The 144179-nt window shown below is 42.3% G+C and overlaps 1 protein-coding gene and 1 pseudogene across 1 annotated transcript; both read left to right on the forward strand.

Moving 5' to 3' along the window:
- Nucleotides 1-40504: 40504 nt before the first annotated feature.
- Nucleotides 40505-103197, forward strand: Rab2a (RAB2A, member RAS oncogene family). The gene is made up of 8 exons (XM_052176044.1): nucleotides 40505-40799; nucleotides 60701-60772; nucleotides 71844-71911; nucleotides 79368-79450; nucleotides 79853-79945; nucleotides 83179-83290; nucleotides 100972-101040; nucleotides 102934-103197. The coding sequence occupies exons 1-8, from the start codon at nucleotides 40754-40756 to the stop codon at nucleotides 103027-103029; spliced, it is 639 nt and encodes a 212-aa protein (XP_052032004.1). The 5' UTR covers nucleotides 40505-40753; the 3' UTR covers nucleotides 103030-103197.
- On the forward strand, nucleotides 74436-75284 carry LOC127680531 (ubiquitin-conjugating enzyme E2 D2-like; annotated as a pseudogene).
- Nucleotides 103198-144179: the final 40982 nt, after the last annotated feature.

Below are 144179 nucleotides of genomic sequence, written 5' to 3' on the forward strand. Positions count from 1 at the left end.
CTCACTGGATACCGCTCCCTGACTTCTCTCTACACTGGTTTCTCTTTCACCCTTTCAGATTTGGGGAGAAGAGGAATCTGTACAGCTGCAACAGGATGAGCACTCTCAGCCTCTCACAAATATCCAAAGCTTTTGATATCAACAGAGCATGTCAATTTAGGACACAGAATGTCCTAAATTTAATACAGACAAGAAATCTTTGAGAGGGCTGGAAACAACCACCGCATTCCCTGCCTGCCAATTCTGTCATTAGTTGCTGGAACTTTTAACATATGGTCTGCAATGAGTCCCAAGGCCACCTGTACTACAAGAGCAAACTAGCGACTCACTGGAGTTAAATTAATAAGTGAGAGCAAGAACAAATCACAGGTAAGTGAACTTCTAAACAATTATCTTTCCACAATAGTTAACTCATTTCCTTATTCAGCCTGCACACATGTACATCTATATTCTATGTTGGACTCTATGCTCCTGAAAAATTATTTCCGATTTTGTAAAAAATTGTACCTTTTATTTCAACATAAATAAAATACAATATGGTGTTTCAGATGCCGGGGTCAAAGCATATGGTTCTCTCTGGGAATTTCAGAAAAGGCTTGGTAACAGGGGTGACTTTAAAGACAACCAAGGGCAAATACCACCAAGAGAGAGCTAGTCTCCCAGGAGGGCTGGCACTCTTGTGAGCACAGGTAAGACTGCCACTTCTGCTCTGAGGGACCTGCCGGAGACCTCAGGACACAGGGACTAAGGAGCAGCTTGGGACAGGATCCTTCCAGTTTCTTTCTGAGCTGGGAGCTGAACCTGTGCCTCAGCATTCCACACCAAAATACCACTGGGAAAGACCTAGTATCCCAGGAATGCTGGCATACCTGTGAGCAGAGGTAACACCACCACTTCTGCTCAAATTCTGGGCCTAAGAGGGACCAGCTCAGAGTAATCGAGATACAGGAACCAAGGAACAGCCAGGGACAGGATCCTTCAGGTTTCTGTCTGCACCTCGGAGCTGACCCTATACCACAGCGTTCAAATTCATCCAGAATAGACCTGGTCTCCCAGGAGTACTGACAAACAGGCTGGCAGGAAGGACAAGCCGCAGTCAGAGACAGCAAGACCAGCTAACACCAGAGATATCCAGATGGCAAGAGGCAAGGGCAAGAACTCAGGCAACAGAAACCAAGGCTACTTGGTATCATCAGAAGCCAGTTCTCCCACCACAGCAAGCCCTGGATAACCCAACACACCAGAAAATCAAGACTCTGATTTAAAGTCACATCTCATGATGATAATAGAGGACTTTAAGAAGAACATAACTTCCTTAAAGAAATACAAGAGATATTAATTAATAAAAAAAAATGAAATACAAGAGAACATAGGTAACCAGCTAGAAGCCCTTAAAGAGGAAACAGAAAAATCCCTTAAAGAATTATACCAAAACACAACCAAACAGGTGAAGAAATTAAACAAAACCATCCAGGATCTGAAAATGGAAATAGAAACAATAAAGAAATCACAAAGGGAGAATAGTCTGGAGATAGGAAAGCAAGGAAAGATATCAGGAGTCATAGATGCAAGCATTGCCAACAGAATACAAGAACAGAAGAGAGAATCTCAGGTGCAGAAGATATCATAGAAAACATTGACACAACAGTCAAAGAAAATGCAAAATGCAAAAAGCTCCTAACCCAAAACATCCAGCAAATACAGGACACAATGAGAAGACCAAACCTAAGGATAATAGGTATATAGAGAGTAAAGATTCCCAACTTAAAGAGCCAGCAGATATCTTCAACAAAATTATAGAAGAAAACTTCCCTAACCTAAAGAAAGAGATGCCCATGAATATACAAGAGGCTTATAGAACTCAAAATGGATTGTATCAGAAAAGAAATTCCTCCTGTCACATAATAGCCAAACACCAAATGCACAAAACAAAACAAAACAAAAAAAGAATATAAAAAAACAGTAAGGGAAAAAGGTCAAGTAACATATAAAGGCAGACCTATCAGAATTACAGCAGACTTCTCACCAGAGACGATGAAAGCTAGAAGATAGTGGGCAAATCTCATATAGACTCTAAGAGATTAAAAAGGCCAGCCTAGACAACTATACCCAGCTAAATTCTCAATTACCATAGATGGAGAACCCAAGATATTCCATGACAAAACCAAATTTACACATATCTTTCCACAAGTCCAGCCCTACAATGGATAATAGATGGAAAATGCCAACACAAGGAGGGAAACTATGCCATAGCAAAAGCAAGAAAATAATCTTTTTTCAATAAATGCAAAAGAAGATAGCCACACAAACATAAAAATAATAATAACAGGAAGGAACAATCACTATTCCTTAATATCTCTTAGCATTAGTGGACTTAATTCCCCAATAAAGAGACATAGAATAAGAGACTCGATATGTAAACAGGACCCAGCATTTTTCTGCATACAGGAAACGCACCTCAGTGGCAAAGACAGACACTGACTCAGAACAAAGGGCTACAAAACAAGCAAATGGTCCCAAGAAACAAGCTGGATTAGCCATTCTTATATCGTTGACTTTCAATCTAAAGTTATCAAAAAAGATAAGGAAGAACACTTCCCACTCATCAAAGGAAAACTCTACCAAGAACTCTCAATCCTGAACATCCATGCTTCAAATGCAAGGGCACCCACATTCATAAAAGAAACTTTACTAAAGAAATACAGGAGAACTTTGGTCAACAGGCTGAGGTCATGAAAGAAAAAACACAAAAATCTCTTAAAGAATTGCAGGAAAGCACAAACAAGCAAGTGAAGGAGCTAAGCAAAACCATCCAGGATCTAAAATCAGAAGTAGAAACAACCAAGAAAACTCAAAAGGAGACAACTTTGGAGATACAAAGCCTTGGGAAGAAATCAGGGGACAGAGATGCAAATATCAACAACAGAATACAAGAAATAGAAGAAAGAATCTCAGAGGCTGAAGATTCCATAGAAACCATGGACTCAACAGTTAAAGAAAATGCAAAATGCAAAAAGCTTGTAACCCAAAATATCCAGGAAATCCAGGACACAATGAGAAGACCAAACCTAAGGATTATAGGCATAGATGAGAGTGAAGATTTACAACTTAAAGGGCCAGCAAATATCTTCAATAAAATTATGGAAGAAAACTTCCCTAACCTAAAGAGAGAGATGCCCATGAATATACAAGAAGCCTACAGAACTCCAAACAGACTGGACCAGAACAGAAATACTTCCCGTCACATAATAATCAAAACACCAAATGTTCTAAACAAAGAAAGAATATTAAAGGCAGTAAGAGAAAAAGGCCAAGTAACATATAAAGGAAGACCTATCAGAATCACAGCAGACTTTTCACCTGAGACTATGAAGGCTAGAAGGTCCTGGGCAGATCTCATGCAGACTCTAAGAGAACACAAATGCCAACCAAAACTACTATATCCAGCAAAACTCTCAATCACCATAGGTGGAGAAACTAAGATATTTCACGACAAAACCAAGTTCACCCAATATCTATCCACAAACCCAGCCCTAAAAAGGATAATAGGAGGACAACACCAATACAAGGAGGGAAACTTCACCCTGAAAAAAGCAAGATAGTAACCTTTCATCAAACCCAAAAGAAGTTAAGCAATCAAATTTAAAAAATAACGTCAAAAATGATAGGAAGTAACAATCACTATTCCTTAATATCTCTTAACATCAATGGACTCAATGCCCCAATAAAGAGACACAGACTAACTGACTGGATACGTAAACAGGACCCTACATTTTGCTGCTTACAGGAAACACACCTCAGGGTCAAAGACAAACACTACCTTAGAGTAAAAGGCTGGAAGACAATTTTACAAGCAAATGGTCTCAGGAAACAAGCTGGAGTAGCCATTTTAATATCAGATAAAATTGACTTTCAACCCAAAGTCATCAAAAGAGACTCTGAGGGACACTTCTTGCTGGTCAAAGGAAAAATACAACAAGAAGAACTCTCAATCCTGAACATCTATGCTCCAAATGCAAGGGCACCCTCTTTCATAAAAGAAACTTTATTAAAACTCAAAGCACACATTGCACCTAACACAATAATTGTGGGTGACTTCAACACTGCACTTTCCTCAATGGACCGATCAGGAAAACAGAAACCAAACAAGGACACAATAAAACTAATTGAAGCTTTGGACCAATTAGATTTAACTGATATATATAGAACATTCTATCCTAAAACAAAAGAATATACCTTTTTTTCAGCACCTCATGGTACCTTCTCCAAAATCGACCATATAATTGGTCACAAGACAGACCTCAACAAATATAAGAAGATAGAACTAATCCCATGCCTCCTATCTGATCACTATGGAATAAAAGTGGTCTTCAATAGCAACAGAAACAACAGAAAACCCACATACACGTGGAAATTGAACAATACTCTACTCAATGATACCTTGGTCAAGGAAGAAATAAAGAAAGAAATTAAAGACTTTTTAGAACACAATGAAAATGAAAACACAACATACCCAAATCTATGGGACACAATGAAAGCAGTGCTAAGAGGAAAACTCATAGCCCTGAGTGCCTCCAAAAAGAAAATGGAGAGAGCATACATTACCAACTTAATGACACACCTGAAAGCCCTAGAACAAAAAGAAGCTATTTCACCCAGGAGGAGTAGAAGGCAGGAAATCATCAAACTCAGGGCCGAAATCAATCAAGTAGAAACAAAGAGAACCATACAAAAAATCAACAAAACCAGGAGCTGGTTCTTTGAGAAAATCAACAAGACAGATAAACCCTTAGCCAGACTGACCAAAGGGCACAGAGAAAGTATCCAAATTAACAAACTTAGTAATGAAAAGGGAGACATAACAACGGAAACTGAGGAAATCCAAAAAATCATCAGATCCTACTACAAGAGCCTGTACTCAACACAACTGGAGAATCTGGAGGAAATGGACAATTTCCTTGACAGATACCAAATACCAAAATTAAATCAGGACCAACTAGACCATCTGAGCAGTCCCATAAAGCCTAAAGAAATAGAAGGAGTCATAGAAAGTCTTCCAACCAAAAAAAGCACAGGACCAGATGGTTTCAGTGCAGAATTCTACCAAACCTTCAAAGAAGAGTTAACACCAATACTCTTCAAACTATTCCACAAAATAGAAACAGAAGGAACACTACCCAATTCCTTCTACGAAGCCACAATTACGCTGATACCAAAGCCACACAAAGATCCAACAAAGAAAGAGAACTTCAGACCAATTTCCCTTATGAACATCGATGCAAAAATACTCAATAAAATTCTTGCCAACCGAATCCAAGAACACATCAAAACGATCATCCACCATGATCAAGTAGGCTTTATCCCGGGAATGCAGGGTTGGTTCAATATACGGAAATCCATCAATACAATCCACTACATAAACAAACTCAAAGAACAAAACCACATGGTCATTTCATTGGATGCTGAAAAAGCATTTGACAAAATTCAGCATCCTTTCATGCTTAAAGTCTTGGAGAGAACAGGAATTCAAGGCCCATACCTAAACATAGTAAAAGCAATATACAGCAAACTGGTAGCCAGCATCAAACTAAACGGAGAGAAACTTGAAGCAATCCCACTGAAATCAGGGACCAGACAAGGCTGCCCCCTTTCTCCTTATCTTTTCAATATTGTACTTGAGGTACTAGCTCGGGCAATTCGACAACATAAGGAGGTCAAAGGGATACAAATTGGAAAGGAGGAAGTCAAACTATCATTATTTGCAGACGACATGATCGTCTACCTAAGTGACCCAAAGAACTCCACTAGAGAGCTCCTACAGCTGATAAACAACTTCAGCAAAGTGGCAGGTTATAAAATCAACTCAAGCAAATCAGTGGCCTTCCTATACTCAAAGGATAAGCAGGCTGAGAAAGAAATTAGGGAAATGACCCCCTTCACAATAGCCACAAACAGTATAAAGTATCTTGGGGTGACTCTTACCAAACATGCGAAAGATCTGTATGACAAGAACTTCAAGACTCTGAAGAAGGAAATGGAAGAAGACCTCAAAAAATGGGAAAACCTCCCATGCTCATGGATCGGTAGAATCAATATAGTTAAAATGGCCATTTTGCCTAAAGCACTATACAGATTCAATGCAATACCCATCAAAATCCCAACTCAATTCTTCACAGAGTTAGAAAGAGCAATTATCAAATTCATCTGGAACAACAAAAAACCCAGGATAGCTAAAACTATTCTCAGCAACAAAAGAAAATCTGGGGGAATCAGTATCCCTGACCTCAAGCAATACTACAGAGCAATAGTGTTAAAAACTGCATGGTATTGGTACAGTGACAGGCAGGAGGATCAATGGAACAGGATTGAAGATCCAGAAATGAACCCACACACCTATGGCCACTTGATCCTCGACAAAGAGGCTGAAAACATCCAATGGAAAAAAGATAGCCTTTTCAACAAATGGTGCTGGTTCAACTGGAGGTCAGCATGCAGAAGAATGCGAATTGATCCACCCTTGTCTCCTTGTACTAAGCTCAAATCCAAATGGATCAAGGACCTCCACATAAAGCCAGACACTCTGAAGCTAATAGAAAAGAAACTGGGGAAGACCCTTGAGGACATCGGTACAGGGAGAAAGTTTCTGAACAGAACACCAATAGCGTATGCTCTAAGAGCAAGAATTGACAAAGGGGACCTCATAAGGTTACAGAGTTTCTGTAAGGCAAAGGACACCATCAAGAGGACAGATCGGCAACCAACAAATTGGGAAAAGATCTTCACCAATCCTACATCAGATAGAGGGCTAATATCCAATATATATAAAGAACTCAAGAAGTTAGACTCCAGAAAACCGAACAACCCTATTAAAAAATGGGGTACAGAGTTAAACAAAGAATTCTCACCTGAAGAACTTCGGATGGCGGAGAAGCATCTTAAAAAATGCTCAACTTCATTAGTCATTAGGGAAATGCAAATCAAAACAACCCTAAGATTTCATCTTACACCAGTTAGAATGGCTAAGATTAAAAATTCAGGAGACAGCAGGTGTTGGAGAGGGTGCGGAGAAAGAGGAACACTCCTCCACTGCTGGTGGGGTTGCAAATTGGTACAACCACTCTGGAAATCAGTCTGGCGGTTCCTCCGAAAACTGGGCACCTCACTTCCAGAAGATCCTGCTATACCACTCCTGGGCATATACCCAGAGGATTCCCCACCATGTAATAAGGATACATGCTCTACTATGTTCATAGCAGCCCTATTTATAATTGCCAGATGCTGGAAAGAACCCAGGTATCCCTCAACAGAAGAGTGGATACAAAAAATGTGGTATATCTACACAATGGAGTACTATTCAGCCATTAGAAACAATGAATTCATGAAATTCTTAGGCAAATGGATGGAGCTAGAGAACATCATACTAAGTGAGGTAACCCAGACTCAAAAGGTGAATCATGGTATGCACTCACTAATAAGTGGTTATTAACCTAGAAAACTGGAATACCCAAAACATAATCCACACATCAAATGGGATACAAGAAGAAAGCAGGAGTGGTCCCTGGTTCTGGAAAGACTCAGTGAAACAGTATTTGGCAAAACCAGAACAGGGAACTGGGAAGGGGTGGGAGGGAGGACAGGGGAAGAGAAGGGGGCTTACGGGACTTTCAGGGAGTGGGGGGGGCTAGAAAAGGGGAAATCATTTGAAATGTAAATAAATTATATCGAATGAAAAAAAAGAAAGAAAAAAAAAAGAAACTTTACTAAAGCTCAAAGCACACACTGCACTGTACACAATAATAGTGGGAGACTTCAACACCCCACTCTCATCAATGGACAGGTCATGGCAACAGAAACTAAACAGAGACAGAGTGAAACTAACAGAAGTTATGTATTTAACAGATATTTATAGAACATTTCATCCTAAAACAAAAGAATATAACTTCTTCTCAGCACCTTATGGTACCTTCTCCAACCTGACCATATAATCAGTCACAAAACTGTCCTCAACTGATACAAAAAGATGGAAATAATCTCGTACAGCCATATCACCATGGACTAAGGCTGATCTTCAATAACAACAAAAACAACAGAAAGCCCACATACACATGGAAGCTGAACAATGCCCCACTTAATGATAACTTGGTCAAGGAAGAAATAAAGAAAGAAATTAAAGACTTTTTAGAATTTAATGAAAATGAAGGCACAACATACCCAAACTTATGGAACACAATGAAAGCAGTGCTAAGAGGAAAACTCATAGCTCTGAGTGACTCCAAAAAGAAACTGGAGATAACATACTTTTGTAACTTGACAGCACACCTGAAAGCTCTAGAACAAAAAGAAGCAAATACACCTAAGAGAAGTAGATGTCAGGAAATAATCAAACTTAGGGCTGAAATCAACCAAGTGGAAATAAAAAGAACTGTACAAAGAATCAACAAAACCAGGAGCTGGTTCTTTAAGGAAAAATTATTTTTCTTTCTTTCTTTCTTTCTTTCTTTCTTTCTTTCTTTCTTCCTCCCTTCCTTCCTTTCTTTCTTTCTTTCTTTCCTTTCTTCCCTCTTTCCTTCCTTCTTTTTCTTTCTTTCTCTTTCCCTCCTTCTTTCCCTCCTTCATTCCTTCCTTCTTTCCTTCCTTCTTCCTTCCTTCCTTTCTTCCATCCTTTCTCTCTCACTCTCTTTCACTCTCTCTCTCTCTCTCTCTCTCTCTCTCTCTCTCTCTCTCTCTCTCTCTCTCTCTTCCTTCCTTCCTTTCTTTGTTTTTATCAAATATAGTCTAACAGGAGTCAAACTATTAAAAGGAAACTTCAGTTAAGAAAATGTCTCCATCAGATTGTCTAGTAGGCAAAAGATCATTGAATATTTTCTTGACTGATTATTTACTATTATAAGTGCCATCCCTGAAAAGCTGGAATAAGAAATCAATCTGCACAAGATACTAATTTCATCTTCTTCAGTTCCTGCCTCCAAGTGAATGTTTGATTTCCTGTCCTGACTACCATTCATAATGTACTGTAAGATGTAAGATGAAATAAACCCGTTCCTCTCCAAAAGAAAGAAAGAAGGAATAAAGACAAGAAGGGGCTAGACAAATGGCTCAGCAGTTAAGAGACTCCAGCTACATTGCAGCTCACAAATATCTGTTTGTGTTACCAGAACTGCAAAGCCCTCTTCTGGCCTCCTCAAGCACTAACACACGTGGTACATATACACACAAGCAAACAAACACTCCTCACATAAAATAATCTCTTTTAAAAAGACAAGTAAATGATGGATGTTTAGGGAAAAGATGATAAAGAACACATTCAGTATACAAAAGTAGCTTTTTAGTAATGTTCCAGGCAGTTTGGGGGAGAGTGGGGGGGGGGGTAGGGTAGGGGAGCCTCAAGCTCTGACTTGATGGAAGTCAAATGGAAAAAAATTAGACTGGAGGAAAAGATGCAATATGGTGACAAATGTTTTTAATAAGACCACACCATTTAACCAACTAAGCTGACATCTAGAGAATTATCCCAAGAAAATGAGAGCATGTATGCATACATACATGCATACATGCATGCATGCATACATACACACATACATATGACAAGATTCAGTTATAAGCTGTTCACCTGTGTATGAGTTTTAGTGGACAAAGCAAAACAAAATTTAAAATAAAAAGAAAAATAAATGAATTAAGATAAGTGAAGTGGCACATCTTAGGAAACACAAAATACAGGAGACTGAGGCAGGAGACGCAGAAATCTGCCACAGAGAGCAAGACCCTGTCTTATTCGGTGTGTGGTGGCTCATGGCTCTAACGTCAGCACTTGGGAGGCTGAGGCAGGAAGACAGGTACAGGGGTGAGACTAGACTGGGTGACAGTGAGTTGTAGGTCGGATTGACCCCATCTCATAAAAATTAAAAACAAAAACGAATGCACAATTGCAGGTTATCAGGCTACAAATTATGTTCTATCCTGGGAAATTCTCCATCAAGCTGAGGAAAGCTAAGCTTCGGGTCTCTCATTGACGTGGATTCTTTCAATATACTGGGAGGAGCGCTTCCAAGTTCATATAAATAATTTTATAGTCTGTTCTTAAAGAGAATTCCCTCAAAGAGTATATATCTTTATGACTTCACAAACTCCAATCCTTTTCCCCAAAGTCTGTCTATCACTAAATGTATATTTTAAAGTATTCAATATTGCTGGGGGACGTTGGCGCATGCCCTTAATCTCAACACTCAGGAGGCAAAGGCAGGAGGATCTCTGTGAGTTCTAAGTCAGCCTGGTCTACAGAGTGAGCTCCTGGACAGTCACTGCACAGAGAAACTCTGTTTTTTAAGAACCCTGTCTTTTAAAACAAACAAAAAACAAATCATATTAAGACAGGTACTCAACCTGGATGGAGGGGTTCCCACAAGGCCCCATGCCCATCTGATAGATAGCTATTGGAGGAAGAATAGTTGCTGGAGGAGGAAGAGGCAGGTTTCCTCAGGAGTGTGACTTCTCCTGGGTATTCATGCTCTCATAGCTGTCCTATGCCTGTGTGCATACAAGTATCACTAGGTGGCCTCAGTGAGTTATTAAGAGGGGAAAAGAGGATATGAAGTTGGGAGGGTGTAGTGATTTGAAGGAAAATGGCCCCCATAAACCCCTAGGGAGTGAGACTGTTAGTAGGTCTGGCCTTGTTGGAGGAAGTGTGTGCCTGCGAAGGTGGGCTTTAAGGTCTCAGATGCCCAAACGGTGACCAGAGTGGTTGTCCCTTCCTGCTGCCTGCGGATCCAGATAGAGGACTCTCAGGTACCTCTGCAGCGCCATGTCTGCCTGTGTGCTGCCATGCTTCCCACCGTGGTGATAATGGACTAGACCTCTGAACTGTAAAGCAGCATAATTCAACATTTTCCTTATTAAGAGCTGCTGTGGTCTTGGCGTCTTTTCACAGCAATAGAAACCCAAAGTAAGACAGAGGGAGATGTGGGAGTGTCTCTGAGAGATTGCAGGGGAAAGATGGGGTTAATATAGTCAAAATGCATTGTATACATTTATGAAATTCTCAAATAGATACGTAATTTGAATTAAGAATAAATAAAAATGAACAGTCTGCCAAAAAAAAAAAAAATCAAACATCTCGTGACAGAAAAGACAGAGGAAAAGCACCATGTGATGCCAAGTTCACCTACCAGAGGTTAACCTTTCATGCTTTTATTAATATATATAAAATGTATGTAATAGTTTTATATTGACATTTTAGTCGTGTATAGAATGCATTTTTACAAGTATTTTTATGTGTGCAAATGTTGGTTATTATGTGTGTGTGTGGGGGGGGTACACATACGTGACAGCATGTGTGCAAGCCAGAGGTCAGCCTTTGGGATTGTTCTTCATGAGCTGTCCACATTAGTTTCTGGAGAGAGAAGGTCTTCTAGTCTATATTAGGTTTTGGAGAGAAGGTATCTTCCTAAGACCTGGGGCTCACTAAGTAGGCAGGCTAGCAAGCCCCAGGGATCTCTCTCTCTCTCTCTCTCTCTCTCTCTCTCTCTCTCTCTCTCTCTCTCTCTCTCCCTTTCTCATTCCCTCCTTCGTTCCTTCCCTCCCTCCCTCCCTCTCTCCCTACCCTGGCATTCCTACCCCCTTTCTTTTTTTTCTTTTTGTAAGGGTGCTGGAAGCTGAATGCCTGGCCTTTGACATGCATGCTGAAGATCAAACTCAGGTCTTCAGGCTTGCATGGCAAGAATTTTCATGTCTTTTTAAATTTAATGTAATGTTTTGGTGAGTAAGTAGTTTAATTAGGGTTGTGTACAGGAGGGAGCATGCACAACCTACCAGTGTCTTCAGCCCTTCCTTCCCCAGCAGCCATTAACTGCCTATAGGTCCTCGTGAAGCCCTTCCTGCTAGCAACCTTTAACTGCCTGTACGTCTTCAGGAAGGGTCAGACCCTTGTGAGTCCTTCCCCTGTCTGTAGCTGAAGGGTGATGGGCCTGATCTTGTTCAGGTCTTAGCAGGTAATCATAGCTTCTGAGAGTTCAAAAGTGCAATGGCCACTTCATGACCAGAAAGTAGCATTCCACAACACTCCTCCCTCTGCCGCAGTGCTTGCTGAGCTTTTCAGGGGATGGTGTGCGCCACAGAGCTGAGCAGCCCACAGTCATTTATTCTGAGCACACTGACCAGTGAGTCTCTGCAGCAACTACCACTCACTACCAAAAGCTTCTCCAACCGCTGCTGACAGCGCTGTCCTGTATATACAAACATAAATATTTAAAAGGCAATTTGATGGCATATTATGTCCAAATAAGAGCAGTAGCACCCCAATTAAGCTCTATAACACCCAACCACAGCCTTTTCGCCGGGTTTCTAGTACCAGATGTGAATTCATCCTGTGGAATGGGCCTCAAACGCAATGTGAAAGCGGTTGGCTTTTCCCATAAATAATGGTCACATAACTATTGTACCGGTGGGCACATGTTGCCTGGAAAGAGGGTTGTCTGGCATGCAGAAGCCACAGCTGAGCAAACTGTTGATGACAATTCTCTCCCAGAAGCCTGTGCAGCCACTTCTAGCACCGTCCAAGATAGCCAGCAGGAAGGAAGCTTCCAGCTCGATCCCAGCTTGGTTCTGTATTTTAAACCCAAAGCATGTGGCTCCACCAAGAGGGTCTTAGCATCTAGTGCTGGTGGACAACCAACAACGGTGGCCTGTATTGCTTGGGGAACCTTGAGGGCTTCCCTAACCAAGTAGTCCATAAAGTGGTCTCTCTCTCTCTCTCTCTCTCTCTCTCTCTCTCTCTCTCTCTCTCTCTCTCTCTCTCTCTCTCTGTCTCCCCTCTTTCTCCTGAGACAAGGTTTCTCTGTGTAGACCTGGTTGTCCTGGAACTTGAGTAGACCATGTTGGCCTTGAACTCATGGACAACAACCTGCCTCTTCTTCTGAATGCCCTGATTAAAGGCAAGCACTCTTGGCTAGTTAATATTTTTAACATTTCTGAATACTGATGGAAATATAGAGCAAATTACTGGGGGAGGATGCAAAATGCTAGCATGCTTTGGGAAAAAAACAGTTAACAACTTTTTATGAAAACTAGGTTGGTACAAATGCCTTGCATAAATATTTATAACCACTTTATTTATGATCTCCTCAAACTGGAAACAACTCAACTGTTATGTTAATGAATTAATAATGTATGGTACATCCACACAAAGAAACACTACACTGTAATAAGTAAAAATGAGCTACCAATACACCCAACAACATTGCTGTTTGGAAACGCATACTACATATGACAGAAGGCTGAAATATAGGAGAGGTGCTAAGACTTTGAGGCTATCCTGACCTCAATAGTTCCAGGCCAGCCTGGACTACAATGGGAGCCTTCATCTCAGAGAACAAAATTGAAGCTGTAGAAAAATGTTGAATTGAATGAAACTGGAGCTATACTATCTGGTTTTCTCTACAGGAATAAAGCCACTATGAAGTACACGGATGAGTGTATATATGTACATGCACACACATGTATGAGCATTTATCCCACTGACTCATATTATTGACCTTTGACCCTGTGCTGAATAGAGAGCCAGAAATCCTGGCAGCTCCTCAGGCAAATGGCAGAAAGCCTCAGAACAAGAGGACTGAGGATTAAGTTTCAAGCCATGGAAGAAAGTAGGCAAGCTCTCTCATGAGGGAGTGGTATGTGATGTGTTGAAAGGCATCCAAAGCATCCCCTGCCCACAGGCAGTCACCAACGGCTCCAGATGTGTTCACTCAGCAGGAACGGTGCTTGCACATCTGGCTTCCCACTGCTGCTATTCCACCTGGGCCCGCAGCCCATCAGCCGGCCGCACTGCCCCTGTACAGGGCAGGTCCTTCACCTACAGATGCTGTCTCTCGTATGTCAGCAACCTAGAAACACCCTGGCAGACAAATGCACAAGTGTGATTTCCTGCTTTAAGAGACATTATCTCAGTTCAACCAAACTGACAATCAGAATTAACCGTCATGGCAGACATGGATTAAAAAGTGACAGAGTCAGACTCAAGGACCATCACTGAGAATTCGAGGATGCAGAAGAATGAGGTAAGAAGACTTCAGTAAGTCTACTAAAGTTGCCCAGAACTACATAGTCTAAATAAATCAATCAATAAACAAACAAACAAACAAACAAACAGAGCTAGTTTTGTTACTTTTCTCACTACTATTACAAAATACATGAGAGGACCAATTTATGGTTTCTTTGGCTCAGTTTTACAACAAAAAGATGACAGAACGGCTTCCTGGCAGCAAAAGTGTGTGGTGGAACTCTTCATATCAGATGGGATACTGAGAACAGAATCAGAATCAGTGCCCAACTATGACCTTCAAAGATGCGTCCTGGTGACATACCACCCTAGAAACACAGCTCCGTCTGGGCCAAGTCCTTCAAGTTCCATGACTTTTCAAAACACTACTCTCAGCTGCGGGGCCAAGTGTTCAGACACATGAGCTTGCAAGAAACACTCACATTCAAGCCATAGTACAAAGTATAATCAACAGTTTGTTAATTATATAAGTATATAACTATATAAAGTATATAAACAGTTTGTTGATTTTACAAACGGTCTTAGAGTTACTATTACTCTAATGAAACACCATGACTAAAAGAAATTGGGGATAGAAAGAATTTATTTGGCTTACATTTCCATAGTACTGTTTGACTCCCTACTATTGTAGGGAGTCAGGGCAAGACCTGGAGACAGGCGCTGCTGCAGAGGCCATGGAGGAGTACTGCTCATTGGCCTGCGCAGCCTGCTTTCTTACAGAACCCAGTTTCACCAGCCTAGGGGTCGCTCCATCAACAAGGACTTGGCCCTCCCACATTAATCACTAATTAAGAAGATGTTCTACAAACTTGCCTGCAGCCTGATCCTATGAAAGCATTTTCTCAACTGAGGTTCCCGCCTCTCAGATGACTTTAGTTGGTATCAACTTGACATAAAACTAGCCAGCGCACAAACCAAGTCTTTCATGAACAGAGATAAGACAGGACGGATATTAATACAGGAATGAAAAACATACACCAACATGTCAGCTGAATAATTTTTGAAGAATTAGGTGATGGGTGAGCGTGGTGGTTTGAATGAGAATGGTCCCCAACAGGCTCATATGTTTGTATTCTCAGACCCTAGTTGGTGGAACTGTTTGGGAAGGATTAGGAAGTGTGGCCTTGCTGACGGAAGTGTGGCCTTGTTGGAGGAGGTGTGGCCTTGTTGGAGGAGGTGTGGCCTTGTTGGAGGAGGTGTGGCCTTGTTGGAGGAGGTGTGTCACTTGGGATGGGCTTCGAGGTCTAAAAACCCTCTCCAGGCCCAATCTCTCTCTGCTTCCAACTGTAGATCAGGATGTAAACTCTTAGCTACTGCTCCACTGCCATGCCTGCCTGTCACCATGCTGTCTGGTAGGTTAGTCATGGACTCAACTTCTGAAACTGTAAAGCAAGCCCCCAATTAAATGCTTTCTTTTATTAAGTTGCTTCATATCTCTTGATAGTAATAGTAATAGGAAAGTAAATACAACAATAAATTCTAGAATTATCCTTCTAATCATTTGTATTTTCTAATTCTCTTTCATTTTTTTTCTTGTTTGTTCATTTTAAGGCAGGGTCTCAGATACGTCAGGCCAACCTTGAAATCATCATGCAAATGTTTATTTCTCCTTGTACTTCTCAAGTGCTAAAACTGTAGGTATGTGCCACCACACCCAGATAAATTGGTTTTAATAAGTATCTATTTTATACAACTTTAAAGTGGATTTTGATTGATAGTGATAGTTGAAAGTTCTTTGTTTCGTATTTCATTTTGTTTGGGTGCTAGAAGTTAAGTATAGGGCGTGATGCATGCTGAGCACATCCTCTACTTTTGAGCTATGCTTTAGCTTCAAACTGAGGGTTTGTTAAAGAGCATAGCAATCACTCAGAATAAATCCCAGATCCCAGAATACGTGAAGCCCTGAGTTTGAGCCACAGCACTACACATACACACACACACACACACACACACACAGAGAGAGAGAGAGAGAGAGAGAGAGAGAGAGAGAGAGAGAGAGAATGCAGAGATAAAAACATAATATAAGAATTAGAAAGAAAAACAAACAGAGTGTGTCCGGTATAATTTGTGAGGGTTGATATTATACTCCAGCCCCAAGGGCAGGATATTTAAAGCATATATCCCACAACCAAGTACGTTGCTCAGGCCCTAGCATCCACAAGGCGACAACTACAACAGAAAGAAAGTAGGAAGAGAAAAAGCAAACACTTAAGAGTATAAAAGCAGCCGGGCGGTGGTGGCGCACACCTGTAATCCCAGCACTCTGGGAGGCAGAGGCAGGCAGATTTCTGAGTTCGAGGCCAGCCTGGTCTACAGAGTGAGTTCCAGGACAGCCAGGGCTACACAGAGAAACCCTGTCTCGAAAAAAACAAAAACAAAAAACAAAAAAACAACAACAACAAAAAAAAAACAACGAAAAAACCAAAACAAAACAAAACAAAAAACCCCCCAAAAAGCGAAAACAAACCAAAACAAAAAACCCAAGAGTATAAAAGCATGCATGAGGTAGAATATATGATTATCATCTTCATAGGATCAGGGTCACCTAAGATACAAGACTCTGGGCGTGTCTGTGAAGGAGTTTCTAGGTCAGGTTTACTGTGATGGGAAGACCCACTCTGAATGTGTTCTTCGGGGCTTGACTACTTTAAAAGTTACTAGAAGGAGGATGAATCAAGGACAGAGCAGGGTTTGTTTGTGGTTTTAGAGCCTTTTCCTTTAAGAAAAAGGGAGGCCCTGTCCCTGTTTTGCACGTGCTGACACAGCACTCCTTCAGTACCTCGCTGGACCTGTAGCAGGCTAGGTATGCAAGGCTGCTTTTCATCCAGTTGATGCTTTCCAAGCCTGGGGATCCCAGGCCACGCCTTAGCTCACTTTTTCCCTGGCACTCGCCCATGTATTCAGGGCTTACTCATCGCAACCACTTCCTGGACACACACCCCACCCACCCCCACCCACCCCCACCCCCTGCTCCAAACCTCTGCTTCTTCCTGGCCCTCTGGAATATTCTATCGCTTCCGCACCTCCCAGTATTCTACCAGCCAGTCTGGATCACTTCACCACACCCATTGCACTGCCCCGACTCTCTCGCTCCAGGGCTAACAGCTCCTTAGGGTTCTTCACATGTCCAGAGCACTGAGGATGGAACCTGACTGACCTTGACATCTGACTGAGAGAGCCAAATCAACGTATATTGATGATTTGGGACACTATACAATGTGACATTTCTAGATTAACCCCCTGATACAAATCAATTACAGAAAAGAAAGCACATTCATTCTTCCTAATACATAAATTCTCCTACCAATACCACCTAACCCCCGTTTTAATGTTAACAGAGGTAGATTTCTTTATTTCTTTTTTGTTTTTCATGTCAGCAGGTCTATGTAATCAATGTCTGGTTTCAGTCTACAGGGACAACTTTCAGCTTGATTCTATTCTTGAATGCCACTCGAGTACATTGTGAAGGAGGATCTGATCAGACCGAAGTTATCATTATGATAAAGAACTATGCTTCATACAGCCGGATGACCTAGAAATCACTAACAACAAAAGTCGTAGTGAATGTTTAAGTGTTTGTGTACACCTTGCTCCTCTAGCCAATCTGCTTTGCCATAATTTTGGGTCCTTTTGCGTTCCGTGACATGTTGGCACCAGCTGGGTGGGAACAGGAGCCTCCCAGGACATCAACATAAAGAACTGGTCAACTTTACTACAGAACTTACAGCTCTGAGCCTGAGTGAGGAGGAACCTGCCTGGAGCACAAAGCCTGCCTGCCCACCTCCCACAGGCCTTGTGAAGGGTCGCTGGCTTTGTGAGTCAGAGGGCTAGAGTAACCTTACAGAGTCAGGGGATCGCCAGCCTTGTGGTGGTGACTGATGCCATGGGAATGGGGACGATCTTTACTGCAAATGAGTAAGAAAAGGCAAATGCAGGAGGTATATACATAGCAGGGAAAGGAAGAGCCCATCTGTCTTAGCCCATTTTGTGTGACTATAAGTGCATATCACAGAACGGGCAAATGACAAAGAATAGAAATGTATTTCTCAACAGTCGAACAGCCAATGTCTGCACCTCGTGGGTGTCTTGCTGCTGCATCCTCACAGGGTGCAGAGAAAGGCAAAGGGATCTTCACAGGGTGCAGAGAAAGGCTTCACTCAGCACACAACAAAGGACAATGAAGCAAGCCAGCTCTGCTTCTTACACAGAAGAGCCCTTCTCTAAACTCTATGACCGCACATGAGGTCATAGTTTGGGGGACCCAAGGAGGCAGCTCAAACAAACACATTCAACTGAGAAACTTATTTTCAAACTATTTTAAACAGTAATATTTGGATGGTGAATTATACTCCATTTCATTTCTACTCCAACTAAAGCATATCAGCTGGGTGCATAATTCATTTCTGACACTAACTATGCAGAGCAGGGAGAAGGGACCTTACAGGTTAAGGACCAAGTCCTCTACAAGACAGTCATCACTTCAAACAGTCAGGTTCCCCCGGGACGTCCTCACTTCTTAATCACTTAGTAAATCCAGAGGCTCCGTAGCATCCTCACATCTGACCATTTGCTAGAGCATGATATTTGCAGTAACATTTTATTATAAAGAATGCATATAGCTACATGAGATGCTTAGTTATAAACCCACAGGAAGATTGAGGAAGGGGGATTCCAGACCAACGTGTGTTACACAGCCAGACTCTCTCTCTCTCTCTCACTCTCTCTCACTCTCTCAATCTCCCCTCTCCCCTCCCCTACTCTGTAAGAATGAGATGGCACAGTAATTAAAGACGCTTGTTGCTAAGCCTGACCTGAGTTTGATCTCTGGAATCACATGGTGAGAGGAAAACGCCAACTCCTACAAGCTGTTCTCTGACCTCCACACTGGCACCACCAAGGCATGTGTGCCCACATGCATGTGCATACACTTAATACAATTTTTTAAAGAAAACAAACATGCTTAGAGCAACTGAAATCCAGAAGAGCACATGGAACAGCGCCTTTTCAACACATTACTGTGGTGTCATTATGAAACTGATGACTATTATATCAATAACCACATGATTGACTCCTACCTCTGATTCCTCTCTCTGAGATCAAGGTACACCAAAATTCAGGGGGACATTGAGGTCTCGAGGTGAAAATGAAGCACCCCAGTCTCCTCACACCTGCAGCTTTCCCAAAACAGTAAGGAGGTAAGTGTTAGCTAATACTGGCCAGAGTAGTTTTGGATTAATCCCTGTCACACACAATGAAGAGTGGGACCTCTTGTGCATTTCTCAGTCACAAGGACACCTTCAAAGCATGCAGGCTACATTTGAAGTTTGTTCAAGTTAGGGTTACTATCACTGAGGTAGAACACCATGACAAAAACAAGTTGGGGAGGAAAGGCCTTATTTGATTTACACTTTCATATATATATATATATACAAATATAATAAAGTATATACATACATATAATTTATTTTTATTTTATGTTTATCAGTTATTTTGCCTGCATGTCTGCCTGTGTGAGGGTATCAAAGCCCTGGAATTATAATCACAGGAAGCCATGAGCTGTTATGTGGGTGCTGGGAATTGAACCAGGGTCTTCTTAAAAAACAGCCAGTACTCTTAACTGTTGAGCCACCTCTCTAGCCTTTGTGTGTGTGTGTTAAAATATAGACATAAATACAAATAAATTATATATATTATATTTTATAATTTATTTTCATCTTATGTTAATTGGTGTCTTATACTTTCACTGCACTATTCATTATGAAGGCAAGTCAGGACAGGAACTCAAACAAGTCAGGAACCTGGAGGCAGGAGTTGAGGCAGAGGCCATGGAGGGTGCTGTACACTGGCCTGTTCCCCATGGCTTGCTCAACCTTGTTTTTTTCAATAGATCCCAAGACCACCAGCCCAGGGATGGAACCACCCTCAATGGGTTTGGCTCCCCTCCCCCTATCAATCACCAACTAAGAAAATGGCCTACAGACCTACTAACAGATTGATCTTAACAGAGGCATTTTCTCAAATGAGGTTCCCTCCATTCAGGTAACTCTTAGCTTATGCCAAGTTGACATAAAACTAGGCAGGATAAGATTCTATTCTACAGTGAACAAGGGCAGGAGGAAGGGAGAAAGGGGAGAGGGAATGAAGGAAAGAAAGAGAGCGAGTGAAAGGGGTGACAGAGGAAGGAAAAGAAAGTGTAAAGTTGTGGTCAGCTTTAATGGCCTCCTAGCACTTTGCCTTTTGGCAATACAAATGGAAAATTTGCCCATATAGCCGACTCTCACCACTTATATTCTATAAACGAATGTAAGCCGAACTTTGATGACTTTGCGTATTTGTACTTTTGGAATTCCACTTTTAGAATGAGCTTTCATGCTGTGGGGAAGCCCAACAACCGCGCGCGGGTGCCTGTGAAGAGCAACGTGACAGCAATGGCCAACAACCCCAAGAGCTCCCAGCAGGTACCAGCACCATATACCAGCCTTATAGTCTAACTATCTCAGCACAGCAGCCAACACCAAAAGACAAGACTCATGAGAGCCAGCCATGAGAGTCATAAGAAAGGATATTTCAAGCGGTATAAAACACCAACGAGTAACACAGACACGGGACTGTGTGAGCAGAACCTAAGGACCATTACTTAGCTTGTCTGGAGAAGCAAGAAGCCTTCCTACAGGAATCAAGAAGAGTCATATGGCCTAAATGAAACATACAGAAAGGCAAACACACAAGGACATGTGCATATGCATTTATTTCCTATAGTAATAGTATATTTAAGGAGGAATTGAAAGCTTAAAGTGTTACATCTATTTTTTTTTTTTTGCTTCCTAATATAGACTTGCTGTTGTGAGCCATCTGTGCCATGAACTCAGTGTGCTCAGACCATCTGTAATGTTCCTGATCTAATGGTTTAGATGATGGCTCATGCCCTCATTATAAGATGCTAACATCTCAAAAGAAAACATTTGTTGCAAATGGCAAGATACTGATCAGTGTACATTGCATAAAGCAGCTCAACATAAATGAATCTCCTGAAGAGCAGGAAGAAATGAAAGAACACATTCTCAGCCCCCTTCTACAGACGTGGGCTTTTTAAGGTTCCTTACCCATTCATCCTCTTGGCAATCTCATGAGCAGGTATATATATATTACTGCATTTCTTTTAGTCAAGAAATACGACTTTCAAAGTTTATTAACTTCCCCAAGATCACATAGCTCAAAACAAAGGCAGAACCAAGATTTAAACTCCAGGCTCCCTCCTTCCAAAACCTGAGATCTCTGTGGTAGCTGCTGCTGGACGCCTTCCCAAAGGCTCCCTCTGTGTTCAGACTCTCCCCATGCTGGCGGCAGGCTACCTTCTAGAATGGGTCTTATCTACAGAGTGTTCCTTAGCAACAGGTCCAACTGACATTTGAGGCTGGTCAGTTCTTCTCTCTGCAGACATATCCCATGCCTCTTGATATATTTAGCATCCCCAAACGCTGCCCTAATCATTCCACCAACCCCAGGCACCCAGTCATTCCTGCACACCAGTGTTTTGCTTTAGGATGCCTGGATCCTAGGGTGTGTTGTGCTTCCTGTGAAAGATGCAGTCCGTTGCTTGCCAACCATCAGAAGGAATGGCTCAGGGTAAGCAAGGTTGTTTAGACCAAGGAGATGCAGGGGAAAGTGTGCGGGAGGCTTCTCTACAGAAAGCTGAACCCTCTGGTAGAGTATGGCTGAAAGAAACAGCTCCTCAGCCCTGGGGGTTTATATGTGGTGGGAAACACACACTTCCTCTGAGAGGCCATCACCAACCTGCAAATGAAATACTAGAAGCAAGCAGAGCTTCTCGGAGAGGCAGCTGGCATGCAGCCATCACTCACCCATCCCTGGACCTTTTTAGGTGGAAGCCCCAACAACGGACCATTTGCTGAAGCAATGAAAGTAGATTCCCAGTGTTGACTTTCATTTTTGTTATTTATTTACTTTTTACTTATTCAACTTACATTCCCCCCCCCACCTCCCTCCTCCTGGTCTCCCCCTCCCACAATCCCCCATCGCCCCCATCCCCTTCAATTGTTAACAAGGTAAATATCTTATCTGATCCCATCCCTTTGATGGTCCCTAAGCCTGTCCTGGGGATGTAGCACAGTTGGTTAAGTCACTTGCCTAGCATGCATGAATTCCTGGGCTCAGTCCCCCAAAACCACATAAAACCAGACAGGCACACGGCAGAAGGGTCAGTTCACAGTCATTCTTGGCTACATAGCTCGATGGAGGCTAGGCTGTGCTATGAGACAGTCTCAAAAAAGTAAGGAGTGTGTGTGGCTCAAGCCCTAGAATCTTTCTGTCCAGAGATCATGCTCACTTGAGTCACCGGCTTCATGGTGCAGAAAGCAGTCAGGGATTTCTGTTTAAAGCTTCTCTCGTGCGCTCACCCAAAGGGAGAGCTACACACACTTGCTTAACCGGCCCTGCCACTCTGAGACACACACACACACACACACACACACAACTTAGTGATATAGTAACCGCACCTAGTCACAGTGTGACTCCATGAGATTTGTATCTGCTTGCTTTTGCTAAATTTTTTTTTAAATTCATCTTTACTTATGTATATGTGTGTGTGCTTTGTTTGCTTGTATGTGTACCATCTGCATGCAATATCTGCAGAGTCCAGAAAGGATGTCAAATCCCCTGGAACTTGTGCTACAGATGCTTAAGAGCGACTTGATAGGAACCGAACCTGGTCCTCTGAAAGAGCAACCAGTGTGCTTACCTAACGCCCCACCTCTCTAGCCCCTTTTGCATTTCGTGAGTTTTTGTTGGTGGTGGCTTGTTCATTTGTGTTTTGAGTCCTGGTGGTAGGCTAGCCTCAAACTCTGTTTTCCTGCCTCTGACTTCTGAGTGTTGCGATTACAAACACCTATCTGTACCTACCCTTCCCCAGATTCTCTCTTCCCAGCTCCGGGTGCCCCAGCCTGGGATCTATAAATAAAAATGTTTATACTTTCAAAATCTCATAACTTTCTCAACTTTCTGTTCAAAATCTGAGTTTCGGTCGTTTTGGGGGTTTGTGTGTGTCTTTGTTTGCTTCGGTAGTTACTATCGACTTGTAAGTGTCTCAGTGAGGGAGGGGCTGATTAAATCAGGTTGGCCTATAGGCATGCCTGGGAGGGATGGTTTTAATTGGCCTAAGGAGGTGGGAAGAGCCACCCTCAATGGGAGCAGCACCACTTTACAGGTCTAGCCTTGACTACATGGACCAGCGCTGACATCCTCAGTACTCAGGCTCTAAACTGGAGGTGCAGTGTAACCAGAGGATTCCCGGTTGTGCTGCTGTGACTCCTGGGTAATGGGGAACTGCAGCCTGAAACTGGGAAATGAAACAAGCCTTTTCTCCCCTGGATTGATTTTGTTTAGGGAAAAAGAACTAAGACCTTGTTTTTGTTGTTGTTGGTGGTGGTAGTAGTGGTAGTGGTGGTGGTGTGTGTGATGCGCGTGCGCATGTGCCTTCTGTCTTATGCCCCCTTTTCCACAGAAGACGTTTCCTTCTAGTCCAGGACTCCTATGCATGCCATCTTGACCCTGCCTCCTCCAGCCTCTCCCTTTGGCCACACCTCTCTGCAGGCCACCACCCTCGCTCTGGCTAACACTGACAAGCTTTCCTGTAAGATGTTCTCTACAGCTGACTTCCTTCAAAGTGACTCCTTTGAAGGTGTCCCTTTTCATGTTCTCGGCCCTTCCAATCCCTCCTTCAACACCGTCATCTCATTGCCATCCCTGGGCTCGACAACGAAATGCATAGCAGTGTCTACCACTTATCCCTAAATGATAAACCTGTCGGGATTTTGACCCTCACAGTGCCCCTGTCTTCTCCATACTAAATGTATTAACCAGTGCCTCTTCCAAAAACTAATTTTTTTTCAAGGCTTGAGAGACGTCTCAGTAGTTTAAGAACACCAGCTGCTTTTCCTAAAGATCAGGGTTCAAGTCCCAATACCCACATGGCAGCTCACAAAGTCTGTAACTCCCGTTCTAGGGGATCTAATGCTCTTTTCTGTTCTCTCACTATGACCTGGGTTGCATAGAGAGTTACAGAGTGACATGCATTGTTTAAAAAACAAACATTCTATCATGCCTTGTATGAGGCTTCATAAAAAATATAGGAGGTGGCCCTTCCTTAATTCTCAACAGAACAAGCTAAAAAGCAAAATGGAGTCCCTCCTCTTAACCACTCACAGAACCAAATTGAAACTAAGTCGCTTATCTGAACTTCTGAGATATCCTGATTAGAGAGGGACAGAGCAGCCAAATCTCCCAAACAACCCAGTTTCTGCAATAGTTATAAGGAAGTTCTCACTACTGTAATCCTGATACAAAAAAATAACCTGAATGGAAGGCAGTCGCTTTTCTTTTTCTTTTCCTTTTTTTTTCTGTTTTAATCTCTGTAAAGAAAGAGCTACAATGGATGCTCGGCCCTGGCAGGAATAGGCTTCTGTTCTCACTTGTTTCCTAGCTGAGGATGGCCTGGAACTCGGACTCTCTTGCCATTACCTCCCAAGGGCCAGGATGGCACACATGGGCCACCATGCCCAGATCAAGCTCTGTCAAACCACCCCTTTCTGCTTCCTCACTAGAAGGCTTACTGCACATAAAATGGGCTAACATGTTACCCAATTCTGCAATCAAAAATAAAGCCAATCGCTTTCTTTTAGCCAACAGATTAGAACTTTGTCCTTTATCAACAGGTTCTGCCTCATAAGAGTCAATGGACCACATGGATGGTGAGGGGAGTAATTTAGTCTTTCTTTAGCCCTAACTGAAGTTCTACTGTGGAGGTTAACATAGTAGTCATCAGAGTCCCTTATGTAATGTTTTTAGTAAATTTAAAACAACAACAACAAAAAAGTAATGCCTGATCTTCAATACCTACCTATCACCCCAGAGGGAAGCTGTGTGGATGAGTTCAAGGTCAGTCTCATCTACTCAGTTTGACATGAGTTTGGGCAGCAGGAAACTCACCTCAAAAAACCAAAGCAAAACAACAAAAGAGGTGAAGCCCCAGGGGTTATGCAGTAAGGCTGCTTACCGAGGTTGTTTGTAATGACGCACAAGACCATAAAAAACTACAACCACAACAACAAACCAAAGCCACAGAATTGTACCGAGGCCTCTGAGACCTTGTAGGAAAAGAAATTCTGAGAAAACACATCTGCCCAGCAACTGTAGGTTCAACCTTCCGACCAGCATCACCCTGTTACAGATCACATGACCAAAGGTTACTGTTTCAAAATATCTGATGTATGCATTCTTATTGTTATTAAAAAAAAAAAAAAAAACTCCCTTGGGAGTGGGTGTAGCTCAGTGGTTCATCAACTGTCTAGTCTTTGCAAGGCCCTGGGGTGGATCCCTAGAAGGGAAAGCAAAGAGAAGGATAAGGGTTCTAAGAAGCAACACCTACGTTATACTGATGAGATTTGCACCTGGGATGCTTTGCTAATTTCAATATAATCTTCATCAGATTCCTCACGTTTTATTTTGTACATCAGTTGCTTTGATAAGGCAGCCAGAAGCTTTGCCAGGTTGCTAAAGAGTCTGTTGTTACAAAGTAAGAAATAACCATAGCCCTCGGTAGATAGAACCAGGAGGATCAGGAATTCAAGGTCAGCCCTTTGGATTTTATTTCATTTATTTATTGGTTGGTGTGGGTGGGGGGAATGTAGAGAGACTCTCTTGTTCTGTTTGGAAGCATTGCCTAGTAATAAAAATTCTGTTATCCCGTTAGCTTAGGCAGGAAATCGGGAGGTGGGAGGTCTGGCTCAGAGAGAGGAATTCTGGGATAGAGTCAAGCACAGGCGGACCCTAAGGAGGAGGTGCATGAAACCTGAGCAGAGGTCATTGGCCATGTGTCTGGCTTAGAATAGAATAAACGGGTGATGAGTCATGAGCTGGTGGAGGAGCAGGCCTAGCTGTATGGCTTATATGTTTGTAAACATAGCTGAGTCTCAGAGACATTATTATGGAAGCTTGGGGCCAGGGGGGAAAGCTCTACATAGAGAAAACATAGAGAAAACACATTGTAACAGGAGAAGAAAGAGGAGAGGGAGGAAAGAAAGGGGAAAGAAAGGAAAGAAGAAAGAAAAAAGGAGAAAATAATAAGATATTACTTCGTGTTTCTTTCTGGTTATTTGAACCCAGAGCCATGAGAATGCTTAGCATATGTTCCACTATTAATCGACACCAAATCCCACTGCCTAATTAAAGAAGATCGGGCTGAAGCGATGTCTTAGAAGTTAAGGCCATTTATCACTCTTTCAGAAGACTCAGGATCTCTTCCTAACTCCTCCCCCCGCCATGATCCACACCATCTATAATAACCTAGTGCCTTTTCCTGACCTCTGTGGGCCTGAGGCACACATGTGGTAAGCATTCATACATTCAGACAAAATACCCATACGCAAAATAAATACATTGTTTTTTATATTTTAAAGAGAAAGTACTTTATATTGTTTCTCAGTCTAGTCATTTGCTTTGAGAAACACCTAGCCAGATAACCCAGGCTTGACCTCTCTAACCTCCTGCCCCAACAAGCTAAACAATGCAGTTATCAGCTTGCACCACCACACCTACCTCCGCAGTCCAATTTCGAGCCGCTACCTCTCCCATTTGGGGCTTCGAGGAAATCTGCAACTAACAATATAGCCTTTGGATTTCATTTCATTTATTTATTTGGTGTGTGTGTGTGTGTGTGTGTGTGTGTGTGTGTGCGCGCGCATGTGTGAAAGTCAGAAAACAACTTACTGGAATCAGTTTTCTTCACCAAGTGAATTTGGTTGATTGAATTAAGGTGGTCAGACTTAGCTACAAGCCCCTTTACCTGCTGTGAAAGCTCACCATCCCTAGTCACTGGATTTTATAATGGGGGTTTATTTATTAACTTGTCAGTATGTTTGTCCTCTGACCATTAGTCTTAAAAGGCAGCAGATGGAAATTCCAAACACACATGACATATGCACTGAGAGGTCCCACCGCAGGGCCTCGGACATTAACCTTGTGACTTTGAGGCTATTTCTATTGTTCAGGTTAAGAAACTGAGGCACAGGTGGGTTCCGTTGTGTGGCTAAGTCATATAGTAATTAATGAAACTGGGTCTTTTACAGACTGTAAAACCAAAAATCCAGACTGGAGCCCATGCCAGAACTTGATGGTAATTTAAAGTTGCTAAGATTTCTGAAAAGATTATCCTTCAGAGCCTCTCTGTCCCTCAAGACCTTAAAAAGTGAAGCTATCAAATGATTCCTGCAATTGATATGGACAAGCTTTGGGCATATCTCAGTGGTGCGGCATTTACACGAACAAAGAAGCCCTGGGTTTCAGCCCTAGAATGGAAAATAAATAAATAATTTGCATTAATTACTAAACTCAACTCAGGAGACTTTTTAACCTATTAAGTATTCAGTATTGGGTAAAACCATTGCTCCAAAAGTACAAGTATTTTCAAAGGCCAAAAGATAATGGGGTGTGGCCAAAAGATAATGGGGTGTGGTCAGGATGGATAAATCAAGAGATTGAGTAAACCAGTTCAAGGCAGGAAGCTTCCTAGACTTTCTACAGTGGAAATGCCATTGCCAACGTAAAGCAGTTGAGTTCAGTGTGATTGGAGGAAGCCTGCCAACCCTGCATTCACAAGGTGGAAATGTGAGGATCAGAGCTCGGGGCCAACCTAGGCTACACGTGTGATTTCAGTGCCAGTATGAATTACATGCAAAGAACAAAATGAAGATGGAGGTCGCAATGTTTTGAATGAAAATGCATCCATAGGCTCATATAATTGCATGATTCATCCCCAGTTGGTGAACTATTTGAAGATTAGGAAGTGTGGCCTTGCTGGAGGAGACTTGTCACTGGGATGGACTCTGAGGTTTCAAGGGTTCTCACCGAGATCAGGTTCCCTCACTCTGACTGCTGCCTATGGATCAGGATGTAAAGTCCTCAGCATCTCCTCCAGCACCATCCTTGTCTGCCTGCTGCTGTGCTCCCCACCACGATGATAGTACTCTAAACTCTGAAGACATAAACAGCCCCAGTTAAATGTTCTCTTATCTGTAATTTGCCTTGGTTATGTGTGGAGTTTCTTCACAGCAATAGAACAGAAAGGGAGGTAATGGGAAAGGAAAGGAAAGGAAGAGAAAGGAAGGGAAGGGAAGGGAAGGAAAGGGGAGGGGAGGGGAGGGGAGGGAAAGGAAGGGAGAGGGGAGGGAAGGGAAGGGGAGGGAGAGGGAAGGGAAGGGAAGGGGAGGGAGAGGGAAGGGAAGGGAAGGGAGAGGGATGGGGGAAGGAAAGGAGAGAAGAGAGGAGGAAAGGAGAGGGGAGGCAGAGAGGAGGCTTACTCATGCTCTGTTCAATCAGCCTTTAAATATTCCATATATTTCACATGGGTTTTACATATCCTGAAGTCTAGGACAGTGGCTTCTCATCGCCACTTGACCTTCCACTAGACTCATAACTCAGGTTCATGTGAGTCTGTTCCGGAAGGATGAAGCTACTCTTGGTGTGCAGAGAAATCAACTTTCTGAGACTGATATACCACTTGTACCGGCCTGAGGATCTAGAGATGCAAGGTATCGCTTCTTTGTGAACCTAAAACACACATCATTTCCTTGTGGTGGACAAGTGTGGTTTTGCTATTTATGTGCTGGAAACTTCTAAATTTGTCTGTGGAGGTTGGAGCATTATCTGCCTTAGACCCACAGATCCAGCAACGCATGCTGCCACTTACTAGCTGTGACAACATGAGAAATGATTTAGTTTCTTTCTTTCTTTCATTTGTTTGGGGTTTTTTGGGGGTTTTTGTTTGTTTGTTGTTATTGTTGTTGTTGTTTTGAAACAGGATTTCTCTGTATAGCCCTGGCTGTCCTGGAACTCACTCTGTAGACCAGGGTGGCCTCGAACTCAAAAATCCTCCTGCTCTGCCTCCCAAGTGCTGGGATTAAAGGTGAGCGCCATCACTGCTCGGCCTATGATTTAGCTTAAGTCTCTTCCTCTATAAAATATTGTTTAACTATGTCATAGTTTTTCTCAACTTGACACACATGGGAAGAGGGAACCTCAGTTGAAGCACTTCCTCCATCAGATTGGCTATGGTCATGTCTGTGCAGCACTTTCTTAACTGTTAACTGATGGAGGAGGCCCTACCCACTGTGGGTGGTACCATCCCTAGGCAGGTGGATCTGGACTGTATAAGAAAGGGAGCTGAGCAGGCCAGGGAAGCTGGTTTGGGCTTCACGGTTCTGCGCAAGTTTCTGCTATGGCTTTCCAAGGTGATGAATAACAACAGTAAACTGATGTTTAAGCCATGTCTCCTGCTTTCAGCCAGCCTCCCATGGCTGGACCAATAAACACAGTTGGCCCTTCATATCCCTGGGGTCAGTATCTGTGGACCAAAAGTATTTGGGAGAAGAAAAAAAACTGCATCCGCATAAAATGAATAGACTTTTTCTTGTCTTCATTCTGTAAATAATATAACATGCTGTCTTAATCACTGTTCTACTGCTGGGAAGAGATACCATAGCTATAACCAAGGCAACGCTTATAAAAGAAGGCATTCAACTGGGAGCTTGCTTACACTTTTAGAGGTCTGATCTACTACCATCATGGCAAAGAACATGATGGCATGCAAGATGCTGGAGTAGATAAGAGCTATATCCTGATCTGAAGATAGACACACACACACACACACAGACACACACACAAACAGAGAGAGAGACAGACAGAGATAGACAGATAGACAGACAGACAGACTACACCTAGCATGGGTTTTTGAAACCTCAAAGCCCAACCCTAGTGACACACTTCTCCCAACAAGGCCATCCTTCTAATCCTAACAAAGAGTTCCACTCCCTATACAAACATATGCACTTATGGGGGACATTTTTATTCAAAGCACTGCACTCGGCAACTATTTATGTAGAACAAGTGATAAGTATTAAAAGTAATATAAAGTAGGCAGGAAGATATGTAGGCTTAGATTTTTCAAAAGCTACTTTAAAAAGGGTTCTTAACACTTCAACCAGCCGGGCGGTGGTGACACACACCTGTAATCCCAGCACTCTGGGAAACAGAGGCAGGCAGATTTCTGAGTTCGAGGCCAGCCTGGTCTACAGAGTGAGTTCCAGAACAGCCAGGGCTATACAGAGAAACCCTGTCTTGAAAAAACCAAATCCAAAAAACCAAACAAAAACAAACAAGCAAACAAAAAACACTTCAACCTCCCTTCTAGCCCACTAACCATCAGAGATAAGGGAGGAGGAAGATAGCTAACTGGGCATGGGGGACATAAACTTGTTTAGAAGTATATCTTTGGGGCAATTCCAATCTTCGTTGTTAGAAGTCCAGTCTACTAGCAAAACACCAAACATGAATCAGCAGCAGCGGCTAGATCCAGAAGAAACTGTGAGGCTCTGCTGATAGGTAGAAGTCCACTGAAGCAGCAAGAAGCAGTAGCAACATCAATGGAAGTTCTTGGTGCATTTCTCTCTATGAAGTCATGACAAAGGAAGATCAGAGAAGAAAGCAAGGCAAACCAATGCCAGAATGTCATACTCTGTCTGTTGGGTTACACTTATACCCTCTCCAAACATCACATGTTCTCTTAAGTGTCCCCTCCAGCAAAACATCACATGCCCTTTCACCAGCCAGCTTCCAGAAAAACACCAAGTGTCTATTCTCAGCAAAACATCCTCTCATAAGATAGCTTCCAGAAAAGTATCATGTGACACAAATGAGTCTCCAACAAAACCAGACATTCCCTGTTCAAAGAGGTACATAAGCTATATGCAAATTGTATGCTGTTTTATAAACAAGATTTGAGCACCTATATGATTTGGGTATCCCTGAGGGTTCTGGGACCAAATCCCCATCCATACCATCTATACCAGGATATAACCACATTTGTACATGATGGGTTCCATTTTCTGTTACTTTTACTGTTCAAATACCAAATAAGGTGCTGTTTTAAACTGTAAGTACTTTCCTAATTAGTTGACCTTAAATTAAGCAGATTTTTTTGAGTGAGCCAAGCCTAATCAGTTGAGGCCTTAAAAAAGTCTGTACCCTTCTCTAGGCAAGATGGCAAGTGCCTGTAGGCCAAGCATTTGGGAGATGGAGGGAAAAGGAAAATGAATTTAAGGTCAAGGCTAAGTTAGGCCCTAGCTCAAGCCATAGCACAAGGCAAGTCTGGGCAAGTTGAGATACTCTATCTCAAAGAAAACCCTAAGGGAGAAAAGACAGAGGAAGGAAGGGAGGGAGGGAGAAAGGGAGGGAGGGAAGGAGGGAGGGAGGGAAGGAGGGAGCAAAGAGGAACAAAGATAAGAAGGAAAATGTTAGGCCATGTACATAAGGTGATAGGTCCCCACCTAATTCGGTGTTCTGGGAACCAGCTCATGGGGTCAGAGTTTCTGGAAATCATTTATATACTGAACAACTTAGCATAGTCCAACTCTACATACAGCGGCTGAGTAAATATAATCTATGGATTTAAATGTATCCCCAACTCAACCTTTCCTTGGTATCAGTAAAAACCTGTACACATAACACACGTGAGGAGTGACAGATGTTAGAATGGGGCTGGCAAGATGGCTCATCAGATAAAGGCCCTGCTGCCAAGTCCTATGATCTAAGTTCCAGTCCTAGATCCTGTGGCATATTCCACATACAATCCATCAATAGCAGAATAAAAATTAAATAAGTAAGAATGAAGAGGCAGCAGAACTGAGCAAAATATCTCGGGGTGTTTTTTTTTTTTTCCCAATTTTTATTTAAAGTATTGACAGTGAGGGTCTGGAGAGACAGCTCAGCAGTTAAAAACATGTGCTGCTCTTACAGACCTGACTTCAGTCTCCAGCACCCTCGCTTGTGGAGAGCTTTTGGGGCCACCTTCCAGGAATTTGGCAGGAATTTGGTGTTGAGCTAGGACTCTGAAGCAGGCTCAAGGGGAATACAACCGAGGAATGTGTTCTTTGTATCTTGTTGGGTCTTGTTAAGACTGTGAATCCAGCAATCATGGGACCTTCTGTCCACACTTTGTTCCTTACCTACCGTGGTGTCTATGCTTTGTTCCTGAACTACTTTGTTTATGACTTAAGACTATGTTCTTTGTATGTACCTAGTATGATATAAAAGCAGACTGGAGAAACATAAACCCGCTTCAGCCTCGGAAATGGCTGGGATCCTGCTACAGTGTTGTCTAATTGCTTTTTTCTTTTTAATCCTTGCTCCCTCCCTGGAGACTCTGTTGATTGAGCTGGCTTGGGCACTCACTGGGCAGCGCAGAACCCCCTGTCACTTTTCTAGGTCTTCGGGCTTGTACTGGACAGGTGCCAAGGCAACTCTCAAGTGACCCATGCCTCTGGTGTTAATGCCTCCGCCTGCATCGTCTCAGGACTGATCTATGGGAACAACTGGACACAGTTAATAGTGTATTTTGAAGGAAGGCCTAAAACAATATTCAGAGCTTATTTTGTTCTATCACAGAACACACATTTTGGAAGACTCTGGTACCTTGCCATGAGAACACTCAGCTGGTCCTAAGGAGAGAGTCACCTGGCAAAGAACTGAGACCTTTACCATCTCATTGCCCTGGCTAAGGAACTAAATGCCACCCAATGTTGACTTAAACCAGAACTCACAGCAAAACTACTCTTTGATTTCTGTTTTAGATTTTATTTTGCTTTTTGTTTTTTATGTGATAGAGTGTCTGGTAGCCCAGGGTAGCCTGCAACTCACTATGAGCTGGGGATGACCACAAACTCCAATTCTGGCACCTTGGCCTCTCAAGATGTAGGAATACATGGACACACCATCAGCATATATTCTTGGTGCACAAAAAGTATGTGAAAAAAATCAAAATTTCCATGTCATCTAGAGTTATGCTTTACCTTTTCATAATTTATCTACTTGGAGTTCCTTTTGGGAGTGGGGCAGGGTCTAGCTACATTGCTGTAGCTGGCCTAGTATTATGAAGCCCGGGGCTGCCTTGAACTCACAATGATCTGTCTCAGCCTCACAGATATTGGGATTAAAGGCATGTATCACTATATCTAATGTTCTTAAGAAATGACTTCTAGATCCTTTAAATTAAGAAACGAGTGAAGATCAAAGACGGGCATGGTGGCCAATGTCCATGATCCTAGAATTCAGAACACAGAAGCAAGAGGACTACAAGCTTAAGGTTAGCCTACTAGAGCTAGGAGAGAGAGAGAGAGAGAGAGAGAGAGAGAGAGAGAGAGAGAGAGAACAGTAATGATTCTTGGCACACGTTTAAAATGCTATGTAGATACAGAATAATTAAACAAAATTTTTACCAGCATGTTTATATTTATCTATTTATTACAGGAGTGTTTGCGTGTACATTCCACAGTTCACATATGGAGGTCAGAGGACAAGTTGGAGAAGTACCTGATTCTGACCACGCTGCAAGGAGTTTTGCCTCTGCCATGGTCATTTCCCTCTTGTTCCATACGTTGAGAATCAGGAGGAAAGCCTTTGAAGCAGAGGGAGCACACAGCAAAGGGAGGAGCTAGAAGACAGCTAACCTGTGATGTCACAGTTCTCTGTGACCATTTTGTCTCATAGAAAAGACATCGAGGACAGGTCTCTCTGGGCTCACTTCTACCAGGGACAGAGCTGGCTTCTCATTTGCCCTGAGTATAGACACAGGGCAGATCTCTCTTTGCCAACAGTTGACCATCTTTAAAGAGAAAAGAAAACACATTGAAACATGTATGAGGTGTGTTCCTTATGTGCTGCATCCTAAAAGCTAATCTTCCAAATCAAGGAATATGTAGATATTAACACCAGACACAGAACATACTCAAGACAAAGTAGGGGTGGGGAGCTGAGGGAGACAGATCAGAGTGGAGCATGCTTGGCATGGATGAGGTAATGGTTCAATCCTTGGCACCAAATCCTGAAGATGACAACAGTTTTAAAAGACAAATAGCAGAGTCTGCAAACCTGTGAGGTCTTGTGTCTGCTGACACCAACTTACAAGGAATAAAATAAACTTTTTTTTTCTGATGTTACAAGATTCTATAGAATGGGATGGGGTAAGAGTTTATTTCGTAAAGTGCTTGCCAGACAATCATAAGGACGCATACTCGATCTTTACCACTGGTGTAAAACGTAGTGTGATTGTAATCCCAGCGCTAGGGAGGCAGACAGGAAGGTTTCTGTAACTTCCTGCCAGCTAGTCTACCTGAAACAATGAACTCAAGGTTCCGCCCCGTGAAAGACCCTGGCTCACAGAAACAAGGTTGATGGCACCTGAAGACATTTGGAAGTTGAAGTTGATTTCTGACCTCCATAAGCACACACACACACACACACACACACACACACACAAACACACACACACACACACACACACACACACGTGCAAGCACACCCACACATTATAATCAATCAATCAAAGTAAAGGTTCTGTAGCAGTCAGTGGTTTTGCTGCTGTTGTTTTAAAGAATCTCTTAACTATGTAACCCAGCTTGAAAATCGAGTCCCTTATCTCAGCTGAGAGCCCTGGAAGAACTGGGTCTCTTAATACGGTCAGATACACTGTAGAGAATCATACTTGTGAAATATAGTATGCAAGTCTTCTCCCAGCAGTGATATGCTTTTTAGAGCCTGTGAGTCTATCTGTAGTAATTCTAGTACATGAGCAGCTAGATTGTATCTGCTGAACAGATGGAAGATTTGAAGAGGAGTGTTTCAAGGTCAATTAGTCACTGAGGAAAAATAGACTTCATTTTAGGTCTCCCAGAATCCAACAGCGGACCACCTCCTGACAGCTTCTTTCAGAGTTGCAGGGGTGGGGGAAGAGCTAATACTATTCTGGTTTTTGCTTTTAGGATTTTGCTAATTATTATTTCAAATATTTATGGAGGGCTGTCTTAAGAAAATGAGGTTATTGTTCTTCCAGTAATTTATTGTTCCTCTGACCCATGCACTTAGTTCATTCCCTAGAACTTCTAGCTTACGCGTAAAAGAAAGTTTCTTACACACTGACTAAGGTTATGGATTTGCCATTTTCTGATTTTGGAACCTGGGGTTGTAACTCAGTGGTAGAGCCCTTGCTTATATGTGCAAAGCCTTGGGATCAGTCGCCAGTTCAAACCCCAGCAGGGCAAAACAAAACCAACCAACCAAATACACGTTCGTATATATTTTGAAGGATGAGCAGAATGGAGCAGTGGACAGAAAAGTGGTTTCAATGGATCGAGAGAAGAGAAATGTGGTGGTTTGAATGAGTATGGCCCCCTTAGGCTCCTATGTTTGCATACTTGGTACCCAGTCAACAGAACAGTTTGGGAAGGCTTAGGAGGTGTGGCCTTGCTGGAGGAGGTGTGTCCCTGGGCGCAGACTTTGAGATTAAATTCAAATGTCCAGTTAGCTCTCTTTCTTTGCCTGGTGACCACTGTCTCAAGATATAAGCTCCCAGTGACCGCTCCAGTCCCATAACTGCCTGCCTGCTGCCGAGCTCCCTGCATGATGGTGACGAGCTAAACATTCGGAAACTGGAAGCGAGCCCCTAGTATTTCTTGGATACGTTGCCTTGGTCACGGTGTCTCTTCACAGCAGTAGAACAGTAACTAAAATAAGACATGAATCAGAGAATACGAAGAGTGTTGCCCCCACTATTCTGGAAAAGGCAAAGGAGCAAAGCAGCAAAGCGGAATGAGGAGGTGGATGCACTTGGAGGACAGGGAAGGCGGCCATTGTAGAAACTAACACCCTGGAGACGCTCTGGCTGTGCAACCCACTCTCATTTCTCAGGAGAAAGTGCAGGCCTCTAAGACAACCCAATCCCTCTCTTGTAGCCTTTAGTAGCCAATGCTACTCATGCTCAGTGCAGTGAGCCCCTGATGCCCTTCAAGGGAGGCCCCTTGGTGGGTTCACTTCACACCTGCAGTTCTTTGAGAAAAGTGAGAAGGAACACGGGGACGTGGGTTGGCTTCAGTGTTGAATATTGGTCACTACATGTGTGCTCCTCACTGCATAGTTTATATACTTATTTATTTATTTTTGTTTTTTGAGACAGGGTTTCTCTGTGGAGTCCTGGCTGTCCTGGAGTTTACTCTGTAGACCAGGCTGGCCTCGAACTCAGAAATCTGTCTGCCTCTGCCTCCCAAGTGCTGGGATTACAGGCATGCGCCACCATGCCCGGCTTGTTTCTATACTTTCATGTTGGGACTAAGACATCGATTTTAGGAACATGTACCCAAGCTTGTCAACAGACACAGTGGTAAAGCATCCTGAAGCGTATTCTTCCTCCAGCATTGATGCTGCACTTATTAAGTATTTGCTAGAAAATCATTTCTATAGCTTACTTAGAAATGGCTGAGTGAAGCCATTTCACATGGTTCTTGATTATCTCTGGGTCACTGTCCTCTGAAAGAATGCCCCCCCCCCGTAAAATTGTACAAGTGGAAATATGTACATTATTTTTTTCATAGCATTTCAGGAGACCGGTTAAAAAGAAAAAAAATTACAGTCTTCCATATTTCTTCCTAGTCGTCCTTCCTTTCTCCTTTCTCGGCATCCTGAGGGTTTTCAAAATCAGAGAAAATGAAAGCAGAAAACTTTGGGTTAGGACACTAGATACAAACTTCTAACATAGCATTATACTTTTAAATGTTAAGCAGAACTTGAACAAGGAGTTATTAAAAATCATAGTCATAATAGTCCTTAAATCCCACAGTTTCGACCTTCAAGCCACCAGATATGATGTAAGACTGAGAGATGAGGTGACTGGAGCTCATTGCTAAGAGAACAAAAGTAGCTGACAATCAAATACGATGGAATATCCCAGGAAATCTAAAAACACTTAGTCTGGGGAATTTTTATTGAAAAAATACATTTGGGATATATAGGCTGAAAAAAGTGACATGTATTTATATTCTCATTACAAGAAAATAAAAGGCAACATATATGATTGGAGAAAATAAAACAAAATATCATAAATGACTGAAAAGAAAATCACAGAAGGAAGACCGCCTCCCCCTGGGAGCCTGGGGCGTGGCTGTACAGCCCAGACTGGCCTTGATCCATGCTTGCTCCCCGGTGTCGATGTGCTAGGGGCGCCCCAAGGAGCAGGTCCAGAACTGACTCTATCTCTACATGAACTGATGCAGTGAGTAGACTTTTAGTTCCCTAAAGTAATTTTTAGAAAGTAGGCAGCACTTAAGAATTTTATATCTTTATTTTTTTTAAAAAAAAAAAAAATGAAACTCAGCAGTGAGGAAATCTTGCTGATTTTCCAGAGGACTCAAGTTTGGTTTCCGTGTCCTGCTCACATCAGGAAGCTCACAACCTGCTGAAACTTCAGCTCCTTATGCGCCCTCAAACACATGATCTATATTCACAGAGATGTTCACATACAGATAAGCAAAAATAATAACATAAATCTTTAAAATTCTTACAGTGCTTGGGATGGAACCAGGGGCTTTAATCTCACCAGGCAAGTACTGCAATACCAAGCAACACCCTAAGCTTTATTTTTTATATAATGTTTACGATATTTAGATATTTTTTCTTCTGTATATCTTTTGCGTTTTGTGTGTATGCATGTGCATGTGTGTTCTGGCACATGTGTATCTGAGTCCAAAGCCAGAGATCACCACTGGCTATCTTCCTCCCTGGCTCTTTACCTTGTTTTGGGGGGCAGGGTCTCTCTGTGAATCTGAGTCTTGCTAATTCAACTGTACTCCATGTTCTGCAGGATCTGCCTGTGTCTACCTCCCCAGGGATGGGGATCCAAACTGAAGTCCTTACGCTTGTGCAGTCAGCTTTTTACCGACCAAGTCATATCTCCGGTCAATACAATTATTGCACAAAGCACCTATCATCCACATTTCCCAAAGAATTGATCTGAGGCTCAGAGGAAGACTTGAAAATCAAGTGCTTGGACTGGTGAGACTACTCAGCAGATAGACACCTGCCATTGGGCTTGGCAATCTGCGTTTGATCCCTGGGACCCACATCTTTTGGGAGAGTCCACTTCCAAGAAGTTGTATGCCGATCATACCATAGCACACGCATGCCCACTCTCTTGGATGCACACACTAATCTGGCAAAAACAAAAAACAAAAACCCTCAGAAATAGGGGCTGGAGAGATGGCTCAGCGGTTAAGAGCACTGACTGCTGTTCTGAAAGTCCTGAGTTCAAATCCTGGCACCCACTTGGTGGCTCACAATCATCTGTAATGAGATCGGATGCCTCTTCTGGGGTGTCTGAAGACAGCTACAGTATACACACATATCATAAATAAATAAATCTTTTAAAAAAACTCAGAAACAAAGAAAACCAGGTCTCTACTCTCATTTGATCATACTGCTGTACTGCAGCTGACCTCTGCAATTTTTGTGTACAAAAAAAAAAAAAAACCAGCCCTGTACACAAACCTGGGACACCTGTGGCCCTGGTATCTTCACAGGGTCGGGGTGGGGAGGATTACTACCTTATCTGGTACGTTTACATCTGTAGGTTGGACAGACTTACAGCCGAGAAAATTCCAATGTAAAGCAACCCTCCTAAATGAAGAACTTCAGCCTTGTGCAGATCCACATACTGAAAGGCAAAAAATGGTTTTCAAAATCATCCAATCAGAACAGAGCCAAGACCAGAAGCCAGGTTTCCTAAGCTTTTTATACCACATTGTATAGCTGTGTATATCTAGTGCTGTGTATATATTTCTGTGGGGGGTTTTCTACATACCTAATTCTTTCCCTTCACAATTTCCCTTGTGTCTCCTATATAAACTTCTATATGTGTATATCTTGGCACACAAAGCCCTGCGTGGTCTGGCACAGGCAACTTTTCTGACTAGCTATCTGCTCTAGGGAATGTTCTTGATTCCAAAGGAGGTTAGGCTCCTACAAACATTCTAGAGAGCTGTCCTTCAGGGGCTGAGACTGTAAAGACCATACTCTAAGAGTAAAGACCTGACCTTCTGAACAGACACCCAGAAAAGATGAATTGGATGAAGCCACTTAGGTAGGAAAAGGCAAAACAGCCTCAAACCTGAAGCACCTGGGGATAGACCTAAAGACCAGTGGACCTGCTTTTCAGTTACCTTTCACATCAAATTCCTGAACCTTTAGCAAACCACCTCCCAAGTGATGAAGAAAAACCTAGTAAGTGTCTCTTTGCCAGTTATGCAAATGAAGTAGCAATCAACTTCAGTCATCCTAGCTTGATGCCATCAGCTTTAACCACAGAATGGCAGATTCCCAAAGGAAAGGGGTAACAGTCAGCAGGAGGCTGGCCACGAAGGCCCACTCATACCTCCTCCAGCAACGCTTCTTACCACTGCCAACAGAAGAGGGTTTGAAGCATTAAATTAGCTTCCTTACACAACTCTTAAATTCCCTGAACAGATTCATGAACATCATTCTGCTATATTCTGTCTCTGTCTCTGTCTCTGTCTCTCTCTCTCTCTCTCTCTCTCTCTCTCTCTCTGTGTGTGTGTGTGTGTGTGTGTGGTTTTCTCCTTCCATTGTGGTTTCCAGAGAAGGAACTCAAGACAGGCTTGCGTGGCAAGTGCTTTTCTCTGCTCATTTTGGGGACACACTTTTTTGAGTCTCACACTTGACCCCTCAGTGTTGTAAAGAATGACCTAGAATTCCTGATCCTCCTGCCTCTGTCTATCTCTCAAGTGCACGGCTGGCTTGAAGTAACCTTTGTCCTTTTGATACACACTTTCTTGTAACTGGTTCAGAAGACATAATCTCTCTAGAAAACTGTTCCATATAGTTAAACTAACTCTGTCCTCCACCTTCTTCAGAATCTGGGCTTTTAAAGAACTGGGTCTGCCTCTAGCTGCTACCACTGGCAATATATACCAAATATATTAAAAGGCAAACGTAACTTCAAACTACGCGTGCGCGCACAGACACACACACACACACACACACACAATTTTTACCAATTCCATCATGTAACCAGGTATTTCCTTACATGTTGCTTCTGCATTTATTTCAGTTTTTCGTACAATACATACACAGACCATGATTAAGCCATATATTGTGCACATTACACATATACAGAACATAGCACTTAGAATCCTGGTCTGATAAACAGCATGCAAATGTATATCTACTTCTATATTTATTCAGATTTTTTTGTTTTACATATTTTAAGGAGCAGCATAACAGCATAGTATTCCATTATAGGGACATGCCATGATTACCAGCTCCCGAGACACACACACACACACACACACACACACACACACACAAAGGGCAGCGATTGAACTTAGTGGTCCCAGTCTCCTCGCGACTCTCCGACCCGCCCCCAACCCCGGCCCGGCCCCGCCTTGCCTGGCCTGGTGGGCGGGGCTCCGGGATAGGCGGGACTCCGACCGGAGGGCGCGGCCGCGGCTCCTCCCCTCTCCTCCGGCGGCGCCGGCGGCAGCAGCACTTCCGGGTCGGCGCGGAGGCGGGGCGGAGGCGCCGCGGCTGTTATTGTTCCGAAGGGCTGGGCCGCTGTGATCCGCGCTCGGCGCTGTCAGTTCGTCCCGCTGCCCCTCGGCCTTTGCTGCTGGCTCTGACGGCGACCGACGGCGGGCGGGGCCCGGGTTCGCGGCCGAGCGGCGCCGGTGTGGGCGCGGAGGAGGCGCACAGCGGGAGGAGGAGCCGTGAGCCTGGCACGGAGCGGCCGCGGCCATGGCGTACGCCTATCTCTTCAAGTACATCATCATCGGCGACACAGGTGAGGCCAGCGGCGGGCTGCGGGGGACCAGGGCGGGCAGGCGGGGCAAACGGCGGCGGCGCCGGCAGGCGCGGGTCGGGCGGCGCGGCGCCTCCTTTCCTCCCATCCTCCCTCGGTCCCCTGGCCGCCGCTCCATTTCCGCAGTGCTGGCGCTGGTGACGTGGGCGCTGCGAGCGGCCGCGGCCTGGCTGGGCCTTCCCTGCTCCGCCCTGGCCCGCTGCAGCCGGGCCCCGCGGCAGCCGTTTGCCACTCCCGGAGAGTGTGACAGCAGGACGGCGGTCCCCGGGGCCCCCGCCTCGACTGTCTCCGTGGCCCGGGGAGGGAGAGGGAAGCTGAGCGAATTAGAGCATGACAGGCCCCGGTCCGGATTTTTCTCCCTGGTCCCACCTCCCGACCTGCAAGCTTCCGTCTAGGCCCTGGGAAGGCGCACCCTGAAGTGGGGCAGCCAGATGAGAAGGGAAAAAAAATTAAAAAAGGAAAAAAAAAATTTTTTTTGAAACATCCTCTACCTCCAGGAACGAATACGTGAGATCACATGACTCGGTAGCAGGGCAATTCTTTTCGGGGTCATTAAAGCACTGTAGCGCTCTGGCGACTTTTGCCACGTGTATCCTGGGGTTATTTGAATTGATAGTAATGCAAGGCAGGTCAGTGCTCAAGAGAGTAAGCATACTGTGGGTATGCTGACTGACTGCTGATTTTTTCTTTATTTTTCGGTTGTGTCAAGTCCAGGATCACAACTGATAATTTTGCAGGTGACCTCGTGTACATTTGTAGCAAAAAGAAGAAAAAAAAAATCAGTCCCAGCTTAAAAATAGCATCCTGATAAGTTTCTCGAGCGAATAAGAATGCTGTTCATGAAATACTTTGAACACCTGCGATTTGGGCCTTATTTCGAATCTAATAATAAAACGTAAAGCTTGTTTAGGTGTTAAAACTATTAATACACCAGAGTCTGATTTCAGTGGTGACTGTTGCACAACCTGGACCCCTTACACAACTTTGTAAATGTAGAAGCAGCTTGAGGTTGCCCTATGATGTAGCAGGTTCTATAACTCTGGAAGTATGTTGATTGCTGCCCAATAAAAACTTCCTGCTGTAAATACAGTTTTTTAGCAAGGTGTGTGTATGTGTGTGTAAGGAAACTAGATGGTTTTCTATGCAAGGTATTGGGTAAAGCCATAGTTTATAAACTGGAAAAGTGGTATCTAAAAAAAAAAAGCACTGACTTATAAAAAAAAGTAAAATTGGAGAAGTCAGATTAACTAGAATATGCCTGGGTTTGTGAAACAGGAATAACCGACTACTTGGATGTCTCAGCAGCAGCAAAATTTAGGCTGAGAATTTGCAGGGGATCATGTTTTTATTGGGGATCTACTGTGGATTAACAAAGTAATGTGGAGGGAATGATGGGAGGACAAATATTAACAAGCTGGTGCTCTGTTCTCAGGAATTGTCCCCATCCAACAACAGTCCCTGTGCTTTTGAAGGGAAGACACTCCTTTCTTGGCATTCTGGTCTGACCTAGTTCTGGTGTTTGACTGCTTGACACTGGACTGTAGAGTGGCATTTCGCCCACACTCCGTTTAACTGGCATAGTTCAACATCAGTTTAATTGGAACTGTCTTGTCAGGAGGCGAGCTCTTTGCCGTTTTAGTTTGGTCTGCAGTGGACTGAAGCACCTCCTGCTCTGTGGCATTCCTCCCTACTGTATCGCCTTGCTGCTGACTATGAGGCCCAGTAGCTGCTTCTGAGGCTTCCCTTGGTCCCTCCTCCTCCTCCCTCTTTGGCCTGCCTTCTGCCATTATCTTTACCTAGGAAATGTTGTTAGTCTTTTAATTAAAGCCTTGCCCAGGTCTTCCTTCCATAAAGCCTGCAGAATCAACGTATCTTCACCCCTTACATATGTCAATATTCACCTGGTACCTTGGTTAGAAGTAACTGCTTATTTTCTGGATTATATTTCTCAATGTATATGATTTCCCTGATGTTTATTCCAGACTTATTTTATAGGTATTTGTGTAGGCATCTGCATTTGCTTATGTGCTTCTTGAAGGTAGAAAATGTTCTGTGTGACTCTGTGCTTTAGGATGAACCTAGTCAAAGGTAGATCTTACATAGTTAATTAATCAGGAGCCAAATGGACTATATTTCTGCTACTATACATTAATAATTTAAATTTTTACACTTGATCTTAGTCAAAAGACGATAATAATTTCAGTTTTTAACTCCAATTCTGCTACCCTTTTGTTTACTGCTTTTGCTTGAACATTTCTACCATTTTATTTCATAGAGAGTATACTAGCAGGTATAATGTGATTTTAAAGTGGAAAGTGTTTTTGCTTTGAGCAAGCCTAGCCTAGTAATATAAGCATGTAATTATTAACAGAAAAAGCCTATTTCAGGAACCTAACATGTCTGTGAGTTTTTAACCTCAACATCAGCCCCCCTGACCCTCATCAGAGACACAAATGTACAAGCCAATTGTGTTTGCTCGAAGTTTAAGATGTCCCTTTTTGTTTTGTTTTGTTTTGGCCTAGCTTATAGTGACACTGCCTTTCCTTTCCTGCTGGATTATAGTGGTTTTGTGCCCCCCCCCACCCATTCTCTGATCCTCCACTCTTCCCACCCCACCAGCATTTTTAATGATCTTTTTTATTAGGAAGGCTTTTCTTGTCACTATTGTGTGAAAAAGTTTGTGTATTTTGAAGGGAGGTTCTTACTGAGGAGATGACATTTGAGCTGAAATTAAATAATGAGCACAGATTAGGTGACCCAGGTTAGAAATTTGAGAACTAATCACAAATGCAATCCTATTTGTCCCAGGATTTCATTATTTGAACTGTTGAAATTATGAAGTCTTCAATTTTTAAAATTTTATTATATGCATGAATGCCTGCATATAATGTGTGTGCATGTGTGTGTGTGTGTGTGTGTGTGTGTGTGTGTGTGTGTGTGTTTATACCATGTACATGCCTGATGCAGAGACCAGAAGAGGGGGTCATCAGGTCACCCTGGAATGAGTTGAACCACTGTGTATGGCTGTTGGGAACTAAATCCATGATCTCTAACAGGGTAACAAGTGCCCTTAACCACTGAGCTGTCTCTCAAGGCACCAAAGTAAGGAATCTTGTAGGGACTGAAAAAAAAATCTCAAAATATTAATACATTTATAAATAAGCTCCCACTCTAAGAAACTCCTTCTCAGAGTTCCTCATTTGTCTCCACACTCCTGCTCTAACAAGGTTTGATGACTGTACCACAGGTCAGACAATTGCAGAGCAAAATTACAGATCATGCACCCCAAAATGCAAGGTCTTATTGGGTGAAAATCATTTTGGTGCACTGGTTCACATGTAAAACTATTGACATCTGGGGATCTGACAGAGTTTCCCTTGTGGAATGAAGTGGGTGGTAACCTTTCTTTAGTGAACAGGAAAGGAAACTGAGAGAAGGTCTTCCTTCCTGCAAAGAGGAAGAGCCACCTCTTCCTCTTTGTAAGGTGTCATGATTCCACAGAGTTGTCTCCAGTGTTAAATTCAGTAGAAATTTGGACTGTTGGTGGGGTGGAATGGTATGGTTTGAATGCTGGATTAGGAGGCAAGTGGGGTGCAAAGGGAATGTTATAGAAATGTAAGCTATGCTTGCATCCCTCTTCTTTCTTATGTCTTAATACTGGAATATTAGTGTCATGTTGCTGCCTGTGTGTGTGGCCCAGCAGGTTTCCATAGTCGCTGTCAGTTGTATTTCATGTTTTGGAGTGTTTAGGGAAGTTTTCAACTAGCAATAATTACTCCTTGAATAAATCTCATGGGCTGCTACCTACTACCACATGCAAAGCTTATGCCTTTTCACTTCGCTGCTCTTCCTCAGGCTTGGAGCCTGTGTCTACTGCCGAAGACAGCCACAGAGAAGCTCTCCATCTCTAACTTACCAGTTTTCTGTCACACCTTCCCTCTTGATTTCATCCACTCTGCTATTATAAGCTTTAAAATACTCTCTACATTTTAGCTGTTCTTTGCTTATAAGGAAAAGACGCTGGATTCCCTGATGCCACACCCAGGTAGTCATCTTCTTGTTTTTGTTGTTGTTGTTTGCTTGTTTTTTAAATTCAGAGCACTTGAGTCTTTTCATCTCTTGAGATGATATTTTATTAGTTCCATGTTGACTTTTATTCTTAAAAACTTTTGTTTGCAGTACTAGTACTTTAGCCTGCCTCTCTTGGTCAGTGGCTTTTCTAACTTGACACTTTTCTTACTGATTTACTTTGCTGCTTTGCAGACTTTTCTGTTTGTTAAGTAGTGCCAAGGAATACTTAGATTCGGTTTGTATGCACTTTTCTATCACATAGGCTTTTAGCACTGTCTGGGTGGTAGACTGCCAGAAAGAATTCTTCAGGTTTTTATAGTTTCTACATAATATCAGTGCCCTGTTGTCTATCCTTGGTTTGGGGGGTTCTTTTATTCACTTTTGCTTATTTATTTATTTATTTATTTACTTACTTACTTACTTACTTATTTATGGAGATAGGATCTCATTTCTGAAATGATTCTGCTCCAAGTTTTTCAATGCTGGTATTGCAGACTTACCTAGTCCTTTTGTTTGCTTGTTTGTTTGTTTGTTTGTCTTGTTTTTCGGGGGAGAGGAGTTCTGTTTTGGTTTTATTGTTGTTTGTTTTTATAGACAGATTTTATATAGCCTGGGCAGGCCTCGGTTTCTTGGTATGGGGAAGGATAACGCTGAAATGATCTTCTTGCTTAGACTTTGCAAGTGCTGGGATTACCAGGCATGTACCAGTTTGCACAGCCCGATTTTTTTATTTTATTTTATTTTTTTAGTTAAGGTCTCCCTTTTGTAACATAAGTTGGCCTCAACTTCAGATTCTCCTGCCTCTGTCTCCTGAACACTGAGATTACTGGCTTGTACCTTGGGTCTTTCAAGACATTCATTTGGTTTCATTTTACAGATGAACAAAAGGTCAGATGTGTTGTTTAGAAAGACTTATTTTTAGTACTCATGGAACAAAGACCTTGGGCTGTTCAATACTGGTGGCCTGCTTCATTCCCATTTGCTATCTCTCCCCACCTGCCTCATTTGTTACCTTTACCTCACTATACATCCTGGGTAATCTGGGACTTGCTGTATAGATCAGGCTAGCCTCAAACTCCTAGAGATCACCTGCCTCTGCTTTGTTACCTTTACCTCACTATACATCCTGGGTAATCTGGGACTTGCTGTATAGATCAGGCTAGCCTCAAACTCCAGAGATCACCTGCCTCTGCTTTCCAAGTGTTGGAATTAAAGGGGTGTATCACCATGATAGGCCCCTCAATTTTGCTTTTAATAGCTATGATAAAGTTATGCTTCTACCAATTATCTTAACAGGTATCGCTGATAGTGACTTTGTCAATGACCAAACTGGGAGAGAAAGGATGAATATTGATGGCTGTGTTATTGCAGCCAACTCCTTGAAGGCAGGATGGTGCCTGGCACCACCAGTGCTTTCATGAATGATAAATGTGTGATACGTAGGTTTTGCTAGGCATACAGCATGGCATTTACCAAATTATTCTTCATTTCTAGAAATTGTAAAGGGCACAGAGATTGGTGAGTTTCGTGTAAATGGGGAATATAGGATATATTAATTTTCTGTTGTTATTATAACAAGCTACCAGAAAATTAACAGCTCAAACAAAACAAATTTATTTTAGTATTCAACAGTTCAGATCGATGATATGTCTGTCTTGGCAAAAGCCAAGCCTTTGGCAAGGCTGGCTCTATTCTGGAAAGACCTTTCTCTTACAGGTTGTCTGCAGAGCTTAGTTCCAATAGCTATAACAGCAGCAGGGCTCCTGTCTCTGTTTCTTTGATGGTTGTCATTTGAGGGCTTTTCCCAGCTTTCCATAACCATACCCATAACCATAACCATATCCAATTAATATAGAGAGAGTACGTGCACTGATTTTTTTTTTCTGTCTTCAAAGATAGTAATAGACAGTTGTCCACATTTTTTCTTGTGTCCTGTCTTTCTTTTTTGTTTGTTGATTTGGTTTGGGGGAAGGTTTTTGTTTGTGGATTTGTTTTTTGAGACAGAGTTTCTCTATGTAACAGCTCTGGCTGTCCTGGAACTTGGCTTTGTAGACCAGGCTGGCCTCAAACTCAGAGATCTACTCAGCTCTAGCTCCTGAATGCTACTATTAAAGCTATGCACCACCATGCCTAGGCCATGTCCTGACTTTTTAAATCTTCTTGTGTCTTCCATCTCCGGTTAATCTAGGTGTCTCCACCCTAAAAGATGCATGTAATTACATTGGGTCTACCTAGATAACCAAACTAACCTTTCCTTCTCCCAGTCTTGTTTTGGTTTTGCTTTTGTTGGTTGTTGTTGTTACTTTCTAGGTCTCACTATGTTGTCATTTCTGGTCTTATGCTTGCAGCCATTCCACCTTCTTCAGCCTCTCAGTGCTGGACTGACTGTCATTTATCACCAAGTCGAGGTGCTGTAACTGGATATATAGGGCAGTCTGTCTGCTGTTGTAACTCATTGTACAACTTACAATGAACTTCAGTATCCATGAAGAAATGCAGTTTTTTAGTTGGGGGTTAGGTAGCTATCATAGTACAACACTGCTCACAACTAAGTTGGATTTTAGACTCTGGCCTTTCTGACTCCAGAATCTGCAATTTCCCCTGTATTGTAAAGATTCCTATGCTTCCTCCAAAGCTCCTTATCAAATTGTCTTTTATGAGTTTGCTAATGTCTTGGTTTGTTGTGTTGCTGTTTGATGCTGCATAGTCCTTGAGTTCCTTTAAAGAAATAGTACCTGCACTCATGCAAGCCAGGAGTGATGGTGCATGCCTCTAATCCTAGCACTCAGGAGGCCAAGGCAGGCAAATCTCTGTGAGGTTAAGGCTAGCCTGGTCTACAGACTTCCAGGATAGCCAGGGCTACACAGAGAAATCTTGTCTTGAAAAACCAGTTTTTAAAGAAGAAGAAAAAAAAATGTTCAATTGGGCTTACATTCTAAGAGAGTTAGTGTTAGAGTTCATGATGACAGAGCAAAGGCATCTGCACAGGAGCAGCCGAGAATTACATGTTGATTCACACTGTCAGGCAGAGATGGAGGGAGAGCACAGAGAATGCCTTTCTTTTGTAACCTCAGAGCCTACCAGCCACCCCCCCTCCCCACCCCACCCCACCCCATGCACTTCTTCCAACAAGAACAAGGCCACACCTCCTCAGTCTTCCCATTCAATTCCACCAGCTGGGTGCCAAGTATTCAAACCTACAAGCTTATGGGTGCCAATCTCATTCAGACCACCACAATGTGTGACTATGAATTTCTGTCATTTCCTTAAATGTTTCTGTAAGTATCTCACATTTGTTTTAAAAACCAACCCAGATTTAACCCTGCTGCCTATTGTCCAAATAATACAGATTTAAAAACCAAACAAGCCATTTCTTGCCCTCTATGTGTCCTAATATATTGATTTCCTTCTCCAGCCCCCAGGACATTTCTGCTTACCTTCTTTGTGAGCATGTGGTACTTTTAAGTAGTTTCTATGGCTTGTCTTTAGTGTTCCCAGCCTGTCTCGTGTTTGTTGTACTTAGCATTTTTTTAACTTCTTTTTTTATATCTAAATGGTTTGTATAAATGTCCTCATATTAAGATGACTAACAGTGTTTTTGTCCATCAGTCCATCATCATCTCTTTTTCAATGTATGTGTGTGTTTCTTTGTATGGGTGCATGTGTGTAAATTCGTGGGCATATGCATATGGAAGTCAGAAGTTAACAGTGGATGCCTTCATTTCTCTCCACCTAGGTTTTTCTTGGGAGAGAGTGTTTTTGTCTTTTTGATACAGAGTCTCCTGATGAAGCTGGAGCTCACCAGATTGGTTAGACTGGTTAGCCAGGACGTTGCAGGGATCCTCGGTCTCTGCTATCTGTCCCATACCCACACCTTGCACATGTTGTCACTATGTCAGGAAATTTAGTTCTTGGTCCTCTAGCTCTTGCCAGTCTTTCTGCTCCCTTCTTCCTTGGTATTCCCTGAGCCTCAGGGGTAGGGGTTATGTTGTAGATGTATCCATTGGAACTGAGTACTTCATGGTCAGTTGTTTGCTACATTTTGATAAGGAATGGATTCCTATCATTTTTTATGTAATCCATTACAATATTTTAAAATTTATTTTGAGTCAATAATTTGAAAAATGAAATGTTTTGTATGTAATCATTGAAAAATGTGAATTTATTTCTGGTCTTAGGTACCACTTTTAGATAGACAAGGATTAAGACATAGATGACAAGCATATGGCGTTTATAGCTCATCTCACACAGGAAGCAATAATATGAATATCACATTTCCCAAGATATGTCACCTGGACATTATAGAACATTATAAAGGCTATTGTTTTGTGGGATTAAAATATAAATCTCTGAGTTTTTGGTTTGTAAAACTGATATAGTCTGCCACATGCCTGTTCAAGTTCCATTTCTTCTCTCTAACTTCATAGCAGTGTTTGAATTCAAGTGTCAGTTAAATGTCTCTCTTATTTATTTACTGCTTGTATGCTAGTGTAAGTAGTATATTCATGCTTGGTATGCTGACACATGCCTGTAATTCGAGCATCTCAGAAACTGATTTTAAGTTAGAAGCCACTTTAGAGTGTATATAGTACTGACTATATCAAGACCTTATCTCAAAATGAATTCACTAAACTGTATTGAAGACAGGCATTTGTCCATTTTTAGCAATAACTGCTATGCACCTAGAAGTCAAAGGGTGCCACAAGTCCCTTTTGTTATTTTGACCTACGCCACACTCTTGGGCACTTTCCAAGAGTATTTATAATTAGAAGATTTTGATTGGTGTGGTGTCTCCACTGTATGACCTTGGTTAAGCTCAGATCTCTGCATCTTAAATAATGCCAAATTTACATACTTCACTGGATTTTTGTTTTTGTTTTTGAGCCTGATGTAAAACTATGTACAGGTGCTTTATAAACCACAAAGTGGCTTAATAATAGTACTTCAAGTTAATTGTTCCCTTCATTGAGCCTCCTAAAATTAAATTAGTGGGGCAAGTTTTGCCTATTTAAAAAGACTAGTTTGCTGATTTCAATCTAACTCCTTGAGTTGAAAACAAGATGATTACAAAATAGCTATTTTGATCTTGCTGTCCTTTGTATTTAATAAACTTGAAAAGTTTTATTTCTGTCTCAGGTGTCTTCCTGAACTACGCGAGATCTGAAAGACTATCAGAGAAAGACATTCCAGTTTTTACCAGTCTATGGAAACCAGTAGTAGGGCAACAGTCACCCTCTACCTGGACTTCCTCTGGGCTTACTTTTATGGTGGGCTGGCTACTTTTATATCAACTTAACACAAGCTAAAATCTTTTGGGAAACAGGACTTTAATTGAAAAACAAATCTCTGTAAGATTGGCTTATAGGGAAGTTTATAGTGTATTTTCTTAGTGATTGATGTGGGAGAGCCTAGCCCATTTTATGTGGTACCTCTTCCAGGCTGGTAGTGCTGGGTACTGTACGAAAGCAGGCAGAGCAAGCTATGAGTGAGCAAAGCCTTCTAGCAAGCAGCACTCCTCCTTGGCCTCGACACAGGTTCCTGTCTTCAGGTCCCTCCTTGTGTCCCTGACCTTACTTCCCTGGATAAGGTGACAAAACCTTAAGTAAGATGGGGTGACTACAATCTAGAACATGAAATAAACCTTTTCCTCCTCTAGTTGCTTTTGTACATGGCTTTATTAGAGCAATAGAAACCATAAGACACTACATGAAGGATTTCTTTCATTTTTGAACCCCTTTAAAAGAAGGAGGCTTGTAGGTCTACAGATGTTTTGTAGAAATGAATCTGTAGGTAGAGCTATCACATCTGTTTGGCTAAAGCAAAACTCCCCCAGTTTCAAAGGGGGAAGTAAAAGTGTGCATAGCCCTAATCACTTCTGCTTAAAACTTTACTTCAGACGGTAGATTAACAGAATGACTTATCAGTTATAAATTAAAACAAATAATTGTATGTCTGATCCTTGTATCCTAATTTCATCAATGGAATTGTGCAGTAATTGCTATTATACTTTTTTAGATGTCCTTTGTAACACCATGCATAGTGTTAGTTTTTAAAATTTTCTGCAGTTAAATCATAATTAAATCTGTTTCTGATCCTCTTAGTCTACTTAAACAAGATGTTAGCAAAAACCTTGGCTAGTTCACAGAATTTAGAGGAAGATAGTAGAATCAAGTTCCAAAATGGGCACGATCGAGGAAATAGGCCACAGCCAGATTCATGGTATCGTACAGCCTGCTTAAAAAGACATGCGTTCATGCCAGTGACTGTTGGGCTCTTTCATCTGTGTTGTGACAACTGTGGACTGTTCTCCCAATGACCCTTGGTATTGTAGCACCCTCTCTTAAGATTCCAAGTTCTGAGCAGCAGTATCTGATTGGCCAGTCTGTCAGTTTTCCGTCTTAGCTTCCAAGGAGATGAGAGGTGGTCAGCCCCCAGAGCACTGGGATGTCTGTCAGCACACCCGGCACTTTACCTGTGGTCTTCAGGGTTGCTACTGGTAGTTTGTACATTTGTATCAGAAGCCAGATTCCTGGATCAGCTACTATTCGCATTTGAATTTTTATAGATGTTGCCAGAAGACCTTTGTAAATTGAGTGTGTTTAATCTGAACTTCTTGTATATGTCATGGTCTTAAATTTAGCAAGCTAATTTTAGCATTAATTATGTGGATTAATTAACTAACCTATATTTTCCTAATTTAGCAATTTGTTTTTGTTACTGTTACTTTTTTTGGTACATGAAATAGTTTATTTTGCTTACAGCTTTTAATTTTGCAGCAAACCATTTATGTCCTAACATACTTCTTATAGGCCATATCCAATAGATTTTATTCCATAGTAATAATATATGTATCTACCTTGATTTCCATAGAAACCAAGAATGGTTTCTTTTTAAACTACTTAATTTTGAGACAGTGTCTATCTGTGTAGTCCAGGCTGAGCATGAGCCCTCAATGATCTTGCATTCTAAAGTTATAAGAATGCAGCATCATGTCTACATTTGTGTTATTTCTTTTGCTTCATTTCCCAACTCTGGAAGCTTTTATTTAATAGGTCTAGAATAGAATACAGATGGCCTCACTTTTTTTCCATATTATTTTTTGAGACTGGGTTTTACTGTGTAACCTGTGACAGACTCAAACTTGCATTTTTACCACCTTATCCTCCAGGTACTGGGCTCACAGGTATGTGCCACTTTGTTGCACAGCTATTTTTTTCAGGTTAAAAAAAAAAAAGCTTTTTAAGATTTCTCATGATTGATTCATTTTATCATGAACCTTAGCAAAAGTAGTATGGATGAGATCTTTCAATACAAGTGAGTTGGATTAGATACTACACTATTTCCATTGTAGTTTGTGATGATGTGTGTAGAGAGGTCAGAGGATAATCTTGGGTGTCCTTCCTCAGGAACTTCCCTTGTTTTGAATCCTTTGAAAAAGGATCTCACTAACCTGGAACTCACTGATTAGACTAGGCTGGCCGACCAGGGAGCCAGCTCCTGAGAGCCTCCTCCAGTGCTGAGTTTACAAGCACATGCCACCATATTTGGCCTTTTAACATGTGTAAACTCATGCTCCTCAGATTCTCCTGCTTGCATTGCAAGTACTTTACCCATCGAGACATCTCCCCAGCCCCTCCAAGGTTTCTTTTAGACAAGGCACAGAGTATGCTACATTTTACATAGTAACCTGGGGCTCAGAAATTTGTACAAGCAGTACTCATCCTAACCTTGTACAGTCAGGTTTAACATTCTGTTCTAGTTCATTTTGTGTTGGCTGTGACTCACCTAAGTTGAGCTCATGACCTAGCTAGTTATACTTAGAATTCTAAGACCATTATCCTGGGGCTGGAGAGATAATTCAGTAGTTAGAGCACATGCTGCTCTTCCAGAGGACCCAAGTGTAATTCCCAGCTCCCACATCAGGTGGCTCACAGCTTCCGGTAACTCCAGCTCCAGGAGTGTCTGATCCCTCTGGTGTCTTCAAGCACCTGCACGCAGAGACACAACAAACACATAATTTAAAATAATTTTTAAAATATTTAAAATTATTGTCTTAGGGTTTTGAAGAGATCCTATGACCACAGAAACTCTTATAAAGAAATTTAATTAGGACTTAATTAAAATGTAAGTGGGGCTTGCTTATAGTTTAAAAGGTTTAGTCCATTATCATCATAGAGAGAAGCATGAGAGTGTGCAGGAGACATGGTGCTGGAAATGGAGCTGAGAGTTCTACATCTTCATCTACAGAAAGCAGAAGGGGACTGTGTGACACACTGGGTATAGCTTGAGCATAGGAGACCTCCAAGCCTGCTCCTGCAGTGACACACTCCCTCCAACAAGGCCACACCTCCTAATAGCGCCATTTCCTATGGGCCAAGCATATTCAAACACATGGTCTCTGAGGGCCATTCTTATTTAAACCACCACAGTTATCCTGGATGACATTATATGTTGAGAAGCAGGGGTACTTTGTCCTGGTTTTTCTCTAACACTGGTCAGTTACTCTGATTGAAGCAAACCAGTGGAGAAAGTCGAATGAGTTGCAAGCAAGACAGGGACAGGCAGAGTATTAATCTGAAAATATTTATTTGCCTTACTTGCTATTAAACACATAAGTTACTCCCTAAGAAAGGTTCTAAATGCTTTTGTTTTCCATTTTTTGTTCATTTGTTTTTATTATATTGGGGTGTGTGTGTGTGTGTGTGTGTGTGTGTGTGTGTGTGTGTGTCTACACCACATTCAGGCTAGGGGACTGTGAAGGTCAGAAGAGGTGTTGCACCTTATACTTATGAGCTGCTGTGTGTGTGCTGTCAACTGAACCTGGGCCCTCTGCAAGAGCAGTAAGTGCTCTTGACCACTGAGCCTTCCTTTTTAGTCCTATCTTCTGATTTTGAATTAAATTATGCCTAGTTGTAAAATTACGCTTAAACTAAGCTTTTCTGCACTTAACCTAGATTCTAGATTTCCAACTTCACCAACTGAATTTGGTTTATCTTACTGAAGGATGTTTTTAATCATGCCAAGTTATCAGTCAGAGTTCACCTGGCTGACAGGAATCAGCCAAAATTTGAACAAAGCAGAAGCAAAATCAAGAATCCTTTTTCTACTGGCTATGGAGTAGAGAAAAAATTAAGGAACACGGTAAAGGACTGAGGGTGTGGCACCATTAAAACTGCCTAGTATGCACAGAACCTTGGGTTTATCCCCAGCTATAATAACATCTCTGACTGAGGAACTGGCTATAGATTGTCTTCTGAAACATCAGCTTGTGAGTGACTACTTGTATTGGCATAGCAGGAGCAAGAGATGGTAAACTAACCCTCCCCTTCTACCTCTTCACTCCCACATCCCTGGCAGAGTTTTATGTAGCAGAGATGGACAAAAAATGGAATATTACTGGTAAGAGTTAGAAAATACCTTATTTGTGTAAGCTAATATAGTAAAAATGAAAAAAGTATTACAGGAAGTGAAAAACATTCTAAAGAATGGGCACTTCAAATGCAGGCTCTTTATTTTTAAATTATATATATATATATAAAACTACAAAGATCCAAAAGGTCTGAAACTTGGCTGTGGAGATGAGAAATGTCTTCATCCAGCATCAGTACAGAGCTCCTGAAGTGTTTCTGCTCTGTGCTAGAGTCTTCAGTGAGTACAGAAGGAGGAGAGCAGGGAGTTTCTTTGCAGTGGACAAATCTGACAGTGTATCAACCAAGATGAACAGTTACTCTTTTGATGTGTTAAAAATAAAAATCTAGCCTGGCGTGGTGTTGCAAGCCTGTAATCCCAGCACTTGGGAGGCAGAGGCAGGCAGATTTCTGAGTTCAAGGCCAACCTAGTCTACAGAGTGAGTTCTAGGACAGCCAGGGCTATACAGAGAAACACTGGCTCAAAAAAACCTAAAAAAAATAATAAAATAAATAAAATAAAAATCTTCTCCATGGACTTCTTCGCAAACACTCATGACCCAAACCTAGTCATGACAAAAATGAAATTCCAACAAGAAATTCACTACAGAGCAGCTGAGCAGTATCCCCCAAACCGGGCAAGGAAAGGTGAAAATTCCATCTACCATGGCCCAGGAGCTCACTGGCCTGGAGCCCAAGGAAACATGTTAACAAATGCTTCACATGCCTGAATGGTATCCTCAAGTCAAAGACTAAGAAAAGGAAAATGGGGATTTTGAGGACCTAAAGGCAAAGGGGCTTGCTTCACAGGTACGCACGCCTCAGCACTGGGAACAAAGAACAGGAGTAACTACCTGCTCTCCGCTGCCTATTCATTGTGGACCCTGGGCTAAGAGCCGCTGGGTACATAGTGTGTCTGTCTATGGCTTTGACAACCCTGCTCATAAAGGCCCTTCAGAGAAGCCTGACGTCATGTGGTGGCCAGAGTCCAGGTTTGCTTTTTTGGAGTGCATGCCACACCCAGGGAGAGCAAGATAGTAACAGAAGCCTGTCAAGGTTCCCCTCCAGCCTTGAATGGGAAGGATATTGTGTTCTCCCCAGAAGCCAAATAATAAGATCAATTGTTTGTAACAGTTAACCAGAAAGTGTCCATATTTTAAAAATTAGAATGCGTTACTCATTTTATGGATACTGTCATAGAACATGTGGTACTGAAGACTTGAGGACAAGTTAAGGTGGAGGACATGGTCACTGGGTAGCAGGACACTTAAGTAGAACTGTTCAAGCAGGACGTGTGTGTAGCATGTGTGTGTACAGTAATGAGAGTCTGAGGCAGGAGATTACAATTTGGGGCTAAACATGGTCCATCCAGTAAAATCCTATTTCAAAAGTAAAAATAATTTTAACGTACAAAGGTAGCTATGTAAGTGATGTTGGCAGAGGCGCACGTAGACACTCATTTGAAGCTCTGTGCTTTGCTCATTTCTCTACCTTGAGTGCATCCTAGAAGTAGTCCCATGTTCTGTCACCATGTTCTGTCACCATGTTCACCCTGACAGAAGATAGATGATTCGCATGGCAGGGCTGAGGTCTTTATGACATCTTATACCCCACCCTCCAAAAAACAAATTTTTCAAGATATATGGCTGTGAAGTCCAGATTTGCCTAATACTATGTAACCCAGGCTGGCTTCAAACTCACAGCAATTCTCCTGCTTCAGCCTCTCATACGCTGGGATTACAGGCATCACCAGCACAGTTTTTTATTGATTCTTTAGCAGCCTTTCAACTCTGTCAGTGTACTTGGTTTTAATGCTTTCCATTTGGCAGGGCCTTACATTGTTCACCGCCATTTTTTTTTTTGGTAATGTGGCATTAATGTTTTTATTTCTGTGGCCAAGTAGTAGGACCTAGAGCATAGCGGGTGAACACTCAATAAAGAGTTTTCATCTTTCTTTTTGGGGAGTTATTTCATGGTGTTTGGGTTTTTTTAAAGATTTATTTATTATTTATTTATTTATTTAACGTATATGAGTACACCATTGCTCTCTTCAAACACACCAGCAGAGGGCATCAGATCTCATTACAGATGGTTGTAAGCCACCATGTGGTTGCTGGGAATTGAACCCAGAACCTCTGGAAGAGCAGTTGATGCTCTTAACCTCTGAGCCATCTCTCCAGCGCTGTAGGCTGGTTGTTTCTCTTGTTTATAGCAGCCTTCCTGGCTTTCTTCCCTATGTCTTTGTTTCTTTAATCTTGTTTAGTTCTTGTTTGTTCTTTGTGATTTTGTATAGTTTGGAGGTAAGATAAGGTCCCTTACAGCCCAGGCTGGCCTCCTCAAACTCTAGTCAAGAATGAACTTAAACTTAATGATCCTTTGCCTCTGTCTCTAGTGCTGGTGTTATGATGTGTATCACCATGCTTGTCTCTTTTATTAGCACAAAGAAATGTATGAAATAGCAGATTTTGTTGCATTTTTGTGCATGTTTAGAACACATATTGATCATATTCACCTTGTTTTCCTTCTCTTTCTTCCTCTTCTCTAATAATCCTTTTCTTTTTTTCTTTCTTTTTTATTTTTGCCCGTTGATAGGACATACCAGAAAAGAAGTAACGCTTGTCTTTCCAAGTCTGATTTATTTTGTCTAACATGATCCTTTCCAGTTGTGCCTAACCTTAATCTTTACTAATACTCCACTATGTAGCTACATCCCACATTTTCCTTTCTCTATGAGGCCACCTATCTTTAGATTTAGTCTGCATCTCAATTCCAGATTAGTTTATCTTGAAATTCTTAAGATATCCGCAGTGCCCTCTTTCCAGGTAAGGTAGTGGGTTGAAACTTTGTCTTGTGTCTTTAGGGACCATATCTGCTCAGCTTGCTATCACCAGCCGCCAGAGTAGTGTGCACCAGAAAATTAATTAATAATAAAGTTAAATTTAAAAAACAATTGGGGCTGTCAGAGTTTGAATCACCAACCAAAGAATATACACAGGCCAGACAGACCTCGGCCTCCCTACACATCTGTAGCAGATGTGCAGCTTGGTCTTCATGTGGGTCCAGAACAACTGGCGTGGGGCTGTCCGAAAAGCTGCTGCCTGTCTGTGGGATGTGTTCTTCTAGCTGTGCTGCCTTGTGGCCCCAGTGGAAAAGGAAGTGCCTAGCCACACAGAGACCTGAAGTGCCAGGGCAGAGGGTATGGGGGAAGGATTGTGGGAGGGGGTGACGGGGGGGGGGGGGGGGGCAGTGAATGGGATGTGAAGTAAATAAGTAAATAATTAAATCAAATTAAATTTTAAAAATAATGAAGACTGCTCTTCTGGATGGGAACAATATCGGAGCCTGCTAACAGCATGCACACAGTTCTGAAGATACTTTCCTTAGCCCGAAGATGATATGTTTTGAAAAGCTGGTATTTAGAGACACTAACATAAACATTTTTAAAGAGATATTCTTAAAATATACCTTTAAAACTTTTGACTGGCCTAGATAAATTTGGGTAGAAATTTTTTATTTTCTATTTCTATATTTATCTTGAAAAATCTTTAATGCTCGCATTGAATTTTTGAATTTTCAGCATACTTTTAAATTTTGTTATTTGAACCAGTGATATTCCTTTGAGAGAACACTGTTCTCTCTTTATCTGTTTAGTTTTATTATTTTTTCCGTGTGTGTGTGTGTGTGTGTGTGTGTGTGTGTGTGTGTTAGTATTAGTGGATACCAGATCTAGGACTTTGTGCATGTTAGGCAACAACCACACAAATCACAGCCCCCGATAGGATTTTCTCTTTCTCATTTTATAGATAGGAAAATTGAGCTGAATTTTTATAATATTTTTGTTCAGGATTTATGAGTTTAAAACTAAAAAAGATTTTAAAGTTAAATTAAAATGAAAGACTAATGAATATTTATTATAATGAAGTTATATATAGTAAGACTGTTTCTAGAAAAGCTTTTGTCTGGTTTCAAAATAAAATTCTAATATTTAAATTACACTTGCATTTCTACTATAGGGTCTGTATAAATTGAATCACTTTAACATTTATAGTTCTAATCCTAGATTCTCAGGAGACTGAGACTGGAAGATTAGTGTAAATTCAAGGACAGCCTAGGCTACCTAGCAAGATAGTGTCTTAGAATACCAAAATTAAACAAGCTTAAGCCTAGGCTAGGTTGTTGATTCACTGGAGTCTTGTTTTCCACCCCACCCCTTCCTTTCTTCCTGTTCTCCTGTAGGACCAGTGTACAATGCAAATTTGTGCTAGTTAGCAGTGGCCTGGCACTTTCCATACCCCTGACTTTTCCCTTCATATTTTGAACATAAGATGTTTGTCTTGTGAAACATAGAATCATCACCATTTTTTTTCTTTTTTCTCTTTTTTTCATTTTTTTTGAGACAGAGTTTCTCTGTATAGCCCTGGCTGTCCTGGAACTCACTCTGTAGACCAGGCTGGCCTCGAACTCAGAAATCCATCTGCCTCTGCCTCCCAGAGCGCTGGGATTACAGGTGTGCGCCACCACCGCCTGGTTACCAATTTTTAAGACTCTTGAAATTACCAGAAATCCTAAAATAACTCATTGGATTCTTAGGAATCACGTGTTTCTTACAAAGGGCTCCTTGCCCAAAATCTCTTAAGGACTAAGTAGGTAAAACTTCAAGCCTTAAGGCCAACCTACAAGCCAGGCAGTGGTGGTGCAAGGCTGTAATCCCAGCACTCTGGGAGGCAGAGGCAGGTGGATTTCTGAGTTCGAGGCCAGCCCGGTCTACAGAATGAGTTCCAGGACAGTCAGAGCTACACAGAGAAACCCTGTCTCGGGGAAAAAAAAAAAAAAAAAAAAAAAAAAAGTTCCACTACAGATTCTCTGCGGTGGAACTTTGGGAATCTGATTTTTAATGTGCCTTGGTGGTGTTTGCTACAGACATGGTCTTTAGGTACTTGGTTCTCACAGTACTATGTCCTACAAAGAGAACAATCAATGACTTGGACCCTAAGTTAAATTAGAAGAATAAAATAAAAGGCTGGAGTAGGAGGATTGCTTCGCTTTGAGTTCAGAGACAGCCTATACTACCAAAACCAGGACAGGAAAAAAAGAGACGCAAACTTAATGGTCACAGCACTATTAATGCATCATTTGTGCTAAACAGAGGTCATGATGCCTAACTCAGGGCTTCAAAGTGGAGTATTAAAGTGGAGCTTGGCAGGATGGCAATACCTCCAGGAAGCCTGCTAACCTGACTTGGAGCTCTGAGCCCTCCTGGTGGAAGCAGAAAGCCAATCGCTGCAAGTCGTCCTTTGACCACCGCCATGCACCATGGCACACTCTGACATACAGACACATGCACACCGCAGAGAGTATTTTCCACATCACATGTTCTGGAAGAAGATGACTAAATCTCAGATCTTTTCCCCAAGGAGCTTTGTTTATAAAAGAGACGAAACTAGGCATTTAAATAACTGAAAAGTCCATTAAAGATCACATCCAGCTAAGGAAGAAAGGCATTAATGGCATGAATGGAAGTGATCAGCCGTACAGAGCTCAAGAAGAGGTAGGAGGTGGTGGTTGTGAACTGTTTGCTGAGGAAAGCAGAGTCTTTGCCTTCTAAACACACCTGTCAGTTTCGCATTGTCAAAATACTGCTGCTTTGGGTTTTCTCCTTTTTCTGAAGCCATCTCAAACAAAGCTAGCGTTGAGGTTTAGCTTTCTAACTGCTCCATGTGGCACTGTGAGTTTGCTGAACAAGACCAAGTTCTCCTCCTGTGGGAGATGTGGGTGTTTGAATGTGAGACTCTTGAAGGTTTGTCCACTGAAGGAAGGATTCAATACAAAGAGGAGCCTCACTGTGGAGAGAAAGGGCTGGCCAGCTCTCGGGGCCTACAGGAAAGGCTGGGCCCTACCCGTGAGGAGCAGGGCCAGTGCTCTAGGATTGAAGGGCCTCAGGCAGCACAGATGTTTGGAGGGAGCTTAGCCCGAAGAAGTGAAACATTTGGTAAAAATCTGTTGGATTTAGACTTTTTAGTTAAATTACATAATAAACGAGTTCTAGAGTTTCTCTGTGTTCTAAGTGCATTATGTATTAACTGATTTAATTCACCCAACGCTGTGATAAACATGCATTCTTATCCCCATTTTATAAATGACAACACATGTCTTCTCCAGCTGACTGGGTGCTGCTGCGAGGACTGCTGAGACCTAGTTGCTGTTCTAGAGCTCCAGCTGCCACGCCTCCTTGTGGGGAACACTAATGAGCAGGGAAGGGCAAGGGTTGTCTTAGGAAACTGACACATGCGAACAATGACCCACTCTTCACAGCAGCAAAAGCCCTTGCTGCTACTGTTCTAAGGTCAGTCTTAATTTCTGTGGGTTATTTCTTCTCTGACTGTTCATTCATGTTTTAATTTCCAGGTGTTGGTAAATCGTGCTTATTGCTACAGTTTACAGACAAGAGGTTTCAGCCGGTACATGACCTCACAATTGGTAAGTTTTCTGAAAGAAAAAACATTAAATGTTTTGAATAGCTTATATATAGTATACTAAGTGGGTCCATTGAACAAGCAGTGAAACTAGATTTGTTGTTGTGCAGAATTTAGTCTCTATTGCATTTAGAAATAAATATATAATAAAAATAAATATTAACTTTTTGTACAGGATTAGAATATGAAGGACATTAATATTAAATTTTTAATTCTATTTGATTATGAATTATATTTTTAAGAGACAAAGCTGCACTACGGTGGGCACTTATTGGAAATTAAAACAAGTCTACTAGTGTGTGGCCAGACTGTTTCACCACTTGCCATTTCACCTTTCCTGGTGTGTACAGTGCAGACAACAGCACCTCTCCACATAGCCACAGCAGTAAATGAGCTGTAATGGAAGGCACTGGAGCAGTGCCCTCAGTGTGGCATACTGCATGTTTACCTGTCGTCACTGACCAGGACTGCATGTTTACCTGCAGTCACTGACCAGGACCGTTGGTCCGTAAATGAGACAGGTACTAGTAACAAATAGTCAGTAGGTGTTATTGTTCGTTTACGTAGTGTTACTACTATTTTTTATCAGTACACAAAGTTTCAAATTTAAAATGAGTGAAAAACTATAAACATTTTAGATAGATACAGTTTGTTTGAAAATTATATCAGTGGTCAGGCATGGTGTCATGATCCTGCAAACCAGCAAACCCAGTACTTAGGAAACAGAGACAGGAGGTTCACCACAAGTTCAGGGCTCTTGTGGTCAATAGCAAGTTCTAGGACAGCCAGGACCATGTAACAAGATGTCTCTTTAAAAAATTATCTATCAATAGGTGGATGATGGATGGATGGATGGATGGATGGATGGATGGATGGATGAGCTAGAACAGTGGTTCTCACTCTGTAGTTTGCAACCCCTTTGGGGGTTGTATTATCCTTTCACAGGGCTCATACATTAGAGATCCTGCATATCAGATACTTACATTATGATTCATAACAGTAGCAAAATTACAGTTGTGAAATAGCAATAAAATAATTTCATAGTTGAGGGTTAGCATAACTTAAGGAACCATTTTAAAGATTTAATGTTTTAGCGTTAGGAAAGTTGGGACCCACAGAGAGGGAGAGGGAGAAAAAGGGAAGGAAGGAGGGAGGTGGGGCTCTGATAGGTAAGGAATCTAGCTGGATGATTCTATTATGCTGCAACCTTGCAACCTGCTGGGATTGAGTTAAATATAGAAAAAAGGAGTAATTGGAAATCTCAGTTTTTCTGTTTCACAACATTCTCTCACTGATTGCCAAGTTCCGTCTGGGCATTGTCTATGTTTGGTATGTTACTGTTTGTTTAGCATGGATCTCCAAGTATAAACAGACAGGGCTTGAATTTGCAGCCTTTCTGTTTTCACTCCTAAGTTCTAGGTTACAGTTGTGTTCTACCATACTCAGTCTCACATTCCTTATTACACTTTACTAACAGTAAACTCAGGAGGATCTGGGAGTTTAAGTGTAGTCTAGGCACCATGATGCCCTAGCTCAAAACACCAAATCCAAAGGACTTGGGAGGCAAGAGTTAACAAAAAAAACTAAGAATGTGTGAAAACCTCTTAGAAACCCTCTACTTTGTAATGTTTTTTGTTTTGTTTTGGGTTTGGGTTTTGTTTGTTTGTTTGGTGGTGGTGTGGTAGTAGTGGGTTTTTGTTGGTTTTTTTTGTTTGTTTTTTTATATTGGCTTGGTTTGGTTTGGGGATTGTTCTACATGTACAGACAGTACTTTTCCCCAGACGACAAGGGTGATTAAATGAAAATCTTAGTGCCAGGCATAGGATTCCCCCTGTGAGTCTTTATTGGACAAGGAGGTTCCAGAAGTACCCACAATAACTCAGGTTGTTACCATTGCTCTTGGTTACCCACAAGAACTTAATAACGTGATTAACCATGTTGCTAAAAATACAACACAGTATTGTTGCAGGACATAAAGAAATCAAACTGGAACTGATCTGTAAACTTCTTACCTGTTGGCTAATGCTGGAAAGTGCTATGGCTTGTCTGGGGGAGACAAGCTATCAGTGCTATTACCCAGCAGCAAATCCTGCATGCTATAATATCCTTTCAGGCAAGATGTGCCCACTTGTGCAACAGTGGCACAAATGTTATGGCAGCAACTATATGCTTTTGGATTAGATTTGAGGCCTGCTCCACAGGAGGGAATACCTACCTGGAACTGTAAATTTGGTCCAACGCCCATGGCTAGGAAGGTCATAGGCCCTAGCCTCCTTAGGGCCTCACATATATTACTGTTGTCTTGTTAGATGAATATAATATCAAGCTGCCTTCCAAATAGTTATATAGATAGAGTAGTGTTGCCCTTAACAGTTAATGCAGAGTCTCATGACTGGTCAAAGTGCTGAGAATAAGTAAGTGTCTATCAGTGCTCAGTCCTTAGTGGGACATGTATATCAAACATCTACCCCAAGCCCCTGGCTTAGATAAAAGAGGTAGTAGGAAAAAAGTAAGATTAGAAGATGGAGATGATTGCTGGGAAGTAATATCTCCAGGACACAACATAGCTATTTTACTCATGAACCCACTGCAGCTCTGGTGACTTACACAAGATCAAGCAAACAAGATGTCAGCTAATAGGCAGCACTAAACTAACTGGGCACAGAGGTTAAAGAATGGAAAGGACATGCATCCAGAAAAGGGATGAATTCGGCTCTGGGAACAGAGTGGGGGGTGGTGCATATGATCAAGATACATTGTTTATGTTGTGTTCATAAAACGTGGTATGAGGTCAAAGGGACGGTGCCTTAGCGGGCCCATGCCAGACGATGGGCCTAGGGTAAGAGGAAGCTTATTTGGGACTGGAAAGGGGGGTCTGAAGAAGGGAGTAGGGGCAGAGAAAGAAAGGGGCAGAGAAGGACAGAAAGGGGACAAGAGAAAGAGAAGAGGCCAGCTGGGGATACAAGGGAAGAAAGACAATAGATGGAGAGAGAGAGGAAAGATTGGGGTGGGGCAAATAGTCCTTTTATAGCAAGCCAGGATGGATGTACCTGGCTGCTGCTAGCTAATGGTTGGGTGGAGCCTCAAGGAAATGCTAGCAGTTTACATATATGAAAGTGTCAACGAGTAAAAGACACTTTTCAAAAAGATGTATTAGTTGCTTTTTCCATTGCTGTGATAAAATATCATGACCAAGGAAACATAAAAGAAAGCATTTGGTTGGGCTAGTCATGGAGGCATGATGGCAAGAAGAGCAGGAAGCTCGTTCCATGGACCACAAGCAGGAGGCAGAGCGCACACTAGGAGTGGCACAAGCCTTTTGAAACATCAAAGCCATACTTGCTAATCCTTCCTAAACAATTACACCAACTAGGGACAAGTATTCCGATGTGAGCTGTGGAGGCTGTTCTCATTCAAACCATCACAACAGGAATATTCATAATCTACTTGTTTGGATAATTTCTAGTCTTTATAATGATGATGGGTGAAATGGTAATACAGTTTAAATCTAGTTCCATGGCCTTTTTTTAACCGTTTCTTTCCTCAGTGGATTTGAAATCATGGTAGCTAGTTGTAGGAGAGAGTATGTCCTAAAATGACTAATCAGACAGTTGTTTTCAATATAGAGTATTTCTAAAACTTGTTCCTCCTTTTCACTGACTCATATGCATAAATATCTAAGTTGCTGCAGTGTACCCAGTACAGTAAATGGACCTGAACCCATCAGACAATGGCACAGACTTTACTTGTGAAGAAAGACTAAAGGAAGTAGTTTGCACTTCTCAAGCTGCCAGCTGGCTTCACTCTGGGTTGTTGGCTGATGGCAGACTCTGGGAAATCGGCGGCTAAAAGAGAAGGCAGACAGAGATCTCTTTCTACGCCACTCTTAGCCTGGATTGGCATGTGTTCTCCATGACCTCCCCTGCCACTTGTCTGACAAGCCACTGCTGGTATGGCTCTGAGCTCTCACCCAGTTCCTCCCTGAGTCCTCTGGTCCAGAAACAGCAGCAATGTCCACTGTGGCTCATCTCGGAGCTGAGTCCCCTTCTCTTCTTCCAGACTCTTGTCTGTGTTATAACAAATTCTGCATAGTAGGCATGTAAGGATTTAAGTGTGGTTTCTGCCGTTCTGACTAAGACCCTGGTTGGTATACCTTCCTTTTTCACATCTGATTCTCAAATTTTTTTCATTTTTTTTAGAATTTGTTTTTTATTCTTTGGCAGTTTTATATGTATGTATGTTTACATGTATATGTGTATATGCATATGTGTATGTGTATCTATGTATATATAATTAATTTTAGCCCCTGTTGCCCATAACACAGTTAATTCCTCTTCTTCCACTGAAACTCTTCTCTGCAAACCCCTCTCTTAGTTTCATATCTTTTTTTTTTTTATGTTAAAGTAAGGTTGCCTGAATAAGCATGGGTGGAAAGTTATTTACTGGAGCATTGGCAACTTACTAGTAATAAAACTGAAGAAAGTGACACCCCTGCCTGCACCCATCACTAACTGTCGTTCAGATAGGAGCAGGGCCTCCTGGTCCCCTCCTTCCATGATGAAATTTGATAAAATGCACAAGTGAGCACAGCTGCAGTAAGTTTTTGAGTCTCTCGGCTGTCGTATGTCCACAAGAGTCTCTCTCCAACACTCTGCTCTAATGCAGTCTTTTCTGTACCCCTGCCATAGTGTTCCCTAAGGCTTGGAGGTAGGTGTGATACAGATGTCTCACTTAAGGTCAGGGACTCCACAGTCATTTATTCTCTGTACTTTGACCAGTCGTGAGCCTCTCTCTGTATTAACCCTGTGCACTGCAAAAAGAAGTTTATCTGTTAAGGACTGGCTGAAAGCTACACTATTCTATAGGTATAAATATGAGTATTTGGAAGGCAGTTTGATAGTATGTCCATTAGTTAAATAGGTGGCTGGAGAGATGGCTCAGATATAACCGCTGTTCCAAGGTCCTGAGTTCAATTCCCAGGATCCACATGGTGGCTCACAAACATCTGTACTGGGATTTAGTGCCCTCTTCCGGTGTGTCTGAAGACAGCTACAGTGCACCCATATAAATAAAATAAATACATAAAAAAGATAAACATAGTTAAATAAGAGTAGATTCTTCTTTACTGCCTATGACCTCCTTTGTCATGTGTTCTTGGCCAGGTTTACAGAACCTGCCATAAGTTTTCTCCTGTGGAGTGAGCCTTAAATTCAACCAGAAAGCAATTATCTACATGATATTCATGGCACTATTGCACCAATGGAGATATCATGACAGGCCAGTGGATTTTTATAGTTCACAGTAATCTAAACTGGGTAAGATTTTGATAACCTCTCTGCCCAACAGCCTCTGCAGCACCTTTTGGCACTCTGAAAGCTAACCAGTGGGAAGGAAGCCTCCAGGTCAATCCCACCAGGTTGTTTCATAGCAGTGGCAATAGCTTGTCCTGTTCCAAGGCTCTGGCACCTCCCTGACCAACAACTTCAGGGAAGGCGAGGTGTTGGCACTGGAGACATTTCATATCGCCTCTTAAGTAACAAAATCCACCTAACAGATAAGCAGATCAAGACTTTATTGTTTTGAGTACTTCTTTGTGTCCCATAAAAACTGAGGAAGGGAGAAACTGGGTCTAGTCTGAATAAAGCTTTTAAGGAGATGCAACTTCTGCCTCTGCCACACATTCCCCTTATGCCTGAGTTATTGTTTTCTGCCTGTTCCCAGTGGAGGTTTGGTTTTTGTTTTTGTTTTGGGGGTAGGGTGGGGTGGGAGGAGCTGTTGTTGTTTGGTTTGGTGTTTTTTTTCCTATCTATGATGAGAAATAGTTACTATGATCAGCTCCAAAGTTGTATCATTCAGAAGATTAATTTTTGTAAATGTAAATCCAAATTCTTTGGGAAAGAAAGTTCACTGCCTCAATTTGGTACAGACCCACTTTTTAACTGGGAGCTACAGATGTGGATCAGCTCAGATTATAGGTCAAGGGTCAGCTTGTTCATCATACCAACTGTCCTGGTGGTGGGATGTAGATGCTTGGTCACATAATTACCATCACAATTCCCTAATCCTTAAATATTAGCCGGTTATCTTAATTACTTTTCTATTGCTGTGAAGAGACACCATGGCCAAAGCAACTTATAAAATATTTAGTTGGATTTAGTGGCAAACACCTTTAATCCCAACAGTTGGGAAGTAGAGAGAAGTGGATCTCTGTGAGTTCAAGACCAGCTTGGTCTACATAGTGAGTTCCAAGACAGCCACAACTACATAGTGAGACCCTTAAAAACAAACAAAACAACAAAAGAGAAAGAAAGCATTTAATTGGGGGCTTGCTTAGAGTGTCAGAGGGTGAGTCCATGACCATCATTGTGGGGAGCATGGTGCAGACAGGAAGGCCTGGCACTGGATCAGCAGCTAAGCATTTACATTCTAATCTAGAGGTTGTGGGGAGAGAGAGACTAGACCTGGAGAAGCTTTTAATACCTCACAGTCCATCCATCCCCAATGACACCTCCTCCAACAAAGGCACACCTCCTAATACTCACAGTAGTTCTACCAATTTAGAGCCAAGCATTTAAATTATGAGTATTAGGGGGCCATTCTCATTCAAACCACAATACTAGCTATCTTTTTTTTTTCTTTCTTAGTTCTATTACGGTCAGTTCTGTACTTATCTTAGTCAGGGTTTCTATTCCTGCACAAACATCATGACCAAGAAGCAAGTTGGGGAGGAAAGGGTTTATTCAGCTTACACTTCCACGTTGCAGTTCATCACAAAAGGAAGTCAGGACTGGAACTCAAGCAGGTCAGGAAACAGGAGCTGATGCAGAGGCCATGGAGGGATGTTTCTTACTGGCTTGCTTTCCCTGGCTTGCTTAGCCTGCTCTCTTATAGAACCCAAGAGCACCAGCCCAAAGGTGGTACCACCCACAAGGGGCCCTCCCCACTTGATCACTAATTGAGAAAATGCCCCACAGCTGGATCTCATGGAGGCACTTCCCCAACTAAAACTCCTTTCTCTGTGATAACTCCAGCCTGTGTCAAGTTGACATGAAACTAGCCAGTACAGTACTCTTTATAAACCCTGGCTCCCAAATTTATGGTTTCAGTCAGTTTGCTTTCTCAACTCTTTCTCTTGCTTTTCTCTAACCCATGACAACAGTGTGCCCTGTTGAGGCTTAGCTATTTGCTCTCCACTGACTACTCAGGAGTTTTTATTCCTCAGAGCTCCTCAGGATGAAATTGGCTTGCCACTGCTGCGTGTTTCTAAACTGTTCATACCCCAGACTGTAGCTCACAGTCATAGTAAATGAAATGGTATATCTATTATTGTAAGTATTTTTATTCAGAAAAGACACAGAAATGCTGGAAAACAGCCAAAGTAAATGTGTTTTTGTGTGATACCCAGCACTAACTTAGGTGGTGAATGAATAAGTCATTCTTTAAAACTTTATGGTCAGGATTGTTTTTCCTAAAAGGCTAACATAAACCTTATGGAAGAGGGATGTGGGCATTTCAGCGTTTATGTGCTTTGTTTAGGGAAACTGCAGTCAGTGGGTTGGAATATTTGTTAAGTGTCTCGATGCTGTTGCAGAGGTGGGCTTGCCACATAGATAGTGACATGGTTAAGTTTGGGCCATGACTGTGGTGGCTTGAATGAGAAGGTCCTCCATAGGCTCATATATTTGAATGCTTAGTCATCAGGGAATACAACTGTTTGAAGAGATTATAAGAACTAGAGGGTGTGGCCTTGTTAGAGTGGGTCTGGGGATGAACTCTGAGGTTTCAAAAGCCCATGGCAGGCCCAGTCTTTCTCTCCCTTCTGGTTGTCTGTGGATCAGGATGTAACGTTCTCAGTTACTGTCCAGTGCCTTGCCTGTCAGCTTGCCGCCATGAGGATAATGGACTAACCTTAAGCAAACCCACAGTTAAATGCTTTCTCTTATAAAAGATGCCTTGGTCACGCTGTCTCTTCACAGCAATAAAACAGTAGCTGAGACAGTGACCAAGAAAGTGTTAAACAGAGGGCTTGATAGGTATTTCCATAGTTGAGAGTGCTGGCTGTGCCATCATGAGGACCAAAATTCTATCCCAGTACCCACAGACACATTCTCACACAAATAAATCTTTCATTAAATATTAAATGATAGAAGAAGAGAAATAAAAGATTAGGTTAGGTATAATATTAGAGTTCTCTAGAGTAACAACTTATACAATAAATCTTCATGACTTACAGGCTGTGGTCCAGCTAATCCAACAAATGGGTAGCTATGGATAGGCAGTCCAAGAATCCAGTAGTTGTTCAGTCCACAAGGCTGGATGTCTTAGCTGGTCTTAAGACTATGCTGGAATGTCAAAGAAGTAGGCTCTACTGCCAATGATGAAATGGACTTGTTAGTGAGGGCAAGAGCAGGTTGGCAAGAGCAAGGCGTTCTTCCTTCCTCACAGGTGTTCCCAGCCGTTTTGGGATTTTAGTTGATTTCAGATGTTGTTAAATTGAAAACCAAAATGGCCATATGTTGTTTATCCTTTGTCTCTGGGAGTTGTTAAGATAAACAAAAACAGCTGTTTATAAATAGCTTCATGGATGTAATTGCATTAAAAAATCTAGAGGCCAGCCTAGTCCATCATCATGGACATGATAGCGAAATTTAAACTTGAGTTAAACACAGATTATAGAATTGATCTGCCACTCTCGGTCCCTCTTTTCCTCCACTGCAGTTGACCTGGAGCCTCTACCTCAGCTGCCCAGTATCCAACTCACAGCCAGGACCTTGCTCATACCGATACTTAGAACCACTCAATATGTTCAGGTTCATACATCTCTCATCTTCTAAGTCAGTGCCACCTGTAATCTATTGGTCGCACCATCTTGTCACTCATCTGCTCACTTCCTGTTTACCAGGCTTAGTATAACCATTACCATTCCTGCCTGCACTTCCTCCCTATCCCCTCTGTTTCTATATTCTTTTGTGAGCAAACTGTTGATTAAATCTATCTGCTCCATTTCTACACGTCTACAGCTAGACATGGCTGGAGAAAAACATGCTAACAAAGTCTCATTTTTAATTTCTTAGACACCAACTCAAGGGAACTTTCTATATTGTCTGATAGTTGTACCTTAATTCCATTTGTCTGTAAAACTGTATCATATTTCTTATATTTAACACTGCAATACTTTTTCTATTTTCACTATCATTTGATTACCTTGATTTGTATTTCATTCAGATAAAATACATGGGCAAGTCAAGAAACTCTTTTATAGGTTCCCAGCATCTCCACCTTAGGAAGCCTGTGCCCAGGGCCTGCTTCCTCCCCAGGTAGGGACTCTGCAGACCCTACCTACATGCTCACAGATGCCGCCCACCTCACTGGATCTTTTTCTCGCCAAGCATCAATAACTTTTCTGTCTTAGGCGATTATTCTTATTACATTTTTCTTTCAATAATTTGCTTTTATTTTAACAAAATTCCTCAGAAAAAGTTATCCACATTTTCTACCCCCTTAGGTCTCTGTCTCTTCCTCCCCCTTTTCCTCTCTCTCCCATTTCCTTCCTTCCTTATTTGTAAATGGTATTGGTTTTTCTGACACAATGTCTCTTATAGCCCAGTGTGGTCTTAGATTCAGTGTGTAGCTGAGGATGGCCTTGAACCCCTGATCTTCTTGTCTCTGCTCTCCAAGTGAGAGCAGCGTATGTTTTAAAGAGCCCTTTGCTTTTCACCCAAGCTTTTATTCAGCTTGATGTTTTCCAATTTTTTCAATCAAAATAACAAAAAAGTGGTTATTATTCTTGTCAGTTTGTAAATTTATAAGTAATTATGGTGAATATGAGTATATTTGTAGGCCTGTAAGATGTATCTGTGATTGAGGGTTCCTGATGCCAAGACTAGCAACCCGAGTTTGATCCCAGGGACTCGGTGATGAAAGGAGAGAAGTGTCTTCTGGAAGTTGTCTCTGGTTCGCTCCATGCACTGGGAGATCCACACATACACAAACACATATGCATCCATAGATAAATAAAAAATGTTGGCTTATCTACTGACTTCTTTGAAGGGCTTTTATGCTATTGGGTGATGGTTTTATATGTGTCTCTAGCCAGAAGAGATATTCTAAAAAAGTACATATGCTATGAATATACATGTGTGTGTAGATGAGCAAATATGAGAACACTATAATGTTTTCTGTAACACACTTTTTAGTTTTACATTTTTCATTCCAGTGCCTCATGACTCCTGTGTCTTTTTTCTCTAGAGTTCCAATCTTTCTGAGCCTGAAAATCATGAGTAAAACCATGAGTTTCTAGGTATTGACTGTATGTCTCCCAAGAATAGAATAAGTATTAAAACATATGTGAAACCATGCCAAGCTGTCATATATCTCAGGATACACATTTTCCTTCTAGCTTACCTCTTGATCACAGCTAAAAGGATCTATTTTCTTGTTTGCTTTGCCTTTTGGAAGAGAGTCTCAGCTAACACAGGCTGGTTCCCGTCTCACCATGACACTGAGGGTGGCCATGAGCTCCTGCGGCTCCGTCCCTCAGTGTTGGCTTTACAAGCCTTACCAGGTCTAACTGTAATTGTGATTTTTTTCTTTTCTGTTTTTGAGACAGGGTCTTCCTGTATAGTCTTAGCTATCCTAGAACTCACTTTGTAGGCCAAGCTAGCTTTGAACTCAGAAACATCCGCCTGTGTCTGCCTGTCTGGATTGAAGGCAAGGCGTGCGGCACTGCGCCCAACCTTGGCTTTTTTTTTTTTTTTTTTTTTTTTAACATGGGGTTTTGTTGTGTGGTCTAGAAGGCCTAAAACTCACAGGAATCCTCCTGCTTTAGCTTTCCAAGTGCTGGGATCACAGAGCTGGAGGTAGAGTAGTAAAACATGCTCTAGAATCTTGATTACCTAGAGTCTAGATGATAACAATTTGGTTTAAGTGATAACTTCCAGAGTACCTATGACTTAAGCTTATATATTCTCCAAGGTTAGCAGCTTATCTCCAAAACAACCATTCTGTGTTTTAATGGTTGAATGTGAAATATTTCACTTTAGTTCCTTTAACAAACTGTTTTCTGTTCTATTCAGGTGTAGAGTTTGGTGCTCGGATGATAACTATTGATGGAAAACAGATAAAACTCCAGATCTGGGATACGGTAAGCGCAGCATTTACAAGAGTGCCTTTGCATGCTTGGTTACAGTTAAATATCTTACACACCACATTCCCACAACCCTGAAAGGAAGCAGACTAGAAAAGATTTTTCTTAATATTTATTGATTTCAACAGGTAAATGTGCCTACAGAAATTGAGTATTGGTAGACAAATCTGTGAGTCCTTAGGCCTGGTGATCTGAATAGAAACACTCCAGGAACTGTATATATGTATAGTTTTTAAATATTTTTCTGTATTTATGTATCTTTGTGTCTTTGCATGAGTATATATGTATACCACACGTGTACAGGGGCATTGATGCCCTTGAACTAGAGTCACAAATGGTTGTGAACTGTCATGTGGGCACTGGAAACCAAACCCAGGGTCATCTATAAGAACAGCAACTGCTCTCAACCACAGAACCATGTTTCCAGCCCCTAAAAACTGTATTTTTAAGAAAAATAATCACCAAGTCTAGATATTTTAAAAGGAGTGAATGTGATGTAAAAATAAAAATACCACTATTATGTAGTTATTGATCCTGAAACTTATTTTAAATTTGATTCAGTCCTGATCACTGGAAGTCTCTTAACTTAATATCCTATTTCTATCACTTCCCATTTAATGAACTAATGCTACATGTAATCTATATGTTTTTAAATGCTGTTTTCTAATATGAACCCAGAATAAGAAAATGATTGGAATTTGTAAACATTATTCTAATTACTGCCCACCTTTATGAACCCTCTTACAATATACTCAGTATCGTATTTTTCCTTTTTAAAAAATTGGTTATGAATGAATTTTTTTATTTTAATATTTTTATTTTCTATATTCTTTGTTTACATTCCAAATGATTTCCCCTTTCCCAGATCCCCTCTCCCCATATGTCCCATAAACCTTCTTCTCTCCACCCATTCGCCAATCACCTCCCTCCTTTTTCTCTGTCCTTATATTCCCCTCCAATGCTATATCAATCCTTTCCAGTATCAGGACCCTCTCTATACTTATTCATGGGAGTCATTTGTTATGCGATTTGTGCCTTGGGTATTCAGAGCTTCTGGGCTAATTAATATCCACTTATCAGAGATTGCATTCCATGTATATTCTTTTGTGATTGGGTTACCTCACTTAGGAGGCATATGATATTTTCCAGATCAAACCATTTGCCTAAAAATTTTGTAAATTCATTATTTCTAATTGCTAAGTAGTATTCCATTGTGTAAATATACCACATTTTCTGTATCCATTCCTCCTTTGAGGGACATCTGGGTTCTTTCCAGCTTCTGGCTATTATAAATAAGGCTGCTATGAATATAATGGAGCATGTGTCCTTATTGCATGCCGGGGAATGCTTTGGGTATATGCCCAGAAGAGGTATAGCAGGGTCCTCCGGAAGTGTCATGTCCAGTTTTCTGAGGAACCACCAGACTGATTTCCAAAGTGGTTGTACCATCTTACAGCCCCACCAGCAGTGGAGGAGTGTTCCTCTTTCTCCACATCCTCGCCAACACCTGCTGTCTCCTGAGTTTTTTACCTTAGCCATTCTGACTGGTGTAAGGTGAAATCTCAGGATTGTTTTGATTTGCATTTCCCTAATGACTAATGATGTTGAGCACTTCTTAAGGTGCCTCTCAGCCATCCGAATTTCTTCAGGTGAAAATTCTTTGTTTAGATCTGTAGCCCATTTTTTAATAGGGTTATTTGGTTCCCTGGGGTCTAACTTCTTGAGTTCTTTGTATATATTGGATATTAGCCCTCTATCAGATGTAGGGTTGGTGAATATCCTTTCCCAATTTGTTGGTTGCCCTTTTGTCCTTTTAACAGTGTCCTTTGCCTTACAGAAACTTTGTAATTTTATGAGGTCCCATTTGTCAAGTCTTGATCTTAGAGCATAAGCTATTGGTGTTCTGTTCAGGAACTTTTCCCCTGTGCCCATGTCCTCAAGGGTTTTCCCCAGTTTCTTTTCTGTTAGTTTCAGTGTGTCTGGTTTTACGTGGAGGTCCTTGATTCACTTGGAGTGAAGTTTAGTACATGGAGATAAGAATGGATCAATTCTCATTCTTCTGCATGCTGACCTCCAATTGATCCAGCACCATTGTTGAAAAGGCTATCTTTTTTCCACTGGATGTTTTTGGCTCCTTTGTCGAAGATCAAGTGACCATAGGTGTGTGGATTCATTTCTGGGTCTTCAATTCTATTCCATTGGTCCACTTGTCTGTCACTGTTCCAATACCATGCAGTTTTTAACACTATTGCTCTGTAGTATTGCTTGAAGTCAGGGTGAATATTTTTTTAGATACATAGATGCAAAGTTACAGTGAATACCATAAAGCAGCAGTTTTCAAACCGCCTGTATACTTAAAAAGGACCTATGAAGAGCTTTAGCTTTTATGGGTTATTAGTACTAATAGTACTATATTAAGGGCGGCCCTACCCTTAGGACTGGGCCCACCGTTGGGGTGGGCCCACCCTGCTCTCTGGTGGCCCCACCCCGACGGCCGCCCACCATCCCTTAGTCAACCTGCACCTGGCAGAAAAGCAGGCTCCCGGGCTCGCCACTCAGTGGTGAGCCCAGAGCTGCTCGCAGCTTGGGGCTCTTTCGCCCAGGCGGAGGGATCCAAGGCTGCGGAGGGGCTGCGGTGCCTACAAGGAAGAAGCAGCTGTGGCAACAGCGCATAAAGGGGCCGCCACTGGCAGGCCCAGCAGCTGGGTGGGCCTCGGCCCTCAGCTCATAGGATCTGCGCTCTGAGCTCCCGGTCCCCCACCATGGCTCTGAATTGTATCCACAAGGAATTGAATGACGTCTCCAGATCCTCCAGCACAGTGTTCAGCAGGTCCTGTTGGAGATCTGTTTCTTTGGCAGACTACAATAATGGAGCCAAATGACAGCACCTATCAGGGTGGAGTATTTTTCTTGACAATTCATTTCCTAACATATTACCCTTTCAAACTGCCTATGGTTGCATTTACAACAAGAATTCTTCATCCAGATATTAACAGTAATGGCAGCATTTATCTTGATATTCTACAGTCACAGTGGTCTCCAGTACTATTTCAAAAGTACTTTTGTCCATCCGTTCTCTGTTGCGTGATCCCAATCCAGATGTTCCTTTGGGCCTGAGATTGCTCCAGTCTACAAAACAGAGAAAAGTACAACGCAATAGCTCAGGAGTGGACTCAGAAGTGTGCAATGTAATAAAGAAGTTACTAGAGAACCTCTACAAATAAAGCTAGGGAACTCTGAAAAAAATTAAAATTGGGAAACTTATTAGATAATTGGGTCTTTTGCTTTCATTTCTGGTGTTGGGGGATCTAAGGAGGCTTTATGTATATTAAACAAGTGCTAAGTGTAAGCTAAATCTTCAGTCTCTAGTTCATTTTAAAATAATATTGGTAAGATTTTTTTAGTGAGGATAAACAATATGGTATTTATGAAAAATACTTCTACTCTTCCAAAGCAAAAATAATCAGCTATATTTTTGTAAAAAGAAGATTGACATAGATAGTGTTATGGTTTTGAAAATCTCACTGTGTGCTTAGCACAAGATACTGGAGTCCCTAGTCTCCCTCTACAGCAAGTCCTACACGTGCTTAAAGTACACAAAATCAGTCCGAGTTCCTGCAAGTGGAGCGTTGAGGATCACCGCTGGCGTGAGCTGTATGCTATACAGGGAACGTAATCACCATATAGCCCTGTCCCCCTTTCCTGGTTCACTCACTTTTTCTTTCTCACTTAACAATGAAGAAGCCATTGAGAAAATAAGAGTGCCTGCTCTCAGACTGCACTGCTGAGACCAAGCAAGCTGCTGAGGATATTTGCAGGATATAGATTCTCTGTTTCCCATGTATGCCACTGAATCTACCTGCTCTGTCTTGGAGATCTCCACTGGACTGCATTCTCATGCCTCCTGACCTCTCTCCACTGGAAAGCTGACTTACCTATTTCCTTTTTGTTTGTTTGTGGGGGGGTTTTTTGTTTGGTTCTTTGGTTGGTTTTGTGTTTTGAGACAGGGTTTCTCTGTGTGGCCCTGGCTATTCTGTAACTAGCTTTGTAGATTAGACTGGCCTTGAACTCAGAGATCTTCCTGCCTGTGCCTCCTAAATGCTTGGGATTAAAGGTGTGAGACACCACGCCCAGCATGTATCTATTTCGTAAGGGTTTCTACTGTGAACCTAAAATGTCTGAGCACTGCATGTGATGCACGTACTTGTTGGTGTGCATGTGGGTAATTGGGATGCCAGAGCTTGATGTCAGGTATTTCCTCGGTTTTCTTTTGTTTGTGTCAGAGTCTGGAGCTCATCTGTTGTACTAGGCTGGCCAGTGAATTTCAGGGATTCCCCACTTTACCTCCAAAGTCTTGGGGTCATACACATACCACCATAGCATACTTTTAAATGAAGACTGGGTATCAGAGCTCAGGTCCTCATACTTGTGGGTATGAGGACCTGAGCTTGTGACTATACCCACTGAGTTGTGTCCCTGGCCCAACACTTTTTTGAGTTAGATTTTCTCAAACAACAGGACTTCAAATCAAAACTACATGAAAACCTGGACACAGTGACATATGCCTCTAATCCTTGCACTTGGGAGGGTGGGAGCAGGAAGATCAGCAAAGTATCCCAGATCAAGCGCTTACCTAGCATGCATAAGTCTTGGCTCTACCTCTCACATTTTAAAAGAAAGAAGGCAGGAAAGAAAAAGCATGATAAAGAGAAAAATAAATATAAAGTCTTTTCTGTCTTAGAGATTTAAAAATATGATCTCCAATTGTCTCTGGGTTTCATTGCCGTGTAGAGACATGACCAACACATGACCAAGGCAACTCGTATAAAGGCAAACACTTAATTGGGACTGGCTTTCAGTTTTAGAGGTTTAGTCCCTTATCATGGTGGGAAGCATGGTAGCAGGCAGGCAGACACAGTGCTGGAGGAGCCAAGAGTTCTACACCTTGATCTGCAGACAGTAGAAAGGGACTGTCCTCCACCCATAGCCGAGAGGTTCTTTTCTGCCCTAGGCGGAGCTTGAGCACTGGGAGATCTCAAGGCCTACCTACACAGTGGCACACTTTAAGCAAGACCACGCCCATTCCAATAGTGCCACTTCCCACGGGCCAAGCATATTCATACCACCACACCAACCAAAAGGAAGTGTTCTCTGCCGCATTAAAAGCATTACCTAAAGTAAGTTGCTTTCTTAACTGATAACCTTACATAACACACATCATTAGGCAGCATTTAGTGTGAGCCAGACTACTTGCTGTGTTTCTTAAGCATGCCTTCATACCTTAAAGAAGAAAGGAAAACAACTATAGCATGCAGGAAGCTGAGACAGGAAGATCAGGAGTTCAAGGCCAACCTGGGCTTTGGGAGACTCATAATCAAAAGAAATTGTTTTCTTTCCACACCCCATGTTTTAGCCATGTGTTAGGATGTTATTTAGTATATACACATTTCTAGTCCTCCCAAATTTTTAGAATAACTTTTTCTTACAAAATTTTCATAACTACCTTATTTTCTTTTTAAATTTTGTTCTTGTTTACATAGCTAGGGTTTTATTGTTAGGTGAATGCCTACCAATCAGAAATAAGTTTTACTGTAATACTGACTCTCACAAATCAGTTTTGAATGGAAAGCTCTTTGGGAACAATCAGGATTACACATTAAAGTGCCTTCTATAAACACACTTAGGTTAGCCCTGCTGGGACTAAAGAGGAAGTATATTTGAGCATTGTATTCATTTCATTTAATCACTAGTGTTAAAACAAAACCACACCAGAAGTGCTTTTGTATGTGTGAAGAGAGAAGGATGAATGTGGAGTGTAGTAGCCAAGCCCTGGGGGGCTTGAACTGATGATCCTGTGAGGACGGAAAGTGGATAGATAGGTGGAGGGGAAAGAAGAGGCCTTTAGGAAGGGAATAAAAGAAACAAAGTTAGAGATATTTAGAATATTGGTGATACCAGTAGGAAAAAAATTAGCTTTATGACCCTGTGTGTGTGTATGTGTGTGTGGGGGGGGGGGGTGTGCGCGCGCGCTGCTTCTTGTTGTGTTTGAGACACAGTCAGTTGTAGCCCAGGCTAATCTAGAACTCACTTTATGTCCTAGGATAGCCTTAGCTTAACAGCCACCCTCCTACCTCAACCTTCCAGGTATTAGTACTGCAGGCATGAGTTGTGGCTGTGGTACTTTCTAGGGTTTTGTTTAACTTCAAACTATGTGAAAGGAACTGGTTGGTTTTTGTTTCTTATTTGTTTCTTATTCCATGCAATGACTTTTGTGCTTTCATTCAGCATCCGACATTTTAAGTAATAGAGCTGGTTCCTAGGATAGGGCTTGTTAACTTAGATCTGAGAGTTCTTGTTGTTGTGTGCAGTGGCATACTGACCATTTTATGCATGTGGCTAAGACACTTGATTATACAGTTCCTTCAGCATGCTTTCTCTGAGTGCCGTATGAGTACGAGTCCCAGTTCTAGGCACTGAAAGACAGTGACATTCAAGGCAGAGAATATTCTTGAAGGGGTCAAAAAGAGAAGATATTGAAACAAATTATAACATGATAGAAGACTTTAATTTTGCATCAGAAATCCAAAACTCAGAACATAAAAACCTAAATATCTCTCAAGTTCATATATTTTAAGTACGAAAGTCATTTCTGTAGGTATCGCCTTCCTCAGCTGTGCTTAGCAGAATGTTAATCCTGTGAGATAGAAAAATTTTTGAACTGGACTTAATCTCTGGTGCCTGTTTCACAGGATATAAAGATGACATTTACATCCGGTTGCCTCTTGACAAGCATTATATATCAGATGCAGAGGAAATTGATTGTGTGAAGAAAAATTATATAAATTCAATTCAGAACCCTTTTCTGGTTTTCATAATAAAATGATTGCTTAAAGAATTCCATCTTGTGGCTGTTGAAAGCCCACTGCAGTTTATGGTATAACTGATAAAATCTGCATCCTTGGCCTTCTGACAACCTTTCCACCAGCAGATGGTGGGCGTAAAGATGTCATTCATCATTTATTTACAATGGGCTTTATTTATTCTAGTGTCAACAGCTGCCCCAGGGAGTGGGTTATTGAATTCAAATGTGAGGCTCTGGGTTATTTGCTTCCTTTCAAATTTGTCTTCAGGGCTTAGTTGCTAGGAGTCCATTCTCTGCTCTAATAATGATTCATGTATTGTGAAGCCATTCAGTAAATTGGGTTGTCAGGGATTGCCAAAAAGGGTTAGGGGTCTTGTTTGGGAGTGGGAGGGTAGCGGGAATTGCCGCCTGTGCATCCCGGTGATTGGAGCAATAGTGCTGTTATATGATTTTTTCCTAAGACTAGTGAGGTTTTCTCCTCTGTTTATGACTGCCTTTCCTTTATGTTTGATATGTAATATATTGACATGCAATATGGAAATGTAAAAAGATAACAGTTTAAAGGAAACTTTTCAACCTTTTGTTTCACAGGCAGGGCAGGAGTCCTTCCGTTCTATCACAAGGTCATATTACAGAGGTGCAGCGGGGGCTTTACTAGTGTATGATATTACAAGGTAAGTGTGTGTTATGTAGTTTTCTAAATAAGTGTGGTTACTAGTAATAGCACCAGAAAGCCTTTATGCTTTAGCTACTCACCTTAAAACTATGTCTTGAATCAAACTTAAATGTATTCTCAAAATCTGCAGTTCAATTCTTTCTTATTTAAATAAGTACCCTGGATTGATCAGTTTGGTGTTATTACATAGTCATTGAAATTTTCTCAACTGTGCTAACAGTTGTGTTCATTCTAACTGAAATGTAATCAGTGAGCTCTAAACCCAAATACTGTGCTTTAAATATGGTTCTCATCGTAGGAGTGGTTGTGGCTAACATTGTTACTGTTGGGAATGTAGACTGCTTGTGTGTACTATGAAGAGAAATATTGAAAACTGTAATCACGTACCATTTGTGTATAGGAGAGACACGTTCAACCACTTGACAACCTGGTTAGAAGATGCCCGTCAGCATTCCAATTCCAATATGGTCATCATGCTTATTGGAAATAAAAGGTAAAAGAAGTTAACTTAGAGCTTAACTTGCATTAAGAGTGAGAGCAATATGGTTACTGTTACGACTGCTTTTCCTGTAGATTTGTCTGCATGAGAGTTACTGGCTTAAATTTAAAGTTTTATTTAAATTCTGAGTATTTCTTTAGACCGTTATTGGTGTTTTGTTCCTTGGTTTTGTTGCCCTCTGGTTCTTAGGAGAGTGGTGACTGTGTGTTGCCTGGTGGGAAGTTCTAGAATCTTTCTAGGCATGACCACGGTGGGCTCCAGGTAGAATGTGTTTCTAGGTATTGGGAACTGATGCTTAGGAAGGGGATGGGCTAGCAGAGGGCTGAGGGAGGCTGTGGGAGGGAGGAAAGCGGCCAGGCCACAATTACTTAGTTCCTTGGGAGTGGGAGCAGAGTGAGGAGACCACAGCAGGTGGACTGCTAAGGAGCTGGGGATTGGGTTGAGGGATGGAGGGAGAGGTGAAGATCTGCAGTTAGCCTGTCTACAACTGAAATGGACTTAGGCTCCTAGGGAGGGACTCCTGGAGTTGGAGGCTGGCATGAAGCAATGGGTGAGGAGAAGGACCTTTGGAGGAGATCTGTGTGATCCTCTGGGGAAGCAGGCAGAGACTGAGGAGAGGCAGCAGAGGTGGTTGCCTCAGAAGTCTGCATGGGACTCTGGGATTAGATTTAGAGGAGCTGAGGGAGGGGGCAAGATCTGCAGTGCGCTTACCTGCTTCCCTAGCTACACTGGCCTGAGTTCCCAGGAAGGGTCTGCTAGAGAGCTGGGAAAATCAAGAGTAGAGCAAGATCTGGGTGATGGAGGTCGCCTCAGCCTGTAGTCTGCTGCAGACCGAAAAGTGAGACTGCATGGTTGGATTTGCAGGGGAGGAGGGAAAGAGGAAGATCTGTATTTAGCCTACCTGCTTTCCTGGCTGGAGTGGCCACCAAATAGTACTTTTAAGTGGTAGAAGTAGAATTCATTTCTTCTTCAGGGTTATAAAATATATACTGTGGGCAGATAATATATTTTGAAAAGTAAAAGGCTAATAACAAGCATGTTTAAGTTTTTATTTCGTTAATTAGTGAAGAAACTGGTTAGATATACAGCCAGTTCAAAAGAGAATACAGAATACCACACATTCATATAAGGAATGCCAAATGAATTTATAGGCAGATGAACACTAAAGAGGGTGTTCATGGGCTGATAATTGTAGGTCACTTCCTGCACTGCTTTAGTAGCAACTATTATGTTATTATCAATTTTCACAAATAAACTTCTATCTCTACAATCTTTGAAAAATTGTGGACTGTGGTAGCAGTAGTGAGAAATTCTAACAGTGGATAAATATAGCAGGGGGAAATCACATCTTTTTATCAAACTCAAAAGATGGGTAAGTACGGAGGCCCAGCCCGCACGATGTGGAAGCAGATGGATCCCAGACCATTGTCACTCCAGGCTACACAGTGCGACCCTGTTTTAAAAACAGACACCAGTAAAGTAAAGAGAAAGGAAAACAGTGACACCAACAGCTAGTGGGTGTGTTTTGGGATACTGAGAACACTGTTTGTGTGTGTCTTCCTGTCTTAACCTCCTCAGTGCTAAGATCACAGGTGTGTACCGCCATGTCTGGCTGTAGAAATAGAAACTACTTTTTGAGAAAATAAGTAAAATAGATAGTGATCGCATTATCAGATTCAGAACATGTGACAATACTACAGGTCCCTCTGGTACTAAAAGGGGAGAATGTTGTGAACAAACTGAATAGAGAACATATACCACATGGTGAGTCTTAAGACTGTGTCTTATGTATCTCAGGCTGGCTTTAAAATTACTTTGTAGCCAAGGGTACCTCCTGTCCCCCTCCCTCACCCCCCAAATTCTGGGAATATAAGTACCACCACATCTAGCTTATGAAAACTAAGTACTTTAAGATGGTTTTTCAGTATCTTTTAGGGGGTTAGTCATAATCTGATTTTAAAATGTATTTTTTAATGTGAAAACTATAGTCTAATCATAGCAACTTTGACAAAATTGGAAGATCTCCTGCTTTACTAATATAGATTTTGGAATATTTGTTGTATGTTACTGAATGGGTGAGGCAGTTTCTGTTGGTTGTTGTTTTTGTTTTCACAAAGTCTCTATCGTTGGCCTAGAACTTACTCTGTAGACCACATGCTGTTCTTGAACTTGTGGTGAGCCTCTGCCTGTTCCTCCATGCTGAGGCTATAGGTATATGCCACCATGCTCTGTAAGGCTTATAATGCTTCTGTAATGACACTGATACTTTGGTCTATTTTCTATTATGAGAAAAATCAAGTGAGAAAAGGTTTCATTAAATTACTTGGTGATGTTTCTTTGGGTCTATGCCATTGCAGGACACTGGCAAAAATTCTTGACAAAAGAACTAGTCACTTTGAGATGGTCAGGAAGCGAAAACAGAAATGTAACTCAACAATAAAGAGGAATGAACTATTGATATATATTCATAATAATTACAGTGAGTGAAAGACAAGCAGACCAACTAGCCAATCATGCCAGTACATTTACATAAACACTGATAGTAAAGGTTTTGAACTTTTATACTAGAGCATGTTTAAAGAAACTCTTTGCTGCACTAATGCAATTCCTTATTAAAAAAAAAAAAAAAACTGCAAGGAGACCACCCAGACTCGTAGCTTAGGCTTCTGTTTGCTCCTGCCCATCTCCTGATGGTTTTGCTTTAAGAAGAAACTGAGGATTAAATTAAGATAAATAATCTAATCCACGTTTCTTTAACACTTTGGATTTTACAAAGTTTCCTCTAACTCTGGGGAGTTGGATGGCAGATATTGTTATCTTGTGTTTAGAAACTCTGGCCCTGTGGCAGTGGATGGGGCAGTGGATTAGTCCTCCTCCTCTATGCGGTTGTTTTGAGCGGAGCACCCTTGTGGTTCGGGAGCACTTGGTTTGAAGATGGCGCTGTACCAAAGCTGCCTCCCTCCCTTCCCGCTGCTGCTATAAGTGTCCTAACATTCTGCAGCTCAGAGTTGGAATAGCTTTCTGCTGGAATTCTAGTTACTTGAAAGTGGTGATTTATTTCGAATATTTTGACCTTCACAACACCCTGAATAATGGAGCTAATGTATATATGAAACTGTTAAAAATAGGGTCTGAGTAATGTTGAGCTGTGTGGTGCATTTTCCACTGATTGACTCCTTTGTTTGTACTGTGTTGGTTACTAACACAGCTCTGTCTTCTGTGCTCAGTGACTTAGAATCTAGGAGAGAAGTGAAAAAGGAAGAAGGTGAAGCTTTTGCACGAGAGCATGGACTTATCTTCATGGAGACTTCTGCCAAGACTGCTTCTAATGTAGAGGAGGTAAGTTCATGAGGGCCTCACCCATTGGCTTATAGGTGTATTCTATAGACCTTAACGTTGTATTTACCGCTCTTTATTTTGCAAGCTTTTAAAGTAGAACAGTTGCTATCTGACTCTTTACATTGTCTTCTGAAGCCCAGTGGCCTGCATGTGTCAGTATATCTTGTGCAGTATCACTTCATGAGAATCCTGTTGTCTTTAATGAGTGAAAATTATATATATTATCTCATTTTTTGTTGATCTAATTATCCTGACCTATTAGTGTTCTGAATACATTTTATGCTATATTATTTGGATGTACTATACTAAAAGATTAGAATTACTATATTTTATATTTTATCAAAAGAGGAAATGAGGCTAAGAGAGAATGCTGAATTTCTTCCTCATGTATGAGAACAGCTTATAAAAAAATGACTGAAGGGGCCCTAGAAAACAGTGACTGGAAAGCATTATTGTTTTAAGTATATTTGAAGAAAGGGCCCTGTGCAACAGCTTGCATAGCACTTTAGACATAGTAGTTTATTACTAAATGTTAAGTTTTCTAATGACCATGGCAACTCTTATAAGAACATTTAATTGGGGCTGGCTTACAGGTTCAGAGGTTCAGTCCATTATCATCAAGGCAGGAGCATAGGGGAGGAGCTGAGAGTTCTACAGCTTGTTCCCAAGGTAAACAGGAGAAGACTGACTGACTTCCAGGCAGCTAGGACTAGGATCTTAAAGCCCATGACCACAATGCCACACCTCCTCCAGCAAGGCCACAACTCCTAATAGTGCCACTCCCTAGGACAAGCATATACAAACCATTACAACCCTTGAATGCAAAAATTAACTGTAGTAATTTGTGACACTGGTTTATTCATTGAAGAAGTCTTCCTAGGTGAGGTAGACTTCTCTCTACTTGACAGGAACCCTGAGATGATTCTAAATGCATTCCGTGCAGGCACTAACTAGTGCTTGTTAGTCTAAGTATAGCTTGATAACATAGTCTCTCTTCACACAGAACACCAAGTAAGAAAGCTCTTCTTCCAGGAGAAATGTACACACACATTTTTATATATATACATATGAAACTATCTGTTTCAGAGAGCTCTGTTGGAGGTGTTGTACTTGAAGTGATAAGGTTAGTTTTTGGTGAGGAAGGGTTTCAAGATATCTAAGGCAAAACTGATTAATGAAGAATCACACTGTGAGGTCAGATAACAAAGTTTCAATTCATAGAAAAACTTTAGACTTCTAATTCTGCTTCTGATGCCTTTGTGTGCTTTTTTTCTTAATGGATACAGTATTTATTTGTAAGCAGTAAATTGCTGTTGTCCTTTTGGTTGAGTATTTGAAGGAAATGCTGTGTTCCTGGAGTAGATGAACAGGACTATATAAATTATATTTATGATTTATAGACTAATGTTTAAATTTCATATGAGCAGGAATTTGCCATATAAGAAAATAGCGTTTTACTTAACGATGAAAACTAATTTGCCTCCCAAAAGCTAAATATATTATGATGAAGTATTTTAAGATGGACGGCTATTACAGTAATGTAAAATTGTGTGGAACCAAGAGGGACGTAGACATTAATACCTGTAATCCCAGCACTCAGGAGGCAGACTCAAGTAGAATTGCCATGAGTTTAATAATAACTTGGTAGCTAACTTCTGCTACTGAGAAGATAGACTAGACTGACCTTCACTGCTGCCAAGTACAACTAAGAAAAAGCCCAAGGTATTGGGGAAGGGGCCCCTAGATACAGCAGCCCCTGGAGAGCTCTTAGGGTGCTATTCTAGGCTGGGGTATGATAAAGTGCTTATCTGACTTACGCGAGGCCCAGGCCAGATCCCCAGTACCACTAAGAAAGAAAGGGAGAGGGCTAGACAGACGCTCTTGGTGAGATTCTTCTGGCCAGTCTGGCTACACAGTGAGTCCCCACTATAAAACAAACAGAGTCTGGAGAGATTGCTCAGTGGTTAAAAGCACTGGCTGCTCTTTCAGAGGTCCTGAGTTCATTTCCCAGCACTCATATGGCAGCCTACAACCATTATAACTATAGTTCTGTGGGATCTGATGCCTCACTTCCTCACCCCATGTTTAAGAGAGAGAGTGTGTGTGTGTGTCTACTTGTACACACACACCATAACTAAAGTTAATGATAAGCTGAATGTCTTGACCCTTTGTTCAGGAACAAAGAAAAGGTGTCTGTATCTAGTCATAATTGCACTATCAAATATGTTGATTTATGGTCTAGTTAGCATGCACACTAATATCACTAATAGGAAGGAAGGAAGGAAGGAAGGAAGGAAGGAAGGAAGGAAGGAAGGAAGGTAGGTGGGTGGGTCGGTGTATAGCTCAAGACAGAAAAATCAAAACTTTTTATGAGTGGCTTAATTACATTAGTAGGGAAATCTCCAGGAATTTACAAGGTAAAAAGTCTAGAATCATTAATGGTACTTCAGCAAGGCTGGTAGACAAATGATAAACACACAAAAAACCCAGTTATAGTTCTGTTAAATACTAACAGTGGAGCACATTTCAGTATCTGTAATCACAAAAATTAAATACTTAGATGTAAATCTAAAAATCTGTATAGCAGGCTAGAGATATGGCTCAGTGGGTCAAATGCTTGACTTGCAAACAAAAGGACCTGAGTTGGAATTATTATACCCGCAGAAAAAGCCAGAGACATCACACATGCCTGCAAACCAGTGTTGGGAGTTGGGGAAGGCAAAGAACTCTCAGATCCCAGGAGCCATTCACTCTAGTGAAATCAGCGAGTACCAGGTTCACGGAGAGATACTGTCTCAAAAAAGTAAGGTAGAGCTGGGCTTGGTGACAGACACCTTTAGTCCCAGTACTTGGGAGGCAGAGACAGGAGCATTTACCTATTAAAGTAACCCAGATGAGCAGGAATGTCTGCACCAGGTGCTAGTGGGGAGCACACACACTAGATCACCTACACATGGATGGTAGGACTGAGTAACACAGCCTCTCTAGAAAATACCTCAGCAGTCTACACCAAAATGGAGCTACCAGACAATGTAGCAATTATACCCATGGGCACTTAAGAAAAATGAGTCTGCACAGCAGCTTAGAGACCAATATTCATAACAGCTTGATTCGTAATAGTCCTAAGCTAGAAAACACCTAGCACCTTTTGGGTGCAAGGGAACTTCCTTACTAAAAAATAAAATGGAAAAAACTGCTGTTATATGGAAATACTGGATGAAGCTCCAGGTAGCTGACATCACTGAAGTCAAGCACCAAGCCTTGTCCACTGGTCCACTCTGTGATTCCTTCTACCCTCGTTCCTTGAGGTGATGAACATAGAGTCCACAGAATAGATGAATCACTGCCAGGACCCAGGAGGGTGTTGCATGGAGGAAGTGTTAAGACTATAAAAAGACAACACTTGAGAGTCTGTCTTAGTCCCTGTCCTGTTGCTGTAAAGTGACACTATGACCAAGGCAACCCATAAAGGAAAGCATCTGATGGGAGCTTTGCTCACGGTTTCAGAGACTCAGTCTGTCATCACCGTGCCAGGGAGCACAGCAGCATGCACATGGCAGACAGACCTGGGAGTCCCGCTTCCTGAGAGGGCTGCAGGAAGAGAGCCTTCTAAAGTGTGGGCTTTTGAAACGTCAGACCCCCAGTGGTACACTTCCTCCACATCCTAATCCTTTGAGTCCTACTAGAGTTCCGCTCCCTGGAACCAAGCATTCAAATACATGCGCCTATGGGGCCATTCCTATTGAACTGGCACAGCATGCTGCAATAATAATCTTTGTTTTACTTTATTTTATTTTGGGTATTTTGTTTGTAAACAGTGTACTATAGTTTTCTAGGAAGTCACTATTGGGAAAAACTAAGGAAAACCATACTGGGTGGTTGTATTACTTTATACAGTTTTATTCCAGTTGACAATTGTTTCAATAAAAAAGGTTGATCAAAAAAATTAAAACAACTAACTTTGTGACTGGAGAAGTCACTTAATAGTTAAGAGTACTTGCTGCACTTCCTGAGAACTTGGGTTCACTTCCAAACACCCATGGTGGTTTACAATCTTCTGTCAATCCAGTTATAGGGGAACTGATACTATCTCCTGGCCTCAGTGAGCAGCTATACATGTGGTACACATACATACACATACATACAAACACTTAAACACATGAAATAGAAATAAATCTTTTTTAAAAATACTAATAACTTTAATTAAATTTAGTCCTTTATAAAGTTTTATTAGTAGGCTCTAAAGATTAAATTATACTTTATGAATTCTTAAATACTAAATTTATTTTTCACATTACTAAGTTAATAAAATTGTGTTGTGTAACACTTGGAGTTTTCATGTATCCTTTCTGCGAACAGAGTACTTTTTCTGTAGTTCATCCCTCTTAAATGTTTTTACCATGTATGGAACATAAAGGAGTTAATATTCAGGCTTGTGTGTGTGTTCTGTATGTGTGTGTGGAGAGAGACACAGAGAGAGAGAGAGAGAGAAAGAGAGAGAGAGAGAGAGAGAGAGAATGAGAGAGAGAGAGAGAGAGAGAGAGAGAGAGAGAATAAGTAATTGAAGTAATTGAAGATGTTAGACTAATATTCATAAAAGCAAAAAGACAATTAGTATGTGTAGAATAAGAGGCCTGATTTGAAGGTAAAACATCCAACTGTTTATTCATTGTCTACATGGCAGACTTTTTTATTTTTAATTTTTTTTAATTTTATATGTGATCTTTTGCCCGCATGTATGCATATTTACCACATGTGAGCCTGGTGCTGGAGTTACAGATGGTTTGAGTTGCCTTGTGGGTGCTGGGAACCAAACCCAGGCCCTCTGCAAGAACAAGTGCTTTTAACTGCTGAGCCATCTCTCCAGCCCTCAACCCCCATATTTATAAGGTTTTTAAGCAGACTTAATTGTATCATTAAGTAAAAGCCATTTTAAAGCCAAACACATTCATCCATTAGCTCATTTTGGTAGATTCACACTGCAATTGCCTAAGCAGTCTTATGTGTTGCAGGAAGAGTAAAACCATTCAAGATCAGGGTATCTCTCATGGTTAGAACATTGTTCTATCTGTTTGAGACCCTGTGCTCAAAGTCCCAGCTGTATAAACAGCCAAATGAGTAAATATCTCACATATCAATCATCTCTTAACATGTATGGTGCGTTTAAAGATAATCATGATAAAAGATAAATGATTCATAAATGTGCCTATTTTCTGATTAATGGACCATCTGATTATGAATTCTTTTTAGAAAATTAAGTCTACATGATTATGCATTGGCTAAGTCCCAGTGGAATGTTTTTTGTCTTTAGAAATGAGCCTGTTGTTTCCTTTTATATATTTTAACAAAGATGTGTTTTTTGTAATACAGGTAGAAACCAAGAGATGTAAGTTTTATTTCCCTTGAAGGGATTAGAATATTTAAAACATAACACCGCTATTGTTCCAGCATTAGCTGGAAATAAGCTTATATAATCTATATATTTACTGTTTACTATTAGCCAGCTTGATGATTTCATTAATAAGAGGTATATTTAGGGACAAAATAGGATTAGGGTAAACTGCAGAGGACCATTGTCTAGTCCATAGTGTCATTAGTCCTAGTTGGCAACTACCTGAGTTAGGACAATAGAACACAAACTCCAAGAGCTGAATTAGCAGCAACTCTTCTTAGTGAACAAGGCGTGCAGGTTAATACTGTATTTTTTTGTTTGTTTTGGTTTTTTTGAGACAGGATTTCTCTGTGTAGCCCTGGCTGTCCTGGAACTCACTCTGTAGACCAGGCTGGCCTCAAACTCAGAAATCCACCTGCCTTTGCCTCCCAAGTGCTGGGATTAAAGGTGTATGCCACCACTACCTGGGAACCTCAGTATTCTAACATGATGGTGATCCATTATTGCGGGAAATATTAAAATGGACCAGCAGGCTTCCCACACTACTGCCAGCAACTCTGCCCCGACGCGGTCCTGCTGCCTCTGCCTCTAGACTAGCCTCAGCAGCAACCAATGATTGTCTTCCCAGCCCTGGATCCCTTGTCTCATAGCCTCCCATACCTTCTCAGCCATAAACCCCTAGTCAGTGACCCCACATTTCAGTAACTCATTAAAACAAAACTCTAGAAGCTTATAATTAACCAGTGAGATTTGTATATCAATAAATTCTCAATTCCCAAGATGCTCACACAATAATTTCAGGGCCAATTGATAATGGTACAAGCTACCCACTTAGATTAGACAAGTTACCCCAAGTATTCTATCTCTATATGATAACATATCTACCTGTGGCTATGTAAACCATGCTGAACCTGGATCATCCTGTCCGCCCATCTCCATCTTGCTCCTTTCTCCCACCTGTTTCGCTCTCTGTCCCTGCAGTCTTAGCTCTGCCTCCCTTTTCCCTATCCAGTCATAGGCCTCCTGCTGCACTAATATTTTAATGTAATTGGACAGGGAAAATCCTGGCACAATCCATGACTCCAAGTTGACTGTCCCCGCCCTACTGCAGACATCCTCTGGGGTGCCGAACCACCAGCATCATTCTTCAGCACCACGCTATTCTTTTTTTGTTTTTGTTTTTGTTGTTGTTGTTGTTTTTTCAAGTCAGGGTTTCTCTGTGTAGCCCTGGCTACCCTGGAACTCACTCTGTAGACCAGGCTGGCCTCGAACTCAGAAATCTGCCTGCCCCTGCCTCCCAGAGTGCTGGGATTACAGGCATGCGCCACCACCGCCCAGCTAAGCACCACTCTATTCTTATGCATTTTCTTTAGTAATAACCTCTGATAAGCTAACTGTTTTGCTCTTACCAGAATTGAGGCCATCTTTCTTGAACTAGGATCTTAAATTTAAAACAGTACCAAAACAATACAAATACTTGAAGTTAATTTATAAAAAACAAAGTGAGAACCCACTACCTAAATTAGGTATTTCTTATGAAGATAAGAATTTCTCAGACATATCTATGAATATTAAAAAAAAGAAAAAAGAAAAAGTAGAAGAATCACATATTTAACATTAACACACACAAAATTTGTACACAAAACATTAATTACACAATCATTTAAAGCCTTTTCCATTATAAACATGTCTTTCTTAGCAGTCTCCTAGTTTTGTGTGTTTATTTCCAAATGATACATTATAATTTTTACATAGCGATTATAATGAGAGTGTATTGTTTTTACTAAGTAGATTCTATACAGGTTGTGTTGGTAACTCTGAACACTGATGGAACACACCCCTAAGTGTGATAGAAGCACCCCTCAGACTTCGTTTTCCTAAATGGCAATGTAATATAAGAACCAGTGTCCTGGTTGGTTTTCTGTCAACTTGACACAAGTTAAAGTTACTGAGAAGGTGAACCTCATTTGAGAAAATTTTTCTGTCAAATTGCATGTAATCAAATTTTCTTGTCTATTTTCTTGATTAATGATTGATGCGGGTGGGCCTTAGGTCCACAGGGAACTATGGTACTCCCGGACTTGTGGGCTTGAGTTGTAGAAGAAAGCAGGCTGAGAAAGCCAGTGGGCAGCACTCCTGTGGTCTGTGCTCCAGACCCTCCTTCCAAGTTCCTGCCCAACCTCCTCACAGTGATGGACCGCTTGATATCTGAAAGTGTAAGAAGAAAGAAAGCTTTCTCTTCCCTTAGTTGCTTTTGGTCATGGCATTTATCACAACAGAAGAAATTCAAGACAACCAGTTTCAACCAGAATATTCTTGTTGTTTCCCCTAATAAGTCACCTTGGATGCTTTTGGTAAATGTATTTTTAAATTAGTCTTTTAAAACATAAGATTCAAGTACTGTACATGCTTACAGTCATATTGCAGTCAGATTCAGAGTATGTTTCTTACCTGCTTTCATGTGTAATATTCATCATCGTTCACAGAGGACTCAGACCAAGGTACAGCTTGTGATTCTCCTTTATACTGCCACACAGTCGAGAATGCCTGTAAGAATTGGTTTGCTTGGGATGCCAAGGGCAAACAAGTATAGGAGAAATTAGATGTGCTTCCTCTTCAAAAACCAGAATTTATCATAGTGTGTTAATGTCTGATACCGCACTGTAGAGAAAGCTCCTAGACAAGCGGCTATGGTGGCTCATGCCTGTGATAGCAGCACTCACTCAGTGGGCTGGGGCAGGAGGCTTGCTGGGTTTGAGGCTAGCCTAGGCACAGAGAAAATTGCTGTTTTATTCTTCTAAATTTCTAAGCATCCCTCCCCCCTCCCCCCAGCAAAGCCCAGTGCCACAAGGTTTTTTTCTCTCACTTGACATGTGGTAGAAGGCACAAATAATATTTCTCCTGATCTACATATCTCACGTGCTTTTCTTAAATGGGGTCTGAGATGAGTGCTTCTCCAGTGATACTGTGTACATTGCTCAACACTCCGCTGTAGTGCAGGCTGCACCTCAATTAGCACACAGGAAAGACTGACCGAGCACTCCCACCCTTCTGAAGCACATGGTTTAAAATCCTCTCGTGAGCTTCACCCTTCCTTTTTTTATTTGCTCCTGACTAGAGCATGTAATTATATAATCAAGGTTCAGCTGCCTTCAAAATAAAAACTTCTCCCTCCAGTTCTGGATGTGTTCTCTTCCAGTTTCTAATCTGAGTTTCCCTAGTCTTTTTTTTTTTTTTTTTTTTTTTAATGTCCTTCCCCCTTCTGATGACCCCTGGCTTTTTTTTTTTTAAAGATTTATTTATTTATTATATGTAAGTACACTGTAACTGTTTTCAGACATTGCAAGAGAGGGTTTCAGATCCTATTACAGATGGTTGTGAGCCACCATGTAGTTGCTGGGATTTAAACTCAGGGCCTTCAGAAGAGCAGTCAGTGCTCTTAACCGCTTAGCCATCTCTCCAGCTCCCCTAGTCCTTTTTTTTTTTTACTGAATTTCTCATCTGAATTCTTTACCCATTGGTTTGTCCATCCTCCCTTTATGATTGCCATAGCTAACAAATGGGTTTGCATTACTACTGTAAACAGTTTCTTGCATGCCTTTTATTACTTTTATAAATAGCTTCTTTAGCTTGGTGTTACCACCTCTTTATGCCTCTCCAAACTTCTCAAGACTTGAGTGGAGATGCCCCTTAAATCCAAGTTCCACTCCCCTAGAGAGCTCTTTGTGAATGTTCTTCAGACCCATAGGCATAACCCATCCTCACTGAGCTGCAGTCCTTTGCTGTGCTGGTCCGGCCCCAATATCCTCCTATGTGTCTGCTTAGCCCTTGAGTCACTCATCCTGTTGGTCTGATTGCCGTTCTGTTGTTTTAGTGACCCTAATTGCTTCCTAATAAGACTTCCTGTCTTCATTTTTCAGTCTTCCACTGTTGTCTGAGAGCTTCCAAAAGTGAAAACTGATTGTTGCCCTTGGGTTTCTTTAAAACTATGTGGTGGTTACCCATAGTCTGAGTATCAGATTCTGTAATTGGACAGCCAAGGCCCTGTGGTTGCCAGCAACCACGATGTATTCTCTGTATTAAAGTAGGAATTGTTCATTTGTGAAGTGTATCAACCTCCTCCACAGAAGTGTCCTCCTCATTGGACATGGTTAGGTCTAACCTTCTTCGGGGTGTCCTCTGTGATACTTCCTGTGTCTCCCCACATTAACTGCCAGTGCACACAAAGTCAGTGTTCAGTTTTAGGTTTTCTATTGTTTTTGTGCCACATGTATTCTATTAACCCCATAGTCAAGAAGACCACTTTTCTATTCTTGATCTTTTTCAGACCTCATGACCTATATCCATATATCCATATGTACACATATAAGTACATAAATACTTAAATTTAGATGTAACAAAACCACAAAATTTGACTTTCTTAATCTAGAAAGTTATATCCTACAAAAAATGTCAGCTATTTTTCTTAATAGTTGAATAAGATTCCGTTTGTATTTGTGTGTGTGTGTGTGTGTGTGTGTGTGTGTTTTATTTTGTTGATAGGCTGGTCCATTCCCTGGCTATTGTAAATAGTGCACCAATAAACATGGGTTTCTCTGTTAGAACTTGAGCATTCTTTGGACGCCAGGTGGGGGCTGGATGATTAAGTGCACTTTTTCCCCTTTGAGACAGGGTTTCTCTATGTAGCCCTAGCTGTCCTGGAACTCAGAAATATACCTGCCTCTGCCCCCTGAGTACTGGTACTTAAAGGCATATGCCACTACCACCCAATTTTATTCTTAGAACTATTTGATAGTTCTTTTTCTTCTTATATTCATTTTGCCTAGAAGATTACAAATGGGGGGCGGGGCGAGATGGTAAGGCACAAAAGTCCTTAAGAGTTCTGGGAAGGGATGCTCTTTCTAGCTTACCATAACCTCTTTTGATCTTCATGATGTAGATCTAGTCAAATTACAGCAGATGCTAGTAAATATGTAGAGAAAAGGACATCCTCGCACGCTGTTGGTTGGAATATAGGATACTATATGTAGCCATTGTAGAACAAACAGTAATGGGGGGCGGTCTTCAAAACATTTAGCAGAGGCCCTGTATGATCTGGCAGCTGATCTGTATCCAAAGGCAACAGGAAAGGAAAAGATTATCCCACACTACACTGTATTACTTACAGACATGCCCCAGACATCATATGGGATGTGTGCAATTTTTATGGTTTTATGTATTCATTTAAATTAATTTAAAAGTTTTAAATTGCAAATACTTTTAAAATACAGATAATAGAAAAAAATATGTAACAAAAAATACACTAATTACTTGAAATACCTCAACCTATTGACAAGTCAGGATTAAAATTTTTTGGCTTAACTGCTAAGGCACCAGCGAGCCAAGCAAGTCTCTGGAAATACAGTGGGGAGTCCTAAGACAGAGGGACTAACTGGCCAAGCCACCAAAAGACAGGACAGACAGATTTCTGGGGCCATGGAGAGCACATGATTTGAGAAGATAGCACTAACTAGGAAGAGGACTACTAAGGCCCCTTGCCTACATTATGAGAGGCTGTGCTTCTTAGTGATGGTTGTAGGGAGTGAACAGTACTTCAGGCAGCTGGAATGTGACTGTAAGCTAGAGGCGCTCTCGTCCTCTACACTCAGGTCTGTGTTAGACCAGAGTCCTGGAGGACGTCACATGCAGACTTGGCATCTGTCCCTGGAGGGAAGCTTGTCTCAGAACTACCCCTCTCCGTGCACAGCGGGCAGACTGGCGCAGCTTCACTGCCTCTGCTGTGGCCACCAGCCTTGGAAACTCGAAGGTGGTCCTGCTTTTTATTTTAGAGAATTATTTTTTTATGTATATGAGTACACTGAAGCTATCTTCAGACACACCAGAAGAGGGCATCAGATCCCATTACAGATGGTTGTGAGCCAACATGTGGTTGACGGGAATTGAACTAGGGACCTCTGGAAGAGCAGTCAGTGCTCTTAACCACTGAGCTATCTCTCCAGCCCAGATGGTCCTACTTTTAACTCTTGAAAGTTGCATCCACTTTCTTTGCTAACCAAGGTAGCATTTATGTGTATCACATTCACCTGAAGTGGACATTTATTCATAAGCATACATATATATATAACACCAACTACACAGACTTTTATACAGCTTTAGAATTTCACATGGTATCTTTCATTTTGTGCACAACCTGACTTTTCTTTCATTTAATTTACATGATTTCATCCTGCCCTTACATTGATAGGGATAACAGAGGCAGCAGGGCCTCTCCTAGTAAAACAGGAAGCGGAAGAAACTAAGGCAGATGGACTAGCCTCTGTTACTCTACCTCATCCAAAGCATAGCCCCCCCACAGCACTGCCTTGAGACAGGGATCGAAAGCCACTGTGGCCTGAGGCCTCCTGTGCTAAAGTACACAGGATCCAAATAAAGTTCCAGAGTTTGAACGAGGGCTCGATTTAAGCTCCATGGTACTAAAGCTTGCCTAGTGTTTTCACTGGACTCCCTCGCGGTAGACTGGTTCTGTCTTAGTATATATTGTTCTTTAGTGCTCACTCTGCATGACTCGTAGTTAATTCTCTTTTTAGTGTTTTTTAATCAAGATATCTTATTTTCTGATGAGCATTAACCATGTTCATTACTCTGCAGTATCTGCAGGGCTTGCTGCCTCATGCATCTGCACCTTTCTCCTCTAGAGCACTGCACCTCAGGCCACACCCTAGGAAGAGATGCAGAAGAACCTCGTTCCCCTGTAACTGGTGTGCGACTTTCAGAGGCATAACGTCATCCCATACCTATAAGTTTTCTTGAAAAGAGTTTAGACTTTTTTATTTTTCTAACTATAATTTGAATTTCTTTCAGGAAACAATGTAAACTATAAAATACTTAGTATAGTGACGTGCCAATAATAAGCACTTCATAAATTATTGGTTATTTTAGCACAGACAAATTGACACATAAAATTGCTTTCAGTATTTAAAAACAAAATTAAAGACTCTTGGCTACGTCGTGTTTTCCTGCTAAAAGAGAATACTACAAAGACATTTGTCTTAAACAACACCTTCTTCTCTAGCATCCGTTCAATATATTTAAGTAAAATTGTTTGAGATCCTTGGAGAGTTGCTTTGAAGTCAGACTTAACCGATGTCATGTCTCTCTTGCCACCGGGTGGCAGTATGCTACGTAAGGAAATCAATGCTTTTCTGCTGTTTTGGTGTAAAAGCTGTAAAGCCATAATAAAAAGTGTGCTACCTGCGTCTCTCCAGTGTTGCCCAGCACTCATCTTCTATAAGTTAATGCAAAAAAGAAAGCCTTTCTCTCTGTCCTAGCCTGATATGTGAGCTCTTATGCTTAGAGTCTCCCAACCAACTGGTTTTAGTTCAGCAACAGTGACAACTATGCCCTCATGTGCCAGTGCCATTCGAATAACTGCTACCAAGGGTTAAAAAATGAGTGCCTGGAGTAGAAGGCAAGAAAATGAATGACTAAAGAAGAAAATGAATGTACAGGACTGATCGTAGCAACCAGTCAAGGATGGTAAGGGGGAAGACTGGCGATGCGGGATTGCAGTGCTAAGACAGCAGTGCACAGGAGCAGATCCACCTATACCTTATACCGCCCGCCAGCTCTAAGGGAGGTAGTTATCTATGTTTCGGAAACGTGTCTGCCTGGACATTGTTTTTCAGTACTTAGGATGAACTAATTTAACATTCAGTTAACTTTGCCTTGTTGCTTGTCCCCTTCCTCTTAGTAAAGACATAAAAGAATTTTCCCTCAAAGAGATCTACATAAACTAAAACCACCATTTCAGCCAGGCACTATGGCATATGCTTGTAATCCCAGGGCTGAATCAAAGGTTGAGTGAGGCCGGCTGGGGCTGCCTAGTGAGCCTGTCTCACAGAGCCAAACCAAGAGCCACATTAGCTACTTTACATGTGCTAGGAAACAAACACCCAACAAAAGCAACTTAAGGGAGGAAGGGTTTGTTTGGTTACAGTGAGGATGTTAGATGACAGAAGTGTAAGGCCCCTGGCACACTACTCACAGTGAGGAGCAGAAAGGTAGAAAATGCTGATGCTCGCTGAGGATCGGACATGGGCTGTGTGCCACGCCCTTTTCTCCTTTCATTCAGAACAATAGTCCGTCAAAAGGTGCTGCCCAGCTGATGATGGCTCTTCCGTCCTCACTCAACCTGATGTGGACAGTCCCTGACTGCGTGCGGAGGCTCGGCTCCTAGGTCATCCGAACTCTTGTCAGACTGACAATGTGAACTAGCACTTGAAAAGTATCTATGAAGAGTGATGAGAAATGAAGATGAAATTAGCATTTTTAAAAATCTATTTATTCTTATTTTATGTGTATGAGTGTTCTACATTTATGTATGTATTTTTACCATGTGTGCTTCTGATACCTGAGGAGGTCAGAAAAAGGAGATTGGACCCCCTGGAATCAGGAATTATAGACAGTTATGAGCTGCCATGTGGACACTTGGAATTAAACTGGGGTTCTCTGGCAAGGGCACCTAGTGCTCTTAACCATTAAGCCATGCCCACTAAAATTAATATTTTAATCCCAGCCAGTTTATTATTATATCCTTGAATATTTCTCATTACTGAAATTTTTAAATCTTGAAAAAAGAATTTGTGTGTGATTCCAGTCCTAACTTAGCAGTTTGACCACCCATGAGCCTTGATAGTGTTGGGTTGATCTTCGTTGTATTTGGAGCCTCCTCCACTCTAGTCATTTTAAAGAGTTTAAAATGGGTGTACTGCATTTGTGTCTGCATCTGGCATGCTGGATTTCACATTCTAAGGAGTCATTAAAATCAGTCAGTCACCTAATAATACAGAGTAAATGTTAATTTTGAAGTATCTAAAACTGCATTTATATAGTATTTTAATGTCTTCAGTGTTTAATCAGAGAATTAGAGAGTTAGAGGCGGCATTATTCAGCAACTACTCCATTGAGAGACCAAATTATAATGAAAAATGTATAACCATTTATATATTTCAATTTAAAGAAAATTAATTTCATGCCTTCCAGATACAAAATACATCTCAAATGTGTTACAACTATGCTTCTAAAAGTCTATAATAAAGTAGTAAATACTGTTTAGGGAATAAAATTATTATAGTAACTTGGAAATTTTTACATAGCATAGCTTTCTTGTGCCAGGTTTTAAATGATTTTCCAACGAGTTAGCAAAACAACAGTTTGTTAAAGTGGATGAGTCTCTGTGTACTAGGTTAGGGTCCGAGCTGTTTGTTTCTCTGAAGTCTAGCAATGTTAGCCCTTCCACAAGGTGCTCTACATATATAGGGCCTTATAGTCCGTCTGGGACTGTGTTAGCATGCACACACGCAGTGCTCCAACGGAAGAGTTGCAGCCTCACAAAGTCTGTGTCTTTTAATTCATTTAGACAGGTTTCTGAAGCCATTACTGTAATAGGCTTATTGGTAATAGAGTTAATTTTTTACTTATTTGTAAGGATAACTTTAGTTTTGAAGAATGTTTTGAAGCTGAAAACCAATTTCCCCTTCAGGTTAATGCCAACACACACATGAAAACTGTGCTTGCGTCCTAAGTGCCTGTGAATCATCACTGATTAATTCTTCTCATTATTTTGCGGCAAATTCTCATGACCCTCTGTGATGAATTGATCGGCTACTTAGAATTTATGCATATTCATACCTCTGTCCCTGCCACAGTCGTTCAGATCTCCTTTGCTGACTGGGGTGTGCTTGATATAGTAATTGAGCTGCTGTAGACTGATTACTCTGGGGAGCTGTAAGGCCTTTAAAGGTGAAAACGTAACAGTCCTGTTAATTGGAAGCAAAAGCTCTGATAGCAACTTTAACAGTCACATGTTTCCAGCCTGTAGAAGAGGAGAGGTAGGATTTCTACCTCTTTGTGAGCCCTTCTTAAAATTTAGATTTTATCTAATTTAATTAGATAATTAGAATTATCTAATGAATCTAAAATTTAGATCCGTTAGATCTGTGCAGGTGGTTCAGAAGACTTCCTGTCAGTTTTCATAAGATATTACTTGAAGATGCCTTTCCTCATCATACTGGTTAATACTCTATTTTCTTCAAATCTAATGATTTAGACCCTATCAGAGTTTGTGCACCCTCAGTAACACTAATAATATTCATATAAAATACCTTAAATAGACTACATAAACATAGGATATTTGTAAATAATTTGTAGGCTTAATTTGATGAATAGTTTCTCACAGTGGTCCCAATTTTCTGCAGTGTTGTAGTGCACTGGGACTGAAGAGCAAGGGATAGAGCTCTTCAACTCGAACAGTGTTCCTTTATTGTCCAAACCTGATTCTCTTATTCTTGGTTTTAAAGATTTATTGAGAAGATGTGTGTGTGTGTATGAGAGAGAGAGAGAGAGAGACAGAGAGACAGAGAGACAGAGAGACGGAGAGAGAGAGCACGCATGAGTTATGTGTATGCATCGCACTCTGTGCTGCACAGAGATCGCAGCCAATAGGAAAGCTGGCATTGCTAGACATGGACCACCATATCTGGGTTTTGAAATGTGTTTCCAGGACTGAATTTGAGTCTTCAGGGTTTTATGATAAATACTTTGACCTGCTGAGCCATCTCTTGGCCTGACTACGACTCTGTCTTTCAGACTACATATTAAGTATGGCAAAAGCAGTCCCATGTGGAACATTGTCCTCTAAAATCAGCTAGTGCAAACATGATGGCATGTGTAAAGTGCCTAGTTAACATGGGTTCTCCTACACACATTTCATTAAAACATTCTTTCCCCTCCTTGGCGATAATGTGCTTTGGAGATAGAATTCACTTACCATAACAGCCACACTGTTCATGTACATTTAGCTAAATTTTAATTATTTACAAAATTGCACAGCTATCACCACAGTCTAATAATTCAAGAACATTTCTGATGCTAGTGGCCTTTCCTCTCCTAACCCGCAGTAACTAATGCTGGGTTTTCTGTCTGTGACTCTGACTGCTCTGACACTTCATATAAGTGGGGATGAATTATGTGTGTCTTTCTTTTTTAAGACTAATTTATTTTATGTATCTGAGTACACTATATCTGTCTTCAGACACACCAAAGAGGGCATCAGATCCCATCACCGATGGTTGTGCACCACCATGTTGCTGGGAATTGAACTCAGGACCTCTCAAAGAGCAGTCAGTGCCCTTAACTGCTGAGCCGTCTCTCCAGCCCAAATTATATGTGTCTTACATGTCTTGTGCATATTTTTCAGAGGTCAACCACAGTATAAAGGATGAAACCCAAGCCTTCATCCTTTTAAGTGTCTGAATGCTCCAGCAGTAGTCCACCTTTTAGTTTTCACTCACTAATGCGCAAAACTTCATGATAGTTTGTATTTTGGCCATTGTAAACAATGTTTATGATTCAAATGAGGTTTGGCATGCATCCTTGCTTCCTCAGGTTAGAGGGAAAGCTTTGGTCTTCACCAGTAAGGATGCCATCAGGTGTGCCTTGTCCTAGAGCAGCAGTTCTCAACTTGCGGGTCTCCGCCCTTTTGTGGGTTGCACATCAGAGCTGCATATAGGATATTTACAGTACAATTCCTAACAGTAGCAAAATTCCAGTTATGAAGTAGCAATGGAATAACATCACAACCTAAGGAGCTGTATTAAAGGGTCATCTCAGCATTAGGAAGGTTGAGAACTGCCGCTTTAGATATTTTATCACTCAAGAGCTTTCCGTTCTATTCCTATTTTATTAGATGTTTTATGTACCAAGTGTTATGATATTGTCAAGAACATTTTATGTGAGAGAGACAGAGAAGAGGGGAGGTGAGAGGGAGAGAAGAGAGGAGACGAGAGGAGGGGGGAGGGGATGGGGAAGAGAAGAGAAGGGAGCGAGAATATGTACAGGCACAGTCACGCCTTGGCGCATGTATAAGGGTACTTTCTAGCGTCTGTTCTACTTTTTGGGATTAAACTGAGATCATCAAATTTTTATGGCAAGTACTTTTACCCGACTTGGTCTGAGCCAGTTTATCTAACAGAGTTCTTCCTCAGCATCGTGGTTAGAGGGAACGCCCGCAGAGGCCAGAGGAGGGCATCACATTTCCTAGAGCTGGACTTAGAGGTCATTGTGAACCACCCAGTATGAGTGCTGGGCATCAAACTCAAGTCCTTTGGAAGAGCAGTAAGCTCTCTTAACCACTGAGCCATCTCTCCAGTCCTGAAGAGCTTGTGTATGATGTTTCTTTACTGTCGTGATTTTGAGTAATACAAACCAATTTTTCTACTTTATATTACAGGCATTTATTAACACAGCGAAAGAAATTTATGAAAAAATCCAAGAAGGGGTCTTTGACATTAATAATGAGGTATATATATGCAAACATTGTTCACTAAACACTAATTTTTAATTGATGTCTACTTAGTATTTGGAATCATGATTTTGTTACTTATTTTTTATTCCTAAAATGGTTCAATTAATCATTCATTGCCATATTAACAATCATCTTTCTGAAAGCCTGGTACATATAGTACAATAGGTGTGTGATTATGTAACCTGACGTGTGGAGTGTTAGGTGCTCAGTTAAGTGCTCGTATTCTAGTAGAGGATCGCTTTATGAAATTGGGTTAAAATAAAAGGCCTATCTATTCATTGCAAACAGTGAAAAGTAATGTAAATTCCCTCAGTTGCAAAGAAGACCTGCATGTATCCACATGTACTTATTCTTTGGGGAATAATATCCCCAAAATAAATGCATGTCTGGTGGACTCTTGTGACATGGTCTCTTCTGGTGTGAGAGACGGCAAGTCTCAATTTGGAGAGGACTCTCATTAGAGCAAAACAAATTTTTCAGAAGACCAAATAAATATACATAATTAACAGTTGGCATAGCTTTCTCTAGTATTATTTTGAGCCCAGTTTGGTCAGCATGATTGGAACAAAGTGGATTTGTGGACAATTTAGATTGTGGATTGGGACAATTTGGAGGATTGTGAATGTCCCCTAGCTGTCACTTTAACCTAAATCCCCTCTCTGTGTTTATCCTTATTTCAAAATGTTACTTACTTTCACATAAGCATTTCCATTACTTTGTATTAAAGACATCTAGGAGATGCGCTTGGCCAGTACTTACATGAGGCACTCAGCAGTTTGCCTTCAGTTTCCAAGAAGTACTGATTTTTTTTTTTAATTTGGAAAGCATGGCTTTAAATCTTATCTTTAGACTTACATAGCAATACTTCTTGAGTTAATTTAAAGGTGGCACCATTCAGAGACTAATACCCTATAAATTGACCAGTAATTGGCCCTCTGTTTAAAGGGCCCAAGTGCTGTTTCTGTCTGGTTTCATAGAGTAGCTAACCGCTTTCCGGTGCCTTCCGCAGCTTTTGATTGTACCGTGCTGTCAGAAGCCAGCAGGCAGTGCTAGTTATTTGGCCTGATGCCAAAGCTGACTCCTTGATTCCTCAAGAAGTTGCTACCAGCCCAGAGGGGGCAGAACCAATGAGCCATAGGGCATGCTTTTTATTAAAGAGGAGTCAAAAGAGCGAAGAGAAACCACATGAGCCACTGTCAAGAGTGAGCCAGCGCCAGAAGCCCCAAGGCTGTGCAGTTGCGGAGAAACTGCCAAGCACCATAAATCTGAGATTTACTGTGACGCAAAGTTTCCTTAAGAGCTTAATTTCTGGAGCTACTGTATTACTTTTCTCAAAGTGTTGTATTTTTAGGTAAAATCCACTTGAGGGAGTGAGGGTTAAGACACAAGTGTGAATTTGACGAATGAAAGAACCGCTCTGTGTGTGGGTTCTTGGCAACCTGCCACGTCTTTGGGGATCACAGAAATTATTGATGACACAGAACACTCGTGTTCCTCAGCCTGCACAGCTGATTCAACATGGAACAGACATGCTGGCTAAAGGAAAGATTTTTATATCCTCTTAGAGTAGTGAAGGCTTTGGAGAGTTTTCCTCTTTAGTAATCATTCCATACACTGATTGTTACACGTCATCTCCTCACTGTGAACCCCTGACAAGCAGCGTCATCTGACTCTGCCAAACAGTCCTAACAACTCTTTCCAAACGCCTCCTCTGTGCTGTTCTTAAAGGAAGTAACAACCTCATCTCAAAAATCTACTGAAAATATTTTTGAGAGTTGTTTAGCAAAATTAAATCACTACGAATTATGGGAATTAAAAAAAAAAAAAAACTAGTCTACTGCCTGGTTGGGTCTGCTTTTATTACAATCCTGTTTTCTTCTACTTCAGGCAAATGGCATAAAAATTGGCCCTCAGCATGCTGCTACCAATGCATCTCATGGAGGCAGCCAAGGCGGACAGCAGGCAGGAGGGGGCTGCTGCTGAGTCTGTTGTACCGGCTAGCTGCCCAGTGGAGCCACGCCCTCTGTCACCCTCCTTCCTCATGCTCAGCCGAGACAGGAAACTATTGAGATGGCTTTATGTCACAGGAGACTTTAATCCTTCAGATTCTTGTATAACTTTGAATAAATGGTTAATGTTCACTTAAAAAGACAGATTTTGGAGATTGTATTCATATCTATTTGCATTTGATTTCTAGGTCAATTGATGTGATTATTTTTGTTAAATGTTGTCTTGTGCCCTTAACTACGAGCTGAATTGTATTAAACACTACAAAGTCATGGTGAGTATTTTAAATCAGTTTGTGTACTTAGGTTTCCCAACACTTGTGGTTACCTAATGTTTAATATTATAGGACTGTCCTCAAAAGGTTTGTCAACTTTCAAGGATATAAGGAAAAACAGAACTCTCTTAATTCTGTATTTATCGTTTGCTTTCTGTATATATAGTTTAATAACCTGCTTGGGTGTGTTTGCCAAGCCTGAACTCTGATGCATTTGCATAAATTCTACAACTGTTCGGAGCTTGAAGCTACAGAAGCATTGTTAGGAATTGCTTGGACACTGACTTTTAAACTTTTTGACATCGTTTAACGAGCATGTTCATCTTTTCTTGTCACTAGTCCAAGAAAAATCTGCTTCCTGTGCATTACTAAAGGCTGTGTGTGTGTTAACCTGTGTTAATGCCAAAAGTTTGCTATTTGTCCACAATTTCTTGAGACCGCTTCACAAAAGGATTTGTTTGCCTTAATGAGTGCTGTTGGGTAAAACACAGTGTAATGAGTGGGAAGGGCAGAAACAGAAACTCCAACACTACGCAACTCCCAAGAGCGAGGACCACACGGAGAGGGCACGCCATGCCACCTACTTAATCTTCCCTTAGACACAATAATGTTCCCTTTTATTCACACAGTTTCTAAGTATATTTTCTTGCAGGGCAGTTTGTCAACCTTGATGTACAGTGACTGTGTAAAATTTTTCCTTTCAGTGGCAACCTATCTATAATCTTTAAAATATGGTAAGCTTACTGTCTGTTTTGAGGGGGATATGAAAATAAATCTACCAGATGGAAAATCCTGTTCAAAGTAGAAAAGTTTTAGTTGTTTACTCACTGTGGTGGTTTTATCCTTTCTTTTTCTCCCTTGGTCTAGAATGAAATTGTTACAGCAGTGCAAAATAAAATCCTATGTATAAAAGTGTCCTTTTCATGATGAGCGCATTTTAGCCATATGTTGTAAGTACATTAACACGGTTTACATGTGTTCCAGCATGCTGTCCGTCCTAAAGAGTCAGATGTCCAGCACTCACCCTTGTTCACTAGTGGTATCCTCCTTGCTGTTCACCTTGCACAAAAGAACGTGTGTGCCCAGAAAATGAGCTCAGTTAGACCCTGCACTCCCATGGCCTGCTGGCTCCTCCTGGAGACCCTTCAGCCACAGCTCTGTCACTGCTGCAGCAGGGAATCGCTAGATGCTGTTTGTGGCCCAGAGAAGGGAACAAGGACATGTAGTTTTATGAGCATCTCTCATTTGAGCTCTTTCCCCTTCAGAGTGGGAGATCGGCTAACAGTGCTGACTTCCCATTGCTGTTGCGTAGACAGTCCAGGCAGCCTGAGCTCTGCTCTAGTCCAAGAGACAGTGGGACCTCGAGTATGTAACAACTTTGCTAACTTGTCCCAACTTGAAATACTTTTTTGCATTTCTTCTCTAATCTCAGTTCTTTTCTGAATCAAATACAAAAGAAGTGGTGGCTAAAAACAAGAACCAGTATGACGTGTATCCTAATCCCCACCAGAAACAGCCTAAGGATGCCTCTGCCTTGACAGCAGGAGCTCCTGGTGGCCACTGACATTCACCGCTAGTTTATCTGTAGAACTCGCAGCCAAGGAATGGACGGCAGGAGTTCCTGGTGGCTCAGCAGAAGAGCGCTGTTTTCACTCATCGCTCATCTAGAGTCCTGTTACAGATAATAGATTACCAGTACCCCTGCTGAATCATACTGTAATGCTGGCTTTTATTGATTTTGGATCAATTTTTGTAGCATATGTGGTCATATTTTAATAACAATCTGTCATGAAAACAAATACAACTCCAGTGGTTAACATGTAGCGCTCTAAAATTGCAGCCTTCAATGAAGACCTTGTTTCCATTTGTCTTCTAACTTTAAGACAGAGGATGAAGGAGTAGCATTCGGTAGATACGGTAGATACGCTGTCTGAGAGCCAAGGGAACTGTGGTGTTTCCTTTGTGCTGTTTACCCTCTCACTATGGCTCTCAGGCTGGCTCTGAACTCAGTAGGTTCCAGCTAGCTAGAATTACAGCTGTGTGCAACCACACTCACCTGGAGTTTTCATATCATCTGTAAGGATATCCTAAAGTAACCAGTTGACACAAAAGTAGGGTCAGCAAGATGACTGTAGATACAATCACATGTATCTATGTGTTCATGTGTTCAGTCCCAGAGAATTACCTGGGAGTTTATAGGCTGTGCAGCATGTAGTACACAGTGGTACTGCCTCAACAAGGTGGAAGGAGAGAACACACTCCCCCAAAATTGTCTCCTGCTCCCTACACATGGAGTATGGGTTGTGTGAGCTCACCGTCATCTCTCACACAAAAGTTTTAAAACATTAAAACAGGTAATGGAGTAGACAGTACTACATGGGATGGACACGCAGACTACAGTTTAGGTGTGATTTGGGATTAATAGAGCCAGCCTAGCATGGCTCCTGCTGTGGTGTAGTAGATAACATTACTCATTTGAAGTTATGATTGGGCACTATTTGAAATGCCAGCATACATGTTAGTATTCATTAGCTTTGTAAGTCATGAGGACTGCCCTTAAATATTAAAGGGCAAAGGACAAAAATGTGATAGAAAAAAAATGAGAGCAATGAAAATGTAACTCATAAAGGAAATTAAGGTTATTTTTTAAAAGCAAATGGGTAAGGACCAGGTAAGAGCACTTCCTGCTCTGCTAAGGACCTGGGTTCAATTTCCAGCATCCATGTGGCCCCTAACAACCATTGTGACTTCATTGCCTGGGAATCTGATACTGGCCTCCATTAGCACGTGTTGGTGCACATAAAATACACGCCAACAGGACTGGAGAGATGTCTCAGGTTAAGAACACTGGCTGCTTTCAGAGGTCCTGCCTGAATCCAGCATGAGCCAGCATGGTGGCTCACAACCATCTGCAATGGGATCTGATGCCCTCCTCTGGCCTGCAGGCATGCATGCAGTTAGGACACTGTATACATTAATAAATAAATCTTTTTTTTTTTTTAGAAAAAATACATACATGCCAGGCGGTGGTGGCACACGCCTGTAATCCCAGCACTTGGGAGGCAGAGACAGGTGGATTTCTGAGTTCGAGGCCAGCCTGGTCTACAGAGTGAATGCCAGGACAGCCAGGGCTACACAGAGAAACCCTGACTCAAAAATAAAAAATCCAAAAAGCTATATATATATATACATACTCACACATATGGCAACAAAACACTCATAAACATGAATCTTTTCTTAAAAAAAAAATTAAATGCAAAGCTGGAGCCGAGGGATGTAGCTCGGTTGTTTAGACATGCCCACCAAATGTGAGCCCTGAGTTTCACCCGAGACCCAAAATAGAAAACGGTTTTAAGCATAAACAGTTGATGGATATGTTGATTTTCTTCCCCAACATTTTTGCCCTAACTTTGGACATCTTGTGTACACATGATTATTTAGAAGTTCAGGTAGAGGACCAGGAAAATGGTTCGTCTTGGGAAGGCACCAACCACCAAGCCTGCCACTTCAAGTTCAGTCCCTGGGTGGCACATGGTAAAAAGAGAGAAATAATTCCACAACTAGTCCTCTCACATTTGTATACACACGCACATATATGCATGCACAAATAGGAATATACTTTAAGCCTTTTTTTTTTAACCTAAAAATTTCAAGGGAAGTCAGTTGCCAGTTTCTCACATGAAACTGGACAAACTGACATTCTGGAGAGAATCATGGCAGTGTAATAAAGCCGTCCCTGGTACTGTTTCTTAGCTCTCCAGATCTCTTCTGAGACACACCTTGTTGGTCCTGGCAGTACGGAAGATCACACGCACACGGCTACCCTGTGGCACTGGGAATAGCTGCAAATAGTGGGAAGTCCCTATAAGGTAATGAGCAGGCAGTCTCACAGTGGAGCCCCACCCACACAGCTGGAGCACTTGATCTCTAGGAACCAGTGTGACTTCAGGCATGCATTGTTAAGTGAGAAGCCATCCTTATAGTAAGGCAATTCAAGGAAACACAGATGTACCCAGGCCTCTGTGCAAAAAGATCAATAAAGTAGAGGCTGATTCCCTACAGAATGGATGCATGTGGAGTACAGAGAGCTGGGAACTAGGCAAAGGAGAGAGGGGAAATAGCTCTAATCTCAGTTCGCATTTTTCTGTAGTGTAGACTCCAAATGTGGTCATGTTTCTATATACCCCAAACATAACTAAAACCAACCTTAACACCAGTAATGCCAAGTGGAAAGTGTATGTATGAGCCCAGCTACTTTCCAAAAGAACATTAATTAGCACACTGAAAGGGTAGGAAGTGAACCCAACATGCAAGGTTATGGAGAACAGTAGTAACACTTTACAAAGGGGCTGGCAATTCTAGAGCTACTTTTTAAAAAGAGATTTGTTTATGAGTACACTGTAGTTGTCTTCAGAAACACCAGAAGAGGGCATCCGATCCCATTACAGATGGTTGTGAGCCACCATGTGGTTTCTGGGAATTGAACTCAGGACCTCTGGAAGAGCAGTTGGTGCTCTTAACCACTGAGCCATCTCTCCAGTCCTAGAGCTGCCTTTTCTTCACATGAGTTGATCAACATAGGGAGTGATTCCTCAGTAAGAGTGGAAAAATATTCAGGGGCGGAATTGAGTCCATGGTATCAGTGTGGAGAATGTAGAAGGCTTTTGCAGTCTAGTGTTCAAATGCATCAATTCTGTTATATAGATACTGAGTGAGCACATACCACAAATATGCAAATTATGTCTTTCCCATCTTTGTCCAAGATGCCCCAGAAACATATCCCAAGTAGCACACCTGTCTAGATGCTGATTTCTAAATATCTTCCCATAAAGAGAAATATATATGCCTCCCAGCACAGGCAGGTGGATCTCTGATCCAGCCTGGTCTACAGAGTTCCAGGCCAGCCAGGACTACATGGAGAAACCCTGTCTCAAAAAAACAAAACAAAGCAAAAAATATGTGATTCCTGTATTGGACAGAGAAATTTTTAAAATACACCACCTGGAATATCTTATGATGTCAGGAACAGATTAAGAAGTGTTTAAGAGATGATGGAAGGGGGAGTGGCATGCCCAAGGATGGAGTAGTCGTCTCTGCTTCTGGCCAACCTGGGCAAGGTAAGAAGCTAGTGCCGGGAATGGATTGTAAACCGTGGGAAGGAATGCTGTGAGCTCACAGTGATGCAAACAAATGAATTAGTAAACAGAGAAGCGACTCCTGCTCTGCACTCTTACACTGTTCCAGGGATTGACATATCTGCACACTGAGTAAATGAAGAACAGAAAGATAAGGACACTCAAAAGCTGGGATCAGGTACACTGGGCTCCCCAGTGGATGCCACAGTACCCCAGAAGGTCAGCATGTTTGTCATATACATTTAAACAGGGAAGTGGGGTTATTACATATAAAATGCACACACACACATGCACACAGAGAGAGACAGGTTTAGCTGATCTTAGTAGGAGCAGTATATAGGGGAGTCTTCAGCCCATAAATATTCAGGATGAGAAAGCCATGGTGAACATTTTCTGCACGCATTATCAACAACCACACTTGGATCCAAGGAAGCATTTGCAATCTGGGCTGAGGCGCAGGATTCCTTAACACAGTCATGCCACGTCAACAACATAGATCCATTCAAGACGTCATTCACTCGGGGCTCCTCCACTCCCCATTTGTCAGCTGACAAAGGCAGTGTAAAGGAAAACATTCACTGCCTTCATGACAACACAAAAGGAAGTACTCATTCCCAAATCCAAGTATTGTTGTACAAAGTACTTCCCTAGTAGAGCTTATGAAGCCATGTTTAATTTTAAATTATTAGCATGATTCTGTTCTAAGAGTGTAATGAGTTTTTCCATTTTTTAAAATCCAATATAGTAGTTTTCTATTGCTGTTCTTATAAATTACCAGAAGTGGAACTTAATACCTACAAATGTATTATCACACAGGACTACAGATTCAAAATGCCATTAAACTAAAATCAAGGTATTTGTGTTTCTTCCTGAGGTTCTAAGGGCTGGTCCATTTTCTTACCTTTCCATATTAAAGGCATCTCTTGGTTTGTATGCCTTCCTCCATGTTCAAAATACTGATGGTCGGTTAAATTATTCTCATACCACGTTTCTCTAATACTGTCTCTCCTTTCTTACTTTCACTTCCAAGGACCCTCATAGATTCAGACAGATAATCAAAGATAAATCCTTTCATCTCAAAGTCCACTGATGAGCAAATTTAATTTCTTACTTAGTGTTTGAGACAGGGTTAGGAACTTCATATGTAGACTGGCTGACCTTGAACTCGCAGAAAGCCACCTGCTTCTGCCTTCCAAGTCTTGGGATTTAAGGTGTGTGCTTCTCATCCCAAAGGAGCTGGAGCCCGTGCTATGCCCTGGTCCCTCACAATAAAAGGAGGAAAGACACAGAAAACCAAAACACTTAGATGGGTCCGTGCCCCTTGCAGAACTAACCCTCCATTGACTAGGAGGGGCCCCAAAGCCAGGCAGAAGAGGGCTCTTGTTAGTGGGAAGGTGAGGAAAGTGAGGCTGGGAGAGGATAAGAAATCACATGATGTGGTAGCAAGAGCATGAACAAGGAGCCAATACTGTGTTAGAGCGGAAACCACACGGGCTGTCATGAGAGTCATGTGCACCCGTCATGTGCACCCATGGGTGCACATCTCAGCCTGCTGTTGTGTGTGTGGAAGAAGAAAAACCCATTCCCAAATGGCTCTTTGCCTCTTGAGAGCTCTTAGCATCTACTGTAAAACCCCAACACATAGAGCTAGAGGTCCACGGGGCCAGTCAAGCACGCCTCTCAGGATACAGAAGATGTAACCAGTGGATTTTGTGAAACTACTTACTCCTCCAGGGCTGGGAATTGAACCCAGAGCCCTGAGCGTGCTAACAACTGCTCTCCTAGTCAGCTACATCTCCAACCCTTATTAAACTTCTTAAAAGATAAGTACATGGGGGCTGGAGAGACGGGCAGTGGTTCTCTGAAGCTGTGGGTCACCACCCCTTTGGGGGTCAAACAACCCCTTCATGGGGGTTGTCCAAAACCATCAAAAAACAGATATACATTATGATTCATAATAGTAGCAACATTAGTTATGAAGGAGAAATGAAAATTTATGGTTGGGGGGTCATCACAACATGAGGGATTATATTAAAGGGCCACTGCATTAGGAAGGTTGAGAACCACTGCCTTGGGGGTTAAAAGCTCTGGCTGCTCTTCTTGGCACCACATGGTGGCTCACAACTCTGAGACCAGGGGCTCTGACACCCTCTTCTGACCTCTAAGACAACTGCCTTCACATGATGCACAAACACACATGCAAGCACAATGTTTATCCATACACACAAAATTAATGAATAAACTTCTGTTACATATAAGAAAGGCCAAGACAGAAAATGTTTTATAGATCCCTAATTAAATTAGTCAACGACTCAGCAGTTTGCATCATTGAATATATTTGTATAATTAAAAATTAAACTTGAGCCAGACAGGGTGACGTATGCCTGTGAGCAGCACCTAGGAAGCAGAAGGAGACGGTAAAATTAGGGCCAGCCTGGACTAACTGTCAAGAGCCTGTCTCTAGACAGTAGCAAAGACTTGGGGCTTGAGGTGTAGCTCAGCCACACAGTGCTTGCCCAGTATATTGGATACCTAAAACCAACACTCACATGATTCCTTGATAAATACATTTCTAAACACTGTCAACTTAGCTGGTCCCTGGCTCAAGCCTGTAACCTCAGCCACTTGGAAGACTGAACTAGGAGGAGGCCAGCAAGGGAGGCCAGTGGGACAACTGACATCTTGCTTTGAGAGACGTTATGCAATATAGCTAGTGGTAGAGTATTTCTCTATCATGGACAAGGCCCTACGATTAATCACCAGTACTGCAACAAAGAAAACTAGTGGCAAGTGATAAAAGTTCATACGCATACATATACATGTATATCTGTGCATGTGTGCCTTTAACGCAATGCTAAGCAGGAACATCTGCAGTTAGAGAGAACAGCTTCACCATGGGGGTGGAGTTGCAGCATCACAGCCCAAGAACAGCTGTCCCCATTGGTGCAGCCAGTGCAGACTCATCGCGATGTACTGTCCTGACATCCTGGTGAACCACGCCCCCTCCTGACCCCTGAGCCCAATGATGACGCCATTAAGTGCTCACTTTATCAGATCTCACAAAGACTTGGTGTGGGGTCTTTAGGACCCTCAAGACGTAACTTCAAGGCCTTTTAAAAAATCCTAGTTAGGCTGTATATGGTGGTGCACGCCTGACATTTTTCTGAGACTGGCTTAATTCATGTTTGTGATGATCTCAAGTCTCCTTTGTTTCCCTACAAAGCTACAAGTGATGTAGCTTCATTCTTTATGGAAAAAAAAAATGCATGGTGTATATAAACCACATTTCCTCTGTCCATTCTACTGTTGATGGATACCTAGGTTGGTTCAGTAACTTAGCTATTGTGAACGCGGCCACAGTCTGTACTGAAGGGCAAGTGTCCCTGTGATGTGTTTAAACTTGGAGTCTTTCGGATAAATAGTCAGGAATGGCATTCTTGTTGTTCATTTTTAAAGAAATACTCAAAAATAAAAATGCTGACTTCTGCAGTGGCCCAGCTGGTTTCCTTTCCCGTCATCGGTGTTTAAGGGATTCCTTGGCCATCTCCTCGCCAGCATGTGTTGGTATTTGTTTTCTTCAAGACTGTAAGGCACAGCGTGAAGTGCACACAAGTACAGGGAAGCTAACGTTGACAATGGAGAAATTGTTCCACTCCTGTAAGGACTGAAAGGAGTAAGAATGAATGGTAAGTGGCCGTGGGCCGAGTGTCACGCTTCCTGTTTGAGATCCCGACATCATTTGGGGTGATTTGAATATAGCTAAGCAGGCCCAGGCATCAGCAGGAAGAGTGGAGAGGTGGAGGGAGAGGAAAGGCCACTGACTGCCTTGGGAAAGGGCAGGGCAGCTTTACATTTGGCCATTAATTTTGAATTAAAATAGTCCCCCTGAGAGAACGCTGTTGCCAAGAATTCACACTGTGACTAAGCACAAAGCCAGCCTGCACTGCCTCCTTGCGGATGGATACAAACTGAGGACTGTCTGGACAAGAGGTATAATCCTTCCACAAGGACCTTCCTCTCAAGCAGAGGGCGCTGTTTGTGGAAGCACCCATCTTCACATTGTCTTGCTAATTAATAGTGCTTAAGTGTTCCTTAAGTGATGACTCTGCCAATGGCTATGGCCAGGAACCTACTTATTCCTCGGATCTTTCCTAAGGACATGTGTGATGATGGAGCATCCTGGGACGAACCAATGCAGGAAAAATGGAGTGGTCAGAGAGAATGCATTTTAGAGCTTAGAGGCAGAGAGCATTGTGCTCTGTAATATCCCTTTCGCTACAGCTTCCCTCTCCCTGACTTGCATCTGCCATCCTAGCTCCTGTCTCTTCACACCTTAATTGTGTCTCCACACCCAGTTCTTCCCTCCTTTGGGGCATCACTCACCATGCGTTAGGGTCCATCTTAATGACCGCATTTTAATTTAACTGCCATAAAAGTCCTGTCTCCGGGTACAGTCACCCTCAGGAACCTACGACGATGAGCACTGCGCACGTGGAGCTGTCTGGGTCTGGCCAAACCTGCGCCCACAGCAAATGTGGCTACGGGTGGCAGCCTCTAGAGGGAAATCCGAGTGCTGCACTTGTCCAGAGCCCAGTCAGGGATTGTGGTGAAGGTAGGACCAGGGAAAGATGACATATGGTGTGAGCGGGGAGCTGAAGAGAGACCCTGAAAGAGCACTTATCCTTGTTTACAATCTGTTGACTAAATCAGCCGCAGAGTAGCGCCCTTCCTAATTTTACACATTCCCACTTGATCAACGCTCAGCCAATAGCCCAGGCCCTTTGATGCTAGAGTCTCTGGAGGTTACAATTGTCCTCATGCTAGCAAGGGGTACCTTAGGCAGAAAGACCAGGAAATCCTTAGCCTGGGCTGTCTCGGGCTTTTTTGTAGGTTCCTCTTTCTTCCTCTCCTCCCCACCCTTTTTCTAGCCTTCCAAACCCTAATACTAGATAGGAAAGAAAAAAGAATAGAAGGGAAAGGAAAGATATCCCTGAATGGTGCCAGGGGTGGAAAAGGAGGCCACACGTTGTTAGACCGTGTCCTACTGAATAGGGACATTGAGTTCCTTGGGGCGAGTTTGACCTTCACCATCAGGGCATCTAACTTCTTGTTTCTTTGGACAGGACCACTTAACAAACCATTGCCAGCAACGACGAACCAACAGCCCACCCTACCTCTAGCATTTACATACCCTCTGAAAAGTCCCCAGAATTCCAAAGCTCACACGTTTGCAGAAACTTTGCCGCTGAAAAAATCATGACCCTGCCAGAGAACGAGGCCAATCACGGTTAGCTGCTGTGGACGGTCTGAAGCGTCCCCATATCCCAAACTTGGATTAAAACAAAAACATATTCTTATGCTATTTCTGTGGTTTTTAAAGAAACAAAAATTCTAAAATTGTCCCTACGTCCCACTTCTGTTTTAAACCATTAATTGTGGGGGTGTGTGTGTGTGTGTATAAAATTATAAACAGAAGAAATCACTTTGGATAGCTCTCTTGGACCTAACTCATTGGTCCAGTGGCAGCCCTTGATACATCGCCTGCGAACCCCCTAGAAGCCTAGGCCTTCTGTCGAATTTATATTTATAAAAACATTGCCCTTAAAGATGCCTTGTTCACATTTTCTTTTTTTTTTTCTTTTTTATTTTCTTTTTCTTTTCTTTTTTTTTTTTTTTTTTTTTTTTTATTTTTTTTTGGGCAAATGACCATATTTTCCACAATTAAAGCACTGGATATCTTGAGATCTGAGACCTTTAGCAAACTGGTTACAGTCTTTTTGCAAATGAGCATATATCCCACAATTGAAGCACCAGGTATTTTGATATCAGAGACCTCTAGCAATATTTTGACCTAGGAGATTAGTATGATACACATTAGAACCAATATCGCTGGTACCCATTTAACCCATCTGTCCACTGGTGCTGCCCGCACCTTTGATGGTCTATTAACATTTTTACATTTCGTATTTGCATTTTTCAGATGCCAAGGTCTGTATCAACACCTGAGTTGTGTCAGGGTCTGATATGGCTTCGTTCACAGCTGAGACTAAGGTTTGTAAAGGCTTCTCTAGAGCCTTGTACAATCTCAGTAAATAAGGTATACTTTTTCCCGGAACTCAACTCTGTCCCAAGCTCTTGAGCTGCTGAGTGACATTGTCCCATAGCAGCAGCGTCATCAGATTGAATCTGTTCTTGTGTCTTAAGTGCCGCCCTTCACCCAGCGGCAGACCTTTTACTATATTCACTCTCCTCACTCTGCTTTGCTGTTCAATATCGGCAGCCTCTTCCCTCCACCGTGTTAACCATTGTAACTGCAGACCGGCTTCCAGTTCACCTCTCACCGATTCCTTCCAGTCCTGGCGAATAATTTTATTGTGAGTAGCTCAGTTATTTAGAATTCCCAAGTTTATTCCATCTGAACCATGGCCTCATTAAAACGCCTTAGATCTATCATTTCTATAGGATGCCATCCTATCTCATCGTGACCTTGTTCCCCACCGTTAGCAGGCATATTCTGTACAACTACTGGGGAAGCTGAGGGTAATTTCCTAACCCGGAGCCACCCCGCCTCCCACTCAGGTGTGATTGGTTCGAGATTAATCTTTTCGCTCTAAACGAGCTGTTTCATCAGATTGTCCCCTGCCCTCCAGCCCTGCTCGGACCGACTGCCCTCTGGTGCCCTCCAGCCCTGCTCAGACCGACTGCCCTCTGGTGCCCTTCAGTCCAGCTCAGACCCGACTGCCCTTTGGTGCTCTTTCTCTCCCTCTCTCCTCCTGGGGAAAACTCCCGGGACTGAGCCTTTTTGTTCTTCTCCTCTCAGGTGCATCCACCTCCACCCACAATTTTTCCATTTGCACATCCAACTCTGCAACCCTTTGAGGAATAAGAGCGCAGAGTGACGCCTTTTGTTCTCCCGGACCTGTTACTTTTCGTCTCCCAGGCCCCTCCATTTCCACCTGAAGGTTTTCCAGTTGCACAGCCCCCAACATTTTTTGAAACAATATAGAAAGAAGAAGAAAAAATGAAAATCCCCTGTGGGAGAAAAGCAGGGGATGTCCCAGAGGGAGCAGTCACAATAAAGTCCTGCTACTCTAATGTCCTGGAAGAAAAGAAAGAGAAAAACACACACACACACACACACACAAACATCCTGTTTCTCCACAACATTTGAAATCAAATTTCCCATTCTGTCTGCCCCAGGTCTGGGTGCCACCTGTAGTCTGACTTTTGCTACTTTTGAGATTCTTGTTTTGTTTTGTTGTTGTTTTTTCGAGACAGGGTTTCTCTGTGTAGCCCTGGCTGTCCTGGAACTCACTCTGTAGACCAGGCTGGCCTCGAACTCAGAAATCTGCCTGCCTCTGCCTCCCAGAGTGCTGGGATTACAGGCACGCACCACCACTGCCTGGCTCTGGATTCTTTTCTCCCACCTTTCTCTACCTTTCAACCCCCTAACACTACATAAAAGAGAAAAAGAATAGAAGGGAAAGAAAAGAGGTCCCAGGATAAATTCAAAGGTTGGAAAGAGGTGTTGTTAACATCAAACTACTTCCTGCTGATTAGGGGTGTCCAGTTCCTTGGGTTTGATCTTCAATGTCAAAACATCTAATTTCTTGTTATTTTTTAACCTTTTTAAAAAATTTATTTTGTCTATGTATTTTTTAAATGTACATGTGATCTGTCTGCATTATACCTACATGCCAGGAGAGGGCATCAGATCTCTTTATAGATAGGTGGTCATTAAGCCACCATGTGGTTGCTGGGAATTGAACTCAGGGCCTCTGGAAGAGCAGCAGGTATTCTTAACCAACCCTTCTTGAGTCTTTGCCCAAGACTACTTAACAAACCACAACCAACAACGATCATCAACCAACAACCAGCAACCCACCCCACCTCTTGGGCCCTAGCATTTACATACACTCTGAAAAGTCCCCAGAATTCCAAATGTCACACATTTGCAGAAACTATCTGAAGCTGGCAAAATCACACCCCCACCAGAGCATGAGGCAAATCAGAGTCAGCTTCTGTGGACAATCTGAAGCAGCGCCATAGCCCACACCCAGGATTAAAACAAAACATTCTTGTAATATTTCTGTTTTTTAAAGAAACCAAAATTGTCACTACACTGTACCAGAAGAACTTAAGGCAATTCAGGCTTTACCAAAAGACCTGGAATCCCATGACTCAGAGAAAACAATTTAGGGGCTTGCGGGACATTGTTCCTGACATCTTAGCAATCTAGTCCCAAGACCCCAGGGCTGCCGAAATACTCTGATGGTGCTCAAGTTTCCCATGAAAAATGGTACAACACTTGCTCACAGCCTCCCTCATCCTCCATGCACAGTAGGTCTCTAAGGGACCCGTAACTCTGGACACAATGCCAATGATTTGTAAGTAGTTGTGCTGCACTGTTTAGGGATGAAGAAAAGAGAATCTATATGTGCTCAGTGTAGGTGCATGTTTTAAAAAAAAATCTTGATCTACAGCTGTTTGGTTGGCTGTAAGGATGCAGAACTCAAAGATGAGGGAACAAGCTCTCTTTCTTGGTTCTTACTAACACTCTTCACACATCCATGCATTTATCAAAATGGCTTTAACCCTGGCTGTCACACTTTTGCATACTCCCTACATTATAGACCTTCAGTTGTTACTGTGATGGCCACTCTTGCTTATCAAGTTGACTACATCTAGAATTGACTAAAACCCAAGCAGCTCCACACACCTGTGAAGGATTTTTTAAATTGTTATTGGATCATTTGAGGTGGTAAAACCTAGCCACTCCTCCTAGGCCACATAAAAGAACATGGAAGAAGAAAGCTTTTGATTTTTGCCTGCTTACCTTGACTCTCACTAGTAAGTGCATCTGTCTTGTTGCTGGGTTGTTCCTTCCCTGGTATTAGAACCTACCTCTTTGGGATTCCAATACAGATTGAAGACTAGCAGCTCTCTAGGACTCCAGCACCAAAGTGAGATAAGAAGTCTCATGGACCTTCTGTGTGGAGATACCCACCATCAGACCACAGCCTGTAGCCACACTAATAAGTCTGATCCATTTTGTTCCTCCAGAGAACCCTGACATAATCATTTCAGTTTTGATGGGTAGGAGGTTGAGGCAGGAGTGGACTGCTCAGTTAAAATACTGGTTCTTCCAGTTATTAACAAGGCACTGAGTGCCTCCTCCTCATATTCCTTTGCTATGGACACAAGTAACAAGCACCTGCCTCACCGTTGTTGGGAGGATGAAATGTGCTGCTACAAAGCCAGGTCCCAGAAATCCCAGTGACACATGCTATTCTATTATGTTTGTGTCTCTCTGGTATTTGATTATATAAAAGTCATCATTTCTTTTCATTGTGGATACTTGAAGCAAAATAACATGTGTTTACTTTATCACACTTATTGCTAAACTTGAAGTGCATCAATAATAATTTCCTTTAAATATATTCATGGAAATGAGAGTGCTTGTTCATGAAGCATGAGCATCATGTAAAGACTTTAAATCTCCATCACTTAGGCCAGAGATGTGCCAGTTCAGTCTCAGTCCCCACGAGCTCTTTTGACTGATCTGTCTCCTGGCCTTTATTACCACCGGTGGGAATTTTCATTTGAAAATTATATCTGGCAAGCTGATGTACGTCTAAAATCTCAGTATCATAAATTTGTCCTTTTCTCTGTATATTTATATGCTGCCATTTTAGGGTACATCTGTATTTGCATAAAACGATCTGTTCCTGAAAATAAAAAAAAATTGAGAGGGTTTCAAAGAGGGTGGTGGTCACCAGTACCACAAGCCGTTCTATAAACAGTTTATTGTGTCACAGATTTCCACATTTCTGTCCTACTACCATGACTTCAGAGACTCGAAATTCTACCAAGATTTCTAAAATATGTCCAAGCATACAGTTTAATTTGGGGACTATATGATATTGTAGTAACAGGAACACGGTCACCTAAGTGCACCGGGGGCTTTAGAAGCTGTAAGGATGCTCATTCCAGAATTACATTTGATTTGAGGAAACCCATTTTAAGGCGTGTTTCTCTCCTACCTTTTCGAGTTCAGTGGATTCTACAAAGGAAATTTCTGCCTGTTGTATTTTTTGTTTGGCTGGGTCTCAGTCCTTTCCCAATTTCTGCTAACGTCCGTTTTCACCAGTTCTTTCTGGTCTTGTTAGTCATCTTGTTTTCGCTCCTGTCGCTCTCCTAGTTCATTATCCAAGACACAGTCCTGGGCCCACTGGAGAGTTCTGTGGGTAAAGGCCATCAAGTCCAACACCTGAGATTGACCACCAGGCCCCACATGATAAAAGAGAACTGACTGCTGTGCCCCACCCCCCAACACACACACACACCATAACCCACCCCACCCCACACCCTTCCAACCCCTCACAAAACTATAATTTAACAAATTTTAAAATTGGCTTTCTCTTATTTTTGCTATAAAATTTACCAACAAAATTAAATAAATAGCAATGCCAGGGATGGTGGTGCACACCTTTAATTCCAGCACTTGGGAGGAAGACTAGGCAGGAAGGTCTCTAAGTTCTAAATCAACCTGGTCTACTAAGTTAGTTCCAGGACAGCCAAAGGTACACAGAGAAGTCCCATCTCATAAACACACACACAGGGATGGAGAGATGATTCAGTGGGTTTAGAGCACTGACTGCTCTTCCAGAGGTCCTGAGCTCAAGTCCCAGCAACCACATGGTAGCTCACAACCATCTGTAATGAGATCTCACGCCTTCATCTGGTGTGTCTGAAGACAGCTACAGTGTACTCACACACATGAAATAAATAAATCTTAAAAAAAATACACATACATACTAAATAAAATAAACAGCAACTACTTTCTCAGTATGTGTTTCGATTCAATTAAAATAAATGGGGTTTCCAGAGGGGAAACCGGGAAAAGGGATAACTTTAGAAATGTAAATAAATAAAATATCCAATAAAAACATGAACAACATTCAACAAATACTGAACATTTGCCAGGCAAATACCATACTATTATACTGTTTGATAATATGTGATATTTTTTCATATTGAGAACGGAACCATTAAAAACCAATGACTTTCATCAGAGTCAGAGCTTGTGACTTAATAAGCAGGTGTCCCACCTTGAGCTCTCACAGCAGGCTGGATTTTGCTGACTTTTTAAACCTAGTCTGCAAGACAACTTCCACTGTTCTCACCTCTGGGTTCTGTGAGGATGTGCAGAGTTTCAGGCTCACCCCACAGCCTCGCTGTCAGCCTTTCTTGTTCCTACCTATGCCAGTACTTCTGACTTTCCCACAATCCCCCTCCATGTAATTTCCAGTCCCACTTTTCACCAGCCTTCTTGCTGTGCCATCACCCACCATCTGCAACAGCAAAACGTTGAAAACAGTGTAAGCCTTTCAATAAGGAATGTTTCCATCCATTTGGATGGTCCTAAATTCTTCACATTCAGTGGGCTCATGCAGAACAATAGTGCATTCAAGGCCAGCCTGGTCTACATAGCACTGTAGACATAAACTTTTTGCAACCTACTTTTACTAAGAATTCAACCTCTCCTGTAGCCCACCACCCAAAGAGGTAGGGGAAAAGAAAAGTTATGAGAATATGGGGGAAATGGACCTGTTTGGCAATAGTTCTTTGGAGGTAAGCTCCATCTTCTTTGGCAGCAGTTCAGTCCCAGAGCAAACACCAAATACGACTCAGCAGCTACAGACCAATCCTCTAGGCAGGCAGACACCAGACACGAAGCCTCAGCTACAGTTCAGTCCTTCCAGCAGACACCAGGCAGAAACCAGAAGCTGTAATTCAGTCCTGAAGGAACCCTTAGGCTTGCCAACCAGCCTGAGCTGAGGTCTCAGAAGTGGCAAGCCACCACAGGAACCTCAAGGGAAGTTCTTTGGTGAGTTTCTCTCAATAGAGTTGTTACCCCAAGTTGAGCTCAACAACACTATGTAAGGTGAACCAATACATGTGTGTCATTATCGAAGAATAGCAGGGTGAAGTGGACCAAACCAATGCTCAGTGCTTGTCTCCTGCTGTCTTTGGGGTCATATTTATACCCCTTCATCAAGTGTCCTTTCACCTGACTGCTATATCCAAACCTCCTTCCATCTGCGTCTGCTTCAGGAAAACATTCTTTCCCATGTCTGCTCCAGCAAAACCTCCTTCCACCTGTGTCTGCTTCAGGAAAACATTTTTTTTTCACCTGTGTGTCCCAGCAAACCATTTGACATAACTTTCCAAAGAAACTAGAAGTTTCCATTTCATAGCATGTCCAAAAATAAGTAAGCTTCTGTCCTGACTGTCTCTTTCTGCTCCATCCTTCCCGTCCACACACACACACACACAGTCACCTGGGACAGACTCTTCAGGAGCACACTTGAGCTCACTGCCCCACCCACCTTGCCCCTGACCTATTGTGGGGCAGGCAAGTGGTCTGTTTCCAACTCAGCCTCATCTCTGCAGAGTTACATAGCGTGCATGTCTGGGAAGCCTGGACTCAGGTCTCTGGCCAGCTCCTGATGGAGTTTCCCTCACTGCTCAGCCGCCTTTCTGTGAGGCATTCCAGTTTCTCCTTCTGTCTCCTGAGAGAGAGTGAAAACTCTGAGAGAGTCGGCTATGGGATGCATAGCTTTGTCTCCTGGGCCCAAAACAACATGCACGCCATTCATTGGAGTTGGAAAATGATGTCATGTGAACAAAGGAGTGATGATACTCAACCATGCACAAGTACACCCCTCATGCCTGCTCCTTTTGTAATTTTTTTTTTTTTTTGTACCAGGGGGTTCCTTTATTGACTTAGTCTGACTCCAACTTTGAACACAATGAAAGTTGTGTGTGTGTTTGTGTTTTTTTTTTGTTTTTTGTTTTTTGTTTTTTGTTTTTTTTTAATTTTTTTTATTCGATATAATTTATTTACATTTCAAATGATTTCCCCTTTTCTAGCCCCCCCACTCCCCGAAAGTCCCGTAAGCCCCATTCTCTTCCCCTGTCCTCCCACCCACCCCTTCCCACTTCCCCGTTCTGGTTTTGCTGAATACTGTTTCACTGAGTCTTTCCAGAACCAGGAGCCACTCCTCCTTTCTTCTTGTACCTCATTTGATGTGTGGATTATGTTTTGGGTATTCCAGTTTTCTAGGTTAATATCCACTTATTAGTGAGTGCATACCATGATTCACCTTTTGAGTCTGGGTTACCTCACTGAGTATGATATTCTCTAGCTCCATCCATTTGCCTAAGAATTTCATGAATTCGTTGTTTCTAATGGCTGAATAGTACTCCATTGTGTAGATATACCACATTTTTTGCATCCACTCTTCTGTTGAGGGATACCTGGGTTCTTTCCAGCATCTGGCAATTATAAATAGGGCTGCTATGAACATAGTAGAACATGTATCCTTATTACATGGTGGGGAGTCTTCTGGGTATATGCCCAGGAGTGGTATAGCAGGATCTTCTGGAAGTGAGGTGCCCAGTTTTCGGAGGAACCGCCAGACTGATTTCCAGAGTGGTTGTACCAATTTGCAACCCCACCAGCAGTGGAGGAGTGTTCCTCTTTCTCCACACCCTCTCCAACACCTGCTGTCTCCTGAATTTTTAATCTTAGCCATTCTGATTGGTGTAAGATGAAATCTTAGTGTTGTTTTGATTTGCATTTCCCTAATGACTAATGAAGTTGAGCATTTTTTAAGATGCTTCTCCGCCATCCGAAGTTCTTCAGGTGAGAATTCTTTGTTTAACTCTGTACCCCATTTTTTAATAGGGTTGTTTGGTTTTCTGGAGTCTAACTTCTTGAGTTCTTTCTATATATTGGATATTAGCCCTCTATCTGATGTAGGATTGGTGAAGATCTTTTCCCAATTTGTTGGTTGCCGAGACCCTTGAGGACATCGGTACAGGGAGAAAGTTTCTGAACAGAACACCAATAGCGTATGCTCTAAGAGCAAGAATTGACAAATGGGACCTCATAAGGTTACAGAGTTTCTGTAAGGCAAAGGACACCATCAAGAGGACAGATCGGCAACCAACAAATTGGTAATTTTCTTTTTCTCTAGAATCTTGCCCTTCCATTGTTGGCATTAAAATGGTTCTTAAACCAGCAATGAGAAACCCTTGTTGGGCAAGTCTGATGGACAGTCCCGAATGTCCTGCCCTGGTCTCTACATGCACACCACACCTGCCTGCACCCACACACACTGATGATGAGAATTAATAAGTTTAAGAAATTAAATAAAATGACTCTTTTCTGATATCAGATATTGTTTCTGTGGATGCTCTCTGATGTAACCTCCTGTGTGCTTCTGCATATTGTCCATTCAAGAAGGAATAAAAACAAATTAAAAATAAAATTCAAGGCACCATAGCTATTTTATTCTTTAATGGCAATTTGTGTTGGATGTGTATGAATGTCCAAGCGTACATTTGTGTGTGTGTTTCTGGGTGTATGAACACACCTGAATGCATGTGGAGTCCCACCCCCCATCCCCACCCCCCAGCAGACATCAAGAGTCTTCCTCACGCTCCACCGTACTCTCCAAGGCTGGGTGGCTCAGTGAGTTGGAAAACAGAGGACTGATGTCTAGTCTGGCCAGCCAGCTTGGCCAGAAATCATTGTCTCTGCCTTCCGAGCGCTAGAACAAGAGTGAGCCACTATGCCCACCCAAACTGTGGTCTTCATGATTCTGTACAAGTATTTTACCCATAGATCTGTCATTCCCGCTCCTTATGACTGATTGGCACGAACAAAAATAGATGTCTAATTCCAATATTAATGTCCTACATCTGTTTAATTCATGGGCATTTTTAAGTAATAAAAATCTCCCCAAATTCCAAAGCACTGAATCAAGTGGCCCTCATGCACTTGGCACTCAGTACCTGATAAGGACTTATTAGTGTGATTTTATAAAAAATAAGTGTCCCTCGTGGTGACCCTGAACCTTAACAATAAACTCTTACTTCCCTGCACCTGGATGCCTCTAATTCTTATTCAGGCAACTCCTCTAGCCATTTGACCACACAGATATTTGAAGTGTGTGATACCTGGGAGTGAGGGCTGGGGACGACTGCTCCTGCATCCTAATGGCTATGCATTGGAGGAGGATGAGGATTGGGGACTGACCTGTATCCTAATGTTCATATCATGGGTTCAAGTGGCCCCGCATGTCACTGTGTCTGCACTTGATGGCGGCTGCCCACACATCCCAGGGCTACGGAATCTGAACGGAAGCTGGTGTCTGGTTCTAAAGATCCCTGAGCTGCTGTGACTTGCTCGCCTCTGTCCCTGGCTGGACCCCTGGGAACTGGAAGCAGGTCCTCCTCACATCCAGATCCTCAACCCTCACCTGGAGAGGGGGCAATTTTCTTTGTGTTGTTAGTTAGTTCTCTGTCCCCATAATTGGTGAGACTGAGTTCACTGTGAAGAGAAGTTTCGTAAGAGATGAGCTAGATTAGCCACTTACTGATGTCCCAGCCTCTGTACCATGTGACCATATGTAGCAAAACTCCTTACCTGAAAGACCACACTGGGTGTGGGTTTATCCAATGTAGTTTCCTCTTAAGAAGACAACACACACATCTTTAATTCTAACACTTGAGAGTCAGAGGTAGGCAGACCTCTGTGAGTTTGAAGCCAGCCTGGTCCTCACAGTGACACTCTATTAAAAATAAAATAAAATAAAATAAAATAAAATAAAATAAAATAAAATAAAATAAAATAAAATATACATCATGTGAGGCAGGCTGCCTGAGCAACAGGAATCTACCCTGGAGCAGTGTAGCCACGGTGATGGCACACAAGACTTTCAGGGGACCACAGCAGCAAACAAAAGTCCAGATTCTTTTAGCACCTTATAGGTGGACAGGGCTGCCTACAACTAGGTTTCAGGGTCAAGCATTCAGAAGTGTGAGAGAATTAACTTCTGCAGTTTTAAGTTTTCCAATGTGATACCTTGTTCTGGGAACCCTAAGAAACAAACCCAGACAGCTGTGGGACTCCCCAAAACTGAGTTACAGCTGGAGGGCCAGGCGAGGTGTGCTAACCAACCCCACAACTCCTTTAGATGGACACTCAGGTTAAGGGGGTCCAGGTGAGACTGGAGACTGCAACTGTGTGGATGCTGTTGGCTTCTGGGCCATGCTGTCACATCACATCCTGGTCCCGCTGGTCAAAGGATGGACTTAGGAAAAGGCCCTGTGGTGTGGATCAGATGACAGACTCTTGCCGGCTCTGGGATGTTTTGTTGACGGTGATAAAGGACACCATATCCCTTCACCAGGATTCTTTTTTTTTTTTTTTTAACTCCAATTTACTGCTGAAGAAAGTTTAAAATATTTCACACAAAATCATAAAGATGTCGCCGTGAGCTCCCCAGTTGCCCTCTTCCCAGCTGTGGCTGCCTCGCTCTGCACTGGTGCAGACACCCTGAACACTTACTAATGCTTTAACCATGATTCCCAGGTGAAATACCATTGTTAAAGGAAGCCTGAGCAACATTTCATTACCGAAGCACAGGCATTTACTGTTGGGGACAATTTGACTATTTTGCTAAACGTGACAGCGGGTAAGATAAAGCATAATTGAATGCTTCTTTTTATGTTAATGCCTAGCCCTAAGAGAAATGGATTCCATCGAATTCAGAGCAGTTTTTAGATGCATCACACCCAGACTCTTGTTCCTCTGAGAGCCAGGGTGTGTGTAATCTCCCCCTGCACTTCCCATCCGAGAGCATCTTCAAGAGGATCCCAAGACGACGGCCCATGCCAGCCTCCTCTGCTGCCACCCAAAGCCATTGATCACATCTCTTTGGTTACTGTGAAGAAAATATTTTCATTTATATCACATGATGTAATGCTGAAATATATATATTTAAAAGATTGTTACAAAACCAATGCCACACTTGCCCCTCTAAACCCAAACAGAGAAATGTGCTGCATGTCATTTTATTCTTGGGACTGGCTTTATTATCTTTGGAACGTACAACACTTCTGTCAAATATGTTCAGTGTTGAAAGCAAAGAGGCTCTTGGCAAGTGTGGAAAGCCAATTACAGAAAATGTGGTTGGAGCTAGGGAGGCATAGGAGGGGCTAGGAGAAGTCAGCCCTCACCTAATACGTATCCAAAACACAGGCAGGGGCAAGGGGAGAGAAAGAGAGAGAGAGAGAGAGACAGAGAGACAGAGAGACAGAGAGACAGAGAGACAGTGACAGAGAGAAATTATGTATTTCAGTGAATCTTTTAATGTTGTAGAGGGCAACATTGGAATTTTGAAGTTAAATTTGATATAGGGAGAAGTGGTATGTTTTTAAAAATCTTCCTTGCCTCAAAGCAATATTCTAGTTCTTTATTTGTTCCTTTGCTTGTTTGTTTTATATGCATTGGTGTTTTGCCTGCATGTCCGTGTGAGGGCGCCCTGGAACTGGAATTAACAGACAGTTGTGAGCTGCCATGTCGATGCCTGGAATTTAACCCAGATCCCCTGGAAGAGCAGCCCGGGTTCTTAACCACTGAGCCATCTCTCCAGCCCCACGTTATATTTCTAAGATAATTAACTTAAAGAATGACAACTTGCCATACAACAAAGGGGGAAGATAAGCCTTGTAACTAGCAAAGAGATGGCATTGCATTACATGCTTAAATAGCCTGCATTCTAAATACTGCCAATATTAATTCACTGAACTTTCAATAGCATATCTGCTGCGTACCGGGCAGTAAAATCATGCTTTCATGTAAATACCAATTAAAGGATTTAATTTGATCTACTTAAACATGAACAAGGTTGGAATAAAGGATACTTCAATTTTAGATGACTAAGTTCTGCAAAGCTAGCCGAGAATCCTGAAAAAGACTTGTCCGAGGACACAAACCTGAGTTTCCATCCTCCCAAGGATTCCTTCACAGCATCCTACGGTGTGAGGCTTGTGCCAAGCACCAGAGATGTGCACAGGGGCAAGATGGGCTCTGCCTGGCAAAGCAAAGTCCTCCTGGGCACATGTGTGAGTTGACAATGCTTGCTTCCAGCCGGTGTTGCTGTTTTCAGTGGTTGTGGGGACTTTGTAAGTGGGGCCTGCTGCCCTCAGCTAGTCAGGGGAGCTGAGTCTTTGCGGGTCCTCCCTGTGTTGGTTCCAGCCTGAATGCTCCATTTCCTGCCCATGCTGTGTAAGCAAGCTGACAGACACCCCAGGTTCCCACTACTCTGGATGGAGCACCGCCTCCACCATGCCTTCCCTGTCACTGCAGTGTCCCTGACATTCTGAGCCAAATGCATCTTTCCTGCCTTAGGTTTTGTTGCTGCTGCTGTTGTTGCTGTTGTTGTTGTTGTTGTTGTTTAATGTCAGATATTTGGGTCACATTAATGAGAAAAGTCACTTATACAGACATGAGTTTTGGCTTTAAAGAACTTCCAGTTTTTGGAAAGGCAAAGAATCAATTAAAATACAAAGTGGTGAGCCAGGCAGTGGTGGCACATACCTGTAATTCCAGCACTCTGGGAGGGAGAAGCAGGCGGATTTCTGAGTTTGAGGCCAGCCTGGTCTACAGAGTGAGTTCCAGGACAGCCAGGGCTATACAGAAAACCCTGTCTCAAAAAAAAAAAAAAAAAAAAAAAAAAAAAAAAAAAACAAATCCAAAAAACCAACCAAACAAACAAAAACAAAAACAAAAAACCAAAGTGGTGGTGGACTGGCTGGTTTTGTGTGTCATCTTGACACAGGCTGGAGTTATCACAGAGAAAGGGGCTTCAGTTGAGGAAGTGCCTCCATGAGATCCAGCTGTGGGGCATTTTCTCAATTAGTGATCAAGTTGGGAGGGCCTCTTGTGGGTGGCACCATTCCTAGGCTGGTGCTCTTGGGTTCTATAAGAAAGCAAGCTGAGCAAGCCAGGGGAAGCAAGCCAGTAAGTTACATCCCTCAGTGGCCTCTGCATTAGCTCCTGCTTCCTGACCTGCTTGAGTTCCTGTCCTGACTTCCTTTGGTGATCAATAGCAGCATGGATGTGTAAGCTGAATAAACCCTTTCCTCCCCAACTTGCTTCGTGGTCATGATGTTTGTGCAGGAATAGAAACCCTAAGACAATTGGTCTGGAGAGATGGCTCAGTGGTTAAGAGCACTGACTTTCAGAGGTCCCAAGTTTAATTCCCAGCAACCACATGGTGGCTCGAAACCATTTGTAATGAGATCAGATGCCTTCTTCCGGAGTGTCTTAAGAGTTTACTCGTAAATATAATACAAAGTGGTAAAGAAAAAAAGAACAAATATAAAACATAACAATAAGATGCACTGCAAGGTGGTAAACGTACTAACAAAAAAAAAAAAACCTTCATGGGCCGGGCGGTGGTGGCGCATGCCTGTAATCCTAGCACTCTGGGAGGCAGAGGCAGGCAGATTTCTAAGTTCGAGGCCAGCCTGGTCTACAGAGTGAGATCTAGGACAGCCAAGGCTACACAGAGAAACCCTGTCTCAAAAAAACCAAATCAAAAAAAAAAAAAAAAAAGAGTAGCATAGGCAAAATTCAGAGCATGTGGGAGAGGGGCTAAGGGGGTCCTCTGCTGTATTAAAGAACAGCACAGATGGGGGGAAAGCCGGAACAATGAGTTTGAGGCAGTGGAGTGGGCAGAAGAGGATGCTGTCTGGCACCACTCACAAAGGAAACTTTTATTTTGGATTTTTGAAAAGACTTAAGAACATGTGCAGAAATTAAGAATCTTGGGCTGGTACAGAGACAGGCAGGTAGATCAATGGAATAGAATTGAAGAAATGAACCCACACACCTATGGTCACTTGATCTTTGGATTACTTGATCAAAGGAGCTAAAACCATCCAGTGGAAAAAAGACAGCATTTTCAACAAATGGTGCTGGCTCAACTATTGGTCAGCATATAAAAGAATAAAAATTGATCCATTCTTATCTCCTTGTACAAAGCTCAAGTCCAAGTGGATCAAGGACCTCCACATAAAACCAGTCACACTGAAGCTAATAGAAGAGAGAGTGGGAAGAGCCTCAAACACATGGGCACAGGAGAAATTTTCTTGGACAGAACACCGATGGTTTTTGCTCTAAGATCAAGAATTGACAATAAACTTGACCAGCTTCTGTAAGGCAAAGGACACTGTCAATAGGACAAAATGGCAACCAACAAATTGGAAAAAGATCTTTACCAATCCTACATCCAATAGAGGGCTAATATCTAATATATACAAAGAACTCAAGAAGTTAAGACTCCAGAGAACCAAACAACCCTATTTTTAAAAAATAGGATACAGAGCTAAATAAAGAATTCTCAACTGAGGAATCTCAAGTGGCCAAGAAGCACCTAAAGAAATGTTCAACATCCTTAGTCATCAGGGAAATGCAAGTCAAAACAACACTAGAGTCTACCTCACACCAGTCAGAATGGCTAAGATCAAAAACTCAGGTGACAGCAGATGCTGGAGAGGATATGGAGAAAGAGGAACACTCCTCCATCGCTGATAGGATTGCAAGTTAGTACAACTATTCTGGAAATCAGTTTGGCCTTTCCTCAGAAAATTGGACCTGAGGACCCAGCTATACCAGTCCTGGGCATCTACTCAGAATATGATTCAACATGTAATAAGGACACATGCTCCACTATGTTCATAGCAGCCTTATTTATAATAGCCAGAAGCTGGGAAGAACCCATATGTCCCTCAACAGAGGAATGGATACAGAAAATGTGGTACCATTACACAATGGAGTACTACTCAGCTATTAAAAACAATGAATTCATAAAATTCTTAGGCAAATGGATGGAACTAGAAAATATCCTGAGTGAGGTAACCCAGTCACAAAAGAACACACAATGCACTCATTGATAAGTGGATATTAGCCTAAAAGCTCAGAATACTGAAGATACAATTCACAGACCACGTGAAACTCAAAAAGAAGAAAGATCAAAGTGTGAATCCTTCTGGGAAAGGGGAACAAAATACTCATAGGAGGAAATATGGAGACAAAGTTTAGAGTAGAGACTGAAGGAAAGGCTATCCACAGACTGCCCCACCCGGGGATCCATGCCACATACAGACACCAAACCCAGACACTATTGTGGATGCCAAGAAGTGCATCCACAAGCCTGATAGAGCTGTCTCCTGAGAGGCTCCTCAAGAGCCTGACAAATACAGAGGTGGATGCTGTCAGCCAACCATTGAACTGAGAATGGGTTCCCCAATGGAGGAGTTAGAGTAGGGACTGAAGGACCTGAAGGGCTTTGCGGCCCCATAGGAGGGACAACAATATCAACCAACCAGAACCCCAAGAGCTCCCAGGAACTAAACCACCAACCAAAGAATACACATGGATGGTCCCATGGCTCCAGCCACATATGTAGCAGAGGATGGCCTTGTCTGACATCAGTGAGAGGAGTCCCTCAGTCCTGGGAAGGCTCCATGCCCCAGTGTAGGGGAATGCCAGAGCAGGGAGATGGGAGTGGGTGGGCAGGTGGGGGAGCACCCTCATAGAGGCAGGTGGAGGGAGGATGGGATAGGGGATTTCCAAAGGTGAGGCAAGGAAAGGGGATAACATTTGAAATGTAAATAAATAAAATATCCAATAAAAAAGAAAAAAATCAAGAAAGAAAGAAAGAAAGAAAGAAAGAAAGAAAGAAAGAAAGAAAGAAAGAAAGAAAGAAAGAAAAAAGATTTAAGAACACGTGCAGAAATTAGCAATCTAGGGCTGGCGTAGGGGTGGCTCTTGTGCTAAGGTCCTGTTTTCCAATTGGTTCTTGATCTATCAATAAAGATGCCAGTGGCCAATATGCTGGGCAGAATAGGCAGAACTTCTGGATTGTGCAGGCAAGTTAGCAGATGCAGGAGAGAGAGGAAAGGGGTTTTTGTGATACTTTGGAGGGAGAAAAGTCAACCAGCCATGTGAGATCTCAGGTGGAGCAGCCATAGGCTGCTTCTCCAGGTGGGAGGTTAGGGTGTTGAGCTGGGACTAAAGGTAACTGAGCAACTGAAGCACGGGCAGGGTGAGAGGTGATGAACTACGAGTATTGCAAAGGGCACGGAGATAAGCAGTGCCCAGCAATTGAGCCAATAAGGTAGGTTGAAATTGAGCAACGTGTGTGTGTGTGTGTGTGTGTGTGTGTGTGTTTGTGATGTGTGTGTGTCTGTGTGTCTGTGTGCATCTGTGTTTTTCATCCAGGGAATCTGGGTGAAGGCTGGTAGCACGACCCATTCTCAAAGCTTAAAGCGAGGTATCAAAAACTACACGCTACAGCTTAGTGTCCTTGGATTGACAAAATGCTTATCTAACATGCATCAGTCTTCAGTAAGGTATAAATGTCGAGTGTTGTAGTGTGCCTCCCTGTAATCCTAGCACTTGGAAGGTGGAGGTCTCTTGGGTTACGCCAAATGAGTGTCCAAGAAAAGCTACCCCTCCTTCTAGCTTGAGGTATTAGCATTTCAGAATATTAAAACAAAAGAGTCATAAAAGAGAGCAGCCATCTTATGAGCACTAAGAAATGAAAAAAAAGCAGATGTGTAAAACCGCATGCTTGACATTAGGTTTTTAAATGTTTTTACACATTTGTATGATATTTTAGGACAGACACTCACCGTGGGTCAACTTGAGGTTTCTCAGTGACAAGGGTACACAGTCCTGCTCATAGCCCAGGCTCAGTCTCCCACTTCACTAATATAGTCAAGAAATTGCATCAGAAATAAAAATTTATTATAAAATAGGCTTTTTTTAAAAAATTATCTTGTTCCACCGTGGGCCAGGGTAAATTAAAGGAAGGCCCGGCTCAATCTGAATGAGAGCGGCTCTCATGGGCTTGGGTATTTCAACTCTCCATCTCCGTTTGGTGGCATTGTTTGGGGGGGTTAGGAGGCGTGGCCTTGCTGAAGGAGATACACCATTTGAGGTGGTCCTTGGGAGTTCAAAGCCTCCAGCAACTCCAACTCATATCTCTGTTTTGCTGTTCCTCCATGATGGATGCTCATTCCACTGGAACCATAATCCCAAATGAATAAAGTCTTTCTTTATAAATTGCCTCGGGAGTGGATCTTTTATCACGGCAACATAAAAGCCATGATGATTCACATGTCTGAATGTGATTTTGGCTTAGGCTTTTTCTCTTTTAATAAAATAATAATTTTATGTATATGAATACACTGTAGCTGTCTTCTGACACACCAGAAGAGGACACTAGGTCCCATTACAGATGGTTGTGAGCCACCATGTGGTTGCTGGGAATTGAACTCAAGACCTCTGGAAGAGCAATCAGTGCTCTTAACCACTGAGCCATCTCTCGAGCCCTAGGTTAGGCTTTTTCATTTTACTTGAGGGATCTGGGCTAACTCTGTAGTGGTGGTGCATAACTTTAATCCCACCATTTGGGAAGCAGAGGCAGGAGGACCTCTGTGTGTTCAAGGCCAGTCTAATCTACTGAGTGAGTTCCAGGACAGCCAGAGCTACAAAGAGAGAGCCTGTCTTGAAAATAAAACAGAACAAGACAAACCAACAAAAACAGAAAACAAAACCCATGGGCTGCTGGGATAGAACCCGCTGTAAGTCGGTGCTTAGATCTGAGAAATATCAGATGGTAAATACTGACTTCTGGGCATTAGCTTTCCCATTGTTGCTTGTGTTAGATACAACAGCTAGCTGATCAGAGGTCAGGTAGCTCTCTGTATTCTGGCCCAAGAATCACATCCCTGAGTGTTGACACTGAGCGTAGAAATCAGACATGAGGTGGTGTAGCTGTCTCGGGCTTGGTGGCTGATACTGTCCCCATCCCCATTGCTTCTCTGAGTTTTTCCTTGTCAGGAGTTTCACAAGGCTGGTGAGCCACTTATTAGACACCGATAAAAAATGCTGACACCTGGGTAGAAACACACTTTAATCCCAGCATTCTGGGCACAGAGTGGATCTCTGTGAGTTTTAGGTCAACCTGGTCTACCCTACCCTGTTTTCCAGGCCAGCCTGGCATATATAGTAAGACCCTGTCCAAAAACAAAGTACCAGCTATTAGTATTATAAACTTGGTCAAAAGCCCATGGCTGAGAGAGCATATATCCCAAAGAGGAAGCTACTGCTGTTGTTTTGCTAACCAGATACAACGTACCTGTCAAAACGCCTTCTAAATAAATGTGTTTAGCCCCAAAGATTAGTGCTGCTGTCGACTCTGGTCAGGGTCATTAGTGTTGCTTCTTTTCATAGGGGTGGTAGTTGCAATTACTGCAGAGACTCATAACTGGACAAGGTGTTGGGGATAAGTAACTATTGAGTGCCCATCTATAAATGGGATGTGTGTCTCACCTCCTCCAAAACTTGGGGAACGTAGCAGAAAGGGGTGGGGAAATTTCGTCTGCTTGAGGATAGGACAGGTGTCTTCCAGGAATGACACCGCCACAGTACTTTTGACTTCTAACGACTGCGGTTACATGCAGAAGACTGGGCCTGTAGGCACTTGCCATGGAAGGGGGAGGTTCATGCCCCAGCCCAGGGTCTATACGTAGTTACTAGTTCCTGGGGAAGAGAGAAAATTCCTCTTCAGAAATGTAGCCACTGATAAAGTGTCCATGCTCCCATAAGTAACCTCTTCCCTTGCCCTTGCAAGCAACCCTAATGGAACTCACTGAGTCACAAAGAAAAAAAGATAGAAGAAGAAAGAAAGAAAAGCCAGGAAAGCAGACTAGTTGGGAAAAGGAAGGGGATCAATAAGAGGAGGAGGGACAGAGACAGAGGAGAATGGGAATATATATGATCAAACTACATTATATATATATACATATATATATATGTATATATATATAATCTTCTTTAGAAATGTAGCCACTGATAAAGTGTCCATGCTCCTAATATATTTATAAAATGTAGTTTGATCATATATATATATATATATATATATATATATATATATATATATATATATATATATACATATACAAAAACACCATAATTCAACCCACTGTCAAGTATAATTAATATACACAAATCAAAACATGAAAATTGCTAGCTATGAGCACAGGTGGGCACAGTCATGAGTGGATACAAGCCCACCCCACCCCTACCCCATCCTCACCCCACCTCCACCCCCACCCCACCCCCATTCTCTCAGCTGCCAGGACACTAAGTCCTAACACCGGCTTTTAGTCGCCATGATGCTTAGTTTTCTTTCTCACCTTGGTTCACTTGGAAAGAGTCTCCGTGAGGGACTATGCAGATCACTTTGACCTGTGGATATCTCTGTGGGAGACTGATTGTCTTGGTTATATTGAAGTGCGAAGTCCCACCCACTGTGGGACTCCTAGGCAGAGAATCCTGAACTATAGTAAGAATAAAGAGGGAGGCACGTTAGTGGGGTTTGATTTGTCTTCAGTCCCAATACTCTAGAGGCGGAGGCAGATGCATTTCTGCAAGCTTGAGACCAGCCTGGTCTACATAGAGAGAGTTCTCCACTAGCTAGAGCAATAAAGTGAGACCTCGTCTCCAAAAACAGCAGCAATGGAGCAAGCTGCCCACAAGCATGTCTTCTCTCTGCTCTTGACTGTGGACGTAACTAGCTGTTTCGTGTTCCTAATGCCTTGACTTCCAGGAAATGGTGAACTGCAACCTGGAATTATGAGTTAAATTAAGCCTTCCTTTTGTTAAAATATATTATCACAGCAAGAGCTTAAAAAAAAAAACAGAGAAAAATTGGACCTGAGAGTGGGATCGTGTCTGTGATAGACCTCACCGTGTGACCTCTAAACGTTGGAATTGTTTTGTTGGACAATTTGTAGAAGCATTTGGTACCTTGGACTAGACAAGCCGCTGGATACCAGAAACAGTGCCCACTGGGTCATTCTAGTGGAAACTCGGAAGACGGCAATGCTGAGAGATGTGCAGACACTGAGACCTAGCACATTCAGAGGGGAACAAGGACTCTACCTAGACTTGGGCTGGGGCTGTTCTTGTGATATTTTGGCCAAGAACGTGGCATTCTTCTGAACCTGAATGAACTTGGATTGAAAAGTGAATGCTTGGTTTGTCTGGCAGAGGAAGTTTTACGGCAGGATGCTACTCAGGCTGGTGCTGAAGAAGCAGCTATTATCAATAAAGAGACCAGCACCATCATAGTGAGACCAGTACTGCCCTGAGACAAAAAAGGATGTCCTAACCACCCCACCAAATGCTTAGAAAGATGCTAAAGCACCAAGGCTGAAGGAGTTCCCTGCTCTTCAAAATCTACTGACTAGGAAAGTGTTTTCTCAGGGTCAGTAGCAGAAGCTGGTACCACACCGGCCCATGTGGACCAGGTTACATCTTCATCTGACGACAGAGCCTGGCGATGCCATAAGCATTGTCCACACTGTTTTGAAGGCATGAAAGATGCAAGACAGAGTACAACTAAGGACAGACTGTGTGTGTGGCTTGGCTGGAAATCCTATGGAGAGGCCTACAGTCAGAAACAGCAGAATATCGGAGATCTTAGGACTCATAGACATCTAACAAGGAAAGCAGCAAATTGTGAGAGGAGCTGGCTTAGGCCTAGGAGAGAAATTGTGTGTACTTTAGCTAGCAGAGAGTTGGGACTGCCTTTTGTCCAAGCCTTTTGGAACCCAGCTAATTATATCATGTGTCCCAGAGGCTGGATGTGGTATTTTGGGATTTGTATTTACCCTGCTGTGTTTTCATGCTGATGTGATTGTTTTATGCCAAGTTCTTTCCTTTTGGAACAAGAACGTTTTCTCTGTGACCTTATATGTTGAAATGATGTCACTTAGTTTTTATTTTATAGGTTCTGTGGTTAATAGATTTGAACTTTAAAAATGAAAACAATCTATTTTTTATTTCTGGGCTTGTGTACGTGTATCTGAATATCTTCAGGTTCCCTCGGAGGCCAGAAGAGGGAGGCAAACACCCACCTCTCTTCCACTTCCCCGCCCCTGGAGCTAGTTACATGTGGCTATGAACCAGCCAATGTGGGAGCTGGGAACCAAACTCTGGTCCTTTGTAAAAGCAGCGAGGGCTCATAACCACTGAGCCATCTCTCCAGGCCCCAAGAGTTTAATTTTAATGTGTTAGAATGTTTAAAGGCTATTGAAACTTTTAAAATTGGACTGTATTATACATTAATAAGCATGAGGCTTCAGTGACAGGAGAAAGTAAGTTGAAATAGGTTACATATTGAAGCCACATATTTGTGTGACAAGTCGATGAGGTGTGGATAGTGATGGTTACTTTTAATTATCAACTTGACACCATCTTGAATCACCTGGAGAGTCTCAGCGAGGGACTATATAGATCAGGTTGGCCTGTGGACACGTCTGTGGGAGTTTGTCTTAATTCTACTAATTGAAGTGAGAAGACCCATTTCCTAAGCAGAAGAGTCTGTACTATATTGAGAGGGGGAGGGGGGAGGGGGAGGGGAGAGGAAGAAGAGAGCAAGCATGAGTGAACATGTGCCCCAGATAGGGGATGTCAAGATGTTCACAATCTTCTTGCCTTGACTTCTCTGCAGTGATGGACCTGGAATTATGAGCTAAAGTTCCTTCTCCTCTAAGCTGATTTTGTCGGGGAATTTTATCACAACTATGGGTACTGAAGTGAAGACACTCGTAGAAGTTAAACAAAGAGCTCATTTTCTTTAACATTATTTTATTTATGTGAGTACACTGTAGCTGACTTCAGACACACCAGAGGAGGGCATCGGATTCCATTACAGACGGGTGTGAGCCACCGTGCAGTTGAACTCAGGACCTCTGAAGAGCAGTCAGTGCTCTTATCCACTGAGCCATCTCTCCAGCCCCCGAGAGCTCATTTTCTAGTGTTCATGACCAGAAGAAGTCACTTGAATCCAAGAGTTAACAGATCCTTAGAACAATTGTATTTCTAACTTCTAAACCGTTTTCATATCCTATGAACATGTAACCACCATGACAGGTTGGAGATGGCCTCTTTCACTTCATCCTTGGCGGAGCTTTGCATGAGCATGGTAGACTATAGGCTGCTACAGGGACATGCTATAGGGTCATGCCATAGGGACATGCCACAGGGGCATGCCACAGGGACATGCCACAGGGACATGCCACAGGGACATGCCACAGGGACATGCCACAGGGGCATGCCACAGGGACATACCACAGGGACATGCCACAGGGGCATGCCACAGGGACATGCCACAGGGACATGCCACAGGGGCATGCCACAGGGACATGTTATAGGGTCATGCCACAGGGACATGCCACAGGGACATGCTATAGGGACATGCCATAGAGACATGCCACAGGGACATGCTATAGGGTCATGCCACAGAGACATGCTATAGGGATATGCCACAGGGACATGCCACAGGGACATGCTATAGGGTCATGCCACAGGGACATGCTATAGGGACATGCCACTTAGTCAAAGGGACACATGGAATAAAACCAAGCAACAATAAAAAGGATGTTAGGCCTGGTGGTGCAAGTCTGTAATCCTTGTCCTCAGGAGATTGCAGCAGGGAATAGGAATTTCAAGGCCAGCTTGCACCATATGGTGACTTTGAGGCCAGCCTGGGATCCAAGAGACTCTGTCTCAAAAATAACAACAACAAAAAAAAAAACCAACAAAAAAATGACAATACTTTTGTCAGCTGAAATATGTTTGTTGTCTGCTAATGCAAATAGCCCCCAAACTCCTTTCTAGCAAACTGGCTCCTCATCCTTTCTCCATCTTATGAAAGGTTGACTGCGAGCCTGCACTGAATGATGGGATTGAACCAGCCTGAGCACGACTTGAAGGAGCAGGTGTCCACAAGCAGCTGTCTAGAAAGGAGAAAACACTGAGACGAGAAAAGTCTTCAGAAAGGGGGTGGGAAACTGACCAGACACCAAGAAGACTAACATGTGTGCCTCTGTTCATGCCAACGATCTGTGTGCTAGAAGATCTTAGAAAATTCTAATCTGAAGGGAAATCCTGTAACAAAATTACACGGATGCTTGAGGTCTGAGGGTAGCGGTGTACGCTTCCAGCCCTTGCTCTCAGGAGACAGAAGCAAGAGATAGGAGATGAATGCCATCCTGAAGCCAGTGTGAGCTACAAAAAACCCTGTCTCAACAAACAACACACACACACACACACACCTGGAGAGATAGCTCAGTGGTCATGAGTGCTTGCTGCTCTCAAAGGAAGTAATTTTAGATTTTTAGATACCAGAACTTATATGGGATGGATCACCATCACCTGTAACTTCACTGCTGGCTTCCATGAGTGTGTGTGTGAACAGATGTACAAACACACACATACACACACCCCTGTTCACACACACACCCCTACAGAAATAAAACAAACTTCTTTAATACAAACAGACGAAAATCCAAAAAGCCAAACAGAAAACATCAATGACTAACGATCAAGTGTGGAGGTACGTTCCCCTAATCATAGAACTCAGAAGACAGATGTAGAAAAATCACCATCACCTCATGTTTAAGGCATGGATTGCAGTTTCAGGCTAGGCTGGGCCATAGGATAAGACCCTGTCTCAAAACAGTAACAGGCTCAATAACAGCCAAAATGGTTCAGCAGATAAAAATTAACTGATCACCAAAACCCAAAGTGAAAGGAGAGAAGCCACTCCAAAGTTGACCTCTGGCCCCCACATGAGTGTCAGCATTTGCACCCACATACACATATCACACACACACACACACACACACAGAGAGAGAGAGAGAGAGAGAGAGAGAGAGAGAGAGAGAGAGAGAGAGAGAGATTTAAAATACAATAAAAAATATGGAAACTTGACTTTCTATAGAAACATGAAATAAAAATGAAAGGTGTGCCTGCTTAGTGAATGATTGAAAATATAGTGGGGGGGGGTTTGGGGGGACCACGGAACAGGACCACGGGCACACATGTACCTGCTAGGGCTTTTCAAATGGGATTCATTCTGGTTTGCATGTTTCAAATAGGCATAGCAGTAATCCTTGCATGCCCTCTCAAATGTTTGACAAAACACGAAAGGATGCTTAGCACAGTATCTGGCACACAGCAAAGTTTCCATACATGACATTACTCTATATAATTCGTGGTTCTATGTGAGCTGCCAAGGCAAAGCTACTGACACAAGTCCAAACCTACTGTAGACAGTCACACAGCAGCTGCTGTGTGAACTCACCAGTGGCTTTTATTTCACTCCGGCTCAGCTCTACATTTCAGTCATTCACTCAATAGCTCACAAGTAAAGAGCAGTTTACCCACAAATAACAATTAATTTAAATGGTAGAAATTTTCGTAAATTTGCTTCATTCAAATTCCTCCTATTTCATCCCTGGTAATAACTACAACCTTTTGTTGTTTATTCTTGGCTTTTTACAAGTGTGAACTACCCATATTCGACTGCTTTCTTAAAAAAAAAATACAAGGAAAATATGTGTGCACACTAACTGATTTCTTTTTTTAGATTTATTTTATGTTTATGAGTACACTGTATCTGTCTTTAGACACAGCAGAAGAGGACATCATTACAGATGGATGTGAGCCACCATGTAGTTGCTGAGAACTGAACTCAGGACCTCTGGAAGAGCAGTCAGTGCTCTTAATCACTGAGCTATCTTTCCAGCCCATATCAACGGATTTTTAAACACTATCTGGGGAGCTGGCTGCTCTTCCAAAGAAGATAGGTTCAATTCCCAGCAGTCGAATTACCATCTGGAACTCCAGTTCCAGGAACTTCTTCTTACCTCTTCAGATACCGTGTATGTGTGTGGTACACAGGCAAAATACTCATATACCACCTAAATTTAAAAAATATTTAAAAAGCAAAACATTATGAAGTATGTGTGTGTGTGTGTGTGTGCACGCGCACGTACGTACCATGGTGAGCATATGGAAGAGAGGACAAGTTTAGAGCACACCACTTTCTCTTCTCCCATGTGAGTTCTGTGAGTCAAACTCAGACTTGGTGGCAGGTCCTTTACCCACCGAGCCATCTCTGCTTTCTTTATCCCTATACTGTAATGGCAACAGAGGAGGCCAGGGGAGTGATTTGAGGAAGCTACACTATTTTAAATTTTCCCTTACACTTCTTATCTCCTTCATTTTCCATGCCTGTCCCCTTCCCCCCCAACACACTCACACAGACTTAAGGAAGGTCTGTAAGATAGATTTGTTTAGCACCAAATCTTACTTGGTAGGAATCCCTCCTACAGGAAATGAACTCATGTCTCTTGAAATGAAGCACGTCATTGTTAACTCCATCTTCTTTTCTGGAGGCTCCTGTTCCTGCCTTTGTCATCTCCAAGTCCTTAATTCTCATCAAGAATTCAATTAAACCAGTTGTTTTATATTTTGAAGAAGGCATGAAGCTAAAACCGTTTCATACAAACCTGTTTTAACTTCAGAACAATTGTCCTCTATCCAGTTTCTTAATAAGCAAATACTGAGTTTATTCTAAGTTCTTTGAACATTTTCCATTTATTCATATCTTCTTGTGTTTCTTGTCTTCTTAATTGTCTTTTCACTCCTTCATTTTAACCAAAATCTACTACTTTGATACTTGGAGTAAAATAGAAAAAGCAGTCACTTTTATTAATTTATAGAGTTAGGAGGGAGCCAGGCAGTGGTGACCCACACCTTTAATTCCAGCACTGGGAGGCAGAGGCAGGCGGATTACTGAGTTAGAGGCCAGCCTGGTCTACAGAGTGAGTTCCAGGACAGCTAGGGCTACACAGAGAAACCCTGTCTGGTTAGTGTCGAGTTTCACTCTCGAATTTCATACAGACGTAACACACCTTGTTATTAGTCCGTGTTCTCCCTAAACTATTCTTTATCTTAGTGTTCCAGTACCTAGGAAATGTTTTTAGGGTAAAAGAAAATCTTTTCACTTTGCTCAGAAACGGGGCGACTCTTCAAGCCTTGATACTTTCTAATTTCCCTTTACTCCAATATTGGACTCAAATGATTAGAAACACGCTTAAAACCTATTCCATATTTTTTTTTTCAAAATCAATACAATAAGTGTCATTCCAAGGGCTCTTTGAAAGGTTTCGCCTATTCTAAGGATTTCGGACACAAAAGGATATCTTACAGTTTTAAATCTAGAACTGATTCTAGATCAAAGTATTTTAACAGTGGAAACAAACTCGGAAAGCTATTCAGTCTAATTTTAGTTTCACCCACATAGAAAACAAGCATTAAGACAAGGAGATAAATCTTCCTCTATATCTACACCACACACGCACACTTTTTTTTAATAAACTGGTTAATTTTAATTAATTAAACGAACTGTCACAAAGACAAAACGAGTTGTTTTTACAAGTTGGCCCTTTTGAATTCACTTAATATCCATTTAAAAAGAAACCTATAATGTCGAATACAACAATTTTATTTCTCTATTGAAGACTGTGTATTTTTTTTTTGAAACCGCACCTCCACGCCATCGCCCCAATCCGCGATCTCAAACAACTTAGCGTTCCCTTTCTGGGGTCCCCAGATGGCAAGGCTGGGGCCGTCCGGCGCTGGGCCTCGCCCGCACCATTTTGGCCCGGGGAGGGCGGGACCTACGACGTCCAGCACTCGGCGCCTCCGCCAATCACAGGGACCGGCCGGCTGCGGAAGCCAGGCCTCCTGTAGCTGCCCAGGCTGCTCGCTCGGAGCGCACGTCGCGGCGGCTGCGCGGCGCTGGCCCTTTAAGCCCGCGTTCTCCGGACTGCGACATCCGGGCACCGCGGGCGGCCGCCTCTGCCAGAGCCCGGTGGTCCGCGAGGCGGGGGGCGAGGGCAGAAGGGCCGCCGGGACCTGGCCTAGCCCGATGCGGTTCAAGGACGCCTCGGCCCGACGCCCGAGCGGAGGGTCATGGACGCTTTCCCGCGGGGCCGCGCGGCGCGTGTCCGCACCGCTTCCTGCGCGCGCCCTGGTGGGCGGGGCTATGCGAAGTTAGCCAATCCGCGATGGGCATCCTGGGTCCGCCCCCGAGTCCTGGAGAGGGCGGGGCTGTGGGAAGGGCGGGGCGTGGGGACCTGCGAGCGGAGGTGGGGAATGGGCGGGGAGGAGCGGGTGGTGCGGTCCGGGGACACCGGGTGCTGTCTCAGTCCGCGGCTTGGCACGAGCCGTGTTCGTAAGCGATTCCCGACAACCTTCAACAGGCAAAAATTGGTAAAGTTTGCACTGACTGGTAAAGTACGACTATCTCCGGTTTCGATGTTTTGAAAGTGGATGCGTATTTTTAATGAGGTTTTTATTAAAATTGCAAGTTGGTCACTCTACTGTTTAAACACTAGAGTTGGAAGAAAAAAGCACGTTACTTTTAAAAAGCAAACACATTTCTATGAAATAGCCTTCTAGGCGGGGAAAAAAAGATCACGATTCAGTGTCAGCTGGTGGATGCATTGAGTTGATTTGTGGGCGGCACAGGGTTGTTGGTGAAAGGTTATTTCCAGGATTCACGGTGAGGTAAGGGTGACCAACTCCTACCCCCCCCCCCAAAAAAAATCTCATTTCCCGTCCCTCAATCAGAACGCTGGAGCCCCCTACCTATCTCACCGCTGGTCTTGGGATTCCGAGTATTTTTTAAGAAAAGGGATGTAAGTGCTGTTGGCTGTGCGGGCGACCCAGCATCCTCACACTAGCCACGCGCCCTCCTGCTTCCAGACCGCCTCTGCTCTGAAATCCAGGCGATTTCACCGGGAAATCTCTTTCACCTGGAGCTCACAGCACCTGTCCCCAGACCTACATTTCCTATCTCAGCCACGGCAGCTCTACTTGGTCATCAGCCCCTCGCGCAGCCTCATGCAGCCCCAGAATCCGTTTTCGTCTGCTCTTACGCTCAGGGCTCCCGCCGCTCCGGTGCGCGCCCCCGGCGTTTCCACCCGGATCCCCGCTGTTACCTGCCCACTGCGCGTGGCCCGCGACGCTGCCCCTCCCCCACCACTACCGTGGACTAAATGGGTGGCGCTCCTGTTAATCCGATCACTTCCCTCCCGTTTTAAATCTTAAAGGAATCACCGTGGCCCTCGGGATAAAAATCCCTTCCCCTGAAATTAGCTTTACAAAGTCCACTCAGTGCCCTCCCTGTCTGCGGAGTTGTCAATCCCAGGTTCGGTCCTAACCTTTCTTTCCCCTGTTGCACTCAATTTGACTCCAAGGGCTGCCGCACCTCCTTGTCTCCTCTTCTAGTGTAGTGGCTTCCTTCTCTTCTCCAAGATGAGGACTAGAGAATCTCAACGCCGCTGTGCCCTTAGCACCTAAGAACCGCAGCGTGCAAACCTCCTTTCTGGCTATTTTATCCAACTCCATTCCCCTTGTAGCTAGCTGCCTGTTCATCTTTGTTCCGAGTTTCTGGGGTGATCTTTGCAGTATCTGCTCAGAGGACAATAACCCTTTTAGCATACACACCGATGGCACAGAAAACCAACAAATAACCAGTAGCCTTAGACATTGTGGGTCGTCAATGTATTTATACATTGCTATATTTTTTTCTTTTTGGAATGCTGGGTTACAAGTTTATAAGAAATTTTATATATACATAACATGATACAAGTTTTACATTAGTGTGTTTTGTTGAAATTATAAATCTCTTAGCAATGATGTGTGTGTGGCTTATAAAATGAATTTCTGGATGGAAGCCTGATGGCCCATACGGACGGTCAGAAACACTTTTAAGATAAAACGCAGCTGACATGTACACCCCAGTAATGATTGAGAGAAGAAATGGGGAGGCGTTATTGTCAAGCTGAGAATTCTAGTTCCTTGCTTGTAACTGCTTAGTGCAACATCTATCGATATATTAAGAAACTGCCTTGCAGGGCGGTGGTGGCACACACCTTTAATCCCAGCACTTGGGAGGCAGAGGCAGGCGGATTTCTGAGTTCGAGGCCAGCCTGGTCTACAGAGTGAGTTCCAGGACAGCCAAGAATATACAGAGAAACCGTCTCAAAAAAGCAAAAAAAAAAAAAAAAAAAAAAAAAAAAAAAAAAAAAAAGAAGAAGAAGAAGAAGAAGAAGAAGAAGAAACTGCCTCAACATCTCAACATTGCATTTAAAAAAATATTCGGGTACATAGTGTGAACTTTCATTCTAACAAATTGACTCTCATTTTTCTGTGCTAGGTCTCAGGTCTCGGATAGCCATGCAGACATACCTGCCTTCAGCAAGTAGTATTTTTAAACATGGTCCCGCTATTCACTTTACAGTAAACAAGGGTCTTTGTGGGGCAATGAAATATTTAGAGCAGAGGTTCTCAGGGGTGTGTTGTAACCCCTTTGGGGTCCAACCACCCTTTCAGGGGGCACCTAAAACCATTGGAAAATACTGGTATTTATATTACAATGCATAACAGTAGCAAAATTGCAGTCGTGGAGCATCAATGAAAAGAATGTTATAGTTGTGAGTCACAACACGAGGAGCTGCGTTAAAGGGTCACAGCATTAGGAAGGTTGAGAGCCCCTGGGCAGACCAGGGACTTGGGCATCCGCACTGCGGCTGCTCCTTGGCTCCTTGATGGCTTTCTCTTAACAGTAAACCAACCTGTTGGCGTTGTTACACTTTGGTGCCAAGTGTAGACTTTAGTTTGAAAACACAGGGAAAAGAGAAGGGAATGAGTTTGCTGAAATACATACATACATACATGCATACATTTGGAAAAGTACCAAGAAATTAGTTTGTTTCCATGTTTGCTTGCTATCAGAGCCTCAAGATCTTTTATGGCCCCACTAATTTAAACATTTCAGTTAAAAACAACATTTAAAACAGAACGATGCATCATAATTATTTACTACCTCTACAGGAAAAAAAATATTCTCTGAGTG

The sequence above is a fragment of the Apodemus sylvaticus genome, chromosome 3 (genome assembly GCF_947179515.1).
Source record: "Apodemus sylvaticus chromosome 3, mApoSyl1.1, whole genome shotgun sequence".
Taxonomy (NCBI): Eukaryota; Metazoa; Chordata; class Mammalia; order Rodentia; family Muridae; genus Apodemus; species Apodemus sylvaticus.

Excerpts from the sequence above, each read along its gene's own strand:
- Rab2a (XM_052176044.1), top strand. The coding sequence starts at position 40,754 with ATGGCGTACGCCTATCTCTTCAAGTACATCATCATCGGCGACACAG. Across the intron at positions 79,946-83,178 it reads ATGCTTATTGGAAATAAAAG|TGACTTAGAATCTAGGAGAG; the intron begins GTAAAAGAAGTT and ends TTCTGTGCTCAG. Across the intron at positions 101,041-102,933 it reads TCTTTGACATTAATAATGAG|GCAAATGGCATAAAAATTGG; the intron begins GTATATATATGC and ends CTTCTACTTCAG.